This window comes from Erythrolamprus reginae, chromosome 2, assembly GCF_031021105.1.
Source record: "Erythrolamprus reginae isolate rEryReg1 chromosome 2, rEryReg1.hap1, whole genome shotgun sequence".
Taxonomy (NCBI): domain Eukaryota; kingdom Metazoa; phylum Chordata; class Lepidosauria; order Squamata; family Dipsadidae; genus Erythrolamprus; species Erythrolamprus reginae.
This window is the reverse complement of record NC_091951.1, coordinates 166,801,990-166,903,798: the sequence shown is the minus strand read 5'-3', so window position 1 is coordinate 166,903,798 and position 101,809 is coordinate 166,801,990. Positions and strand designations below refer to the sequence as shown.

Sequence of the window (101,809 nt, the reverse complement as noted above, 5' to 3'; positions counted from 1 at the left end):
ATACCAATCTAGAAGCCTAAGTGGGAGAATATGTAATACTCCTCTCTTAGGATATATTCCATTTAATTAAGAAATAAAATTTAGGTATAAAAGAATACATCATAAGAAACAGCTGAATTCACAAAACTGCTTAGGTAACTGTAAAATCATTTTGGATACTTTGTAGTTTGGCATATCTTGGGGAATTCAGCCATTGTTTTAGAATGTTATATGAATCAGGTCATCATATTAATCTATAGTTTAGATCAGTGATGGCAAACCTTTTGGTGCATGCGTAAGTGCCCAAACCCATAATTCAATGCATGGGGAGGGCAAAAACAGTTTCCCCCACTCCCTGGAGGTCCTCTGGAGGTCCTCTGGAGGCTGGAAATGGCCTGCTTCCCAACTTCTAGTGGGCCCAGTAGGTTTCTATTTCGCCCTCACCAGGGTCCAAAGGTTTCCCTGGAAGCCAATAATGCCCTCCTAGAGCCTCCGTGTGAGTTGAAAATCAGCTGGCTGGCACACACATGCATGTTGGAGCCAGTGAGGGCTACCAAAATTTTTACAACAACACTGTGGGTGTGGCTTATGCACTTTCAACATCTTTCAGTGCAAATTGGGTGCTCTGGGATGGAGTTCCATTTTCGCTAACCCACTGCGTTCCAGGCAATAGCCCACCCCTGGATGGAGCTGAGTGAGGGCAATGGCCTGCATGCCAGCAGATATGGCTCTACGTGCCACTTGTGGCACCCATGCCATACGTTCGTCATCCTTGGTCTAGATTATTTATTTGGACATAACATTTATGTGGACATAATAGTATTTAAAGAGATTACAGTGGTACCCCTACTTAATTCGTTCCATGACCAGGTTCTTAAGTAGAAAAGTTTGTAAGAAGCAATTTTTCCTGTAGGAATCAATGTAAAAGCAAATAATGTATGCGATTGGGGAAACCACAGGGAGGGTAGAGGCCCTGTTTCCTCCCAGGAGATTCCTAGAGAGGCCCCACGGAGGCTTCTACCTGCCTTTTCCGGTTACAGTTTTGGAGGCTCGGGTTTGTAAGTGAAAAATGGTTCTTGAGAAGAGGTAAAAAAATATTGAACATCTGGTTCTTATCTAGAAAAGTTCGTAAGTAGAAGCGTTTGTAGGTAGAGGTACCACTGTACTCCATGCATAATGTATCAATGGACCATTTGGACTTTTAAAGAAAAAAATGTTACTTTGCAATAGGCTATCTGAAAGTGCAGAGACAGTGAAAGGGAGGGATTCCGACCAGTGCGCCCTGGTGCAGTAGTCTGGTAGTGGCCCACCGATTGTGCAATTTGCACACGACAGCTCCAATCTTTGCCAGTCCATGCGCAGCACCATTTTTTTACTACTTTTTTGGGGGGTTAGTTCTGCATATGAGCAGAGCAAAACTGCAAGAAGGGACACTTGTGCATGTAAGATTTTCAATGATTTCTTTGCTTCTACACATGTGCGCCAGTGTGCAGGTAGGAAACCACCCCTGGAGGGAATCTGTCATTCCTCCCCCCCTCCTTAATAGCCTCTGTAAGCATTTGCTGTCAAGACGAACCAGGTTTCAAACTCCTGTTCAGGAGTTCTATTCCTACATTTGTATCTTAAAAATCTATTTCCTATTTTACATGGAGTTTAATCTTTAGGAACTGGTTTCAAGAAAGAAGTCTTTCTCTGTGTAAAATTGGATAGACAAATAATTATCGTACTTTGCAGAGTTTCAGATGCTATCCTAAGTAGTCAATAAAACCTGAAGTGCACAATTTATATACCTTTTTTTCTTCGTATCAATGTTCATATAAATGTTTGAAACACCTGACTGCTACTTGAAAACATCCTGAAGCAGCTATACTGCAGTATCAGAAAACTAAGCTTAGAATCCTGGAAGTTGAAACCCAAGATATTTTGGAGGGGTTTCGTGCGACCATTGATGATTTATGTGAGAATTCAAATTAAAGGATAGAATGAGCCAGTATTTGTAGTTATTAATCTAAGTTTCTAATCAAGCTTGCATGAACACAACCAGAATGTATACAGTAAGGACAGCAACTCTGTATGAAAATAAAAAAAACTAACATGGTGTCTAAATTGAACAAGGCCGTTTATGGGCTGAAGCATTCTTGAATCTGCAAAGATCTACGTAGCCTTTAGTTCAGCATTCAGTACTATCATACTGGACATTCTTCTAACTAAACCAAATCAGTTAGTGATACCTGAACATACTTGTAAGCACTGTTCCCTCTAATTTTTTGGGGGGTGGGCGGAAAAGTATAGTGTCTGAGCGGCAGTCCCTTTGGGACTGGGCGGGACAGAAATAATAAATAAACAAACAAATAAACAAACAAACAAATAAACAAACAAATAAATAAACAAATAAACAAACAAACAAACAAAAAACCCACCCTATTTTGCCTCAGAGAATTTCAAAATAAAATACTACTGTGTGTCTATAACAGTGAGCTCATAATAGGGCAACTCTATCAATATCAAAATGCCGCTTAAATAGTTGAGCTAGTTTCAAATTAGATTTTGATTTTCTTTCTCTCTTCCTTACTTCCATTCTTTTTCTTTCTCTTTTCCTTCCTCTCTTTTTTCTATTTGTTTCTCTCTCTTCCTCTCTTCCTCTCTCTCTCCTTCCCTCTCACTCTTTCCCTCTCGGCTTCTGGGCAGGTTTGGAAAACTCTGAGTTGATGATGATTTTTAAGTGAGCGATTGCTCACTGCTCAGCTCAAACAATCCATCTCTTAAACCACTGAAGTTTGTAGATGACACAACAGTGATTGGTTTCATTCGAGACAATGATGCATTTGCATCAGGGGTGGGTTCTGACTCCTCTCTCTGCCGGTTTGCTTTCTGACATGCTGCACAGGTGCACACACGCATGCACAGTGCTAAAACCCGAGCTTCTGCACATGCGCAGAAGCAAAAAGCAGCTTCTGCACATGCGCAGAAGCAAAAATAAAATGACGGCATCTACAGCGCTGATGAGAGAGCCAGTTCGGGGATGTAGCAGGCCTCAGTCACTGCTGGTTCTAGCGACCCAAGCCACCAATTTACTACTGGTTCTATAGCACTGGTCTGAACTGGGAGGAACCCACCTCTGATCTGTGTACAGATGGGTGGTTGAACAACTAGCCTTGTGGGGCAACTGGAACAACCTGGAACTGAATACTCTGAAGACTGTAGAAATGGCGGTAGACTTCAGGAGAAATTCTCCCATACTTCCACCTCCAACAATTTTAGACAACACAGTATCAACAATAGAGCCCTTCAAATTTCTAGTTTCTACCATATTTCAAGATCTAAAATGGACACCTAACATCAAAAACGTCATCAAAAAAGCACAACAAAGAATGTTCTTTCTGTGTCAATTCAGGAAGTTCAAACTGCCCAAACTGCTGATACAGTTCTACAGAGGAATTATTGAGTCTGTCATCTGTACCTTTGTAACTGTCTGGTTTGGTTCTGCAATCCAACAAGACAGACACAGACTTCAGAGGATAATTAGAATTGCAAAAAAAAAAAAAAAACCCACAAAAAACTAAAACAAAATTACTGCCAACCTGCCTGCCTTTGAGGACCTATATACTGTACTGGATAAGTCAAAAAGAGCACTGTGAAAATATTTACAGACCCCTCACATCCTGGATATAAACTATCTCAACTCCTACCCTCAAAACGATGCTATAGAGCACTGCACACCAGAACAACTAAACACAAGAACATTTTTTTCCGAATGCCATCCGCTAAACAAATAATTCCCTTAACACTGTCACACTATTTACTAAGCCTGCACTACAGTGATGGGTTCTAAATGATTTTGCTACTGGTTTGTGTGCGCATTTATGTGTACGTGCAATGCAACACTTCTGTGGATGCGTATGCAACACTTCTGTGCATGCACAAAAGCTTCTTGGATGGGCAGGTGCCGCATCTTGGGTGGATGGGTGGAGCCTCCTACTACCAGTGCTACCAGTTCGAAGAACTGGCCTAAACTGTGGCAACCCACTGCTGCTGTACTACTATTAATCTTCTCATCGTTCCTATCATCCTACCATCTCCTCCCACTTATGGCTGCAGGACTGTAACTTTGCAGCTTGTATCCTTATGATTTAAATTGACTGTCTCCTAATATTATTTTATTGCTTATTTGTACCTTGTGACTATCATTACGTGTTGTACCTTATGATTCCTAATGTGTCTTTTCTTTTATGTACACTGAGAGCATATGCAACAAGAAAAATTCCTTATGTCCAATCACACCTGGCCAATAAAGAATTCTGTTCTGTTCCGTTCCATTCCAATTCTACATTGCTGCCCTCCACAAGATACAATTAAAAAAAAAATCTGTGTGACAGCCACAAATGCAAATGAAGCTCTTCCTGTTTTTCATACCTTATGCAACTGTTGAACTTTGATTACATTTTCTGGCTAAAATCTTGATTTTTTAAAAAAAATATTTGCAAACACCCATTTGAGGAACTTCTGAGATGTTGGGAGTGGCTGGGCACTAAGTGCCAAGGGAACCAGCAGTTACAATTCAGGCCTTGCCCCTTCTCCACCCCACCCACCACCCAAAGCAACAGGCAGATATTAGGACTTTTGAAAGCAGATTTTACGACGTGGATAGGAGCAACTCAGAAGAAAGCGAATAGCATGAATGAGAAGATATCCCGTTCAGGAATGAATATTTTGATTATGGCCCAAAGGCTGCAGCATTCCCAATTTACCAGGCCACCATTTGATGCCTGCTGTGTGATGTTTTTGCATCTGATTTCTGTATAATGATGTTTGTTCAAACGTTTTGGAATATTACTGAAGAGGGGAGAAATGTACACCTTGCTTCCACAAAGTTAATTAATATGTCATTCCACAAAGTTAATTAATATGTCAAATTCTGGGTATGCATCGTAACGGGGGAAAATTCAAACTGATTCGAGATCAGCCGAGGCTCATAACGAGGCAATAGCTCGACACGCCAACACATCCGATGCACCTCAAAGACATACTCGAGCCATTTTTTTAAAAAAACAAATCAGGCTCTGGAGGTGGGGGAGAACTCATCACGTGACAAATCTGAAGGGGAAATTCCAAACACAGAGACCAGATGATAGGATCACGTGCTAGGCCTATGGGCGGGGCCAGCCATCTTAGAGAAGCCAAGAAGCGGGTACCACGTGAAAGCAGGCCGAGTCTCTGATTGGTCCTTCTTGACGCGAGGCTCTCCGAGCAAGCGTCTCCTGTCATAGGGGGGCAACCGGAGAGGCGGGGTCTGAGCGGAGCGACCCGGGTTCCGCGCAGGCGCAGAGCGGTGCAGGGCCGCTGCGGCCGCTCCCTGGCTGGCAGTGCTCGCTAAGATGGCGGATTTCCTGCCATCGCGGTCCTCGCTGTCAGGCTGCTTCCCCGGCTGCATGCTCAACAGCAGCGAGGCCGAGCAGCAGCGGCGGTCTAAAGCGATTGACAAGTCCCTTTACCGCGAGAAGACCTACGTCAAGCGGCTCGTCAAGATCCTTTTGCTGGGCGCGGGCGAAAGCGGCAAGAGTACCTTCCTCAAACAGATGCGCATCATTCACGGGCAGGACTGGGACCGGTCAGCCCGCGAGGAATTCCGCGCCACCATCTACAGCAACGTCATCAAGGGTACGGTTGCGGGAGACCGGCGAGGGGGGCTGCAAAAGGGAGGGAGGCAGTCGGGCGGGTTGGCTGAGGCGAGTCCCTCGGAGGTTGCAAACTGGCAGCGGGGCGGTTGTTGTTGCGGTCGAGCGACCCCAAAGCCCCGAGAAGACAGGCGGCGTCGAGAGAGAGAAAAGACTGCCGAAGAAAAGCCCGGTTTTGTGTGTGGGGGAAGAAGCCGTTGCAACGCCCGGTGAAGGAAATCTGCGAGGGCATGGCCGCAAAAAAAATAAGAAAGAAAAAGTCACGCCTTACCCCACCCCCCCCGCCTTCCTGAAAGCATGGCTGAGGCGGCCACCTTCCGCCCGACGCACTTTGAGGCTGTGGCGCTTCTGAGGACCCGAGAAAGAGTGGGGGGGGGGAGGTCGGCGGATGCTGGGAGGGGGTGGAAAAATGGCCTGCGTGGAGATGGGCTCTGGGCTAAGGCAGCATACGAGGGCGGGGGTGGGGAGGCGGGCAAAGGCGAGGGCAGGTGCTGCCCCATCCTCGCCTCGGTTTTCGGATCGGAGCGAGGGTTGGGCGAAATCGGCGTCCTGTCTGGCGGATGTGGCCTGGGCGGTGGGGTGTGTGTGTGTAGTGGAGTGGGCGAGGGTTGCCTGTGTTAGAAATGCGGTAGCCGTTCAATCAAAGCCTCGGGGTTTAAAAGTCAGACACGTTCTTTGTGCCCTGCGAGGCGTCGTCCTCCCTCGGTGCCTTAACGGGATGGCGTTTTTGGCGGACGGCCTTGTTTATGTGTCAAGAGTTGCACATAGCTATTGTTTGCTGCAGATTTAAACAACCTCACGCAAAGTTGCACAAAGCTCCTGTTTCCTGCAAATTTAACTTATAAATAAATGTAACTAATACATTTAATAAAGTTGTAGTGGTCACTTGCGTTTGGCAGGGAGGCTGAATGGAGGGATACACCTATGTGGAAGAAATGATGTACAGTGTTCCCTTGATTTTCTCGGGTTCAAACTTCGTGAATAGCCTGCCTGTACCAGTGTTTCCCAACCTTGGCAAGTTGAAGATATTTGGACTTCAACTCCCAGAATTCCCCAGCCAGCAAATGCTGGCTGGGGAATTCTTGGAGTTGAAATCCAAATATCTTCAAGTTGCCATGGTTGGGAAACACTGGCCTATACCATGGTTTTTTTTTAAAAAAAATATTAATTAAAAACACTTCACGGGTTTTTTCCTATACCACGGTTTTCCCCACCCAATAACGTCATACCTCATCGCCAAACTAATACTTTTTGCAAATAAATAACAAAAAAAAATTGTTGTTAATAAATAATTATGTTTATAAATATTAGGATCACTAAGTGTCTTATTCAGTGGTGAGTACCAGTAATAATGGTGAGTAAATGGTTGTTAAGGGAATGGGAAATGGTAATTTAGGGATTTAAAATGTTAAGGGAGGGCTTGTGATACTGTTCATAGCCAAAAATGGTGTATTTACTTCCACATCTCTACTTCGCGGAAATTTGACTTTCGCGGGTGGTCTCGGAACGCATACCCCGCAAAAATCAAGAGAACACTGTACAGTATAGGTTTTTGGAGACATTATTGCTGGAATAGCAAAAACTAGTGTGGGCTGTGCATCATGTGTCTCTGAGAGATACGGGATTGGGTGGCATAGAAGTCAAATAAATAAATACATGGTTGGTGGAATGTTGAAATGACCAGAGTCTAAGGCAGCTTTAATTTGGACAAGGGGGAAAATGTGTTAGGAAGATCAGTTTCCAAAGATATGAAAGAAAATTTAGGGTAGCATAACAGAGGTACAGCTTCATCTATAACCCGGATTTCATTTTAAAACAAATATTGTGCTTTAGTGTGCGTTTTGCTTAGCGTGAAGCGTTGTTGATTGCAAAGGTTTGTTGTGTTTTCAGTTAAATCCAGTTGAATTCCTCTTGCAAGTTATAGTCAGGGAGAGAACGCTTTCTGTTTTTACATGATGCTGTGGAACTGTGAAAAGAGATTTGGGAGGGATAGGTAGGGAAACTACTTTGGGGGGATAAGTAAATGAGAGAATGGTGGGCATGGCACTAGTGGATGCTTTAACTGTAATTATGCAGTATAATTCATAGAAATAAATTTGGAACTTTTCCAATAGTAAACAAATTTGTCTTTTAATGCCATTCAAGAAATATAAACAACTTTGAATATCATCTACCATGTTTTTCCCGAAAATGAGACCCTGTCTTATATTTTTTTGAAACCTAAAATAAGCACTTGACCTTATTGCCACTCCAAAGCCCAATTGTGCTTAATATCAGGGGAGGTTTTATTTTGGGGGAAACAGGGTAATTCGTTGTCTTCCACCACCATGTTTAGAAATCTGGAAATGTATGAAAACATATTCTATTTCAATTTAAGGCTGTAGCTTAAATAGACATTATTTGATACTGAAAACTAATAGACATCATTTTCGTATTTAGTTATTGAGAAATGAAGATAAAAGCAATTTTAAATATATGAATTATATTTTTTAAAATTCTGTGGTTTTAAAATCTCAGCTAGCTTAAATATGGAGTTAGATTTGAAATATGGCTTATATATCAAATGGAATAAAATCATTTTTCAGTCATTGCAGAGGAAATGCAACTAAAGAACTTAGTTTTGTTACATACATAACTGGTGTATTAAGGCCACTGTTACATTTTCTTACAAAAGATTGCTAATAGTACACTATAATACAAAGTATCTGTTATAATTTACACTCATTCCATCACTAAAATATTTTTTCATGTTTGTCAGCAGTATATATTTCTTGGTAAATAATTTTACATGTACTTTTTAAAGCCTCAACTGTTAATTGCTGTTCTAAATTATTGGAAACATTAAAAACAAACCTTTTCAAACTTTCTTCTTTGATGATGGGACAATTTATATATCTTAATAAACACAGTAAAATGTATAAAAAACAGACTACATTTTGCTATAAAAATCAAGACATTTCCTTTAATTTTATTTATTCTTTAGATTTATATCCCACCTTTCCTATTATTGATAAACTATTGATAATACATTCAAACCAAAAATAATTTGTTCTTCGCTGTTGTAATCTTGGGCATGGATCCGTGTCTATCCCGGCTGGTCTCGGCCAGCCGAGGGGTGACATGGAGCTGGGCCCAGGAGATTGTCAATGCCTCCTTGGGGAGGGGGGTCCTTTCCGGCCCTTTATAAGGAGGCACTTGTGCGCCCCCTCCTCAAGAAGCCTTCCCTGGACCCAGCCGTGTTTAATAACAACCGTCCAGTCTCCAACCTTCCCTTTATGGGGAAGGTTGTTGAGAAGATGGTGGCACTCCAACTCTAGTGGTCCTTGGAAGAAGCCGATTATCTAGGTCCTCAGCAGTCTGGATTCAGGCCCGGCTACAGCACGGAAACTGCTTTGGTTGTGTTGATGGATGACCTCTGGCGGGCCCGGGACAGGGGCTTGTCCTCTGTCCTGGTGCTTCTTGACCTCTCAGCGGCTTTTGATACCATCGACCATGGTATACTTCTGCACTGGCTGGAGGGGTTGGGAGTGTGAGGCACTGTTCTTCAGTGGTTCTCCTATCTCTCCGGTGGGTCGCTCGCCACATAAGTTGCAGTCGGTGTTAGTGGGGGTCAGAGGTCGACCTCTAGGTCTCTCCCTTGTGGGGTGCCTCAGGGGTCGGTCCTCTCCCCCCTGCTATTTAAAATCTACATGAAACCGCTGGGTGAGATCATCCAAGGGCATGGGGTGAGGTATCATCAGTACGACGATGATACCCAGCTGTACATCTCCTTCCCATGTCCAGTCAACGAAGCAGTGGAAGTGATGTGCCGGTGTCTGGAGGATGTTGGGGTCTGGATGGGTGTCAACAGACTCAAACTCAACCCTGATAAGACGGAGTGGCTGTGGGTTTTGCCTCCCAAGGACAATTCTATCTGTCCGTCCATCACCCTGGGGGGGGAATTATTGACCCCCTCAGAGAGGGTCCGCAACTTGGGCGTCCTCCTCGATCCACAGCTCACATTATAGAAACATCTTTCAGCTGTGGCGAGGGGGGCATTTACCCAGGTTCGCCTGGTGCACCAATTGCGGCCCTACTTGGACCGGGTGTCACTGCTCACAGTCACTTATGCCCTCATCACCTCGAGGTTCGACTACTGTAACACTCTCTACATGGGGCTACCTTTGAAGAGTGTTTGGAAACTTCAGATCGTGCAGAATGCAGCTGCGAGACCAATCATGGGCTTCCCTAGGTATGCCCATGTTACACCAACACTTCGCAGTCTGCATTGGTTGCCGATCAGTTTCCGATCACAATTCAAAGTGTTGGTTATGACCTATAAAGCCCTTCATGGCACCGGACCAGAATATCTGCGAGACCGCCTTCTGCCACACGAATCCCAGCGCCTGGTTAGGTCCCACAGAGTTGGCCTTCTCCAGGTCCCGTTGACTATACAATGTCAGTTGGCGGGACCCAAGGGAAGAGCCTTCTCTGTGGCGGCCCCGGCCCTCTGGAACCAGCTCCCCCCAGAGATTAGGATTGCCCCCACCCTCCTTACTTTTCATAAACTTCTTAAAACCTACCTCTGCTATCAGGCATGGGGGAACTGAGACATCTCCCCTTGCCTATGTAGTTTTATGTATGGTATGTTTGTGTGTATGCTTTTTAAATAATGGGTTTTTTAGGCTTTTAATGTTAAATTGTTATTTTAGACTTTTAATATTAGATTTGTTATTGTATATTGTTTTATCACTGTTGCGAGCCACCCGAGTCTGCGGAGAGGGGCGGCATACAAATCTAATAAATAATAATAATAGTAATAGTAATAATCTATGCTTTATGACAGTATCATGTGATAGGTATTGATTATATCAGCCTTTGAAATACATTAGTGAACTACATAAAGTGCACTGTGTTTATATATTGATAACGTTAATAAATATTAATTTACATGGATAAAATATATTATCCTAACCCAGGTATCTTTAGGAAAAGATAAGTGCTAATGTTAGACTTTCGTCTAACAAGTCTGTGACAATGGTAAAACAAGAACATTTTTATGCAGTACACCAATATTTCATTCAATCTTGAACCAATTAATACAAATTTTGCTTTTTAAATTTTTATTTTTAAACATTTCTTAGGTGTTTAAATATCAAAAAGGTTGTTTAAAATGTTGCCACATTTATTTGTATTTTAAATTAAATTAAAGGTGTTTAATCATTTTTGTTGCACCTTAGATTCATTTAAACTTTGACATATATGAGAATGATTAATCTATATTTTATCGTTTTCTCCTGTTTGCTGCAGCTGTTTCTCTGCATGTTTATGAGATGTAAAACTGCTGAGTTGAATACAGTAGAACTCCCAGAAGCATGTAATTAATTTTTGCTACTATAAATGTCTGGAATTACATATATGAAAATAAATATGAGCAATACTAAACTTTTTAAGGGAAAATTAAAATTTGTAAAAATATGGTTCAAAATTTGTTTGAATCAGAATGCTAAGTGTATAGATTTCAACTCAGCTATCACTTATAATTTAAATAAAGTGTTCATAATCATACTTTGAAAAACTTTTAATATTTTAAAAAGTTTTAGAAGTATTTATTATACGTACAAAGGCTAATGGATTTGGAATTAATTGTTACCTATTTGTAGTCTGCATATATGTTTTTCCATTTGATAGTTGCTTACATTTTGGGTGAGAGAATGAAGCTGTTTATATACATGGGTCATGTTTTGTGTTTTGAGAGTAACCAGTTATTAAGATTAATATAAATGCATTTGGAAACTAACACATAGTTTCAATTTTGTTGAAGGTGTTAGAGTCCTTGTGGATGCTCGTGAGAAACTTCATATTCCATGGGGAAATCCTGCTAATCAAACCAATGGTGACAAGATGATGGCCTTTGATACCCGTTCAGAAGTGGTGCAAGGGATGGTGCAAACCTATACTTTCTTACAGTACCTTCCAACAGTAAGAGCTTTGTGGACAGACAGTGGTATCCAGCATGCTTATGACAGACGCAGAGAATTTCAGTTGGTAAGAGACATAACTCTTCATGTTTTTGTAATTACTGTGATAGTACAATTTAAAATATTTTATAAATGAAATGGAAGTGTTTTGGGTGAACTTTCTGTTACATGAACTTTAATACTGTAGATAATGATGGACATAAGGATAAGAATAAGAACAGTAAAGTTAGTTTCCATAAAACCAAAATGCAGAACTATAACAGGGTTTACTATAGCCAATATTCAGCAAGCATATTTTTGTTCACACAGTGAAACTTCCTATTTCCTTTCCATTCAGTTTTTGGTGCTTTCTGAGCTGGACTGCTTTTTTCTTTTCTCTTTTCTTTTCTTTTCTTATAGACATTTCATAACCTAGCTAGGTAACATTATCAATGCAAAGGAGACTTGACTTTTCTGACTGTTTACCCTGCCAATCTTGGTCGGTATGGTTACCTTCTTGATGATTCCTTTATTAGGAAATTGTTTCTTCCCTAGCTGTTCATCTGGTGCTGTTTCTTGATTTAGTGGGCGTTGACTGATGGGGGGATGGGTACTAGGCTGTCTGTTTCCTTCCTAGGTTTTTGATCATATCTTTGAAATGGTATGGTAACAGTTTCGCAATTCACTTAGCTCCAGTTTCAAATGGCAAACTGTTAACATTTTAAATTAATCCAATCGTATAAGGATAGTGAATTTCTGGAAACTTAGTACTTAGAGAAATGAGTAACCAATGGACACATTGGTATTATGTATGCCCTTCTCCGTCATACGTAACATTGATGTTATCTAGCTGGGTAAAGTAACTTCTGCAAGAAAATAAACTAAGCTTGCAGACTACCAAGAACTAAAAACTTAAGCCCAGTAGCTATACATATTCTGTCTTTGGGCCACATAACGGCTTTTTAATTCCCCTTTAATTGTCCAACCTTCAGCTTCTCATATGCCGCCTCTGGAAAAGTAATAAAAGTAAGTTCACACCTGTTCTAATAATTCCTCTCCCTCATATGTGTAGCATTGAGTATAAAATAGCCTGGTTCTGAATGGGCATGAATTTAGTATCTTTATTGTCAGAACCATAGCAAATTCTCAGGATAAATATTACCTAATCATTTAAAATTACATGTGTAGTATATCTTTCATTAAAATAGATGTATAAATAGTATTAACAAGCAGAGTTATTCTGGAGATGGGTGGAAATATTTTTCCTAGTAAGACAAGATAGAATGGTTGGAGCATTACGTAATTTGTTTCCAAATTATGAATAATGTTAACAGGTGTTGCTGTAATATAAAGCAAGAGCATGTACCTGGCTGTTTGCAATGTAGATGCTTGGTTGTAGTGCATTATACATGAAGATCACTGTAATGGCATAGAGCAGTGATGGCAAATCTTTTTTCCCTTGGGTGCCGAAAGCATGTGCACACACACTGTCATGCCTGCGCGAGTGCCCACATCTATAATTCAATCCCTGGGGAGGGCGAAAATTTCCTCCCCTGCCCCTCTGGAGACCAGAAACAGCCCATTTCCTAACTTCTGGTGGGCCCGTTTTTCACCTTCTCCAGAGGCTTCTCTGGGGCCTGGGGAGGGCAAAAATGCTCTCCCCCATCCCCTCAGAGGCCTTCCGGAAGCCGGAAATGCCCTCCCAGAGCCTCCATGTGAGCTGAAAATCAGTTGGCCAGTGTGCACATGGGTGCTGGAGCTGAGCTAAGGCAACAACAGCTCATGTGCTGGCAGATATGGCTCTGTGTGCATCTGTGGCACCCATGCCATAGGTTCGCCATCACTGGCATATTCTTTATAATGTTCTATAGTTCGGAGATTTATTGTGCCAAAGCATGTCCGTTATAATGAAAACTTGTGGTCTATATTGAATACATTGTTATAAATCAGATCGGTACTAGAGAGCAGGGAGCAAGTTGAACATTTGTTTCCATATCTTTAAAGACTACACTCCATATCCTTAAAGGCTATATCCAATATTTATTGAATGTACTTTCATTGTGCAATAGACATTCCTGGTTCTCCCCTGCCCCGGTATAAAATCAACTTTAGTGGATGTCCTTGATATTACAGTGATTCCTCGCCACTTCGCAGTTCACCGTTTGCAGCTTCGGTGCATTGCGGGGTTTTGGGCAGCACACTCTTGATATCTCCCCCCCCCCGATCCTAAAGCAGCCTCTTCCGCTAAGGGGGAAATTAAAAGGCCCCAACCACAATGGGGCAGGGCAGGAGGCCATCACCCGGCGTGCCCTTGGGGAGCTGTGCCTCCTTGCCTCGCCTCGCCTCCCCGCAGCAGAGGCCACCTTCTCCCCCAGCCCAGTGCCTGGCCGGCCCTCCCTGAGCGCACGCGGAGCGACATATCTGAATGAGACACCAGGATGTGACACACACCCCACTGACGCTGCTTGCCCCTCCACCGCCCGCCCCTAGCCCAGCCAAACAGGGAGCGCAAGAAGAGCCAAGCCCGCTATCAGCAGCAGAAAAGTATCGTGCTAGCCTGAATTTGATCTGGATACTGACCTATACAAGAACATTGTTTTACAAAAGGATTTCCAACAAATCAAAGAGCTGAAGTGGTAGAAGTGCATAGGTCAAAGGATAATTTCACTCAGCTTACCTTTGCCTTTTTTCTGGGATATTTCCTATATCCTACCTTATTTACTAACCTGATGTGAGTTCAGTGGATAATTTCTTGCAGTTGCTGGTTTTCTGTGTAATTGTTTTAAATTAAAATATTTTTTTCAAATCACAGAGTTGGCATGCACAGGTGATGATGTCCCTGTAAATATATTGTTACTATAGATGCCATATTCTTTATCACATCACAATACAACAATCCCTCGTTTTTCGCGGGGGCTGCGTTCCAAGACCATCATGAAAAACTAATTTCCGTGAAGTAGAGGAAATATTTTTTTTAATGTATTTAACGAGTACAGTATTAGGACTTTTAAAACCCACCCTTTGCATTAAACAGTCATTCTATAATGTTTCTCAGCTGGAACTATATGTGATATCATACCAGTTTCTTTAATAGAGTACATTAGTACTGTAGAAGAATTTTATTAATTTTTAATGGATTTAAAATTTTCAATGGATTTAATAGATTTAAGCCCCCTTTGAAAACCCATGAAGTAGCGAATCCGCAAAAGATGAACCGCGAAGTAGCGAGGGATTACTGTATTTGAAAACTGGTACTATACACATTTCTCCCCCTGCTAACACAGTTGTCCTGCTTGCATCTTTGAAAAATGTTTGCAGTTGAAAAAACTCCACACTGCCATTGGTTATGTTATAGGAGAGCAGAATTGATTGAAACAGAATATATGAAAATGATTTTCTACTTGCGCAGAGTATTATTGGATCCAAACCAATACAAACAGTATGCAAAATAAATCAACAGTTATACACCTTTAATGTATAAATGTGAAAACAGAAAATTAAAAATTTCATGACTTTATATGCCTCTTCTGGGATAACTTGGGGAGAAGGAAGCATCTATATTTTTTTGTTCTTTTAACCAATTTTATACTGGATTTGGAGTATGGTGAGAAAAATTAACGCCATTTAATTTTTAAAGTCATTTCAGTTGTTGCTTGAATACTGGAAAGCAGTTTTCTCCAACCTTGGTACCTGCAGATTTATGATTTACAAATCCCAAAATTCCTCAGGTGGTTTGATCTGATATTTTAGGGAGCTAAATCCAATGTTAATTAGGAAAGGTTGGTCTACAGTTTCATGGTTCATGAACGCTTTAACTGCAAAATCTCCTCTCTCCATTTAAATAAGAACTTAATGCTTCAGAACTCTTGCTGTGACTTGATTAAAGTATTTAGACAATTACCGTAAGTGTTTTTTATTAGGACAACCTGGTGTACCCAAATATGGGACAAAGTATACTACTTCCGCTTTCACCCTTTCAGCCCCAATCCAAGAGCCTTTGCAGGGAGGCTTTCACAACAAACTATTTTTGTACTGAATTCATATTTACTGACCAAGAAATAAAGGGAGACTACTATAGATTTATTTTAAGCTATTTAGCTCTCGTCCGCTAGCCATAGTCTTCTGGGATTCAAACCCGAGCTACTTACATATTAGGTAGATTAACCTAACCTGTAAGCACACACTCTCCTCGCTTTGTTGTCTACACCAGGGAAGAGATTTTTTTTTTTTTATCAGGCCACCTGGTCTACCCAAATATGGGACAAAGCATACTGCTTCTCCTTTCGCTTTTTCCACCCAAATCCAGGAGCCTTCGCAGGGAGGCTCAGCAACAGGGATAGTTTTGGTGCTATCCCTTGCTAATGCAATCTTAAGAATTGTTTGAAAGCCAAATTTCTTAAGTGAAAATATTTAAAAAGTGACTGCCAAAACAATGGAATTGTTCATCCCAATCTAAATTATTTGAGGCAAATTTAATGTTTTTATTATGAAATAATATCAATGTACATAATTGCAAATAACATTGGGAATATTTTTTATTAACTATCTAATTAGTTGCTGACCTTTGATTTGTTACTTACTCATTTTTTCATAAAGCACTTCTTACAAGTAATAAAACTGCATGCAGTTTCCATATCCCATAAAACCAAAACCATAAACCTCACTACAAAATAGGCTCAGTTTTAGAACATGTAACCTTTTAATCGAAAGGAAAAAGTTTACAAGTACAATATGAAATGCATATTACATATTCTGTAATAGCAGATAAATATTAATGCATTTAATATTGTTATTGCATCTGGGTTTCAGTTGTTACAATAATTGGAAATGAAAGGACAATAAATGGCTGAAAAAAAGAAGCAGTGGGAAGAAATCTTAAAATACCCTGTATGTATATCATAATACTTTTCAAAGCAATACTTACGTAGATTGCTGTGACTTTCCACAATTTCAAGATAATGTTTACCTTTTAGATTACTTTTTACAATGGTACATTCAAGCCTATTTGACTGTTTTTCAGTATGGGCATTTTCACAGGAGATTCCTATACAGTGAACCCTCGAGTTTCGCGTCCTCAAGGATCGCGAAAGGGCTATTTCGCTAGTTTTCAACCCGGAAGTAAACTCCATCATCTGCGCATGCGTGCCCTTCCACGCATGCGTAGATGGTGGAGTTTCCCCGCCGGGCAGAGGCTTCCCTGGGTCTTCCCCCTCTTGCCCCGTAAGACCCCAGCGGCGGTGGGCTGGAGCGCGAGCTTGGGGCAGCCTAGCTCCGCTTCCCAGCTGGGAAGCGGAGCCGGCAACGCGCGCGCGCTTGGGGAAACCCCAGATCCGCTCCCCAGCTGGGGAGCAGCCCCAGCAACGCGCGCGCGCTTGGGGCAGCCTAGCTTCGCTTCCCAGCTGGGAAGCGGAGCCGGCAACGCGCGCGCGCTTGGGGAAACCCCAGATCCGCTCCCCAGCTGGGGAGCAGCCCCAGCAACGCGCGCGCGCTTGGGGAAACCCCAGATCCGCTCCCCAGCTGGGGAGCAGCCCCAGCAACGCGCGCGAGCTTGGGGCAGCCTAGCTTCGCTTCCCAGCTGGGAAGCGGAGCCGGCAACGCGCGCGCGCTTGGGGAAACCCCAGATCCGCTCCCCAGCTGGGAAGCGGCCCCAGCAACTCGCGCGCGCTTGGGGAAACCCCAGATCCGCTCCCCAGCTGGGGAGCAGCCCCAGCAACGCGCGCGCGCTTGGGGAAACCCCAGATCCGCTCCCCAGCTGGGGAGCAGCCCCAGCAACGCGCGCGAGCTTGGGGCAGCCTAGCTTCGCTTCCCAGCTGGGAAGCGGAGCCGGCAACGCGCGCGCGCTTGGGGAAACCCCAGATCCGCTCCCCAGCTGGGAAGCGGCCCCAGCAACTCGCGCGCGCTTGGGGAAACCCCAGATCCGCTCCCCAGCTGGGGAGCGGCCCCAGCAACGCGCTGCGGCGGTGGAAGTAAAAACACCATCTGCACATGCGCAGATGGTGTTTTTACTTCCGCACCGCTACTTCGCGAAAAATCGATCATCGCTTGGGGTCCTGGAACGGAACCCTCGCGATGATCGAGGGTTCACTGTATATGGGTTTAGACTAGAGAGTTGCTTTCTACATTTCAGCTTGGATACTGTTTGGTCTGAAGGCAAAGATACTAGCTACTCATAGTGTATTTTGAATACAGCTTTTCTCAGCATATTAGAGGAAGCAGAGGAAAGAGATTCATCTTTGCACATCCTTCACCGCCTCTTCCTGCATAGAAATTTAGTACTCTGAGCACAGAAAAGCACATGTGACTTTCAGCCACGTTTGGAAGTATGAATTGCTTCTTTGCACTAACTTCTTGCATCATAGTCTTTCCCTTCCCTTTTACTTCCTGTCTCTGACAAACATCAGTAATAAGAACTGAATGACACAGTAACAGAAAGTGTTGTTATTCTACATATTCAGTTGTTCGTATTTTAGAAGGTGAAATACTTAAATTGCCTTTAACCTGCGGCAAACAACTGGATTAAAAAAAAGCAACTACTTAAAATGTACCTGCTGATCAGTTATATTTTAAGCAGTTGCCTTTTTTTAATCCAGTTGTTTTAGTATGTATGTACAGTGGTCCCTCGATCATCGCGAGGGTTCCGTTCCAGGACCCCAAGCGATGATCGATTTTTCGCGAAGTAGCGGTGCGGAAGTAAAAACACCATCTGCGCATGCGCAGATGGTGTTTTTACTTCCACCGCCGCCCGCCCTTCGCCCGCCCACCCCGTTGCTCGCGCCTGGGGTTTCCCCGCGCGCGTGCCGCCCGCCCGCCCACGCTGTTGCTGGGGCCGCTTCCCAGCTGGGAAGCGGAGCTGGGATGTCCCCAAGCGCGCGCGCGTTGCTGGGGCCGCTTCCCAGTTGGGAAGCGGAGCTGGGGTGTCCCCGCGCGTGCCGCCCGCCCGCCCACGCCGTTGCTCGCGCCGCCGCTGGGGTCTTACCGGGGCAAGAGGGGGAAGACCCAGGGAAGCCGCCCAGCAGCTTATCTGCCCGGCGGGAAACTCCACCATCTACGCATGCGTGGCCATAGAAAAAAGGCACGCATGCGCAGATGGTGGAGTTTACTTCCGGGTTGAAAACTCGCGATATAGCCCTTTCGCGATGCTCGAGGACGCGAAACTCGAGGGATCACTGTATACACACAAACAGACATGCATATACATAAACATACAATAAATAAATTAGGTTTGTACGTGGTAGTAATTACAAATGATTTTGAATAGTGTATACATGTACATTCTTTTCAGTAAGAAAAGTTAAAACAATATATATTCATATAGATGCTTTTAGCATGGACATATCTGAAATAAGAGCTTTAAAAATATACAGTAAGGTAAAGGTTTCCTTGCATATGTGTGCTAGTCATTTGGTGCTCAACTCCATTTCAATGCCGAAGAGCCAGTGCTGTCCGAAGATGTCTTCATGGTCGTGTGATCAGCATGACTCAATGCCGAAGGCGCACATAGCGCTTTTACTTTTCCACCAAAGTGGTCCCTATTTTTCTACTAGTATTTTTACGTGCTTTCAAACTGCTAGGTTGCAGAAGCTGAGACAAGTAATGGGAGCTCACCCTATTAGTGGCGCTAGGGTTTCTAACCGCTGAACTGCCAACCTTCTAATCAACAAGCTCATCATCTTAGCCACTGAGCCACCATGCCCTTTATCTATACAGTATTCGATACTATATTACTACTAGTGTAAATGTGGTAATGTAGATCAAATTTTAAGCTACTTCAGTTCACTTTTTAATCCAGTCATCTTCCTTCCTGCCCAATAATTGCGTTCCTTAAATTGTACTGGGCTCACCAAACACAAAGACAATATTTGTCAGTTTTATATTTCCTTGTCACTTATCAACTGTGGTTTGTGAAAATCAGAATAAGAGGATCCCTCATCTCAGTGGCACAGTAGGGATGTTCCATGAGGAGAGGGAAGTTCTTGATAGGAAGAGAGAATCTCTAGATCCTAAGATAATTTATGCCTTAGTTAATTACCATTTGGATCACTATAACATGCTGTGGATCAGGGGTCCCCAACCTCCGAGCTGTGTCCCACTACCAGGCTGTGGCTGATTTGGACCTGGACCATGCAAATCTACAAGGGTCCAATCATACAAGCCACTTCCTCTCCACCCCTCCACCCGTCCGGGCCATTAAGCCATAAAGATTAGGGAACACTTCTCTAGATAGAGCTATGTTGAAGAACATGTAGAAGTTGCGGGTGGCCCAGAATGTAGTGGCATGAACAATTTGGGATGTTTCTTGTTACATTCATGTACACTTCTATTCCATAAGCTGCATTGCCTCCCAGTAGACGTCTTGTGCAGGTGTCACCTATAAAGTTGTACTTGGCATGGACCAAGCTATTTGCAGGGGATACCATGTTTCTCCCACTGCCTTCCCACCAGATACAGTAGACTGGAGGCTGGAAATGGCCTGTTTCCCAACTTCTGGTGGGCCCTGTAGGCTTGTGTTTCACCCTCCCCAGGCTCCAAAGGCTTCCCTGAAGCCAGTGGAGGGTAAAAACGTCCTCCATCCCCCCAGAGGCTCTCTGAAAGCCAAAAACACCCTCCCAGAGCCTCTGTGTGAGCCAAAAATCAGCTGAATGGCACACATGTGTGCGTAGGAGCTGAGCTAGGGCAGCGGCTCGCATGTCAGGACATATGGCTCCGCGTGCCTCCTGTGGCACCTGTGCCATAGGTTCGCTATCACTAATATAGGACATGGGAAAAAGAAGAAAAAGATGCAACAGGACTATATCAGAATAATTTCAAAGGTTGACAATTTTTGGCTGAGATAATCTTTTCCCAGCCTTTTAGATGATACTAGTTTGAAACAGCTTGTCACCAGATTTGCCACTGGACTAAACCACATTGATTCTTATCTTCACAAATTAGCTAAGAACAATCATTTCAATTCTAGTTCAAATTTTTCTTTCTTTCTTTCTTTTTTTTGCAAATGCTCAGTTTCTTTTCAGAATGTCACGCAAACACAGGAAATGTTAAAAGAGGAAATATACAACGTAAGCAAAAATAGCATGACCATTTGCTAATTATTTAGTTGCATTCCTACTGAAGTAGAATAATATACCGTATTTTTCGGAGTATAAGACTCAGCACAGTACAGTGGAACCTCAACATACGAGCAGCTCTACTTGCGAGCAACTCGAGATAAGAGCTTGGGAGGGAGCGTCATTTCCGTTCGCCTCCCGAGCTCACATCCGGGATACGAGCCACGCCTCCCTGACTCTTTCGGCGAAGGAAGGAAGGCAAGGAAGCGCCCGGCTCCTCTCTGCTCCTAGTATCCCACTTGGTAAGCATTCGCTTGGCTTCTGCTTGGGGGTGGGGAGGGCCGTCCCCGCTTTAGGAGCAGCAAAGAAGCCACGCGCCGGTTTTGAAAGATCGGAGCCAGCATGGAAAGCTTCCCCAGGCTGGCTCCGATCTTTTAGAACACATGCGCGGCTTTTCCGCTGACTCCTAAAGCGGGGAAGTTCGCCAGGAGTCAGCAAAGAAGCCGCGCGTGTGTTTTAAAACATCGGAGCCGGCATGGGGAGGCTTTCAATCAGCCCCCGAGTCCGGGTTGGGGGCTCGGGGGCTGATTGAAAGCCTCCCCATGCCGGCTCCGATGTTTTAAAACACACGCGCGGCTTCTTTGCTGACTCCTGGCGAACTTCCCCGCTTCAGCCGACGTCTTTTCCCCTCAGCCCTCGGGCTTGCACGCATTAATCGCTTTTACATTGTTTCCTATGGGAAACAATGTTTCGGCATACGAGCTTTTCGACGTGCGAGCCTCCTTCCGGAACCAATTAATTTCGTACGTCGGGGTTCCACTGTATAAGATGCACCTTAGTTTGGGGGGAGGAAAGCAAGCGGGGGAATTCTGCCTTGGTCCTTAGCCTGGTCAGCTTCAGCACATTAGTTCGCTGGTTGTGAATACATGCTTCAACTTTTCAGTGTTTAACTTTAATTTTATATACCTTGTACTGTATATGCTGATATTGTACTGTACATTGCTGATGTATGCTGATATCGCATTGTACTGTACATTGTACAAAGTCCCTTTCTGAAGGAAATGGGCAGCCTAGAATACAATACAATACAGATATTTTCCTAATGTTCTGCTATAGTTATTTCTAACTTCCTCTAACAATTATCTTCATATATTTTTAAAAAAATCTTACCACTCCATTCTGAAGGTCAAGGGTACTTCTTCCCTAGTCCAAAGGTAATAAGATGCAGAGGGGAAAAAACCATCCAAAATACATTTTCCCATAGTGTTGGTTTAATGAAGTACAGTAGCTTTTCTGTAATGGGTTACTGATGTGAGTTGAATGTTCTGCTCTTACAAGATCTTACTTTATTTAGACATGCATTTACAAAGACAAAAAGACAAAACTATAATGAATTAATATAAAATAGTATAGCTCGTTAAAATATAGTATGCAATAAAATGACAGACAGAACCGAAAGCCTCTACATTTTACCCATTAAAACCAATTCATTCTAACCCCAAAGCCTGGGTAAAGAGATAGGACATACCTAACACCTAAAAGTGTGCAGGTTTGGAGTTTACTTTAAGCCTGGGGTAGAATTATTCCAAAGGGCAGAGATCCTTTGCAGCAACTTACATTTTTTTCGGCTTTTTTCCATAGGCAATACTCATTGTCTGTTGCAATCTTCTCCATTCTGGCTTTGTATGCATTTCTTCTTAAGGCTTGGTCTTCTCCAGCCAAAAGGTCCCCTGGTCTTCAACTTTCTTGGTCTGAGCCATTGCCAGGTCTTAATGTCTAGTTTCCCCACTTTTTTCTTTTTTTAAATGTGCTGGACATGTAATGATTTGTCTTTTTTTGCTTTAATTTTGTTTTTCATTTGTCTTTCTTGTAAGCCAGTTTGGTCTCTCCAGTAGTCAGTAAGCCTTCCTTGTATACTAAATTCACTGCATCTTTTTCATTGTCCTTCAGATATTCTTTCCAAAACCCTTTGTTCTTCTTCAACCATGTGATGTACTTGCAAAATTCTAAGCCTACTTATTTGCCTTTTGTAGGCATAGTCTATCAATGTCATTGCGAGGATGAAGGGCATGATTCATTGGGGGGGGGGGGAGGAATTTTTTTAAAAAATTCTCCATACAAACTTTTTCAATACATTTGGAAATATTTTCACATTATAATAAAATAGTATCTAATTAGTACTTATTTATTAATTAATCTCTCCCCCAAAAATATTAGTTCCAAATTAATTACTTCCGGTAATCCAACCCCCCAAACTTTGACCTCTAATTTTGTCATCTAGATATCTAATTTTCTTCTCCCCCCCCCAACCTTGACCTCTGATTTTGTCATCTAGGTATCTAATTTTCTTCTAATTGGATTCTAGCTTAATTTCCTTTAAAACCTTTTAAAATTAATATCTTTCTCCTTTAATACTTCAAATACGCCATAGTGCCTACTCCTACATTTTATGTATTTTCTCAAAACCCTTACAAGAAAGAAAACTTTATCCACTACAAACAGTAGCAAAGAAAGGAAATTATAATTCAAAAAAGAAAGAGGAAGAAAAAAGAAAAGAAAAAGAGAAAAAAGAATGAACAAAATAAACAAAAAGAAAAACCAAACTCTATTATTATAGGAATATGAAAACAATATAAAAATTAACCAAACCATTATTTTAAATCTTCGATAAATAATCATCTTTTATTATAATCATATTTCATTCCAAATCATAATCAATTAATATTCAAATGTTTATCAATTAATTGTCATTATCACAATAATTTCAGTAATCCAATGATTAAATATTTCTATCTATTTCTGTATAATTCTATACTTCAATAAAATTTAATGACTTGAAATACATCTTAAAAATATCATCTAATAAATCTAGCTACATCATTTCATAGTTGATGATGATGATGGTGATAATAATAATAATAATAATAATAATAATAATAATAATAATAATAGAATGCATTGTGATATTAAATAAATATTAACTCCTTTATCACTGTATCAAAGAACCAGCATTTGGATAACTGAACTAAAATATTTGGTTCAACTTTCTTCATTTGCAGTTGCAACGAAAAGCACATTCATTATACAGCTTGTTTGCAAAATAACATACTTGCTGAATATGAATTAGTTTGCGTAACAGTGAGCATCTGTAGTTTACTCAAATTTCTCAACTGGAAAAGTGGTGGTGGGGAATTGGGACCTGTAACTGAACTTGGCTCTGGATAGCACTGATGAATTCAACAAAAGAACAGATGCCCCATGATTATTCAGAAACATTGGCAAAAGACCAGCCAAGAGAATTTAGTAAAGGCCTATTTTAATGTTCCAAAGATACAAGGAAGACTGCTTTACAGACTTAAATGTACTAAAATCCAAACAAGTTTCAGAACTAGAATTAGATAGAGAACATAATGCTGATTGGCTTACACAACACAGAAATACAAATAGCAGTTTATTTGTGCATGTTTTATTCAACAATTTGATCAGAACAAGAGATACTGTACTAAGAAAAAAGACAAAATTAGCTGATCAAATCTAAATAATGTGTTGGGCACACATGTGAATTTTAGTTACATATGATAAACAGAACATATAAAAACTGTATGATAAAATGAATGTAAATTTTAAAGAAATAGTTACAATATGACAATGGGAAGAATTATGGATCAAATCTAAAAAATGTACATCAAGTTATAATTTAAAAAGAAAATTGATACAAAATGTTCTACAAATCCTACACAATTTTATTAATATTATCTAAGCTTGATACAGTAATAAGGGTTGGAAATGCCATGAAAAACAGCAATACCCCAAAGTATTCAAAAGGTGTCATGTAGTACAATGCAGAAAAAAATAAAGCACTTAGAATCAGGCTTGTAATTCTAAGGTTGGAATGACTCTGACAGATCCCAGGAACATCATCAGAGCTCTCTGTCCACAAGAGCAAAGTGATAAGAACAGTTAAGAGTCTATGCAGAACCCTTGAACACCTCCAGTAGAACCACCCAGATTTAGGGAGACACAGACAGTTTGAGATTTTTTTAAACTGTATACAGTGGTCCCTCGAGTTTCGCGATCTCGATCTTCGCGAAACGCTATATCGCGAGTTTTCAACCCGGAAGTAAACTCCACCATCTGTGCATGCGTGCCCTTCCACGCATGCGTAGATGGTGGAGTTTCCCCGCCGGGCAGAGGCTTCCCTGGGTCTTCCCCCTCTTGCCCCGGTAAGGCGCGAGCAATGGCGTGGGCGGGTGGGCGGCACACGCGCGGGGAAACCCCAGGGCCGCTTCTCAGCTGAGAAGCGGCCCCAGCAACAGCGCGGGGGGCGGGCGGCACGCGCGCGCGGGGGGAAACCCCAGGGCTGCTTCTCAGCTGAGAAGCGGCCCCAGCAACAGCGTGGGGGGGCGGGCGGCACGCGCGCGCGCGGGGAAACCCCAGGGCTGCTTCTCAGCTGAGAAGCGGCCCCAGCAACAGCGTGGGGGGGCGGGCGGCACGCGCGCGCGCGGGGAAACCCCAGGGCTGCTTCTCAGCTGAGAAGCGGCCCCAGCAACAGCGTGGGGGGGCGGGCGGCACGCGCGCGCGCGGGGAAACCCCAGGGCTGCTTCTCAGCTGAGAAGCGGCCCCAGCAACAGCGTGGGGGGGCGGGCGGCACGCGCGCGCGCGGGGAAACCCCAGGGCTGCTTCTCAGCTGAAAAGCGGCCCCAGCAACAGCGTGGGGGGGCGGGCGGCGCGCGCGCGCGCGGGGAAACCCCAGGGCTGCTTCTCAGCTGAGAAGCGGCCCCAGCAACAGCGTGGGGGGGCGGGCGGCGCGCGCGGGCGCGGGGAAACCCCAGGGCTGCTTCTCAGCTGAGAAGCGGCCCCAGCAACAGCGTGGGGGGGCGGGCGGCACGCGCGCGCGCGGGGAAACCCCAGGGCTGCTTCTCAGCTGAGAAGCGGCCCCAGCAACAGCGCGGGGGGTGGGCGGCACGTGCGCGCGGGGGGGAAACCCCAGGGCCGCTTCTCAGCTGAGAAGCGGCCCCAGCAACAGCGCGGGGGGTGGGCGGCACGCGCGCGTGGGGGGGAAACCCCAGGGCCGCTTCTCAGCTGAGAAGCGGCCCCAGCAACAGCGCGGGGGGTGGGCGGCACGCGCGCGGGGGGGGAAAACCCCAGGGCAGCTTCTCAGCTGAGAAGCGGCCCCAGCAACAGCGCGGGGGGTGGGCGGCACGCGCGCGGGGGGGGGGAACCCCAGGGCAGCTTCTCAGCTGAGAAGCGGCCCCAGCAACAGCGCGGGGGGTGGGCGGCACGCGCGCGCGCGGGGGGGAAACCCCAGGGCCGCTTCTCAGCTGAGAAGCGGCCCCAGCAACAGCGCGGGGGGTGGGCGGCACGCGCGCGCGGGGGGGAAACCCCAGGGCCGCTTCTCAGCTGAGAAGCGGCCCCAGCAACAGCGCGGGGGGTGGGCGGCACGCGCGCGCGGGGGGGAAACCCCAGGGCCGCTTCTCAGCTGAGAAGCGGCCCCAGCAACAGCGCGGGGGGTGGGCGGCACGCGCGCGCGGGGGGGAAACCCCAGGGCCGCTTCTCAGCTGAGAAGCGGCCCCAGCAACAGCGCGGGGGGTGGGCGGCACGCGCGCGGGGGGGGGGGAACCCCAGGGCAGCTTCTCAGCTGAGAAGCGGCCCCAGCAACAGCGCGGGGGGTGGGCGGCACGCGCGCGCGGGGGGGAAACCCCAGGGCCGCTTCTCAGCTGAGAAGCGGCCCCAGCAACAGCGCGGGGGGTGGGCGGCACGCGCGCGCGGGGGGGAAACCCCAGGGCCGCTTCTCAGCTGAGAAGCGGCCCCAGCAACAGCGCGGGGGGTGGGCGGCACGCGCGCGCGGGGGGAAACCCCAGGGCCGCTTCTCAGCTGAGAAGCGGCCCCAGCAACAGCGCGGGGGGTGGGCGGCACGCGCGCGCGGGGGGGGAAACCCCAGGGCCGCTTCTCAGCTGAGAAGCGGCCCCAGCAACAGCGCGGGGGGGGGGGCGGGCGGCACGCGCGCGGACAAGCAGCAGCAGCGAGGCGGCGGGGAAACCCAATCTTCGGCTCCTCGCTGCTGCGGTGGAAATAAAAAAACCATCTGCGCATGCGCAGATGGTGTTTTTACTTCCGCACCGCTACTTCGCGACAAATCGATCATCGCGAGGGGTCCTGGAACGGAACCCTCGCGATGATCGAGGGACCACTGTATCTTCCAAGTCCCCAATCAAATATTCAGGGAATTGTATCTTTTCCCATAGTAGGTGGAGCTATCATTCCATGATGGGTTGACTTTGTCAATCAGTGAGGGAATGAGTCTGTTTTAAAGTCAATTCTGCTTCTGTCTCCGTGGCCCACTTTTGACTCAGTCCTTGCACCTGGCAGGACGTGTGTTCAGTGTCATGCACGATAGCTCCATTTACTATCAATTGACAGGATCAGAATTTCACTTTACATTGTGACAGTGATCTAAATTGCCTTCAACTTGTTTTCATCCTCCTCCAATACCATCTTCATATCTAGGCTCCCGAGGTAGAAGCACCAAAGCACAAGAGCCTTGGCCCAGCCCCTGCCTGAGACCACCGGCCGTTCATTTTAAATTTAAATTCTAATTCACATCCTCTCCAGTTCCTACTTTAGGTCCTGGTACTTATCCAGCTTTTCATATTCCTTTCCGATGTTGCTTTACTTGGCACCACTATATATCATCATTGCTGTCTTTTGGTCCTTGTCTCCTGCCATGAAAACTGTTGGTTGGCCAGTATCTATCTGCCTGTATGATGCTGGAAGTCACACAGGATCCTAGCCTTGTTATTCTCCATTATTTTTCCAACTTCTGGTGGGCCCTGTAGGCTTGTGTTTCAAAGGCTTCCCTGGAGCTGAAGCAGGGTAAAAACACCCTCATCTTTGTATTGGCCAGTCTGGATTGGAGACTACTGCTTGCAGCTGGTTCACTGATGCTACTAGGCAGTTTCTTTAGCCAGCAGGTGTACAACTCTTCATGATCTTTACCCATTGTTAGATGTTTAGTACTGTAATGGTGACTGGCTCCTGTTCTGGAAGATTGCTGTTGCCTTTTCTCATATCCTGTAGCCACTTTGCATTGGTGTTATGTCTTTTCTTTATTTCTTCTGTTTTTTCCACTACTGCCAGTTTTTCATGTTGATGGCTGCACACAACAATGTGTTGCACTACAATTGGGAGCATACCTTGGGTGTTTTTTTTGAGAACAGGGCACTTATCTTCATGACTTCTTCTAGTACAGTGGTACCTCTACTTAAGAACTTTTCTAGAGAAGAACCGGGTGTTCAAGATTTTTTTGCCTCTACTTAGGAACCCGAGCCCAGAAACATTTTCCAGGAAATTTGAGAGCGGCACGAAAGTCCAGCCAGTTTCCTGCCATTTCCCTTTAATCCTAGCCATCTGGGTTGCCAGAGGAGCCTTTTGGTGGCGCTTAAGGAGGCTTTGGCAATCCAGAGCGAACGAAGCATTTTCCTTTCTCTGGGCTCTTGGACAGGGAATAAACCTCTGTCAGTGCCCAGAGAGAAGAAACGCTCCCTTCGCCCTGGGCAGCCGAGAAGTCACCATAGCAAAGGAAATGCGCCGGCTATAATACGAGCGAGCAAGCGAGAGGAGAGGATAGCCCTTCAGCATGGGAAGGAAGAGGAAGCAGCTAGCAGCAGCAGCAGCCAGTGTATGGGAGGCAGTGTATGCGGGACAGCCTCTCGCCGGGTGTATTGGAGGTGCATGCTCTTCCTCGCCACCTCTTTTTTTTTTTTTAAGCCTTAAAAGTTTTGGATTTTTTTGATTCGCCTCACTGTCTTCCTTCGGCAGAGACTCTCCTCCTCCTCCTCTTCTTCCTCCTCCTCCTCCCACCCAAATTCCAAGCTTTTCTTTCTTTCCTAATGGGTTTGCACGCATTATTTGCTTTTACATTGATTCCTATGGGAAAAATTGCTTCTACTTAATAACCTGGTCACGGAACGAATTAAGTTCTTAAGTAGAGATCCCACTGTATATCTCTTTTACTTGGTAGCCAGTAAGATCAGCCTTTATTTAGCAGTTTCAGGGGCTTCAGAGGGAGTCAGGCCATTGTATTTTTTTTTTAAGTAGCTATGTGGAGGGTACATGATGTATGCATTGGAACCATTCTTTTTAAATTTATTTTCTGTGTATGTTCTCTCTCTGTGTAAACTAGAAACTTCAGCAAATTTAAATAGGAAAGGTTCCCATACATACAATATATCATGCAGCATGGCAAATATAATTATTTACAGTTCGGTTAAGGGGACTTAATGTCTACAATATTGTAAATTAGCAGACATATAAAATGGGGGAAATTAGAAACTCAATGGTTCTTTTTCTTTTTAAATTACTTTTTGGTTTTCTTGTGAAGTTTTTTTAATTAACCTGTTAGCTATAGGTAGAGATAAAGATGCACATACACCACTGCAGGTATTCCTCAAGTTACTATCACAATTGAGCTCAAAATTTATGTTCTAAGTGAAACATGTGTTAAGCGAGTGTTCCCCATTTTATGACTGAATCATTACAGTTGTTAAGTTAGTAACCTGGTTGTTCAGTGAATCTGGCTTCCCCATTGATTTTGCTTGTCAGAAAGTTGATCACAAGACCCTGGGACTCTGCAACCGTCATAAATATGAGTCATTGCCAAGCTTCTAAATTTTGACCACCTGACTATGGGGAAGGGATGCTGCAATGGTCATAAGTGTGAAAAACAGTCATAAGTAACTTTTCAATGTTGAATGATCACTAAATGAATTGTTGTAAGTCGAGGACTATCTGAAATTATTTTTTGGGGGTATTTCTGTTCAGTTTAACTCATCTTGTCATTATCATATTAAACTCCAGCACTAAGTACTCAAGTGAAGACCAAAACCTTCATTGCTCAGAGTCGCTTTGTAAGGGAGACAGGATGGCACAATAAACATGATGCAATCTGCAGCAGCTTCTTTTATCTAATAGTATGTCCAATTTCAGATTTTTTAAAAAATCAAATAATTTAAGATAGTAATTCAGACATCCTAAATTGTAATTACAGATAGTTCTTCAGTTATTGAAATTTCCATTGCAAATCAATGCAGTTGTAGAATGCAAGGCTAGTAGATTACATTAGCTAGCAATGGAAGTTCTAGTTGCCATAATAACTACAGGACTGGACAGGTATTTAAGCAAGAATCTTAGGTGACCATGACAGGAAGAGGTGGTAGTCCCAGGCGGGTAAGAGTTATGGATAGGTAGGCAATGCTGTGGGTGAGCTCTACTCAAGACAGGTGGGCAGGTGCTATGAGCAGGTGGGGCAGGGCAGGTATTATGTAAGTAAGATTTACAGATGCCTAATACATAGCACCCTGGTTACAAGTTTTGCTTTCTGACAGATGTGTATTCTGTGATTGACCAAGACCTCTTAATAGACATTTTATTAAGGAGCCATGGTGGCAGTGGTTAGAATGCAATATTGAAGGCTAATTCTGCTAACTGCCAGCGACTGGCTCAAGGTTCACTCAGCCTTCCATCTTTCAGAGGTCAGTAAAATGAGGACTTAGATAGTTGGGGCCAATATGCTGACTCTGTAAACTGCTTAGAGAAGGCTGTAAAGCACTATGAAGTAGTATATAAGTCTAAGTGCTATTGTTATTACTATCACTATGGCTAAAGTGCTGTAACATATTGAAAATCAAAATATACTAATGACCGAAAAGTTACATATATTCCTGTTGTAAAATATATTTTTCCTTTGTTTTTCTTCTTTCATTTAATTGTATCTGATTCTCAGAGACTGCCTGAACAAGTCTCTGTAGCTTTCTTGGCAAGGTTTTTCAGACGTTGGCTAGAACTCATGGTCACCCAAATGTTAATAATGATTGTTGGAATGCTGTGGCTGTTGTGCAAGGACCAGTTGTAAATCCCTTTGTCAGTGGTATTGTAACTTTGAATAGTCATTAAATAGTTGTAAGTCAAAGACTACCTGTCAAGAGATAGAGGACCTGAAATAACTTTCCTCCTGCATCTTCCAGACTGCATTAAAGTACTGTATTTTTCAGAGTGTAAGATGCATCTTAGTTTTGGGGGAGAACAAGGAAAAAAATTCTGCCTCTGCCTCCTAGCAATTTGCCTCCCAGCAAACAGCAGATGATGACCTACAAGGTCCATTCCAACTCAAATAAATAAATAAATATACACTGTTTGCTGTGTATTTCTGTGCGTGTGTGCCTGACCCATAGAAATAGCAAAGAATTGGAGAAATGTACATTATGGCAGTATATTAATGCCGGAAAGGTTTCTTAAATGTCACACTAACTCCTCCCAAATAGATCTACTCCAAACATGGCTAAGTCAAACTCAGCTGCTTTATTTTAATACTAAAACAGGACACTTGCATTTCAGACTATACTTATACTGTTAAAATTGGTGTGGATTTCTGGAAGTATAATTATTCTCTGCTATTTAAAAGAAGATATAATAGCACTGGGCCTCTTCAAACATTTATTTTAAAAAGCTTCTTCATTTTGTTGTCTAGAACAATAATAAAGCAGTCTAAAAAATTAGTCTAATAATTTGAACATTCTACAGACATTTAGTTATTGATTTACTTCCTTGCATCCAGTTCAGCAGAAAATAAAAAAAATTAATTGTCCAGCCATTAATTAATTGCCTTCTTACGCTTTTAGTTTATCACATGGCCAGCCAAATCAGCTAAGAGTTGGGAAAGTGACAACGAATTGCTTGGCTTTACAGGCTGTTCTGTTTGCTGCAAGGTGAATTGCTGGGAGGCAGAGGCCAAAGGGTAGGGGTGGCTGGGTGGAGCTACGTTTGGTGTATAAGATACACCCAAGTTTTCACCCTCTTGGGGGATAAAAGGTTGCGTCCTATACTCTGAAAAATACAGTATCTATTTGGATGATTGGAAACTATCAATATTGGCTTTTCCGTGTAAATGTAAGATTAGAATTGTGAAGGGTCAACAGCATGATTGCATTTATAGTTTTCTTGGCAAATTGCCACTTATATGAATGTTATTTCTGCTGCATACATATTTCATGCAGAGAAAGTATACCCTTTCCAAAAGTTTATAGGAAAATATCTTTTGAATCTTTTGAACTATAGAATGTTCTAAATTGGATGCTTGATGGTTTTAAAAATCTTGTGTCCGATTGCATTGATGACAGGTCCAGGCAACCAACCTATTGTAGGCTTTCCTGTTGTAACAGATTAAAACAAGTACTCTTCCAATAGTGGGCTGTATGTCACTACTCATAGTATCAGGTTTTTCCCTAAATCCCAGCTATTGCATCAAATACAGAATTGTTTGTTCCTATGACTCTTAACTGCTGAATTAAAAACTTGTCCTCATTTTAATTAAAATCTGATAATTTATATTTAACTCAAGATTACTGATCCATTTTAATAAACTGAAAGTAAATATATGCATTCTTTGAGAACTTGAGTTGTCGTGGTCATGCCTTTTCAGTTTCTTATCTTCCAGTACAATAATGTACTGCTTCTGTGGATGCTTAAGATTTTTTGGGTAACTTTGCGCTGAGCTTTTTCATGAAGGCATAACTTATAAATATTCTTTTAGCTTCTTAAAGAGCTATAAATAAACTTGTTGCATAAAGTTTTGTGGCACAATTTGTTTAATCGGATGTATGGAGCATAGTTTTGTGAGAAAGAAAGCATCTGAAGGGAGGGAGAAAAGAGAAAGCATTGAAATAGTAGAAGGAAAAGTGAAAAGCCAAATTGTTTTAGAAATGATGAAACAGCAAATTAGATGCAAAAGATACTTTTGTATTGAATACCTGGTTAACATAAGCACTGTAATGATATTTAATTAGTGATAAATTGTGTTAAACCATCTTATATATTCCTTGTTGTTGGTTTCACCGTGTCTCTCGTTTATTTTTTCAAGGATGGGCATCTTGAGGTCAGACACAAAGTCCTGGGAAGTTGAAGTGTTCCTCTCTGGTCAGTTCCCAAGCCCTTCCCTTCCTCATCTCTCACCCCCTCCCCCATTCACCTACTCCAAAGCAAATGCGGGATATACCAATGTTAAATGAAAAGCAGTGCCTTCAACCCCCCCATCTAATGGTTTCAGTAATGAATTTAAGTTTGTGGGACTCCTTTATCAGTCAAAAATGGAATCACTCTGACAAGTTTCCAAACAATAGCAATACCATCTTCGTACTCAGCAACATCCTACTAACTCTAGTGAAAATAACAGATCTTAAGAATATCTCAGGGCTGCTACTGCATCATTACTGCTCTCTGTGCAAGTTTTGTGCAAGGCATTATATTTCACTCAGCCCTTACATAATATGTCTCAGAAAGTATACCTTATATATCCAACAATGTTGGCTGTGATGCATAAAAACTGGTGATAAGTAATTTTAATTTAACAAAATAGTTGTTATTGTGTTTATTGCAAAAAAAAATTCTAAGTTTTTATTGCAGGTTCATTTGGCACTGGTAATAGTAGAAAACAGTATATAATAAAAGTAATATATTATAATATAATATATAATAGTACCTGTATTCATTAAGTTGATTCTTAAGTATATGAACTGAAAGAGTTAATAGAACTTCTTTATATGGAGCTCAAGTTCTTCCAAACATTGTGAGTTCTGCTTCTGGGCTAATGGTAATGAATCATGTACTAGAGTGTATCAATAAAAAGACCAATGACAAAAAAAACACATTGGTAAGTCTTGAGACTTTAGTGGTTTGCAGGATTACAAATAAAACTTTAAAAGAAACAGGGGAAACAATTCAAAACCCAACCCATTATGAATTGAGCATGCAGACACAGAAACAGGAGTGGTTGGACTGTGACTGGCAAGCAGCAAGAGTATTAATTTCAGCAGTGATTTAAAATTCATGGTACACATCTACCCAATTCTGTTGATGGCCATTTCCAGATTAGAATAGAATAGAATAGAATTTTATTGACCAAGTGTGATTGGACACACAAGGAATTTGTCTTGGTGCATATGCTCTCAACGTACATAACATAAAATATACATTTGTCAATAATCATGTGGTACAACACTTAATGATTGTCATAGGGGTCAAATAAGCAATGAAGAAGCAATATTAATAAAAATCTTAGGATATACGCAACAAGTTATAGTCATACAGTCAACATGGGAGGAAATGGGTGATAGGAATGATGAGAAAAACTAGTAGAATAGAAGTGCAGATTTAGTAGAAAGTCTGACAGTGTTGAGGGAATTATTTGTTTAGTAGAGTAATGGCGTTCGGGGAAAAACTGTTCTTGTGTCTAGTTGTCTTGGTGCGCAGTGCTCTGCAGCGACGTTTTGAGGGTAGGAGTTGAAACAATTTGTGTCCAGGATGTGAGGGGTCAGTAAATATTTTACCCGCCCTCTTTTTGACTCGTGCAGTATACAGGTCCTCAATGGAAGGCAGATTGGCAGCAATTGAAGAGCATATAGCAGTATATGATAATTTGCAAAATGTAAACTGTTCATCAAACATTTGTAAGCCAGGCCCCTTTTAGAGGGCATCACTTTTAGTTTAGTGTGGTTGAGGCTTCACTGTTCTAACAGCCATTTGTTAACTATTTAAGTCATGGTTCCCTCACTTCACCTGCTTTGTAAGCAAAGGATCAGTCACCTCAGTGTGAAGCACTGTTTTATCTCGTTTATGTCTGAATCCACCAAGACTCTGTATTCTCTACCTTGCTGAATGACTGTTCAAAACTCATTTAAAATACTACACATTACTTCTAATGTATTTTACCCACCTTGACTTTTGCCCACTGATTGCTGCTTTACCCACTACTGTGGCAATTGGTTTTAATTAATTAATAAATAATTGATTCAATAATTTCAATAAGCAGTTCTTTTGTCATGTCTCTACTGGCCCTTGAAGGGGGCAGATAATACTACTGGTAGTCTTCAACTTGCAGTAATTTGTTTAGTAACCATTCACTGAAAGCAATGACTTCTGACAGGTTTTCACACTAATACTGTTGCAGCATCCATCATGAGAATTGACAACTGGTTCATATTTATGACAATTGCAGTGTCCTGTGGTCAAGTGATAATTTTTTGCAATCCTCTGACAAGCAGTCAGTGGCTAAGCCAGTTTCATTTATAACAGCCATTATTGACTTAACATTTATAGTGATTCACTTAACTGCAGCAAGAAAGGGCATAAATGTGGCAAAACTCACTTAACACCTGTTATGCATAGGAACAGAAATGTTGGGCTTAATTTTAGTCACAAATTGAGCATTATCTGTATATGAATCTTACATGTTTGGCTCAAAAAGATCTCATGTAGAATTATCCTGAAGCTGTCATTAGGGTCTTCCTCAATGGTGGGTGTGGTTTCTGGTGCAAGTTATAAATCACATGAAGGCAATTATCTTCCTTGTGTTCGTTCTTTGGTTCAGACTGGTTCCAGGAAACAATGAACCCAACAAACTGGTTAATGTGCCTTTTTTCTGAGCCAGCCATCATCTCTACCACCAGTGCATATTATTATTCTATAGAGAATTGGTTGTGTGGGGGAAGAAGGACCTTTTATAAGACAAATTTACCAGTGTGTGTTTCCAAAACTGTGATATGTATCTGATGTCCCAATCACTCTGTACTAGTGATGGTGAACCATTTTTTGCTCAGGTGCCAAAAGGATGTGCGCATGTGTGATAGTACATTTGCCCACACCCATAATGCAATGGTCTCCCCCTATGCATGTGTGTACAACCCTGCCATGATGTCTCCCTGCGCATGTGTGCAGGCCTCACTAAAGTCTACAGCCTTCCAGTAGGCCTGTTGGGCCATTTTTCATCCTCCCCAGGCTTCAAGGAAGCTTCCTGAAGTCTGGGAAAGGCAAAAAATGGCTCAACGGGCCACCAGAAGTTTGGGAATAAATGTCCAGTAGACTGATAGGGTCCGTTTTTCACCATCCGCAGGCTCTGGAGGCTTGTTATGAAGCCTGGGGAGGGCAAAAATGGCCTCTTCCTGCCCTCCGGAAGGCTGAAAATCAGCTGGCCAATGGGCACATGCACACGAGCTGATATAGGGCAACACCTCACATGCCCTCAAATATGGCTCCACATGCCATCTGTGGCATATTGCCAAAGGTTTGCCATCTCATTTAATATCCACAATCCATTCTCTAAATATGAAGAGGGGAGGGGGAGAGATATGCTGCGAATACCACTGTTTTTGCTGCCCATTTAAATAGTTATCTGATACAACTATGCCAGTGTTGCTTTCATTCCAGCACAAAATTTGGTTGTGGGTGAATTGATTGAAAAGCATTTTATTTGCAAACAGTTGCTGAACAAAGTTTATGAATATTTCTCAACTGTAAGCATGTAATTTTTGCTATTTTCTCACTTCCTACTCCATTCAATGTTTCCATTCAATGATAAGAGAAAAGTTGTGATTGATTCTTTCTTGATTAATATACATCTATGTGGAAGATTGCAGGGTGGGGATGCGCACAGAGTAAATAGGATAATAGGATGAGAGAATCTTTGAAAGAATAAAAAACTTGTTTAGATTTGAAATGGGAATTTTGAATTTGAAACGGTATTTTGGATGATGATGATGATAATTGCAAGAGCAATCATGGACTTCCCTAAATATGCCCATGTTACACCAACACTCCGCAGTCTGTATTGGTTGCCGATAAGTTTCCGGTCACAATTCAAAGTGTTGGTTATGACCTATAAAGCCCTTCATGGCACCGGACCAGATTATCTCCAGGACCGCCTTCTGCCGCACGAATCTTAGCGACCAGTTAGGTCCCACAGAGTGGGCCTTCTCCGGGTCCCGTCAACTAAACAATGTAGTTTGGCGGGACCCAGGGGAAGAGCCTTCTCTGTGGCGGCCCCAGGCCTCTGGAACCAACTCCCCCCAGAGATTAGAATAGCCCCCACCCTGCTTGCCTTTCGTAAGCTCCTTAAAACCCACCTCTGTCGTCAGGCATGGGGGAACTGAGATATTCTTTCCCCCTAGGCTTCTACAATTTATGTATGGTATGCTTGTATGTATGATTGGTTCTTAAATAAGGGTTTTTAGCTGTTTTAGTATTGGATTGTCACATGTTGTTTTTACCACTGTTGTTAGCCGCCCCGAGTCTATGGAGAGGGGCGGCATACAAATCAAATCAAATAAATAATTAATTAAAAAAAATAGGGGCAGCATACATAGAATTACTCCATCCAGTATTTCCGCATTTAAAACTTTATAAGATAGATTCGGTCAAAGATACTGATTGGCCCAGTTAACCAAGCTGCTATGTTTGAGAAGGGTTTAAATTTGTCTGTCTCCCATCTTGCTAATACAGTGAACCCTCGAGTTTCGCGTCCTCGAGCATCGCGAAAGGGCTATATCGCTAGTTTTCAACCCGGAAGTAAACTCCACCATCTGCGCATGCGTGCCCTTCCACGCATGCGTAGATGGTGGAGTTTCCCCGCCGGGCAGAGGCTTCCCTGGGTCTTCCCCCTCTTGCCCCGGTAAGACCCCAGCGGCGGCGTGGGCTGGCGGGCGGCACGCGCGCGGAAACCCCAGCTCCACTTCCCAGCTGGGAAGCGGAGCCGGCAACAGCGTGGGCGGGCGGGCGGCGCGCGCGAGCTTGGGGACACCCCAACTCCGCTTCCCAGCTGGGAAGCGGAGCTAGGTTGTCCCCACGCGCGCGCGCGTTGCTGGGGAAAGCGCGCGCGCTTGGGGACACCCTAGCTCTGCTTCCCAGCTGGGAAGCGGAGCTAGGGTGTCCCCACCGCGCGCACGTTGCTGGGGAAAGCGCGCGCGCTTGGGGACACCCCACCTCTGCTTCCCAGCTGGGAAGCGGAGCTAGGGTGTCCCCACGCGCGCGCGCGTTGCTGGGGAAAGCACGCGCGCTTGGGGACACCCCACCTCCGCTTCCCAGCTGGGAAGCGGAGCTAGGGTGTCCCCAAGCGCGCGCGCACCCCAGGCGCGAGCAACGGGGTGGGCGGGCGAAGGGCGGGCGGCAGTGGAAGTAAAAACACCATCTGCGCACGCGCAGATGGTGTTTTTACTTCCGCACCGCTACTTCGCGAAAAATCGATCATCGCTTGGGAACGGAACCCTCGCGATGATCGAGGGACCACTGTATATGAAATTGCCCTTCCATGTATTAAGATAGGATTTTTAATTTTAATTGTATACAAATTATCTTATATAAAGTCACCAAGCATCGGACCCGTTAAAATGACAACATGTACCTTATCAGGTTTCTACCTATGCTATCCATTAAAATGTATAAGCATTTTTAGATCTATGCTAATATTAAACATGGAGATAATCCCCTCATCATTTCATCACTCCATAGCAGATCTAAAAGTGACCTTTGTAGAAAAGTGGGACATACCAATCAAGTGACAAATTGTTAAAATCAATATATTAAAAAGTTTCAGGCAATCTTAGAAAGTTTCAAAAACAGTTTTTTAAAAAAATTATGTAGTTTATTAATTTATAAGATACTTGTAATCTGTCTCACAGGTAACTTGTATCTGCATAACCAACTTGTCTCTTCCTTTCTCCCACCCACCTCACTCAATTTACATCTTACACCAATCTAACCACTCTACATCTCATCAAATAAGTTATTACTTTCAATAATCTTCATTAGTGAGAGGAGATACTACTAGATTCCTGGTTTTGGCAGTCATAGACCAACAGCAGCATTTATGTTAAAATATCATATGCTAAGAGCATAATATGGAAAAAGAGATCTCACTAGATGGTGCACAATGACCTGTACAATGGAAGCAATTCTGTTGTTTTCTGGAAGTCAAAGGTACCATACTAACCTCTTACAAAGGCTAAATTAGATTTTAAACATAAATGTTGCAGAGTGAATGAGTAGAAGGAACCATTTTGTAATTTGTTCAGAAAGCAAAATGTTTTGGGGAACCTCTGCGAGCAGTTATGTAGAAATCTTCCCCCTCCCCCCATTAAGTAATTTTCCTTATTTACCTTTCTTTGAACAGGATTTATAAACTGGTGGTAATTTATATATTCTGGTCCAGTACACATTATCCACAGCCCAATTATTAAGGATAAATGCTTGTAAAAAATAATTCAAAATAAATATACTTAGTTGCATTATTCATCAACTCAATGGCTGTAGTGTGTCAAACACTGAAATTATCAGTATATGTTACAGATGAGTATTTAACTTGGAACTTTCATGCACAAAACCTTACTTTATATTAAATTGTTCCTTAAAAGTCTATTTCAGAGCATAATTAATAATTGTATTTATCCTTCACTTTAGGGAGAATCTATAAAATATTTTCTGGACAATTTGGATAAACTTGGAGATCCAGTAAGTTTCATTTCTAAATTTGGTATTTGTATTACTATGAAATGCTAGAAAATTTTTTGTACTTTTAGCTTCAGATAATATCAATAATAATATGTAGCATCATTTCCAAATTATAATTACATTTATTTAATATTTGATTTTAAAATAAATGTTGTAGACCCTATGATGTCCTAAGATCCAATGTCAAACATTGATATTGTGTATTGATATTGTCTTTTTGCTGATTGTTCCAAAGCCACTTGAACTATAATTCTTGACTCACATCTCACAATTTAGTGGAAATCCATTCATGTATTTCCTAGGAGTTACTAATTTAGGAATTTAAAAAGACTATTGACTTAATGGATTTGTTTTAGGTAGTATGCAGTTAGATATAATGCCTGCCCATTTTGGATACATTACACATGCTCTTAAGAAATTTACTATATTTTTCACATATTTTTCACACTATAAGACACGCCTGACCATAAGATGCACCTAGATTTAGAGGAAAACAAGAAAAAAACATATAAGGGGGAGCCAAAGAGGACCACAGATAGGTGTCCTCTCATTTGCCAGCTCTGCCTATTGACTCCTGCAGTGTGAAAAAGAGATAGAAAAGGTGGGCAACGACAAAGACAGAAGAGATGGGGTTCAGCACTGCAGCCTGCCTGGTATTCATCAAAGAACCCACATTGACACACAGACATTTCCATCCACTTTCAGGAGAGGGTGGTGGTGTCTTACGGAAAAATACAGTATACCTTTACCAATTATCAGTGGCAGAAAAGTCTAAAGAATGTGTTATGTAGTATGTAAAAATGTCATTTGTTTATGTATACAGTGGTCCCCCGTGTTTCGCGATCTCAATCATTGCAAAACGCTATATTGCGATTTTTCAACCCGGAAGTAAAAACACCCATCTGTGCATGCGTGCCCTTTTTTCTATGGCCACGCATGCGTAGATGGCGCCGGGCAGATCAGCTGCTGGGCGGCTTCCCTGGGTCTTCCCCCTCTTGCTGGCGGGAGGGCGAGAAGCCCCCCCCAGCACCCGCTCGCCCGCCGCTCGCCCACCCTTCGCCCGGCCACCTGCCGTTCGCTCGCTGCTCGCCCGGCCACCCGGGTTCGGGGGGGTGCTGGCAAGCCCCCCATGCCGGCGGCGACGTTTTAAAACAGCCGCGCGGCTTCCCAACTGAGTCCCGAAGCCAAACGCGGAAGTTCGCCTTTGACGTTTGGCTTCAGGACTCAGTTGGGAAGCCGCGCGGCTGTTTTAAAACGTCGCCTCCAGCATGGGGGCTTGCCAGCACCCCACGGATCCCCAACCCGGGTTTGGGGGGCTGCTAGGAAGCCCCCCATGCCGGCGGCGACGTTTTAAAACAGCCGCGCGGCTTCCCAACTGAGTCCCGAAGCCAAACGTCAAAGGCAAACTTCCGCGTTTGGCTTCAGGACTCAGTTGGGAAGCCGCGCGGCTGTTTTAAAACGTCGCCGCCGGCATGGGGGGCTTGCCAGCACCCCCCGGACCCCCAACCCGGGTTTGGGGGGCTGCTAGGAAGCCCCCCATGCCGGCGGCGACATTTTAAAACAGCCGCGCGGCTTCCCAACTGAGTCCCGAAGCCAAACGTCAAAGGCGAACTTCCGCGTTTGGCTTCGGGACTGCCGCGCGGCTTCCCAACTGAGTCCCGAAGCCAAACGTCAAAGGCGAACTTCCGGAAGTTCGCTTCAGGACTCAGCTGGGAAGCGGCGCGAGTGAACGGCGTGGGCGGGCGAAGGGCGGGCGTGCGGGCAGGCAGGCGGCAGACAAGCGGCGGGCGCGGCAGCAGCGAGGAGTTTGCGTGGGCGGCGGGGAAACCCCAATCTTCGGCTCCTCGCTGCTGCGGCGGAAGTAAAAACACCATCTGTGTTTTTACTTCCGCACCGCTACTTCGCGAAAAACCGATCATCGCGAGGGGTCCTGGAACGGAACCCTCGCGATAATCGGGGGACCACTGTACAATGCTTTTTTCACTCAAATACCCTTATTAAAGTATTATGTTAAAATGACACGGTTGAAATAGTTTACCGTATTTTTCAGAGTATTAGACACACATTTTCCCACCCAAAAGAGGGTAGAAATGTCGGTGTGTCTTATACACCTAATGCTGCCATTTTGGGCCTCTGAACCCCAGGCCCATGTTCCAGTTTTGCAAAAAACGGACCTGTTTTTCCCAAATAATGGGATATGTGAAAGATTTGGGAGACCTGCAGAATGCTCCTTGGGGCTGGAGGGACCAAAACACTCATTTTTGTAGGGGGAAGGGCTGGGGTTTTTTTTTGGCAAAAATTGTGTTTTTGTCTTTCCTCAGCCCCCAGGAGCACTCTGCAGGCCTTGCAAACCCTCTGTGCATCCCATTTTTGTAAAAAACAGGGCAGTCTTTGCCTGCCCCCAGGAGTACTCTGCAGGCTTCCCAAATAATGTGTGCTCCATTTTTCACAAAAACAGGTGAAAAACAGAAGCTTTGGGAGGCCTGCAGAATGTTCCTGGGGGCTGGGGAAAGGCAAAAATGCCCCCATTTTTGCAAAAATCAAACAAACAGGGCACAGAGAGTTTGTGAGGTTTGCAGAGTGCTCCTGGGGACGAGGGAGAACAAAAACTGGTTTTTTTCTTAGTTACCTCTTTGAAATCTTGGTGTGTCTTATACACCCCTACATTTTATAATCCGGAAAATACAGTACTCATACATTTGTCAAGAAACAATAGAAATGTTTTGCTTTCATGGACATTACGTAATCTTACACATTGCTTTACATTCTTTTGTTACTTGGTACCAACTTGCCTCAATAAAGCAGGAATCTAAAATAAGGAATTTAACTATTAGTTTGCTAAAAGCTTATTCTTACCACTATTTTAACTTTTGATATTGCATTTGATACATTCTGTGGATGCTTAAAATATAGTAAGTTTTTTTTCTTTTCAAATGGAAGATCATTTATTTTATTTTTCAGTAGTTGCATTAACAACTCAGATTATTTCCCCCCAGGATTATCTTCCCTCCCAGCAAGATATTCTGCTAGCACGAAGACCTACAAAAGGAATACACGAGTACGATTTTGAAATTAAGAATGTTCCCTTCAAGATGGTTGATGTAGGTGGCCAGAGGTCAGAAAGAAAACGTTGGTTTGAGTGCTTTGATAGTGTCACTTCAATACTATTCTTGGTTTCATCGAGTGAGTTCGATCAGGTACTTATGGAAGACCGACTAACAAATCGCCTCACAGAATCTTTGAACATTTTTGAAACTATAGTCAACAATCGGGTTTTCAGCAATGTGTCCATCATTCTCTTTCTAAACAAGACAGACTTGCTTGAGGAAAAAGTGCAAAAAGTGAGCATCAAAGACTATTTCCCAGAGTTTGAAGGGAACCCTCACAACTTAACAGATGTCCAAAAATTCCTGGTGGATTGTTTTCGCACCAAACGCCGGGACCAGCAACAGAAGCCCTTATACCATCATTTCACCACTGCTATTAATACAGAAAATATTCGTCTGGTATTCCGTGATGTCAAAGATACCATCCTTCATGACAACCTCAAGCAGCTCATGCTACAGTGATGTTGAAAAGACTGGTTTCTGTTAATAGTTTACAGCAGGAGTTTAAAAAGTAAACCTGGTCTTGTAAGATCTCATGATGTGTGGGTAAAAGCTGCTGCTGTTCTTATTGCTAATTTCTCTTAAAATCAAAATATCTTCCTGTTCAATATCTTGAATCAGTTTTAACTTTTAATAGACTTTTTAAAAAAGCTAACACCAGGTTTCAAATTATTCTGTCTTTTTCAACTATAAAGCCTAAACTATTAACTTGTAGATATGTGCTTGAAAGAAATTATTTGGAAACATGCAAACCTCTTTCAACTGGTTGGATTTTAAGAGCACTATTGAAGAGTTTTCCTGACTCCATCACCAATTATTGTATATGGTAAATGGTTTTGCTTTGTCAAATAATTAACCTATATTTCAAGTTTACAAATGCACTTCAGCTTCTATGCCAGTAGAAAGTGCTTTTAGATGGTACCAGAAAAGAAAAATGCCATTGAGTATTTCAATCAAAATGAATCATACATAGAAATTCTTGGTCTGGTTTGTTTTTTGCTAGATCATATAGTTTCACAAAACCCCATGATTTTATAATTTTTGGGCCTCAGTTAACTTAAACCAAAAGCTGCTTCCTGCAGCTTTGAGAGTCCTTCTCAGTTGCCATGAATAAGCCATTGTTGGAGAACACTCCTTTTTTCATTTACTAAGATATTGTGAATTGGATAATGGTGGATTAGTAATTCAGTTTATAGATGTCAAATGTAGCTTATTAAAGAAAGCTAACACACTGAGGTATATACAGCTGTAGTTGACAGTATTGGCAATTGTATTGCTTAAAAAACCACTAAAATTGAATTAAAGTGTAAAGCAGCTGAATGGTATTACACCTTAAAAGGGTAAAAATAAAAAAATTCCACCTTCTGGTTCAGTTACATATGTTGAAGACTGAATTTTGCCATGAAATACTCTGTAAAAATAATAGCTTTGTTGATGCTTTGGTATTGGTCAAAAGCCACTGCATCTGTAATTCTGAATATCTTTTGAACATTTTATTCTAGATTTTACCATAGGAGCTTTAAAGAGGATATTTACAAAAGGGATTGACACTTGGGTTCTAATGTTTAATGCAATAAAATATATTTGCTTTGCTTAAGAACAAAAACAATTAGCAAATTTCCCTTCTTTGTTTCATTTGTTACATAGGCCAAATTTAGTCATTGTTCTAAAAGGAACCCAACTATTCTGTCATTTTTATAAAAGGAAAAATCCATATTTTTACATTTTTGAAAAATACGTTTTTGCCATTTGTTAGACTAGGATAATTAAGCTTTGTGCCAATTGAATGCTTTAACAGTAATTGACCTAGTCCAGTACCAGTAAATGGTTAACTGATGCAGTATCTTATAATCTAAAGTGCCTCTTGGTTTTTTTAAAAAACTAATAGTGGCCTTACAGTGAATACCGGTTTAGCTGGTTGAAGGAAAAGAGCTTCTAAATCATAACAGACAACTGAGTGCAAATGATTGATCATTGAATTTCTGCTAGAGAACCAAGCCAACATAATCAGAACCTTCAGGATTCTAGGGTGAAACAAAATGAGGGAATGCCATTTTTTCTATACTGGTATTTTAGAATACTAGCACTGTTAAAAAGAGGGAAGTAGATGCTTTTTTGCAAGACCTTAATTTTTTTTAAAAAATATTTCTATCTAGCAGTTAAATCCATCAGAAGTTGAAATAAAACTATACATACAAAAATGAAATATTAATTTTACAATTCTGCTGACAGAGTATTATTTAGAGCAGGACCGTCAGACCGATGCCTAAGGGCCGGATGCATCATACACAGGCCACAGCCATCAAGGCTAATAGCAATGTGACACAGCAAGTTTGACACCCATGGTTTAGACTATCCATTTTCCTTTGTACTTCAGAAAAATTACTTTTAGAGGACAGTTAGGAAATTTGATGTTTCATTCTAGAAATAATAAAATTAAAGCAATTCTGGAACACATTAACGTAAGTGATCATTATAAATCTCAATATATTTCATGCTTACTTATATTTTAAGTAGCTGTAAGGGACCACAATTTTAATCATGAGAGGTGATGGTTTTCCCCTTCCACATATCTGCTTCTCTCCCCATCAGTCATATACTGTATACAGAATTTGAGAGTAGCAGAATTGGTAGGAAAAGTAATCCAGAGATAGAGTTAAGTATTTCTTTTCCCAGGCATTTCCCCCCTCAATTTATTGTGGACTTTTTTTCTAAATAATTATTAGAAGGATAAACTGTTGTGCCAATTTTGGATAACTGAAATGCTGTACCAAACCTTTGGTGAGAAATATTGATTCATGGTTGCAATGGTTAAATCGCCAGCTTGCAAACCTGAGGATCCTCCAGTTCAGGGGTGTCAAACTCCAGGCCCAGATTCAGTCCGTGTGGTACTTAGATCTGGCCTGAGGCCACCCAGGAAATAGCAAAGTACCAGTCTGCGGTGCTTCTGCCAGAGAAAACTTGCTCCCGAGCTGTTTTCAACTCCCTCCTGCAACTCTTTGCCAGTGAAAACAGAACTCGGGGAATCTGTTTTCACTGGAGGATTGCAGGAGCTTGTTCTCACTGGTTAGTGTTTGTTAGCGTTTGAGCTACCACAGGTACCCGACAGGAGTGACGTCAAGCTTCCCCCCCCCATCCCACCCAAGGTCAAAAACAACCCTGATGTGGCCCTCAATAAAACTGAGTTTGACACCCCTGCTCTAGTTCATTGTTGTTGTTTTTTAATTTCCTCGTCCTATTACTATGGACTCTAAACATTGTCGAGTATGAACTTTAATATCCCCTTTGGGTATCTGGTATTTTTAAATATAATTTTTAATGTATTCTATCATCTAAAATAAAACAGGAGTTTAAAAATTCTTGTTAACAAGTGGCTTAGTTTTCTCAAGTACAATTCTTTGTTGCCAGAGGCCTTCATAGAAACATTTTTTTACAAACGTTTTTAAAAATTATATTTATTTGGTTTGATAGTTTTTCAATTTATGAGGACTTTTTAAAAAGTATCTAAATTACTTTTGACTTCAAAACAATTTAACTTTTTGTATTTGTTTTTTTATAAAATTCAGTATTTTAAAATCTGAAGCAGAGGAATTTAAGTTCTTGCATCCTTCCTTAAACTCTAACCAAGTCATTTTTAAAATAAACATAATATTTAGCCTTGTGCCTTATTTTGCAGAAACTCAATATAGAAAACCATTTTTCAACGCTTAAGAAATCCTCTATTTTCTCACTGTGAAGTAGGTGAAAATACAGGATAGAATGGAGTTTGCCTCATTCCCATTTTCCTGTACTGATAATGCCAAAGAGTAGTTCTAGTATATAACTTACTGACAAAACAAAGACATTGGAAGGATCATCCTGATGTTCTGTGACCACAGTCTGGCAGATGCTTTTCACTTAAGTTAAATTTGACTCTGTTTTGAACAAAACTGGACGTTCATTGTATTTCTACAAATGTTGAACTGTAACTGCAGTTATCCTTCCTAACTGGTTATGTCAGCTTGCATTGCTAAAAACTTATTCAACATTAGACAACCACATATTGCCTGGCCCTATTTTAAAGGATAGATTTAAAATGAAATAACAAATTTCTTCTTAAACTGTTGGTTAAGTTTTGTGTGTATTGTGGTCATCTATTCAAAAAGCAAGTAAGAACTTCTGATCAATGGTACAACTTTAGTCTTATTTTAAAATCAGGTTAAAATATACAGCACTGCAATAGTGTCCTTATTTTATACTTGAAAGCAGATGATTGCCAATTATTTAAAACTGCTTTCACTTTCTTCAACAGCAGCAACAACAGGTTATGTATTATAAAGTTATTTGTAATGACCCCACAGAATCTTTAATGAAATCATGATTTGTATTACTTTTGTATAAATGAGGGATATGTTTTACTATACTTTTGAAATATGTGTATCTTCTGTAACTTTTTAGGGAAGAGAATCTACTATTTTGTAAATTCGCCCCACCCTTTTTGTCCATAGTTGGCAATAAATTATTTCTAAATAAAGTCTTCAAATGTATCATTTAAAATGGTTTGATTACTAAAACATGAAACCTTCATTTAGTTGTACATTGCTCTTTGTACATAATTTGCAAGTGTTCCAAGCCATTAATACTGCCTTGTGTAAATTACTGACAGTAAATAAACAATATACATCCTCATGGAGCCTGTATTTTTGTACTTTAGAAGTATTTTTAATTAGTTTTCAGTGCAATCATTTTGACTACCTAGATTTAAGTAAACTAATTAAGCTATCTACTAAAATTGATTTTAGTTTTGTTGTATGCTTTAATGCTTTTGCAAAGATTAAGGAATCAATTCTGCATAATTCAGATATAAAACACTGTGTCGAGGTACAGAAATGTTAACTGCAGGGTGGATTTTATTTAAATCAAGTCTATTTAAATCATGAAAGGCTTTAAGGCTAGTGAAATCACTTGATTTAAATCAATTTGATTTCAATCATAATTTTAAAAGAGCAACTGTCATGTCTGTCCTGCAGCGGCTCCTCCTTTGAACCCACTGTTGACTCACCGACGGTCCCATTCACTTTAATGGGATGGCTGGTATGCGGCAGTGACACAACAAAATGAGGGGTGGGGCAGGCAGCAGGTGACTGGATGCCCGCTGCCATGATGGATCTGAAATGACAGGTGCTCTTTAATATTATATTTGCTGCTTAGGTTTCACTTTCATTTTTATTGCTTGCCCTTCTATATCCGCATCCCTCCTGCCGCCTCTCCTCACCTTATACTGTTTGCATGGGAAGCAACAAAAAATCTGCCACGATTGCTGGAGGTGGTGGCCTGAGTGGCACTGGTGAAGCAGCTTGTGGGTTTTCTGGTACCACTCCCCTTGCCTCAGGCCGAGATTTAGGGGCCCCCTGCACCCCTAAAATAATGACCCCCTGATAATAAGGCCAAGGCCATATTTCAGGGATCAAAAGAAAATAAGACCCTGTCTTATTTACAGGGAAATCCAGTATTTATATGAAATGTTAACTTCTCTCACTTAACCAAGGTAGACAAAAATCAATTTTTTTAAAAAAATTAAATCAGTTTTTTTTTATTTAAAGGAGACTCTTAATTTAAATTGGATTATTTTGATTTTTTTATCACATTTATTTTAATAAAATGCTTTTGGAGTACAAATCTATCTAAAGAAAGTTCTATTTAAGATACAGTAATAATTCAATTTATTCAACATGAAATGGCAATTATGTAGCATGAAGCTATATATTCTGCAATATTTACATTTTGGTACTCATTCAATGAATCAAAGCTCTGCAACCTGAGATAACGTGCACTCCATTGATGCTTTCACACAATTTCATAGTAACCATGAAATAAATCATAAAATTAAGTTTAGGAATATTCCTTTATCTCATTGTTTTGTAAATCTATATAGTCTACAAACTCTATGATCGTTTGAAGGGAGAGACTAATGCCGGAGCTCCGAGCTCTACCGTACAAATCCCAGCGGCCGATAAGGTCCCACAGAGTTGGCCTTCTCCGGGTCCCGTCGACCAATGTCGTTTGGCAGGCCCCAGGGGAAGAGCCTTCTCTGTGGCGGCCCCGGCCCTCTGGAACCAACTCTCCCCGGAGATTAGAACGGCCCCCACCCTCCTTGTCTTTCGCAAGTTACTCAAGACCCACCTGTATCGCCAGGCATGGGGGAACTAAGACATCTCCCCCAGGCTTTTTATATTTCATGTTTGGTATGTGCTGTATGGTTTTTAATTGTTGGGGTTTTTATATATTTTTTATTATTATATTTGTCCCATTGTTACACTGTTTCTTATTACTGTTGTGAGCCGCCCCGAGTCTTCGGAGAGGGACGGCATACAAATTTAATACATTATTATTATTAGTGCTGTTTATCTGCATGCACCCCATTTTCACATAGGGTGGAGCTTCAGGAGTGCAAAAGTAGCTGTATCACCATTTCCACCCTCTTTGGGGGGGGGAGTGCATCTTATTCTCCAAATTATACAGTATGTTGTACAGGTAGTCCTCAACTTACAACCGTTCATTAAGTGACCATTCAAAGTTACTGCAGCACTGAAAAAAGTGACATGACTTTTTCATACTTTTTCATACAGCATTCCCATCCTCATGTGATCAAAGTTCAGATACTTGGAAAATGATTCATATTTATGACAGTCACTGTGTGCCCAGGGTTATGTGATCCCTTTTCGCAACCTTCTGATAAGCAAAGTCAATAAGGGAGCCAGATTCACTTAACAAACCTGTTGCTAATTTAACTACTGCAGTTTTTCACTTACAACTACGGCAAGAAAATTCACTTAACAAACTCACTTTTTAAATTCAATTAACAAACACTTAGCAACAGAAATCTTGGTCTCAATCGTAGTCAGAAGTCAAGGACTACTTATATATCAGTTGTTTTAGTAGCTCCAAGAATGGAAGTTTTGTCTTTTTTCCTTATGTATCACATTTGTAATAGTAATTTGGCAAACTCAATTTATAATATCGTTGTTTTAATTTGAATATAAAATCTTTTGCTTTCCTTTTCTGGGTGTATATAACAAGAAACATTTTTTTTAATGAAGAGTCTTGTTTAACATTCTAAAAATATGGAATACATTGCTTGCAATATTGCAAGCTGATATTTGATATTTTTTCTGCTGTTAGAAATCATATGCACTTACCTGTTATACTGTATATCTGTCAATCCTTGGTGGCTTACATCAGTTTCCCAACCTTGGCAACTGGAAGATATTTGGACTTCCACTCCCAGAATTCCCCAGCCAGCGTTCGCTGGCTGGGGAATTCTGGGAATTGAAGTCCAAATATCTTCCAGTTGCCAAGGTTGGGAAACACTGGCTTACATAGTATATAATAGAGCAAAACATTTAAAACACCCATGGTACTGTATATGAAAATACTTATAAAGACAATCAACAATCATGAAACTCTCAAATAAGAAATATTAACAGCAGGTAAAAATACAATTTTTAAAAAAACATACATTCACAATTTTAATTATGAAGTATAAATATAAATAAAATATGCAATTATAAAGTTATAAGATTATTTATTCCATTTGTATAACTACAGTTATATTCTGAAGAACAACATTGCTAATACATTCTGTTACAAACTTTTAGATGGCTTTGTCTGACTATAAACAAACATGGAGTACATCTTTTATGATTTTATAATATTCTGACAGATGATTGGTGTAAAGGCCTGGCAAGATCAATATTATAATGCAACAACATACAAAAACAGAATTGCTGAATGCTGTAACAATTTCAAAGGACTTCGTTCCATACTTATGTGGCCGCTTCTAATTAGCATATATTAATGCATTCATTTATTTCCAAAAGCTAATGTTTTAATGAATATGAATGAAGTCATGTAAAATTCCAAATATTCGAGTATTTATCCATATCTTTGTACTATACACAAACTAAACTGGGGCAGTTACCATATTCCCAGATTTGTATGCCACCCCGAGTCTTCGGAGAAGGGCGGCATACAAATCTAATAAATAAATAAATAAATAAATATTTAAATTATATGTCATTGGTTTCAATTGTAGTGGGAGGAGCCCTCATTATATTCTGTTTGTATCAATCATGTCAAAACCTTAGCTGCCCAATGTATTATGCTATTGTCAGCTGTATTGGTCAGGAACATCCAACAGCAAGGATCATTTGGACAATATTGGAAAAATGAAGAAACACCCCCAAGATGAACAGATAATTAAGACTCTGCAGAAATAGAAAGGCTTATACTACAAATTAAACAGAAAGAAGACACAGAATATTATCAAATGTGGAATTTATTCTACCAATGGGTGGGGCGGGAGGAAGGAAGAGTAAAAATGGCATTTATATTGTTAAGAAAATTGTATACCCAGAAAATACGTTATTAAGCACTAAGCAATGGAATAGAAAATTGATACAATTGATTAAAAAAACCAACCCTTGGCTGCCCAATGTAATATACAGTATTATACTATTGTCAGCTGTACTGGTCAGCTCTGTTCAGGAACATCCATTCTTCACTAAGTACAGATAGTCCTCCCACTCACAACCATACGGGTGCATTTTTCACCAGTGTGAAAAATGATTTTACTATATCACATTTTTCAACTGTTGTAACAAGTCACTAAACAAATGGTTGTAAGTAGAGGACTACCTGTATGTGCGCTAAATAATACTAATCCAATGCTTGGGTTGACTTACAGAACCAAAACCAGTGACTTAGTTCACACAACAGACTGAGTCACAAAGTAGCCAGCCACAGTTAAGCTCAGCATACTGTGTAGAAGCTCACCATTGTTTACTATTGTGTGCAATCTGACCAAAGTAATTTTGGCAGCAAAAGCCCAGGTCCTTCTAGAATTCACTGCTTAAGCAGCGCAACATTTCAGAAGTTGCTCTTCGGCATCGAGGGAGAAACATCCCTGCCCAGGTGTGCATCCAGGAGCACTTGTGTGCATTGTTTTTTATTTATTTATTTGAGTTGGAAGGGACATTGTAGGTCATATAGTCCAACACCCCTACACCATTTTGGACAAATGGCAGTCCAGTCTCTCTCTGAAAGTCTCAAGTGTTGGAGCTCTCACAACCTCCACAGGCAAGATGTTCCACTGGTTGATTGCTCTCACCGTCAGAAAGTTCCTCCTTATTTCCAGGTTGAATCTCTCCTTGGTCAGTTTCCATCCGTTATTCCTTGTCTGAGGCATTTGGTGCTTCGGAGAACATCCTCACCCCCACCTCTTTGTGGCATCCCCTCAAGTACTGGAACATTGTTATCATGTCATCCCTGACCCTTCTCTTCACCAGACTGGCCAAACTCAGTTCCTGCAGCTGCTCTTCGTATGTTATAGTCTCCAATCCCCTTATAATCCTGGTTGTTCTCTTCTGCATTTTCTCTAGAGTTTCAATGTCTTATATATAAATATATAGTATGGTGACCAAAACTGGATGCAGTACTCTGGATGCAGTCTAAGTAAGGCTTTATAGAGTGGTATTAGTACCTCCCTAGTCCTAGATAGTATCCCTTTGTTAAGTATCCTTCCCTGAATTTGTTAAAGACTTCCCTGAATCGCAACTACCTAGGGGTGTTTGTTGGCATCAAAGTTTTTCATCTACAGAGTGGTCTATGGAGATTCACAATCCTCCAGGTCACTTTTTGAGAAAGTACCTTTGGGATCTCTGAAGTTGGCTCCCACAAACCTTTGGTGGAATGTAGCTACCTAATGATGCTTGGGGGTGGGTGGGTGAGAGGGTAGGTGAGCATAATTTCTTTCTTCATTCCTTCAGAGATGCTGGCTGCATTTCCACAGCATTAATTGCAGCTTGATTTCATTTGATTTCATATTATTTTTTTGGATTCAGGGAAGTTTTTGGTTTTAATAATAATAATAAAATAATAACAACAGCAGAGTTGGAAGGGACCTTGGAGATCTTCTAGTCCAACCTCCTGCTTGGGCAGGAGACCCTACACTACTTCAGACAGATGGTTATCCAACATCTTTTTAAAAACTTCCAGTGTTGGAGCATTTGTTCTGAAGGAAAGCTGTTCCATTGATCAATTGTTCTGTCAGGAAATTTCTACTTAGTTCTGAGTTGCTTCTTTCCTTGTTTATTTTCCACCCATTGCTTCTACCCTCAGGTGCTTTGGAGAATAGTCCGACTCCTTCTTCGTTGTGGCAACCCCTGAGACATTGGAACACTGCTATCATATCTCCCCTGGTCCTTCTTTTCATTAAACTAGCCATACCCAGTTCCTGCAACCGTTCTTCATATGTTTTAGCCTCCAGTCTCCTAATCCTCTTTGCTGCTCTTCTCTGCACTCTTTCTAGAGTCTCAACATCCCCTTTTTATACATCGTGGTGACCAAACCCACTTTAAACCCACTGGGCACACCCAGCTTCCAGGATTAGTTGATGGCTCCGCGTCGTGAAAATGTACAAAACTGGGTTAACTTACTAAACCTTTGGCGAGCAGGGCACATGCCCAAAGAGCACGGCGTCACACACACTGCTGCGAACCACAAATATCTCGGCGGGCGGGCGCCTTTCGGCACGTGGTCTGACGACGTGGAAATACGAAGTTTCCGAGAGAAACTCGAGAAGGCGCGCGCCCTCGCGCTCTGCCTTTCCAGCCCTGCCTCTTTCAGCCCCGCCCTCCGCTCTTGAGGCGCCAAACAACCTGCTTCCGCTGACAGGGAGGAGGAGATGGGCGGGACCGGTAGCCTAGCAACGGAGTCATGGAAGCGGTAGGCCGGCCGTACGGCCGATGCGTGCCCTGCGTGCGTAGGGCGATTATCAGCGGTGGCAGCAACAACAACGGCGGCCCCGTGCAGTGAGTGGTGCGCGTGCAGTTTGGGCGCCGTCAACAGGGGGCGGGGGGGGGAGCGTCTGCTTCCTGGAAAATGGAGACCAGTCAGCTGCAGCTGGCGGGGGATGGTCTGATTTGGGCACCATCTAACTAGAACAATAACTATAATACTGGGATAACGTTAGCTTTATTATTACCTTGAATGTGCACTTTTTATTTCAGAATAAACTTGGCTCTCTCCCCTTCTTCGGGGATGTGAGCTTAAACTGAAGATCAAATTATTCCCTTCTCAGTATGTTATGTTGCTTCTATATTAAATCACTGAAGAAATTGACCAATACATGTATGTAACATGGGGATTTAAGGCAGGCGTGAGTAAATGGGGACAGTGGAATACTTGCCTGTTTTAAGTGGCAGCTACCCTGGTAAACATGAATGATTTCAGGATAATAGTAGTAGTAATAATAATAATAACTACAAGAAGAAAAATAACAAGAAAAACAGCCTATATCATGATCTTAAAATCGAACTGCAATGACTGCCATAAACCAATACAGGTGGTCCCAGTGGTAATCAGCACTCTTGGTGCTGGGCCAAAAGTCTCAGCCAGTATTTGAAAACAATAAACATTGACAAAATCACAATTGGTCAATTGCAAAAGGCCGCCATAGTTGGATCTGTGCACATCATACAAAAATACATCATGCAGTTCTAGAGGCTTGGGAAGTGTTTGACTTATGATATTGTGATACAAAATCCAGCATATAAATCTCATTTGCTGTGTATTACTTTTTTGTAAAGATGATGATGATGATAATAATAATAATCCGGATCAGACCTAGTTACCCTTCCTGTCATGAGAAATCTTAGCCTGCTGCAGGACTATAGACCAGATTGAGAAACTGAGGAACAACCACCAAATCCTTCCATATGACATTGGCAAAAAAATTTCTCGGTGTTGCCGGAATAATTGCCTGGATGTATCCAGGTGTTCACCTGAAATCAAACTCAAAGTAATGGGGCTGTCATTTGCTGAACTCATTGGCAATGCCCTGTCATCCATAAACTGCACATGATGATTGGGAAAGTGCCTTGGAAGCACCATATTGTATCAGGAAAAAGTGCAGATGGAACAGACTTTTGGAAGAAAATGGGGGCTAATATTAAAGTGCATCGTCAAGTTCCCCCTCTTAAAGAATGAGTTGCTTATCATGCAGGGTGTCCAGCAAACCTGGAAAACAGGGAAATCGGAATTATCAGGGAAATTGGCGCAGTTTGGGAAATATCAGGGAATTATCAGGGAATTCGTGGAAAAAAACGGAATAAATCAAGGGGGAAAACCCAAGCTGTATTAAACCAAATTGGTAGTCAAGCAAAAATGAGCATACCTGTGGCAACAACTTGCTTCCTCAGCTTCCAATATTTCTCCATGGCTTAGCCGTTTGATATGTCATCATCTATAACTGCTCCTTAATTAGATCACAAATTACAAGGAAATGCTTTCCCCTGGACACCCTGAGGTACTGAGAGGATATCATATACTAGTCTAATTCAGAAGAGTATGCTATATTCGCCTAATTCAGAGGGATATGCTAAAGCGAGTTTTAATAAATGACTGACTACTTTGCTTTCTGAACTCCAAAATACAAGTTCAGTAAAGTTTTTGACTCCTGGATTATCCAGTTAAATTTTCCCAGAATCCAGTGAAATTTCAGAAAATGAATGTAAAAACCCACTATTACAAATTTGCAAACATAAGAATGTACAAACATAAGACCTGCTCCCAATAAATTATAATATCCATATGGTTGTGTATGAAAAACAGCTATTTAAAGATTGTAATTCTGCCTGCCATCCAGTATATATGGATTGCAAAAATATATTTTGTAGAATTATTGACAAAGGAAGTTACTAAAAAAATTGTTACTCATTCAAAACTTAAAGCATTTTTGGAAATACATTGTGGAAGAATACATTCCGAAACAGGTTCTGAAAATTTAGCTGAAGAACAGGTTTTCCTTAAATTATGCTTTCTTAGTTAAATTAGAAGGATCTAATTTGCTTCCCTATTCTCTATGCACAGAATATGAGATTAGATTTATGCATAAGAAAAGCAATCTCATGAATCACAGATAATATTTGAAATCAAGAGCTCTTTCAAAATCATGGGCTTTTGAAATATGGTTTGGAATATGGTATATCTATTTGTTATTTTTAGAAAGAAAAACTTAAATTGGAGATTATCGAGTGTTGGACAAATAAACAATTATTTTAGCTTTCTCAGCCTGTTGAAAGTTATTTATGGGTGCCACTGATGTGCTGTGAAAAGTGGAAACATGTTATTTTCAAGACTAAGAAATTAATGTATGAGATGAAACAAAGGAAAGGAAGGATAACTTTCTAGTTTTAGAAGCCTTCAGTCTCTCTCTTTTTGAGGATCTCATCAATTCCATCTAATGTGCATGCTACACATACATCATAGTGGACTTGCACCAGGGAAATCTAGGTTGAAACTATTATTATCAATGGAAACTCATTAGATTACTAGGTCATCCCCCCCCCCCTTAGCCCAGCACGGTAACTTACCAAGTTGGTCTGGGGAAAAGTAGGAAGACGGAGTTTGACATATGCCATCTTGAATTCTTGTATGAAACATGGGACAAAATCTAATAACTAAATGTTGTACTTTCAGATGTGGGTTGAGCAAAATTTATTTATTTATTTAATTGGATTTGTAAAAGATGGCAGAACGCAATCTTTAAAGAGAATAAGAGTGTCTAAATAAGTCACTTCACAATGTAATCACATCATTTTAAAATGAAAAATACATGATCTGTCCACTAACAATAGAAAATGGAAAACTGCTCCAATAATCCTTTCTACAGTTTAATGTTTGCAGATGTTCCAGATGAGCATAATTGAGAGGAAAATGTTAGATGCCCTGAATTATGGACTCAATTAAATAATACAATAAATTATATATACCATAGAGATTAAAGTTGTTATGAATTATGCCTTGTATGAGATTCATCTGGATATTAGTCGACAATAAACCTCCAACCAACATTGTGTGTACTGGATTTTTTAAAAAAGTTGTGATCCGTGAACTAATTCAGGAACTAGACTGAGGACAGCTTGCAGCAAATCTTTCCCATGGTGATCATGTCGGAAAGCAGAAGTTGATTATGAAATAAATAGTTGGTACAGAAATAGGAAGAGAATGGAGAAGTTGATTGTTGCATGGGTAGGACATGATCCTTGCTGAATAAGCACTAAGCTATGTTGCATGTCTTGTTACTTATTTGCTTGCAATAAGAACCAGAGGAATTTGCAAGACTAAACTGATGGCAAAGAGGAACTGTAATAATGTGCATGTAAGAGCCAGATTTCATAACCAGTGTTCATCTTTGTTTTTTGTTATTAGATGAAGGTAATTAGGCATTCTGAGGAGGCATTGAAAACAGCTCTTCTCTCCAAGGATAGACAGCTTTTGAAGCTTTATGAGAAGCTTGATCCTAAGGAGAAGCATTTGCTGAATGAAGCATTTCAACCAGACAGTGCCCTTTTTAAACCTATAACTCTGGAATCTGAATCAGATTGGATCTCCTCACATCCAGAACCCACCCAGGATTTTTCACAGTTTTATCATGACCCTTGCAGAAATATGCCAACCCCACAGAAGAGACAGATTTACATCCAGCCTATTGGTAATATTAAAGAATCAGCTATGAAAATGTTAATTGAGCCATTAAATAGCCATTAATTAAAAAGGCAGCTTTCAAGCTTTCCACTTGCATAATTGTCATCCCAACCTGGTTATTATTGGGCTAGTTTTTCAGGATAATTTCCTCTGAACTGATAGAATGAGGGAAAGAATCCTACATATTTCTACAATTCCAGAATGTGGGCAACAAGAGATAGCATTGAACGAATTTTTATCTTCTACTTGAGAAGGTTGCTAAGGCAGTCTGACTCTTCATATCACAACATGTAAAAGATCAGATTTATACTGTATCTAATGAACATTAAGAAAGCAAAAATAAAACAAACAGCCCAATTCAGTGCATGCTTGAATTCAGAAGAACCTACAGTATTTTGAGTAATAAAGTACTGTATATACCCAAGTGGGCATGTAATTAAAGCCTAGGTCCTTCATTTCCCTAGATTCTGATATCTGCTCTTTATATTGCATTGCTATTTTTGTTCACTAAATGTTATTTGGCTTTTTCTCCTGTCTTTTAAAATAAGCTAATTGTTCCTACTCAGAATTGTATAGTAAGAAAAAGTAAAGTTAATATTTTACCATTATATTGTATGATTTTGTCTATAAATAGTGGAAGGAAAAGAAATGCTATAAACTAATGTTTTCTGGACCTAGGTTCTTTTGGAGATGCCAAAGTGAGCACGGATATCTACATGAAATGGCTAAGAGATTACTGTGAAGCATTTTATTATGGCCTGACTGTAAGAATCCTACACCCAACGACAGTTTCACACACAGGTTGTGCCTTTCGAATTAATGAATTCACGCACAATCTGCAGATCCACGCAGGTACGAGGAATAGACAAAAGTGCTAGATTAATTCATTCTTGTGATTTTGATCAATTTTGTCAACTGGATTGTAAATTTCAGGTGTATTCAGGTGCTCGGAGTCACCTTATTGGTGATTTGGGCAGCATATGAACTTAATACGTTAATATAAATACATACATTTGTAATATTATTTTGAGCAAGTAAAAAAGATTGACATTTTTGAGTAACTTATTGTAATCAAAAGTCACAAAAGATGATACTGGATGAAGGATGAACTTAACCTGGTTATCATAGGTTACAGTTGCTATTAAGACCTACCTTCTGTGTCGGTATTGTGCTCTTATTTGCTTTGTATTGATATGCTGAGTTACAGCCTTTTCTATGATGATGTTTATTAAGCTGACCTGGAAATCAGTATATTTCTTTTTCTGTGAGTAGAAATACCTATTGCTCCTGGCCAAAAGCAGAGATCTTTCATTTCATCTCTTGCCTAATTCTTTTAATTTAAGGATACTAAAAGTTGAAACCAAAATCTGATGAATACAAAATGTGTATTGTTGAAAGGCTGTATGATTCTTCTTTTTGCTGATGCTCTTTGTATATACAGTGTTTCCTCGATTTCCGCGGGGGATGCGTTCTGAGACCGCCCGCGAAAGTCGAATTTCTGCGAAGTAGAGATGCGGAAGTAAATACACTATTTTTGGCTATGAGCAGTGTCACAAGCCATCCCTTAACACTTTAAACCCCTAAATTACAACTTCCTATTTCCCTAGCAACCATTTAGATTATTACTCACCATGTTTATTTATTAAAGTTTATTTATTTATTTTATTATTAAAGGTGGATGAAAGTTTGGCGATGACATATGATGTCATCGGGCAGGAAAAACCATGGTATAGGAGGGGGAAACCGCAAAGTATTTTTTAATTAATATTTTTGAAAAACCGTGGTATAGACTTTTTGCGAAGTTTGAACCCGCGAAAATCGAGGGGACACTGTACATGGTAAATAAATACTCCTTTATAAAACAAAATTGGAGCATGCTCAGATTTGTTTTAACTGCAAATTTCACATTCATTTTATAGGAAATAAATTAAAAATTATTAGATTTAAATTCATAGTCCTTATCCCACTACCCCTTGCTTATATGATATGTAACTTGAAGAAGTCATCTTAATATCTGTCTTATTTCAGGATTACTGTTATGGCTGCAGTTCTTGATTATGCCAATTAATGCCTTCTGTGGAAAGACACTGATACCTGTTTTTCATACAGGGTATCTCTTGAGTTACCTAAAGAAAAAAAAGCCAAAGGATGCTTTTTGCATTGTGGGAATAACCATGATAGATCTTTACCCCAAGGACTCTTGGAATTTTGTCTTTGGACAAGCCTCCTTAACAGAAGGTATGTGGTGGGCTTCCTTTAAGTTCTCAGGATGACTTATAATATGATGTGGCCCAATCATCTTTTCATTGCTGTTGTTATTAGTTGCAAAGTTGTGTCTGATGCATCGTGACCCTCCCTGTTCTCTACCATCCCACGGAGCCCATTTAAGCTCATGCCATTGCTTCAGTGACTCCATCCAGCCACCTCATTTTCTGTGGTCGTGCTCTTCTTCTTTTGCCCTCAATCTTTCCCAGCATTAGGCTCTTCTCCAGTGAATCCTTCCTTTTCATTAGGTAGCCAAAGTATTTGAGTTTCATCTTCAGGATCTGGCCTTCTAAACAGTAGTCAGAGTTGATCTTCTCTAGGACTGACTGGTTTGATTGCCTTGTAGTCCAAGGGACTCGCAGGAGTTTTCTCCAGAACTACACCATTTCAGACAAAGGCCTCAGATCTTTGGTGCACACCCTTTTTAATGGTCCAACTTTCACAGCCATACATTGCAACTGGGAAAACCATAGCCTTGATGATAACCACAGCCATTTTGCTTTTTGCAATTTGATTACTAAATACTATCTGGGTCCTGGTTCTCAGTAATTTGCAGCAAGGAATATATAAAGGCTATCAGAATAATATATAAAGTCTGTGGTGGAGAGGAAGATGTTATTGTTTTCAAATTGTTGGTCACGAGTTATGTTGTACTGTCATTGAACAATAGAGGGCAGTGGTAGTACATTAGAAGCCTTTTTATAATAAAGCTTAGGAGCTTTTAATTTGCCATTGTGGAGTAAAACATTTTTATTGATGGCCATACTTTGAGATTTGTATGTTTGCAAATAAAATATTTTGGAAAGAAACACGAAACCATTGGATAGTCAATATACTTTCTCAAACCATCGTTTTCCTGACAAATTTCTTCTCTGAAATGGTTATTTGCACAAACGGGAGTTGTGGTAAAGTTACCTTGTAATAATCTATTATCGATAGAGAATATTTGTAACTCGGGGTTTAAATGAGGTTGGTTGTTTAACAGAATAACAGAGTTGGAAGGGTCTTTGGAGGTCTTCTAGTCCAACCCGTTGCTCAAGCAGGAAAGCTCTACATTATTTCAGAGAAATGGTTGTCCAGTCTTTTCTTGGTGTTCACTGTGCACTGATTATGTTAGCTAGTTTGGGGTAACAACCAACCTCAGGCAGCACCAAGGGCTTCCCATATCTCAGTCCTTTTTTCTATTTGTGTAGAAGAGGCGATTGACTGACTATATGAGATGTCATTAAGATGCTTTCAATCTTGGGCTACATTTCTCCTCTTCCATTTCTCCTGATATGCCTTTCCAAAAGGGTGGTGCTAAGCCCCAGTGCAGAAGTGTTTGGAGGACTTTTCTGCCCTTTCTAAACTCAGTTGCTGAGCGGACTGTTTTGCAGCTGAACTGGTCCAGGTGGGGTGAAAGAGAAAACACCTTTACTCAGGGGGAAATTCAAATTTTTTCCCTACCAGTTCGTTGGGTGTGACAGGGGAAGGCTATACTGCATATTACATGAGTCAAAAAGAGGGCCGTGAAAATATTTACTAAGCCCTCGCACCCTGGACATAAATTGTTTCAACTCTTACCCTCAAAACGACGCTATAGAGGACTGCACACCAAAACAACTAGACACAAGAACAGTTTTTCCCCAATGCCATCACTCTGCTAAACAAATAATTCCCTCACCACTGTCAAACTCACTAAGTAAGGCTGCATTACTATTTCTATTAGTCTTCTCATTGTTCCTATCACCCATCTCCTTCCACCTATGACTGCATGACTGTAACTTGTTGCTTTTATCCTTATGATTTATATTAATATTGATTGTTTCTTGATTGCTTATTTGTACCCTATGACAATCACTGTGTTGTATGATTCTCATGATTCTTGACAAATGTATTTTTTCTTTTATGTACACTGAGAGCATATACACCAAAGACAAATTCCTTGTGTGTCCACTCACACTTGGCCAATAAAGAATTCTATTCTGTTCCATTCCATTTTATTCTATTCTATTCTATATTGCAAAATCTCCATTTCCAGCCTACTCTGGGGCCAACCAGAGGTGGAATTTGCAGTTTCTCCAAACTACTCAAAATTTGCGCTATTGGTTCTCCAGAACCTGTCAGAACCCCTGCCTTTGCTTCAAGACACAAAGAGACTGTTGCTCTGAAACAAAGATTTTAACCCCCCCTTACATATTTGATCTTTTTCCAAGCCAAGGAGAACACTTAGTTTTGGCATCAACTCTCTTTGTCAGAACTTACTTTGAAGTGGATTGCAAGGCACTTTAAAGTGGCCTACAAGGTTTCTATATTAGAAATATTATTTTAAACACATATAGTATGCATATGTATGTATGTATGGTTAATGCAGCAGTTCCCCATTGGTACAACTTTAATTTGAATTTCCCTTTATTTTGGTAAGGGGTGGGGATCTTTAGCTTTGCCAGATATGACAGTGACTTCTACAGTGCAAACTACAAAGGCAGGTTGAAAACAGTGAAAAAGCTTCCTGCAGCTGACTATTCTGTGTTTGATGGTTACTATACACCTGAGATCACAAGTCAATTGCTTCTGAGATCCTGCAAAGTAAGTGTTTCGAATTACTAGAGTTATATTGAGTTATATTTATATTATTTTGAAACCAAATTACTGTATTAGATTCCACAAGATGTTAAATACATGGTGAGGAAAGAGCAGCTCATTAGGTTGGCAGCACAAACCCTGTCAACCATATTTTAACCTAACTGGTTGTGAGGCTTCAGTATGTGTGTTAATATGTCGCACAAAGCCAAAAATAATTCCTACCTAAACATATGATTTCCTTTGATAATTATTTTGTTATTATTAATCTAGACCAAAATATTAATATTAAATTAATTAATGTGATCATTTGGATTAAGATTAAAATCATGCAGAAATGTGAGGACAGGGAGATCATTGGCTTGTGGATTTTAGAGAAAACTTTTAGAAGTTAAAACTTGAGATCTGTTTCGGGTCAGTATTTTTATTGTGCTTTTCATGTTAGATTAATGTAAGTACAATTATACTGAATTAAATATTTTTGCTAGAAGATTAAAATGGATTAGTTAATATTTATATTTCCTGAAATGTTGAAAGTTAAATTAAAAGGGCTAAATTCTTTTTACTTAATTTGTTTGTTAAATTTATAATTTGCCTTTTCTCTAGGTGTCCAGATAGCAAAGTATGAAATTGGGGTGAGAGTGCCTATCCCAAAGTCATGCAGCACATTTTAATGGTTGAAATTGGCCTTGTTTCTGGCTGTCTTCAATTGTAATCCAACACCAGTCTATTATACTGGCGAATTCTTTTCTCACAAATCTCTTGTGATCCAAACGTCCTGGATTGCAACTACAATTATTCAAATCCACGATCAGTAGACTTTTATTAGTCAAACATAATGAGAAGGCTGGTTTAAGTAGAACTCTTCCCTTTTATATTCTATGGCAGAGCAAGAATTCAGTCATTTTCCCAAATATAAAATGATTTTGCCATCTAAAGTATTCCACATCCTGCAATGAAAGTTTATACTCTTATTTGAAAACTAGCTAACTGTGTTATAGGGACTATTAAGCTCTTATTCAGCACAACTGTTGTGGTTTTAAGTGGTCTTATGTGATTTGGCTATATCTGTGTTTCAGACTTTGACTCACGAGATTGGACATATCTTTGGGCTCCACCACTGTCAGTGGTTACAATGTGTTATGCAGGGATCTAATCATCTGGAGGAATCAGATAGACGTCCATTAGATCTTTGTCCTATTTGCTTGCGCAAGCTGCAGTCTGTTCTTGGGTTCAGCATTCTGGAAAGATACAAGGTATGTCACTTCAGGATGGAGCCTTGTATCCTTTAACAGGGTGAGAACTGCTTTTAAGGATGCTCTTTCCAGCTCTGGCAGAAAATGAGAAATCCAGATTAGGCAGAAGGGATTTCATTCCATTGCTTTACTGGATAGTAGTGTCCATTCTGTGCTGTTGATAGTAATTATGAGGTTCAAGGCTCAGTTAGGGACTCAAGTAAAAAGCTGAGTTTAGCAGAATAACAGGAAAGTCTACTGGGTAGCATGGACTTATAAAAAGGCCAAGAGTTTTTGAAAAATTAATCCACAGATCCGCCACACCCCACCACTTGTATGTCCAGGATTAGTTTACCACGTATGGCTCGTTTCATTGTTTTTTTTAATGACATTAAGGAAATGAAATGTGTCTCTGAAGAAAATTGATCAGCAATACAATGAGTGAAACAGTAGTAATCAGTGTCGAAATTAGACTTGACACTAAATAGCTACCCTGCATTTTCTGTTTTCTTACTGTGCATGCCCATTTTGAATAAAGTTTCTAATTCTTTTAGGCGCTGCAAAGGTGGATAGAGGATAAAGCTAATGGAACAGAAGAAGGGCACAGCAGTGAGGCTAGAGGAGGATTGCCAAAGCCGGTAGAATCATTTGCAGAAAGTTATGAGTTGCTTATGAAATGCTTAGACGTTCTCCAGAAATAGGTTTGCCATGCAGGTTCAAAGGGAATGCTCTTATTATAATATAATCACTGCTATTGTATGGTGATGAATTAAATATATTTAAATTAAAAGCTAAGAAAACCCCCGTACAGTAAATATTTAAGCTCTTTATTCTGCATGTTTTCTTTTGTCTCTATTAAGTTACTCTTTTCCCCGGAATGTCTAACACAGTCTAATAACACATTATTTATTTCTTATATTGAAAGAGCTAAGCTGTGCTGCAATCCATGGAACTGCTGTCAGTCATCTCAATTAGTTGTTTTGCTCACAATATTGACTGATAAATCAAGCCCTGTTTCTGTCTGTAAAATACCTCCTTACATGATTTTGGAACAAACATTACCAACATTAGGAGCATTTTCTCCCCCTGTTCAGCAAATGGTCATGTTTGCATTCTACAATGAATGACAAATCCTGCTTATTTGCATGGAGCAAGAAGTGGAATGGAAACCAATGTGTTGTGCATATCCATAAACCCTTCATGCACATTGGAATTTAAAATTGGCACAGAAGAGCTTGTGGGGCATGAAATTGATCAGAGCCTCCAACCCTTGTGGCTCCTGAAGTCAGTTAATTTCTATACTGTCAGTTAACAGTATAGACTAGTGATGGTGAACCTTTTTGGGCTCGGGTGCCAAAAGGATGTGCATGCGTGTGATAGCGCATATGCATGTGTTCACACCCATAATGCAATGTGCTTTGCACGCACACAACCTTCCCCTGCTGCGTCCCCTCCCTACCCCACACATGCACCCAGACCTCACTGAAGCCCCCTCACTTCCAGTAGGCCCGTTGGGCTGTTTTTTGCTCTCCCCAGGGTTCAGGAAAGCCCCTGCAGCCTGGGGACGGTGAAAAATGCCCCCTAGACCAATTGGAAGTTTAGAAACAAAAGGAAGTGGAGCTGCCCTACTACTTACCATCACATAGTTGCAACCAGGCCTCGCACACCTCTGCCCATTTCTTCTGCAGCCGGGAAGACATTCCTGAAGGCTTATATATCCAATAACAGAGTTCCAGATTGATCTGGAGCTTTGTTATCAGGTACAGAAGCCTTCAGGAAAACCTTCCCCACTGCAGAAGCAATGGGCCGAGATGTGGGAGGCCTGGCTGCAACTGTTCAAAGCCGAAGAAGTTCCTGAAGACCTCTGACAATGAAAAGGAAGCTGAGGGTGAGCACAAAAGTGAACTTCTGGTTGGCCCGTTACCCTGTATTTGAGCTGGCCAGCGTGCACGTGTGCACAAGAGCTCACATAGGAAAACAACTCGTGTGCCATAGGTTCGCCATCACTGGTATAGACCCTGTCCATTTCATCAAGGGTAACAGATCAAATTCATCGGGTGACGGGTCAAATTCAGCCCAGATATCCGGACAAAACTGCTCCAGTCATATCCATAGCACCAGTATAGCTGAAATCTGACTACAAGCAGAGTGTAAATAAAATATCCACAGTACCTTTAAAATTACACTTAAAAATTCTGACATTAAATAACAAAAACAAAAAAAACAAAACAAAAATCATCTCTGCAGAGGCTCTCTGCATAAGCTCAGTTTTTAACATGTTCCTAACAGCTAAAGAAACTATATATTTTACAGTTCTTAAATAAAAATGCTACTCGTTCTTCGGAATTGAAAAAGGAATAATTTGGAGAACTGATGGTCCTGTGGATGACATTGAGCAATGACCTGAGAAAGTACAAAAGGGAAAGAGGAGAACTACACAAGCACAAGGACATGTTTTAATGTTAGGTGTTGATTAATTTGATTAAAGTGTGCATCCCTCTTTATAACGTCTGAAACATTTTAAATGGGAAATCTGTTAAAATTTAGGAGTAAAAAATCTAATTTCCATGGTTGGATTACTATTATCTGGCGCAATAGTGCTTTCATTTTAACTCTAAATCCAATTAGCATATTTCCTTGCCTAATTAATGCTTAAGCATATTTTTTGTCCTCTTCCTAGCTAGGTAGAATGGATTTCCCACTGTGTATAATTTTCAAGGTTAATTTTAGTTGAACGGGCACTGTCTTCTTCCAGGATGCTTTCTGAGTTCCCAGAAAGGAATACAGTATTTGACACAATAACACCTTTAATTTTGAAAAAAATACAACAAATTTTTGCAGGAATATTAACTTCTTATGAGAATTCCACCTGACAGACAAAATATGACAAAAGGCATATTGATACGTTACCCAGATTATGAGTATATTAATATTGAGTGAATTGTGTATATAGGAGTCTTATTTTAGAAAAAAAAATCAAATAAAGATCTTCCAATTTGCTTGAAATTATGTCTTTTTTGTTGATTTTTTTTGGTTAATGTTCAGACACAAAACGAAATGAGAAACATTCATCTTTCTTCTGTTTCATTTTCATTTTGTTGGAGTCACACTTGCATTGTGTTTTGCATTATATTTTATATAGTTTATTTGTTTTTTAATTAATCTGAGGTAAAGGTAGCCATCAGCATCTATGAAAATATATTTTATAAAGTACCAATATATCAAACCACTACCCTAATTAACCTGGGACTGAGGCAAAGATATTGTTTAATATTTTCATAGATGCTGATAGGGCAATTGCATCTTATCAAGCATTCATGTTTCTCTCAGCCAAGAAAATCTGGATTTTTCAACATGGAACATTTTAAAAGGCTTTTGCCACTGTTCCTCATCTCTACCTCCGCAGCTTTGTGGAGGGAGATGATTTGCTGTGAACCACGGAAAATTATTTCAATGGGATCAATGTCTCCTTTGGAATGTAAGATTTCTGCAGCATCTTGAATGGCCAAACTCAGAATAAAATTGGAATAGAGAAAAAGATACTCAATGGGTCACCTATCTGACACAAGGAAGGCTTTTGGCTTTACAGTAATGACTTAAGCGTGTCACACTTCTCCCTGGTTAGGCAGCTTAAGCCGCTTGATAAAAAAGGAACTTTGTTCTCCCTCATAACTGAGCCATGGCAGGGAAGATTTGAGGGCAAAATGGAAATAAACTTGGTCCGGGTTGAAGAATTGACACTATAGCTGAGGCAGACACTTGGAAGAACACTCTAGAACAGGGATCTCCAACCTTGACCACTTGGAAAACTTGTGGAGAGCTGAGGAATTCTGGGAGTTGAAGTCCACAAGTCTTCAGGTGGCCAAGGTTGGAGATCCGTGCTTCAGAATTCGAGACAAAAAGCGTTCCTGTGGCAACGCCTATCACCAACTCGCCCTCTCACCCCAAAGTGGGGGGACCACTTAGCGATCGCCTCAAAAGTCCTTTCGGGGTTTGCGCGGGGAGGGGACGGGATTACCAAGCGGCCACTCTCACGGCTCCTTCGGGCGGCATCGGCTGGGCGCCTCCCGATTGGTTCAGGCCCGAGCAAAAGGGAGGCGCAACGCCTGCTTTACCCCTAGCGAGGAAACCGGGGAACCTGGCGGCGAGCAGCTGTGGGGTGCGTGAGCGGCGCGGACGTGTGAGTGCACAAACCACCTTTTGCCGTTACTCGTTATATATATACAGTACTCGTAACTTTGGGCTCTTGACTTAACTGAGGTGATTGATTGGGAGGGTTGGGCGAGGAAATCCATTGAAAGGAGGGAGAGCAAACCCCCCAAGCTGGGGAAACTGAGACCCTTCGGCCGGAGCTGCAGAAATCTTGCAACCCGGCCTTTAATTTCGGGTGGGGAGGCGGGCAGGGAGAGTCGGAAAACTAGCAATCTTGTGTACGTTGTCCCACTCCAGACAACGAGGCTGCAAGAGTTTCAGTTATTTGCTTGGGAGGATACGGTGCAGTTTTGCATGGGTCCTTCTAGCTATCATAGTGAGCCCGGGTCCGTGTAGGATAAGCGCAGCGGGAAGGCAGCTATTTGGGGGGGCATCCGTGCTGGAGGTGGGAAGCGGCGGTGGCCTGGCCTGAGGTGGCGCTTCCGGCGAGGGACGGTGGAATTTTCCACGCTGCGCTCCTTGTGGAGGCTGGCAGAGGAGGCCTCGCTCGGTGAGCCTCCGCCCCGCTCCGCTTCGCAGCCTTGCCCCGCGCCCAGAGCTTTTGTTGTGGGGGACGTGGGGCTGAGCGACTCTGCTGGTCTTGCAGCCGCTGCTGCCGTCTGACTCTTTCCCGGACTTCGGCGCGTTTCAAAATGGTCACCCGGCTCCAAATGGAATAGGATAGCATAGGGTAGCATAGGCATAGGCATAAGAATAGGATAGCATACAATGGGATAAAGACAGAAGGGAAGGGAATGGGAATGGGATAGAATAGGGATAGGCATAGGCATAAGAATGGAATACAGCACAATACAATACAACACAAAAGAATAGAATAGGATGTGATAGAATAGGATAGGGATAGGGATAGGGATAGGGACAAGAATAGAACAGGGATAGTCATAGGCAATAGAATAGAATTCTTTACTGGCCAAGTGTGATTGGACACACAAGGAATTTATCTTTGGTCCACATGCTCCCAGTGTACATAAAAGAAAAGATACATTATTTATTTGTTTGTTTGTTTGTTTGTTTGTTTGTTTGTATGCCGCCCCTCTCCGAAAACTCGGGGCGGCTAACAACAATAAAGAAAACAATGTAACAAATCTAATATTAAAAAATAATCTAAAAAAACCCAATTTAAGAGACCAATCATACAAACAAGCATACCATGTATAAATTCTATAAGCCTAGGGGGAAGGGAAAAAATTTCAATTCCCCCATGCCTGACGACAGAGGTGGGTTTTAAGGAGCTTGCGAAAGGCAAGGAGAGTGGGGGCAACTCTGATATCTGGAGGGAGCTGGTTCCAGAGGGTCGGGGCCGCCACAGAGAAGGCTCTTCTCCCGGGTCCCGCCAAATGCATTGTTTAGTCGATGGGACCCGGAGAAGGCCAACTCTGTGGAACCTAACCGGTTGCTGGGATTCGGGCGGCAGAAGGAGGTCCCGGAAATATTCTGGTCCAATGCCATGAAGGGCTTTATAGGTCATAACCAACACTTTGAATTGTGACCGGAAATTGATCAGCAACCAATGCAGACTGCGGAGTGTTGGTGTAACATGGGCTTGCCTTGGGAAGCCCATGATTGCTCTTGCAGCTGCATTCTGACTTGCACCCTATGTGCAGTTCACAGCTGTTCTCTCCCAGCCCGACCTCTGTGGATTTTCTTCCATATAGCATCTTGAGACTCTCTACTTAAGGTTGCTGTGATATGATTGCAATTTAGCTGCTCTGTCCCAAACTCTGGAGAGAGGTTTGTGCTGGTTTATGCAGCCAGCTGTAAAATCTTTGAAAATGGTTTAAGGTGATCCACTGTACAGTTTTAACTGATCAACTCCCGTTTATTAGCGTATCTTATCTCCTGAAGCTTATAGCACCTCCATCAAAGGCAGCATGTTTTTGTATTGTATTTTCCTTTGATATGCATCAGAACTACCATTGTTCCCCCATTCTGACAAATACCTTTCAACTTGGAAATGGAAGTGCTGCTTGGTCTTTGCATACATAACACCTGCATTGAGCTTTAAAAAGCAGCACAAAGATTTTCTGGAAGGTGACCCATTTAAATGTTTTCCTTCCTCCTAAACGGGTCTCATTATATCTCTCCATGCTAGCGGCTTCTGTATGTATCCAAGTGAGAAGTTTTGTTCTTTAGGAAAGTTTCTAAATCATGGAATTACGCTTTTGGAAAAGATCACATCTAGGGCAACACTGCAGTGTGCAGGAAAACCAATTAAATCCTCCTTGTTAAATCCTTCCAGTTTATAGTCTCTGTGGGTATTGCTTACAGTCTAAAATGTTTTTGTTAAATAGTATGACTCTTAATACAATCTGGAATGCTCTGGAGTGAATTGAGAGCCAGTTCTGCTGAATGACCCGAGAACAAGGCTTTCTGAGCATTTTCTGATCCTAATGATTATCTATATGTGTGGCCTCTTCTTTCTGAACAAGCAATGTGTGTTCTTGCAGTCACAACTGGTTGATTTAAATCAGAGATCTTCAAACTTGGCAACTTTAAGACTTGTGGACTTCAACTCTTCAACAGCTGGAGAATTCTGAGAGTTCAAGTCCACAAGTCTTAAAGTTGCCAAGTTTGAAGATTGATACAGAAATTTTTTCTAGGTATTTTACACGAATCAGACCCCAGAGAGCGCTAGACATCCTTTTTAAAGTGAGAAACTAACCAGCAATGTTTCTACCCTGTTTTCCCTATCTCAAGGCCTCAATATAGCTAAGAGCAATTCCCATTGGCTTTCATTTAGCATATCGTTATGGATGTGAGTTATAAACCTAACCATCTGAAGGATACCAGGTTGGAGAAATCTGGCTGCACACATTTTAGCTTAGTTTATTGTGGGAACTCAGCCATTCAATGTATTGTGAGTACATACACAAAATTTGGTAAATTTTGGTTTATTATCTGGAAAGTATAATGGCCATCCTTCATCCCATGAGTATTTTGTAATTGTAATGGAGGGTTATGGTTAGTATGTGTTTGTTCTTTATAAGCACTTGCAAAAACTGCATTTGGTGTAGTGCACACAGAATATTTTTCTTGCCAGACATATTCTTTTTAGAAAGATTTGCACTGAAGTGGAATGATTGTGGAGAAAGGTCCAGGATCATCGCACAGACTGATCCATTTTCATAAGAAAAAAAAAGTCTCAAATATAGTCTTGAAAGTTTTGCAGGACCTTTATTTGTATGAAGTGACAGAAGAAGCCTAAGCAAAGCTAAAGAGCAAGTAGGTGGAAACAGGCAAGCAAGGTGCCCTGAAGGGACAATCATCTTAAAGAAAGAATGACACATTCAACCCAGGCAGCGAACAGGGAAGTTGGAAACACCAAAGCTCTGGAAAATTTCATGAAACAAATGGTGAAGGACTGAAGATGTGACTGGGAATTGAAAGCATATTCTAGAACAGTGATGGTCAGCCTATGACTTGGATGCCAGAGGTGACATATCAACAACTTTCACTCAAAAGCATATTCTATTCTCAAGTGAGATTTTTGGAGGCTGGAAGACTGCTCGAGAGTGGGGGGTGTCTTGGACAGGTTGCAGAGGGCTGACAGCACAAAGAGAAAACTGCATGGTCAATTTTTTTGAGTGGCAGAAATGCTGCTAGTGCTGACACTGAGGCCTAGGCCTCTACTTCAAGCCCAGCATCAGCCTGCCACTGAGTGTTGCTGTTTAGAGCAGGAGTCTCCAATCTTGGCAATCTTGAAGCCTGGAGGACTTCAACTCCCAGAATTCCTCAGCCAGCTTTGCTTTGCTGGCTGGGGAATTCTGGGAGTTGAAGTCCACCAGGCTTAAAATTGTCAAGGTTTAGAGTAACAAAGTTTGGGGAAAGATAATTCTTTGTAGTTCAGGATGTGTGTGTGTGTGTGTGTGTGTAAAAGAGAGAAAGAGGTGGGGGAGAGGAGAGGGAGATACTCACTGTGATTATTTTTCCAGATTTTCAGACATGCCAAGCCCCAAGTTTGCCATTGCTATCCTAGAAGCCATGAGGCAAATGTGGAAGCCCCATGGATAGATCCTAAGAGTTGGCCAGCCGTTCCCTTAATTAGATTGGGTCTCACGATGAGGCGTTTCTAAAATTTATGTGTATCTTTCCACATTAGGATGAGCACTGTGTGGTTTTATGAGCCCTGTTGCTAGCATAAGTACAGTATGCCACATAAAAATGTTTTACTGCTCGGTTCCTATGTCTTCACCTCACCTTTTCTTCAGTTTATGACAGAGTGTAAAATAATCCTGAGCTGGGCGAAGTTGATATTTCTCTTTTGACGTCAATCCAGGTGAAGCTTCAGATATATAAAACCTGTTAGGCTTTGCCTGCCAACTCAAAGAATGAATGATAGTACTAACAAAAAGACAAGTGATGAAGTTTAGAACTAAAAGAAAGTTTAAACCAATTTTTTTTGTTTTCATTAAAAAAAGTTTATTGCAAAACTCATTATTTGGTAGCACTTCCAGAATCCACTAATTTACAGTACAGAATAAATCAGCATCCTGCTTCAACCATGTTTAATCCTGATTTTGAGTATCTTGTTCAGATGCATGCATTCTATTTGTACATAATATAGTATGTACATAGTAACTTCAGATGCAGTTGTTTACATACACTGTATTTAGTACTGGAAATATTTGTAACATTACAGTAGAACTTTGTTAACTTGCAGAGACTACTAATTTTTCTGACTACATGTCAAGTACACAATATGCTTTTTCTCATATACGTTGCCCTTGTGTAGTGATTGAAACTGGTTGTTGTGAAATAACTAAGCAACACAGTGATCCAGTGACTGAAAGACACAGTGGTGCTTTCTCATTCAGATGAAGTTTTCTTATACAGGGTCTGTATCTGATCTCACATACACCCCCAAAACACACATACGTTTCCATGCCCTCTGCCCCCTAACCTCCCAATAAAAGTGTTAAGTGCACATTCATAAGTTCAGCTTTGTAACCCTCCTGGTACTTGAGGTTGCAGGAAACTGACCAGATCTTAATCAGCTTCACACTTAAGGTTTTTGTTAGGGTAAATGTTTGCATTGGTTGGAAAATGACATTTTAATTACTGTTTTATTTTCAAGCAGTCACTGTTGCTACAGAAGGACTGTCTGTATTATTGCAGTTTTATATTAAAATTCAAACTACAATAATTTGGATAGGTTAGACCAGAAATAAGTAAGAAATCAGCATTTGCCAAGTGACTGTGACCTTTTATTCCAAACATTTTATTAAATTGCTATGCCTACCTTGCATTTTCTGCTTTATTAGGAATATAACAAGTATATGATATGCTTGCTAGACATATCCGTAATTTCATTGGCACATGCTTCGTATTTTATTCCTTTATTTGCCACCCAAAAAATGCAGAAAATCTAGTTATTCCCTTCTCTCAGTGTTCTCTGCAGTTTATCAAGGCTCTACTGTACATGATAAAGTGCTGAAAGTAAACAACCAATCCCAAATTGCAACACGGTCTTCAGAATTTTCCAGCAGGGAGACAAGATGGATTGCTTAAGATACAGGGACACCATGTTCCTGTGCCTAGGCCCCTGGGCCCTCTTGATTACAAAAGTAAAGGATTTTACTAGAACATAGTGAAAGTAAACCGCTCTTAAGATCATGTTTTTGCTGTTTTATAAGAATATTTTGTATATAATTCATTGAAAATTTGCCAGCATTCATATATAAGTCCTTAAGTACATTATGATGGTATAGATTAGGCTGCATTTGTTTTTTTGGTAGGGGACTCTGGAAAACCCTATCAGGAATCACAATGACCTTAATTTGTATAGTCTTAGCAGGATAATTGACATACAGTGCCAATGGATTATCAAGAAACATTTGAATCTGTACTTGTGTGTATTCAGAACAAAAACGTCTTATTTTCTCATTTTCCCCTGAGTTGTCTTGTGAGAAAGAGACTTATAAAAGTGGGGTAAACAAGCTCATGTCACCTTTGATGTGGCTATTTATTAAAAGTCAGTGAACAATAGTCATCATGTTGCTGCCACTTCTTAGAATTCCCTTTCTTTATACAAAACGTAACTGAAAATGGGAGATGCACAAATTGCATTTTAAAAATATTAACTTTGTTGCATTTTTCTGTCTGCAGTGACTGTTACATTGATCCATGCATTATGTAGCTGCAATGAATGGAGCATTTAAAAAACAACAGGGTTACCAGATATAGCTGTAAAAAATCTGCATGACCACTAGATGACAGCCAATAGTTTGGTTTAAGTGTCTCTCTGCTGCCCTCCTATGGTCACTTGGATTTTTAAAACACAGGTCAGATAACCCTCATAGCTCTCCAAGGCTTGGTTTATGAAGATGGCCCCTTTAAGATCCCAAATATGGCTACATTGAGACACATTGCCTAGTGGGAATTGCAAGAAAGTAGATGACAGAGGCATTAAGTTACATAGTTTCACCTTTCAATGCTCTCTACTGTAAGGACAACTGTTGTCATACAAATGGAATGACAAAATGTACAGCCTTCATATGAAGGCACTGATGGAACAATCAGAACATATATTTAATTCATATGAATTATCTGCACATGAATGAGTGTGGAAGTTAACAAAGGTAAGAACAGGTCCCAAAAATATAGCACAAACATTTTCCAGCTTGTCCACAGAGTACTAAAGCTTACAGATATAGACCTAACTGAAAGGCGATTCATAGTATAACCAAAGACCGGAATGTTTTCAGAATAAAAATGTTTTTCTCCTGATTCATCAGATTTTAACTTGACTTACAACAGTTCATTTAGTGACAATTTAAAGTTACAACATAATTGAAAAAAGTGAGTTATAACTTAGGACTGTTGCAGCATCCCCATAGTCACATGTTCAAAATTCAGACAATTGGCAACTGCCTCAATATTTATGAGGATTGCAGTGTCCCAGAGGCACATGATCACTTTTTGCAAACTTCTGATAAGCAAAGTCAATGGGGAAGCCAGATTAACTTAATAAACATATTATTCACCTAACAATTGCAGTAATTCCCTGAACAACTGTGGCAAGAAAAGTTGTAAATGGAGGCAAAGTTCACCTAACAAATGTCTCGCCTAGCAACAGAAACTTTGGGCTCACAATTGTGATCCTAACTCAAGGACTATCTATAATGAAACAATCTTAATACAATTCCATACACGCTTGAGATGTTTTACAGGATTTAAACCACAGCCTCCATTACATCAGAGCAGACTCTCAAAGTCTTATTAACTAAGCCTAAAGTCCGGTTGTTTCAATCTTTTAATTCCAATACACCACACAGTATCTTTGTTTCATTTCTTTAAAAGGCACCTGTTGCAAGACTTCTGAAATCATAAAAATAAGAAGGTGTACTATTGCCTATGCCTAAAATTCTACACACTAGAAATGCATCAAGACTTAGAAAGAGTTTAGAGCAAATGGTCTGTTTTAAATAACAGTTAATCACAAAATAAAAATAAATAATATTTTTTACAAATTAAAACTGCTAGAATCAGTTATTTGCCTGAATATCAAAAGGCAAGTACCACTAAGTCATTAAAAGTACAATCCTATTCATGCACAATCAGAACTAGTCTTTCTATGCCTGCTATGATTTTGAATAGATCTACTCGAAAAGCAAGTTCACCAAGGCTGCAAATTTATGCACATTCAGTAGTGAAGAAAACAGTACTACATATTTCTTAAAAGAAAACAGTACTACATTTAAATCATCATACTTAGGATTATGCAGTAAATTTTTTATCTGCATTTTAAGGTAACACTGTTGTGAAAAAGCTATAGTAACTGGCCGTAAAATAGAACTGGTAACCTCAAAGTTTTGTTGCAGTTTTTTTAAAAAAAAGCACATAAAAGCTATTTGTTAATTCACTAGTGAGGAGTGACAAAAGTTAACTTCTTCCCATAAGTTTCTGGATTCCAATTCAAGTCACAGGATGAGGAGAATTGGCTACCTGTTCCAAATATAAATTTAATAACTGTTCTCCAAAATTAAAACACAGCTATGCTTATCTGATGAAAAGAAACAGTTCAAGACTGTTTCATCAGATTAGTTATTTTGTGGCACTATTTGTGTTTTTAAGAGAAGAACCATTTCTGGTATGAGATCCTCCTAGACAACAAAAAACATGGCTTTTAGTTAGATGAGCTATATCTGATTTTTTCTTTCATCTAATGTCTTGCTTCTTCACTGTGATTTAGAGTTGAGATATTACGTGTTGCCTTCTTCCCGTTAATAAGAACATTTGAATCACAGCTTCATGCTCGGTAGGAGTGTGTGCATGGAATTAATCAATGGAACTTCACATGCCAGGTGTTTTCAAATATTAGATAATATTAACTAGTTTTTATGATTGCTAACATGTTCACCTTTGTTATGTTGCATTCCCTTTAATGTGTTGGCTTTGAAAGGTGGACTTGAGCTGATTTGTTTTTCCCCAATCTCTAAATAATATATATTAAAATTCAAGCTATGCTAGCAGAGCCATTTTCAGAATCCTCTGTTTTCCCAAAATCAGTTTCTATAAAATCGTCCTGAGGCTCTGAGAAATTCTCTTGTATTGATTGTTTCTTTCTTTGACATGCTAAATTCTTGCAAGGCCTCACCAATGAAAGGAATATAGCAGCCAGCAGCATTCCACCGGCACAGGAATAGAATGCAGAACTGTATTGTTTTGTGGTATCCACTAGTATACCTGTAAAGCAGGAAGAAGAGAGCATGTTATGAAAAACTTTATACATGTCAGTTGGCACAATCTTTTGAAACATTTTCTTCAGATTCCCCCCCCCCCCGATTATGACTTACGGAACACCAAATCTAATTTTCCAAGTGTAAGAAGAATCAGAGGGGCACAGTAAATTACTTAAACAATTACCAGTATTACATTATTTTAAAAAGAAGGTTCATGGCATCGGACCAGAATATCTCCGCCTTCTGCCGCACAAATCCCAGCGACCGGTTAGGTCCCACAGAGTTGGCCTTCTCCGGGTCCCGTCGACTAAACAATGTCGTTTGGCGGGACCCAGGAGAAGAGCCTTCTCTGTGGCAGCCCCTACCCTCTGGAACCAGCTGCCCCCGGAGATTAGAACTGCCCCCACCCTTTCGTAAAGTTCTTAAGACCCATCTCTGCTGTCAGGCATGGGGGAACTGAGACATCTCCCCCGGGCCTATACAGTTTATACATGGTATGTTTGTGTGTATGTTTGCTTTTCATAATATGGTTTTTAGTGTTTTTTAAATTATTACATTTGTTCTTATATTGTCTTTGTTATTGTTGTGAGCCACCCCGAGTCTACGGAGAGGGGCGGCATACAAATCTAATAAATAATAATAATAATAATAATAATAATAATAATAATAATAAATGACTTCACCAAACTTGGGTTCCCATGATGCATGCTTGGGGTTTGGGCCCATCCTAAATAGCTCAAAATTGTAAACAATTCTAGAAAGAAATTGAAGGTGTTCCTTGAAGTGCAGCCATTCAACTCACCACTACAATTATTTCTAAACAGTCTTAAAGATAAAATGATGACAGTCGTTTGTCTTGGGCATAAAAGTCAAATGATCAGTTGTTCTTTAATTAGTGTTTCACTCAGGTTGAGTCCGCTTCCATCTTATTTAATTTTTACACCCTTTAAGCTGTGACTGGGCATCTAGTAGTTGGTCTCCCAGATTGTTATGAACTGTACCTTCCACCACCCCTTAGTAGCTCTAGAAGGCTACAGGTGTCCTCTTTCTCGCTTACCTTCCACATGAAAATAGTGAAGGACTGGCCAGCAATGCCTCTGCCAAAGAAAATTGAACCAGGGAAGGCCGCATGCGGCCCTCCCAGGCTCCCTTTCAACTAGCGGAAGGCTGCAGGAGGATTGCCCCCAAATCCCGCCTGGGCCACCACTGGTGCCCCTGACACAAGTGATGTCGAGCTGCCCCCCCCCCCCCCCCGATCAAACAACCCTGATGCAGCCTTCAATGAAATCGAGTTTGACATCCCTGATCTAGGAATATTTCAACTTCCTTCTGCTTCCCTATATACCCTAGATCAGGGGTAGGCAAAGTTGGCTCTTCTATGACATGTGGACTTCAACTCCCAGAATTCTTCAGCTAGCATGATTGGATGATGAATTCTGGGAATTGAAGTCCACAAGTCATAGAAGAGCCAACCTTGCCTACCCCTGCCCTAGATGAACTGAATTGAATGTTCCCTGCTCACACAAGGGCAACTTTTCCATTTTTTACTTGTTCTTCAACTGTGGTTTAGTATATATTACCACCACAGTAGAAAGCTGCCTTATACCAAGTCAGGTAGCAAGTCCACACAAGGTGGAATCTTGTCAGTACTGGCTAGCAGTATCTCTTCATATTTTCAGGGAGGGCTTCTTTTTTCCCAGCCCTACCTGATCATGACACATTGAACCTTGGGAAACGTATGCAATTGTTATGAAGCCCTAGCACGAGTAGTAAGTAGAGAGAGAAGTGAGAAGATCTCTGAAATGCTACTTAATGTTACCTGCAAGGGGTGGTCCAGCCAACCCTGCTAAGCTTTGAATAAATACGTAGACCCCTGCGGCCGATGCCATCCTCTCAATGCCGATGACATCGTCTTCAGCCAGCATTGGAATGTGTGTGCCCGCTACTGTCCCAAGCATGAATCCGAAGAAAATGCTACACGTCATTAGTTCCCAAAAATTGTAGGCGAGGGGGAAGGCAAAAAGGGCAATGTCCAGCAGAATGACACAGATGAGCTCGATGTAAATTTTTCTGATGGGCTTTTTGTTGAGCACCCAACCCGCGCCAATTCTACCAAAGACCTCGGCGATTGCCATGGCTGAGAGGATGTAAGCAGAGCGGTCCTTGTTGATGCCAAGGCTCATGCTGAGAGGAATGATGTAGAGCGAAGGAGCAAAGAATCCCAAAGTAGCAAATAGCCCAAAAAATGCGTAACAAATAAAGCCGCGGTCTTTCAACACAGAGAAGTCTAGGAGCTTGGGTTTGGGTTCCTTGGTAGGAGTGCCACTACTGGCTACGAACATCTCTGTGCTTTCCTTTGGTTCTTCACTTTTAAGTTCTAAGTTGGCAACTCTAGGTGTGTTGTGAGGTGAGGTAGTTATTTCTACTCCGGAGTCAATGGAGTCTATTGAAGTGCGTGTCTGTTCATTTTCAAGCATGTACTTTGTCTCTCTCTGCTGTTCCACTGGTGATGCTTTCACTACTTCTTGTGCTATGATTGTGAGGGGCCTCAGCAGCAATCCACACGCAGTGATTCCAAGCTGCAGTAGACCAACAAACAAGAGGCTGGTTCTCCAACCAAAGTATTCCTTTGAAGCAGTGATAGCTATAGCATGGGAAAAAGTAAAATATACATATGAACTTTGAAAAACACCCCTGTTTGTAACAGCAAGTTTAAATTTTGCCCTAGTTTGCACTCATGTAGCTTAGGGACAGGCATAGAATTCTTGGCTAAGTCTCTTTTTTTGGGGGGGTGGGGGGGGTGGTAGACATCTTAAGCATGAGAAATGGAAAAGCAAACTAGAAAACATATTTTTATATTAAGTGTTTTTTGTCCAGGTAAGCTTTGGTGCTGCTGAACTTTATAGCACATATTTATTTATTTATTTATTTATTTGATTTGTATGCCGCCCCTCTCCGCAGACTCGGAGAGGCTAACAACAGTAACAAAACAGTATAATCCAATACTAAAAACAGTTAAAACCCATTATATAAAAACCAATCATACATACAGACATACCATGCATAAAATTTTAAAGGCCTAGGGGGAAAGTGTATATCAATTCCCCCATGCCTGGCGGCAGAGGTGGATTTTAAACAGCTTACGAAAGGCAAAGAGGGTGGGGGCAATTTTAATCTCTGGGGGGAGTTGGTTCCAGAGGGCCGGGGCCACCACAGAGAAGGCTCTTCCCCTGGGTCTCGCCAAACGACATTGTTTGGTTGACGGGACCTGGAAAAGACCCACTCTGTGGGACCTAACTGGTCGCTGGGATTTGTGCAGCAGAAGGCGGCCCCTGAGGTAATCTGGTCCGGTGCCATGAAGGGCTTTATAGGTCATAACCAACACTTTGAATTGTGACCGAAAACTGATCGGCAACCAATGCAGACTGCGGAGTGTTGGTGTGACATGGGCATATTTGGGAAAGCCCATGATTGCTCTCGCAGCTGCATTCTGCACGATCTGAAGTTTCTGAACACTTTTCAAAGGTAGCCCCATGTAGAGAGCGTTACAGTAGTCGAGCCTCGAGGTGATGAGGGCATGAGTGACTGTGAGCAGTGACTCCCGGTCCAAATAGGGCCGCAACTGGTGCACCAGGCGAACGCCCCCCTCGCCACAGTTGAAAGGTGTTTCTCTAATGTGAGCTGTGGATCGAGGAGGACGCCCAAGTTGCGAACCCTCTCTAAGGGGGTCAATGATTCTCCCCCCAGGGTAATGGACGGACAGATGGAATTGTCCTTGGGAGGCAGAACCCACAGCCACTCCGTCTTAACAGGGTTGAGTTTGAATTTGTTGACACCCATCCAGGCCCCAACAGAATATTAGACAGAAATGCACACACAAACACACATTCATATACATACATATCTCTAATACAGTTCTTACTTTTCCAAATCTACACTCTGTGAAACTAAAAACAGCATCTTCCTCCATCATGATGGAATTAGTTATATGCAAGAGATATGGGAGCTAGAACAGAAGTGGGAGACACTAAATATGGGCAAAATGAAGGTTCCTGCGTGGAGGAAGTTTGAAAGCACATTTCATTTTAGCACGTATAGTAGGCCTGAGGAACTCTAGGAGCCTACTAGAATTGCATCAAGCCATTTGGACATGCCAAGACCCCAGGGTTTGGATTTCAGATACAGTGGGTTAATCTTCCAGATTAAACATATAGACAACCTTTCTACTATTAATACTGCAGTTGGAATTGCAACTCAGCTTTATTTTTAGCTTGGAAACTTTGCACAGGTTGTGTGTCATTTTACTCCGCTTATTGAAAAAAATAGTAGCAAAGTGAGAACATGCTCTGTAGCAGCAGGAGCTCATGTCTTGAATAACAAAGGAGTCAAATCATCCCCAATTACAAATTTAGACGCACTCCCCCTTTTATATTTCCAATGCAATGATCTGGATATCCCTTCTGTCATCTTGCCCTTGATTTTTCTAAATCTCCCTCCCCCACTTCTTACTTAGCAGGTGGTGTGATTTTTCTTAAGACTGGAAAGAAGTTCTAATTACTTGGAATATAATGAATGGATTGATTTCTGACTCTTAATGGAAACCGCATGCGTTCCAAGAACTTGCTATGCTTTTCTAGAAAATATCTTTGAAGTTGAGAATACGATTAAATTGATTTCCTGTCTCTTTGCAGGATCTCCAGTAAGAGTGTACAACACTCTTCCCCCTCCCTAATTCTCCCCCATAACAATCCTATGATGTATGTTGGGCTGAAAATAATAATAATTTAATTTATTAGATTTGTATGCTGCCCCTCTCCGAGGAAAATGAGTGGCCCCACCAAGTAGGCTTCTACTGCTGACAGTAGCTTAACCTTTGCATCTATAATACTTGCGCTAATTACGTAGCTGTTTGTTTTGTTTTTAGTGCTTTTAGATCAGTCCTGATTGCTGGACAACTCCATACAATTTTCTTGGCAACATTTTCAGAAGTTGTTTGCCAATGACTTCTTCCTAGGGCTGAGAGAAACTGACTGGCCTCAAATCATCTATCTGGCTTCATACTTAAGGCCCAGCAAGAACCTCTGGTTTCCTAGGTTCTGGTCTAATGCTTTTACCCACTAATTCTTAATGGCCCCCAATTATCTGTTTACTTCTTTACAACATACAGCCTTTGGAGCATGATTTAATGGATTAAGCACAGTTCTGCCCAAATCCATGGCTTTTATTATGTCTGGCAGGATTGTATAATCTTTAAGAATGCAGCTAGACAATGTTGCATACAATGATTAAGATGGAAATCCTTTGTCCCTTATTGATCCTCTTTTCTGCTCTATTATGAAGTAACCCAAAGAGGAACATTAATTCGAAGTTTATTTATTTATTAAATTTGTATGCTGCCCCTCTCCGTAGACTCGGGGCGGCTCACAGCAGTGATAGAAACAATGTACAATACAAATCTAATAATACAAAATTAAAAACCCATAATTTAAAAAACATGCACACAACACACCATACATAAATTATATAGGCCTGGGGAAGATATTTCAATTCCCCCATGCCTGACGGCAGAGGTGGGTTTTGAGAAGTTTACGAAAGGCAAGGAGGTTGGGGGCAATTCTGATCTCTGGGGGGAGTTGGTTCCAGAGGGCCGGGGCTGCCACAGAGAAGGCTCTTCCCCCTGGGTCCTGCCAAATGACATTGTATATTCTCTACAACAGGGATCCTCAACCCCTGGCCATGGACCGGTACTGATCTATGGTTCATTGGGAATCGGGCTGTGCAGTGATCGCGCCAGTCGCTGGCACTCACGGTGCACTCTGAGATTTGCTGTGCACACGTAGCAGCTGAATCTCATGCAAGTGTGCACATCCTCACGCATGCGCGGAAGCAAAAAAGCAGTGATTTTCACCCAAATCTTGCTCGTGTGAGCATGCTCACACGAGAGATTTAGGTGATTTTCCTCTATTTCAAAAACAGAGAGAATCACCGGTATCTCTCCAGTTGCACACGTACATGGTTCCGGAACTACCGGAGCTGTGCACCTGGGTGCACTGGCTGCTGCCCATTACTGGGGCTGTGCAAGCAGCAGGTGAACAGGCTAAATTTAATCTGCACATGCGTAAGATCCAGGATGCACACATGAAACCATCCCCTCGCCGGTCTGTTGAGAGGTAGGTTTTTTTCCCCTGAAACCAGTCCTTGGAGCCAGGAAGATTGGGGACCTCTGCTCTACAATCAATGTATTTGTAAACTGAAAATAAAAGTTTAACATGGCCCCAAGGAAGCTGGGTTTGAGCAGGACTATGTTTTGATATGTCCATACCAAAAAAGGGTGAAGAAGCATACAATATTAAGATGCTCGTTTACCTGGTGCAAAAGAAAAAACAGCAAAGCACTCTCCTGTAGAAGCCACGGCAGTGACCAATGAGCGTTTTTTATCGAAGTACTGAGAGAGGATGGTAACAGTCGGAAGAAAGGCAAAACAATATCCTAAACCTGTGAATAAATGCCAAATGTTAAAATATAGCTGTTATGCTCCTGCGGGATCAGAAATATTTACTTCCCCCAGCTGTATTTTTTAACGAATCATTCACTCAGGACATACTCTTTGCTACCAATAATTTCTCTTGAAATAGCAATAGAACTTAGATTTATATACCCCTTTACAGCCTTCTCCAAGAGGTTTACAGAGAGTCAGCCTATTGCCCCCAACAATCTGGCTCCTCATTTTACCAACCTTGGAAGGATGGAAGGCTGAATCAACCTTGAGCCTGGTGAGATTTGAACTGCCAAATTACAGGCAGGCAGGAGAAGTAGCCTGCAGTACTGCACTCTCACCAGTGCACCACCATGGCTCATTCTGACATGTTTTGCTAATTCTTGTTAACAGGTGTAGTTTTTCAAATTAGAATGTGCTGTGATACATTTCCCATAATAAGCTCTCAAAATGCGCCCTTTTTCTGTCAGAGGGGAAAGAGGCTGGACACCCAGATCTGCCAGTGATGGTGTTAACAACCAGGGTCACTCAGCGGAACTGGGAACGATGCAGATTTTTCTCTTTCTGAGATACCTTGGCCTCTTCATACAAGAGCTACTTCTACTCCTGAATGTAAACATTTCTGGTAGAATTATTTCTTAAGAAAAGAAACTCACCCGAAACTATGCCAATTGAGATGTACATTTCAACCAGTGTACGTGCAAAGGAAGCGGCAACCATTCCACTACAGACTAATAGCCCCCCAATCATCACCACCACACGATGACCAAAACGATTAGCTGCAATTGTAGAAAGAGGAGCTGCAAAAAGAAAGATGTAATTGTTTACATCTCTTTTCAGACCGGCATACTAACCCTCTGGAACCAACTCCCCCCAGAGATTAGAATAGCCCCCACCCTGCTTGCCTTTCGTAAGCTCCTTAAAACCCACCTCTGCCGTCAGGCATGGGGGAACTGAGATATTCTTTCCCCCTAGGCTTCTACAATTTATGCATGGTATGTTTGTATGTATGATTGAACAAGGGTTTTTAGCTGTTTTTAGTATTGGATTGTCACATGCTGTTTTTACCACTGTTGTTAGCCGCCCCGAGTTCACGGAGACGGGCGGCATACAAATCCAATAAATGAATGAATGAATGAATGAATGAATACTGCAACCCAACCTATGTGCTTTGGTTAGCAAGGTCCTTCAAATCTCTCCTCTCCTTATTAACACCTCGTATCCAACAGCTAGGAACGTGGCAACATATAAGTCACTGGTTCAGTGATTCAAACTTACCAGGCACCAGTATAATTTACTCCTGATTATTTTAATTTTACTCTATTAGAGCAGCCCAAAGTGGTACATCGTACACTAATGTATGGTAGTAAAGAGTAACGGCACCCAGCTAAAAACTGGGAGATTGGAAATTTTGGTCCTGTTTTAGGCACAAAGCCAATTGGTGATCTTGGACCAATCACTTTCTCTCAGCCCTAGGAAGGAGGCAATGGGAAACCACTTCTGATAAACCTTGCCAAGAATACTGCAGAGACAAATCCAGACAGTTGCCAGTGACACCGGTATAAATCACCCCCTTCCCTACAGTATGTATATTTTGTTAATATATTGGCAAGTTAGCAAGCGTTCCAAGTATAAGGCCCCAAAATGTAATTGAGTCACCAGAATGCCAAAGTTATTATGTCCCAGTAATTCTACTTTCATTATGTCCCTTCACAGGTTTCAACAGAGAAACCCTATTTCCCAGATCCTATCAGGTGACATGGTTTGATTAATAGGTAACAAAAATATGCTAACTCTGCAGAATCAAACAGGATGGGCATATCCTATGAGAGGATGGCCCCCTCAAATATATCTGTAAACTTGAATTAAGCCATTGTCTAGAACAGTTATAAACATAATTATAATTTATATAATTATAAATCAATGTATACAGAATGCAATTCTTAATTGGTCTAAAACTGTAATTTCTTTCAAAATCATCTTGTTGAAAGACAAGCTGGTTTGACTGAGAAATCTCACTTAGGATAAATATATGTAGTCCTTACTGACTGCAACTAGTATTGGCAAATCTGTCACTGACACGGTTGTTAACCCAAAACATCATAACCACACCAGATTTACAGCATTAAGTGAATCACTATGGGCTCTTAAGCGTAAAGTGACCACGATTTACTGCTGGCTTCCCCATTGTCTTTGCTTGGTGGAAGCCATCTGTGAAGATTGCAAGTAGTGATCACAGGATGTTCTGACGCTTATAATAAATGCATGCTGGTTGCTACATGCCCAAATCGTGATCACTTTGCTGCAGGGCATGGTGCAATGGCTGCAAGTTCAAGGACTGACTGTAATTATCACTGTTGTTCAGGTTTAGGGTTTGTCTGAATGCTTGCTAAACAAGTGGTCATTAAATGACCACCAATAGTATAACCAAGCCTTATGCTGGGTAGGTCCCCTTTCAGTCCATTGGAAGCACAGGTCTTAAGTCATAGGTACCCATATATAAGACAAGGATTGCAAGACTTCATATAACTATCATCTAAGTATACACTTACCTGTAAACGTAAGTACAAATACACATATTGAGATTATCCACGATATCCTGCTGTTGCTTTCATTAAAACATTCCATTAAGTCAGTAAAGAAGACCCCAAAGGACTTGATAATGCCATACGTCAAGGCCTCCACAAAGAAGAAAGCGAACGCCACAACCCATCCCCATCCTCCATCAGGCACTTTAGTATAAACGTTTGGGGTGATGCATGACATTCTGGGTGCCTTGACAGTCATTTTGATCTGGAAAAGAAAAGATGGTAAGATTGGGGTATCCTCTAAAAACACAAGGCACATAATGTTCACTTGCTAAAACATAAGGAATTAAGTGTGAAATAAATATTAAACAATGTAGTTTCCCCTAGACCAAGGGTAGCCAAAGTTGGCTTATGGACTTCAACTCCCAGAATTCCTGAGCTAGCATGAATAGCTCAGGAATTCTGGGAGTTGAAGTCCACAAGTCATAGAAGAGCCAACTTTGCGTACCCCTGCCCTAGACCAGGGGTGTCAAACTCAAGGTCTGGTTGACAAACCTAGCCCATGGGTTGCTTAGCAGGGTCGCCCAGGAAATAGTAAAGGACTGGCCCACGGTGCTTCTGTAAGCAAAAACAGGTGCCCCCAACATGAGTCATGAGCTGGCCACGCTCATTCCAGGCCAAACACAACCCTGATGCAGCCCTCACTGAAATCGAATTTGACACCCCTGAGAATTAAAATAAATTTGTCTATCAATTCTCCATCTCACTACCACAAATCATGCTGCAATTTTATAGGGCTAGTTGAATTTCTAAAGCTCAAAATATAATTTCATTATAACAACAAGCTGATGCTATTCAATTAAGGATCAAATAAAAATGTAGTAGAGGGCAGTTCTGGGGCTAACAAAGAATCTATGATGATCCCAAAGCTGTAGTGAGAGTGGGGAGAATCCTGTATTTGCCATCTGCTCGTGAGGCTGGTTTCTATTTAAATCCAAGCCTATCCTACTGTTAAGAGATGTCTTTATAGTTGAAAATACTGAACCATCCCATATGATGATTTAAAATGTTGCTGGTTCTGCTTTTTCGAGTCAGATTTGACTCTTAGTGATTGCCTGGGCGAGTCCCTGCAGTTTTCTTGGCAAGGTTTCTAAATTGCTGGTTCTTCCTCAGACTGAGATAAACTCACCCACAAAAACACAACTGCTTTTGTGCTTAAGGCAGAACAAGAATTTCATGGGCTTCCAGTTTTTGCTCAGGATCTTAACCACTCTAACCAAACTGGCCCTTTTTAAGCACTAGAACAGCCTATATCAGTGACGGCAAACCTATGGCCAACGGTGGCACGTGAAGCTATATCTACTGGCTCGCAAGCTGTTGCCCTAGATTAGCTCCAATGTGCACATGTGTGCTGGTCCACTGATTTTCGGCTCGCACAGATGCTCTGGGAGGGTGTTTTTGGCTTCCAGAGAGCCTCCAGGGAGATGGGGGAGGGAGTTACTACCCTTTCCCGGCTCCAGGGAAGACTTTGGAGCCTGGGGAAGGCAAAACACGAGCCCACTGGGCCCACCAGAAGTTGGGAAACATGCCTCCAGAGGACCTCCAGGGGCGGGGGAAGCTGTTTTCGCCCTCCCAAGGCATTGAATTAAGGGTGTGGGCACTCGGACATGCGCAATAGCGCATGCCCATGCTTTTTCAGCACCTGAGGAAAAAAAGGTTCACCATCAATGGCCTATGCAGATAATTTTTGAGTTACGACTGTAATTTAGGTCCACAATTAGGGTTATAAAACAAGTCTTATGTCTGGATCTTACATTATTTATGGCAGTCATTGAGCAAATGTGGCAATCATTGAGGAGAACCCATTGTTTACTATGGGGTGGTTTTTGTTGGAAATTGGAAGTAAACTTTGGTTTCTGGGCAAAAACCAAGTCACGTGATTGTGGAGCAGAAAACCACTGCAAAAGGGGGCCAGCTGCTCAAAATGCAGTCACATGACCTGTGGAAATTGGGGTGGATGTTGGAACTGGATTCTAAGTAAAAAAAAGTGGAGGGGATCCGTCAGAACTTTGATCATAAATCAAGGTTTACCTGTACACAGTACAGATGACTGTTGGATGCTCTGTATAGGACTACCTATACCATACACACACACACACACACACATGTCACGTTTTGGCTGAATTTGAAAATTAAGGGAGACTATGATAGATCTATTTCAGCCTTATTTTGGCCTCATCAGCTAGCCATACCCTCATTGAACTTGAACCTCACTTGAACCTGCAACCTTTGCCTTGTAAGGCAGAGAATTAACCTCTAGGCTACAATATCCAATCCCTTCAGCTCTGTACCAGGGAAGGGTTACATATTTTGAGAATCTCTGATCTATACACAGGCAGTAATTGTTGATTCTTAAGGTGCTTGATAACTCAATAAAAGCTCCTTATAAAAGACACTCTCTAAAACAGATTCAAGCATGCTTGAAAAAGTATCTTTGTGCTGATACTTTGTATAGATTAATGCCATACCACATAACCTTTGAGTGGTTCTTAGAAATATGAGTATGGCCAGAGCATTTTCCACATGAGTAAACTTTGGAAATAATATACTCAAGTCTTCTGAGTGTATAGAAGAGTTTTCTGTTTCAAGTTGAAGACTACAATTCCCCTTTTCTGCTCTGCTGACACCTCAACCTTGGTAGATTGGAACAGTACTAAGACCAAAGAGTCCCCATGCAATAATAGACATTTTAAACCCAAGAAAATCCAGGAACGTATGGGAGTTTTAATTTAGTGGGGCTGGGCAACAGAACATTGGGGAAAGTGGTATTAGAAGATATTGGTGCTCTAAAAATTAAGTATAACAGCAGTGCTTTCTGAAACAATTGAATTGCTCTAATTCAGTATCTCAATATGATGAATCTGTATATTTAAAGTATATTTTTTCAATGGAGTGCAGAGCAACTTTCCAGAGAAAAGGGGTAACAAAGCTTTGCTAAACTTCATGACAAAAGTAATAACGTCACTGACTTAAAATTCTTGGGACCATCCATCTTTTATTCCAGCATTCTTGAAGTGCAAGGATTTGCAAAAAACTCTGGGAAAGTATCTTATCCTGGTAAAATTGCCAATCATTCTTTACCTGCCAGTTCTACGGGAACATTTATGCCTACAAAGTTCTGCTTTAGTCCCAATTAAGAGTTTTGGGTTTGACTAAATCTAAACAGGCAAATCTGTATCCTTGATACACAAGATTTTTCTATACATACTATTATGTCTTAGTACCAGTATATACTCTATTGTACAATTCATAAGGAACAAATTCCCTAACAAATTATATAGTGAAATATAATTGCTTAAGTGTGCCAAACTGCATGTGTGATACATTTAGGAGAAAGTTAGCAAAACAATTAAAATAATTTAACATATGTAATAAATACATTACATATATTTTATACAAATGTTTTCAGGAAAACATTTCTTTATCAGGAGTTATTACGTCAATAAATTTACCTCTGTATTTATTTTAATTCCTGAAATATAGGATTCAGTGTTAGAGGATTTGGTTTGCAAAAGGCATTTTTTTTAAAAAAAAAACCCTTTGTTTTTAAACATTCATCAAATTACGGTACTTATGCTTTAGTCTAAAGGCACAGTATACTATGCCATTTTAAAGCTAATAAGTCATATGGGATTTTTAACATGTTAATTGAAATAGATAAAAATTATACAGAAAGCAGAAGGGGCAATCAGTAATTATTTTTAGTCAGCCTGCAATGCGCAGGTGCTTATGAAACCATAAGACTGGACAGTTTGTGCCTGATGACTTCCGATTTAGAAGAAGCATTTACTATTTCAAGAACCTGTAAAATCAGAGCAAAGTAACTTTTGCTACTGTAAACACTTAATGCAGACCAGGCAGGACTATTGTATTAATAGTCCTAGGTAGTTTGCATTACAAGTTACATGTATGTGCTGATATGTTAAGGGGTGTAACAAATCCTACAGCAAAATCAAATGTTAAAAAAGAATTTCATTTTTTCCCAAATGTGGGGCAGAAAGAAAAGAGTTAGGGCTTTCTGTAATCTTGAGTCATAATACAGTGTAATCCATATATAGCACTGCGTGAGATCTTGATCAAATCCTGTCTAAAGTCCGACATAGGACTGGGTCCAATATCTGTTTCATTTGCTTCTGGAGAATGTGTATTGTTAAGTCCTGGCTATACTATTTCTGGTTAAAACACAGTACTTCTTGTAAGCCTTCCCGGCAGCTGCTCATAAAAAGCGCAGCTTAAAAAAAGATGCGGGCTTTGTTTTAGCGGAGATGCGGCGCCTGCAGAATTCAATAGCGCTGAACATAATTTTTAGCGGCCACGTTGCGCCATGCGGTTATCCTAAATCCGGTTTAAACGCATTGAGAGTGCAAACCTGCGCTGTTCTTTCGCCTTGCATAAATAACGCTATGGTTTTTCTTTTAAAAACGGGGGACGGGGGAGAGAGAGAGACCTTTTATAAGCAAGGTTTTTCTTTCCTTTTTTCCCCCTTTTAAATGTTTTTTCCCGAATGGAAGAGTAACCCCTCCGTTGCCCGCTCCCAGTCCACGCGATGTATTGCAGAGCGTGGGAAGTGGATCACTCGTACGAAGGCCCAGACCTGTATCTTCCATCTCTTGCGCAACCTTTCAAGGCACAGTTACACTTTTATTTTTCCATTCGGATCTTCTGCTCTCTTGTTCTTTCGGAAGGCGGGTGCGCTTCCGATTAGAACAATAAGTAACAGCATTATTATTATTATTATTTTTTAAAAAGGGAACAGCAAGACAACCAAACTTGTGCCCAGAAGAAAAGTCACTTACCAGGTCAGTAGAAGATGTCGCTGCTGCAACTTGGGGAGAGAAATGGTGTGGAAGAAAAAAAAGGATTCCCCCCAAGCTGCAGAGAAGAGCACCTTTGGCCTATGACCTGGTCAGCAACATGCTGAGGCGGCGGCTGGAACACCCGACCCTTCGCCCTCAATGGCGCGAACCAAAGACCCCGCTCCGGAAGGCGCGGGAAGGGGGCTGCAGCCGCTTCAGATTTATACTCCTTGACCCCCTTTGGAAAAGGTGGAGCCTGCCCTGCGCCTAAAATAGACCCCCACTTCCACCCCTTCGTCGGGAAAGGAGCGGCCGGGAGTCTGGCTCGTTATCCGATGCTAGGCTCCCGTTGTTGGTGCCAAGGCTGCCCCATAGCTAGCCGGCGCCTCCTTCGTTCCCGAGTTTTTTTTCCCGGGGGATTTCTGCCCTCGGCTCGCCTCTCAGCAATCTCTCTCGTCTTCCCAACGCTCTCTCTCTCTCTCTCTCCCCCTCGCTCCTTTTTAAGCAAATACCGCCGTCTCTTCTGGTTCACACCACATCAGCTCCGCTTTTTATATATATTTATATATACCGGCTGAAGCCGGTCTCTACCGGCGGATCTGGAGCGCGCCGTAACTCAGCAGCGCCATGTGCGCGGTTTTTTTGCAATTGCAATTGCAGCAGCTTGAAGAGCCGGCGGGCGGGCGGGCCGACCGGCTTCCGCGCGCTCTGGAGGGAAAGCGCGCGCCGGGCGGCCGCAGGAAGCCGCGACCTGAACGAGTAGCGTGGGAGAGAGAGAAGGGAGGAGGCAAACCCAAGGGGGAAGGGTGCAGTGAGGGTGAGGTTCAGCGGATGAGTTTTATTTGCAGAGCGGACGGTCTCTGCCACGTTTGCTTCCCTTCGTGACACCTTCCCCCTCCCCCCTTTCCTCATGAACGCCATAAAACTGATGTAATTCGGCTAAGCCGCAGCTCAGGCGCGTGGTTATTAAAAGAGACTTTATCTGTTCCCGACCACTCCCTGTTAAAGTTCCTCTTTTAAGAAGCAGCGACGAGGCAGAGCTGGAGAAACAATCCCCCCCCCTTGCTAGTCATGTATATTCTAAAACAGGCACTGTGAACTCCCCCCCCCCCCCGTCTCATTTCAGAGGCTGAGCATGTTCGTGCAAAAGGAAGCTTGGGAGTCTCTAGCTCCTTCCCGAAGAGCCCATCTAGGTTGGAGGAAGCCCCAGCGTGAGTGACTCCTCGCTTCCCAAGACCAAGCGTCTTTCCGTCCTTTTAAGCAGCCCCCCGCAAGTTCGACCCACTCTTTCTCCACATTTCTCTGTACTGTTAACGGTACAATTTCCCGCTTTCCCATCCCCCACCCACTTGTATGGTTTCCGCTCCGATGTCTTCATCACTATTTGGGCGGGGGAGGGTACGTCTGTGGCGAGTGGGTGACAGCAACGAGGGGATTTTAAACACGGGCGACAGCCGAGAAGCCCCTCGCTTGAGTCTACCTCAGCCCCCCACCCCCCCAATCTCATTCGCAGGAAGGTCAGTTAAGGTAAACTGCCACAGGGAGCGCCGAGCTTCGTCTTGCCAAAGGCACCCCCTCAACTTCTTCCTCCTCAGGCCCCTCCGCCACCATCGGCATCTTTTCAATCCAAGGATAAATGACAGGATTAGCTAAATATCCCCACCCCCGAAGCCGTTCAAAAGAGAGGAGGCGAGGAATTAATCATTTGAGTCCCAAGCTTTGCTGCTTGAGGCAAACGTGACCCAGACCGGAAAATTGAAAAAGCAACGGAGCCGGCTGGTGCTGAGACACCCAAAGTCCTGGTGCCATTTGGCACCCAAGTATTTCTTTATAGATTTCTAGTGTGACTACTACATTTCCAGGGCAAAAAAAGCCTCGAGTGAAAGAGTCGCTCGCTCGCGCGGGCGGGCGGGCGGGCGACATACAAAACTAGCAAAAGAAAAAAAAACCCGCGGCAAATTGCCACACTGCGATCACGCTGACCGGCTGGAGAATTTAATGCAGCCCCACGTCTTTCCTTGGGACGTTCCTCTATAGAGTTGGCGTTTGCTCCCCCACAGCTTTTTGAAAGAAGCGTCACCTTAATTGCCGGGGCTGATTCCTAAGAGAGGGGGACTTTGGTAGCGCCCCCTAGAGGTCGGTCCGCTTTGGCATAAGTGGTTCCCCGGGCGCGAGCCTCAAGCGCGCGCGCTCTTCCCTTCGCGGCGGCGCGAGGTTCTTTTCCCAGGTTCAAGCTAGTGCTGCTGCCGCCTCTACCGCTACAGCCAATCCGGGCAGAACAGGTTTCTGCCAGTTTGGGTGTGTGTTTGTGTGTCTGGTTGCTGTTGTATGCATTCACTAGACTAGAGACTCCCATCTTCCGGAATCCGAGCTGTCCTTTGCAACGGATGATACTGATGACTCAATAAGACTGACGGTTGCTTGCCAGCAAGCCTTTGGAGGAATCGAAGTAGAAGCCTCCCTCCCCTCTCCGCGTTGGCAGTCTTTAGCCTAAGCTTGGGTGTCTTCTGTTTGTCCCTTTAGTCTGGAAGAGGAGAATATTTTTGTTTTTTCTTCACCACGTTGTCAGGTCTCTTAAACGGCTCCGGAAGATTTTTGCTGAGTTATACAGTTTCACTGATGGCTGCTGTGAGTTTCTATACTGACCCACGTGTGTGAAGTTCTTGCATACAATCTAAAATCCACTTGAATGGTAAATTTTAAAGGATACTGTAAAGCTAGTGGACTTTGAGGAAATACATTTGTTTGTTTGTTGGATTTATAGGCCGCCCCTCTCGGAGGACTCAGGGCGGCTCACAACATATAAAAGAACAATGCAACACAAATACAAATACAATTAATATGAACCCACTAATCTAAACTAAAAACCACATTATGTATTAAAAATCAGTCATACCCACTCAATAATTGGCTATCATCTAGAGCAGAGGTCCCCAACCTTTTTTGCACTAGGGACCGGCTTTAAGCTAGACCAGTTTTCCATGGCCCGGTGGGGGGGGGAGCTAGCTGTCAGCGGCGCCGTAAAAGGGGCGATCAAGAGAGGAATGGGTGAATGAATGGACGGAGGGTGGGAAGGAAGGAAGGAAAGAGGGAAGGGACAGGAACAAGAAGGGTGCAAAGGAAGCAAGGAAAGGTGTGAAAGGAGAGAGGAAGGAGTGAAAGAAGGGAATGAGGGAGGAAAGAAGGGAGGAAGGAAAAGGAAAGCAAGAAATGGAGGGAGGAAAGGAAGGAAGGAAAGAAAGAAAGAAGGGGGGAAGGGACAGGAACAGAGGAAGGAAGCAAGGAAACTTATGAAAGGGGAGAGTAAGGGAAGAAGGTAGGAAGGAGAAAGAAAAGAAGAAATAGAGGAAGGGAAGGTAAAAGAGAGAAAGAAAAAGAGCAAGAAAGAAAGCAAGAAAGAGAAAGAAAGAAAGGCAACTTCAAAGAAAGGCTCACTGAGCATCTCTCACTCTCTCTCTCTTTCTATCCCTCTTTCTTTCTTTCTCTTCCTTTCTCTCTCTCCTCTTCCTTTATCTCCTCTCTCTCTCCCTCTCTCTTTCTCTCCCCCCTCTCTCCCCTTTCCCTCTCTCTTTCTCTCTCTCCCTCTCTTGCTATCTCTCCCCCCTTTCCCTCTCTCTTTCTCTCTCCCTCTCTTGCTATCTCTCCCCCCTCTCCCTCTCTCTTTCTCCCTCTCCCTCTCTTTCTCTCTCTCTCCCCCTCTTTCTCTCTCTTCTCACTTTCTCTTGTTTTCTTTCTGTCTCTTTTGCTTTCTCTCTCTCTCACTCTTGTTTTCTTTCTCACGCTCTTTCTCTCTCTTGTTCTCTCTCTTGCTATCTCTTTCTCCCCCCCTTTCTCTCACTCTCTCTTTCTCACTTTCTCTCTATCTTGCTGTCTGTTGCTCTCACTCACTCTCGTTCTCCGTTCTTCTCAGCGGTGACGCGCGCAAGCCCTGCCCGCCTCACCTTTGCGAGAGCACTTTCGCCCCGGGCTCTCAGCAAGGGGGTTTGCAGGAGAGGTGGAGCCGGCGAAGGTGATATTCAATGTCGGGGGCGCACAGGCGGTTGCACGCGCTCCCTATCTCCCTGCTAGCCCACTCGGAATATTCAAAATAAGAAAAGCCTTCGCCGGCAAAGGTTTTTCTTATTTTGAATACTCCGAGTGGGCTAGCAGGGAGATAGGGAGCGCGTGCAACCGCCCGTGCGCCACCGACATTGAAGACCTCCGCTGAGAAAAGCCTTTGCCGGCATTTCCTCTCGGCGTCAAGGAGGCGCAGCGGCGGGCGGAGAGAGGGAAGGGGGGGCAGCGGCGTCCCTCCTGGCCTTGGCGGGCCGCCCGACCCTCCCCACCTCCTGCAAACGCGGCGGGCGGCGGGGGGAGAGCGAGGAGCCGGTTCCGGCGGGCGCGGGGCTTGGCTGGCTGGCGGGGGGAGCGCCACTGGTGGTGCGGAAAGGCCGAGGGGGCCCTGGCGCCGCGGACCGGCTGAAAACCCCCAATGGCCTGGTGCCGGTCCGCGGACCGGCGGTTGGGGACCTCTGATCTAGAGTGTTAGCTATTGCTGCCAGTTTGGTGTCATTGCAAATTTGATGAGCTCCCCATCTATCCTCTCCTCCAAGTCATTGATGAAAATGTTGAAGAGTACTGGGCTTAAAACAGAGCCTTGGGGTACTCCACTGAATACATCCCTTCATGTAGATGCAGATCCATTGAATGTAGTTGGTTAGCCAGTTTTGAATCCATCTGGTGGTGGTGCTGTCCATCACAAATTTTTCTACTTTATTTAGTAGTAGGTTATTATGATCTACTTTGTCAAATGCCTTACTGAAGTCCAAGTAAACCACATCGACAGCATTCCTTTGGTCCACTAATTTTATCACTTTGTCAAAGAATGCAATAAGATTAGTCTGGCATTATCTGTTTTTGACAAACTCCTATTGGTGTTTGGTTATTACTTGTTTGCTTCTAAGTGTTCATTGGTTGATTGATTATCTTTTCCAAAATCTTCCCTGGTATTGAGGTCAGGGTGATAGGTCTGTAGTTTCCTGGATCTGTTTTTTCCCCTTTTTTGAGATGGGAACTACATCAGCTATACCTTGCACTGATATCTTGTGTTGCTTGACAACCTAGGGTCTGAACTGGGTTTAACTGGGCCTTATGGCCATCCCCTCCATGCCAGACTATTCAAAATAGTCTGAAATTTTGAGTTCTTTGCTGACTGGGGTGCTGACACTGGGCAGCAATGTCAGCTAAGGTAACAAGGTCAGAGTCCAAGCAGTCAATGAGTAGTATCAGGACACCCGGAGTGGGGTTGTCCACAAGTTCAGAAAGTGGGCAGTGGCTGAGGGCATCAGCATGCCCCATGGATTTTCCCGGCCACTGGATTAGCTTCTAGGAGTATGCAGAAAATTATCCATTTGATGAGCCAGGGTGAGAGGGATCCTGGTGTGGGACTGTCTCCAGCAATAAGAATGCGGAGAAGCAAAAAAATTGCCGAAATCTCTCACGTGGGTGTGTCCCCTCGCAAGATTTTCCTTCATTTGCATGCACAGAAGCAAAAACACACATGCGCACACACAAGATTACCAAAGCTGCGTGCACAGTGCAGTGATCGCTACCCGCTACTGCTCTTAATTCTCTAAATCTGTCTTCACAACACTCCTTTGAAATTGAGATAATATTAATTCTTTCCTAAAAAAGCTAAATTAGAATTTGAAGCTTTGTCTCTCCAATCTGCATTCTAATTGCTGTATGTGAATAACATAGATCAGGGGTCCCCAACCACCGGGCCGCGGACCAGTACTGGGCTGCGGGGCATGTTGCACCGGTCCGCGGAGTCAGCAGCTGCCGGCCCTCATGCCGCCACCCCCTCCCTCCAGCGCTTCGCCTCCCACCGGGCAAGAGGCCTCGGGAGGCAGGTTCTGCCGGCCACAGGACGATGGATGGGACAGAGGGGCGGGAAGGACCAAGAGGCTCAAGCCTCTTTTGGCTTCTGCCGCGCGGCGCTTTTGCGTTTTTGGCTGGGGGGAGGCAGGAGGGCCAGCCTGACCCCCTCTCTCCAGCGCTTAGCTCCCGCTGGGCAAGAGGGCTTGGGAGGCAGGTTCTGCCAGCCACAGGACGATGGTGGGAAAGAGGGGCGGGGAGGACCAGCACCCCCATGCTTAATCCCACCCCCAACCACGCCCCTTTCCGCCCCCACTGGGCCATAGAAAAATTGTCTTGCTGAAACTGGTCCCTGGTGGAAAAAACATTGGGGACCACTGACATAGATAATATTTTTTAATATGCAGCTGCAGGAAAGCAGTTGCCTATCCAGAATACCCAAGGATCGGGGCATGAATAGAATTTGATTTAAGTTTTCCAGCCCTTGACTCTCATGGTTACATCAACAAATTTGAAAGGCTGATTGTGCATGTTTGTTCAGTTTCTGGAAAAGAACACCTTTTGGCCAGATAAGCTGTTTGTACTTGCAACAAAAATCCATGACGCTATAAATGCATGACACACTTCTTTGTTTCTGCATGTACTTATTTTCTTTAAAAAAATTTTTTTTACAAATTTTGATTAAACAGTAAAAACTAATAAAAAACTACACTTAGAGAATAAGAAGAGAATCAAAAGGAAAAAAGTGCAGGGAAGGAAAGAAGGAAGGAAGGAAAGAAGGAAGATAAAGAAGATAAATATATAAAGAAGTGACTTCAAACCTTCATCACAACAAGCATAAACAAATTTAGTAATTCTAAACCCCTGTAAGGTTGCAAATATATATCTTGTTTCCGGCCCTCCCCTTCTCTATAAGCAAACCATAAAACATCAACTTTTCAGTCCTGGTGTCATCAGAAAATCTCTAAAGAACTTTCCAAACAAAGTCTTACATTAAGTTTGATCAACTAAACCAACTTTATATTACTGCCTTTTACTTCTAGCAGTCTTAATTTTAAATTCAGCCAAATATTGCTGTAAGATTTAATTTCTCTTAAATTCTTCCTTATCCCATTGTACATATTTCTTGAATGCTTTAACGAGCCTCTTTCCTAAATCTAATAAGAAAATGTTTTCCAGGTCATTCTCTTGGCTTATCACTTGTATTTACTTTTTACTTTTTAAAACTTCAGATGGTTATTTTGTATATATAACATTGCCTATCATTTGTAAGTTCATTTTCAATACTCTGTCTTGTCAGATAACACTTTTTGGACATAATCCATCCTTGGAAGCAGTTATCATTACTGACTGTTGACCATGACTCCATCCTGGTAATAAGCTTGTATTCTTTTTTCTTAGAATATTTAATTTTCTTTAGTGTGCAGTTTCTAAAATCATAAACCCCTCTTTCTTATAACTTAAAATAACTAGGATAGCCAAAATAAGTGTTTCTCGTGAAAATGTATTTATTTTCAATTATTTACAAAGTCTCTATGTTCCGAACAGGTTTTATTCTTTGACGCATGTGCAATGACATTGTTTAAAGTTAACTTTCCAGTTTGGCATTTAAAAAAATCAATCTCAGCTCATCTTGCTATGCAAACACTAATGTGTCCCTGCATATCATTGCTAGCATTCACCAAAGCAGTTCAGACTTTTGGTTTCCAGAGTTCTGAATGTTAGCAATTATTGGTGTGGTCAGTACTTGAACGTTGACTTTTTTGTCCTCATTCCATTCATCTCAAATTAATAAAGTGAAGTCATACCTCATATAGTTAACTCAGTTGGTAGAGTATGGAAACTTGACCCTTTGCCATGCTGATCACAAGCTTGCAAGATAAAGAAAACTTATTTGCTAAGCTGATCTGACTGAAGAAAGAAAACTGAAGAAAAACCCTAGTCAAACCTTAGTTTCAAATAAAAAAAGCCTACTTCAGTGGTCAAGAAAATCAAATTGTAAGGATTGTAAGAATACAAATTACACTAATAACATGCACAATTGGAATCTGTTGTCATTACTGTTTGAACGCTTCATTATTTGAACTTTTTTTTAAAAAAAAAGTTAAAGTCATTCAGAAATAATAAGCTTGGGAGAAGAAAGCAAAGGGATAGCATTGGAAAGTACCCTGTAATATATAGAATGAATCTGGGATATAAGAGGAATCAGTGGAAATGGGTAATAGGAAGAAGCTGTTTGTCTTTAGGAGGGTATCCTGTATTTTTGCTAGTTATCAGACAAATCATGTTAAGTAAAAAGTAAAGGTGGTGAGAAATGAGTTTCCAGATGTTCTTAAAGGAAAAGCAGAGAAGATGAAAACAACATCTTGCTCTTGAGCACAGTCATTAAAGGAAAGCCCTGCCTTGCAGTTTGGTGTCCCTTTTTTATTTCTGCCTCTGTTGTCAAGGTTATACTGTATATGCAAAAATTAAAAAGTCTGCTAAGGATATTGTTGTACGGTAAATTACTGTACCCTGAAGCAGAATCATTTTACCCTGAGACCAAATTACAGTTTGGAGTTTTTGTGGCGCCTAGGCTCAGAAATCTACCTCCCCTTCCCTTGTGTTTCATTTAGGAAATACAGTAATTCCTCATTTTTCGCGGGGGATGCGTTCCAAGACCACCCGTGAAAAAAGAATTTCTGTGAAGTAGAGGAAATATTTTTTTTTTACATATTTAATAAATATTTGGACTTTTAAAACCCACCCTTTGTATTAAACAGTCATTCTATAATGTTTCAGCTGGAACTACATGTGATATCCTACCAGTTTCTTTAACAGGGTACAGTAGTACTGTAGAAGAATTTTATGAATTTTTAATGGATTTAAAATTTTCAATGGATTTAATGGATTTAAGCCCCCTTTGAAAACCTGTGAAATAGCAAATCCGCAAAAGATGAACCGCGAAGTAGCAAGGGATTACTACTGTACTTGGTTTACAGGTACATTTCATTTTGTGTGTAGTAATTAAAAATATTGAGATTTACCAATTACATCAGTAGAGATCTAAAGAGTCTTCGGAGAAGGGCGGCATACAAATCTAATAAATTATTATTATTATTATTATTATTATTATTATTATTATTATTATTATTAAAACTCTTTACTACCGGTTCGCGTGCACGCTCATACGCAGAAGCATCTCAGGCATCCTACCTCCCATGCTACTGGTTCTAAGAACTGCCCCGAACTGGGAGCAACCCACCATTGAAATACATATATTTAACAATCTGTCTGGACAGTGGAATTATTGGATATTTAGCATGGAGAAGATCCAGAATCTTTTCTAGAAAGCATGAAATTTAATTTCTTCTCAGTTCTGAACAGCCTATATGACCAATGCCATTATTTAGGTTTAATAATCATTTTGTAATTAATGACATTTATGGCAGAATGTTTGGTTTCAGAATAATAATTTTCAATACTCACTTTGAATTAATTCAGACAGAAAACTAACATTAGTTATGTACCGCTATGGAGTTGTTTGACACATGTTCATGTTTCCTCAATAATGTGAGGCCTTTTCACATATACATGAATTCTAACACTGCCAGTGTATCTACTTATGTTTTTATGAGCTGTCAAAAGAACTAAATTCCTGTTGTACACTCTAAGGCAGTGTTCCCCAACCTTTTTTGATCTGCGGCACATTATTCACATTTACAAAATCCTGGGGAACATTGAGCGGGAGGAGGGGGGGGGCTAAAAAAAGTTTGGACCAAAACAAATGTCTCTCTTCCTCCCTTTCACTCTATTTCTCTCTCCCATCCTCTTTCTCTCTCTTCCTTCCTTCCTCTCTTTTTTGCTCTTTCTCCCTCCTTCCCTCCCTCTATGTCTTTCTCCCTCCTTCCCCTTCTCTTCCCCCTCTCTTGCTTTCTTTCTTTCTCTCTTTCTCTCTCTCTCTCTTTCTCTCTCTCTCTCTTTCTGTCTCTCTTGCTATCTCTCTCATTCTCTCTCTCTCTCTCTCTCTTGCTATCTCTCTCTCTCTCTCTCTCTCTTGCTATCTCTCTCTCTCTTTCTGTCTCTCTTGCTATCTCTCTCATTCTCTCTCTCTATTTCTCTTTTTATCTCTCTCTTTCTCTCTCATACACCACGCCGGCAACAGCAGCATCAGGCAGTAGCCGGGGTAGCAGCAGAGCAGTCGACTGTGAGAGGGAGCCCTGATGGTGGCGGCTGAACATGTTGCTGGATGACGTACATGCTGGCACTGCTCTGGGCGTGGGGCTGGCACCTCCGTCCCGGCCCAGCCAGCGGGCTAGTGCCAGTCCCGCAGCGACAGCAACATGTCCAGCCACCACCGTTGGTGCCTCCACCCTGGAGCTCCTGCTCACAGCTGCTGTCCCCTGGCTACTGCCCAGTGCCGCTGCTGCTTGCGCTCTTCCGCTGGGCCCCAAAGCACACCTGCCATGAAGAAGGAAGGCACGAAAAAGGAGGTGCGAAAAATGAAGCTCAGCTTCCAGTCTCTGAAGCTGAGCTTCATGGCACACCTGACCATGTCTCACAGCACACTAGTGTGCCACGGCACAATGGTTGAAAAACAATGCTCTAAGGAAATGTGGTCATTCCAGATAGTAAGGTTCATTAGTTCATTAATGCTAATGTTTTATCAATTAAGTATAATGATTGATTGATTGATTGATTGATTGGATTTATATGCCACCCCTCTCCAAAGATTCGGGGTGGCTAATATTACAAGAAAAGAGGATATACTGTAAATCAAAGGAGAATTAACAGAATTTGTAGCTAGTCCTTGGTGCCCTCTAAGCTTGGTGGTTTTCTTACAAATGTTTAATTGCCAAACTAGGTTACATGATGATATTATCTAGTTTAGTAATTAAACATCTGCAAGAAACCCACCAAGCTCAGAAAGCACCAAGGACCCCACAGTTCAACCTTGGACTACAAAATACTCTCTTCTATCAGTACTTGTATCTTGAACTAACCATCGATCGCTATCCTAGGATTCACTTTTAAAATAAAAAGTAAAAATAATATAAACTTACCGTATTGACACTGTGGAGGTCTCCTATAGGTGTCTCCATATCTTAAAGGCCTCTTGGCTATCTAGGACAGACTGGGAACCATATCAATGTCTGGTTTCCACTCGTCAATTTCAAGATAAATGACAACATGGAACAAAGGAGATCCACGCTAAAAATATTTAAAGATCAGAAATGTTATAAGATTTTAAATCCCTCCAACAAAGAAATAACTTTAAATAAGTTGTTCATTTTGGGGGTAAGAATAAAGTTTCTGCTTGCCCCTCCCACCATTAGCTAATTACTAACTTTGGTCAAGCTATGGTTTACAGTTTCTGCTTACTGTATCTTTTGGAGTATAAGACGCACCTTAGTTTTGGGGGAGGAAAATAGGGGAGAAAATCTACTTACCAGGTATTCATCTGGCTAGTGTCCTTAGTCTAGTCAGCTTCAGCACATTATTTTATCTCCTGGTTAGGGCTGGGGCAAAAAATCTTTGGAGGGAGTAGCAGTGAACACCAGCCTGCAAAGTCTTAGGGCTAGAAAAAAACTTATTCGGAGTAGCAATGAAAAAATCCTGCAAGCCAGGAAGATTGTTAGCACCTCCTTAGGCTGAAAAAAAAAGCTTCAAAAAAGCTAAATTTGGAGTATAAGATGCACCCAAATTTTCAGCCTCTTTTAGGGGGGGAAAGTGTGCCTTATGCTCCAAAAAATATGGTAGTAACATTTCTCTAATCACTGAGACCCCAAGTAGTTGCTTAGATTTCTAAAATCCAGGTAGGCAGGCTATGACTCAAATTTTGCAAACAATGCCTTAAGCTTTCACAAAAGGCGCATAGAGACTGTTGGGCTGTTTGCTTCCCAAAGTGATAACCCTTGATTTGGGAAGATTTTCTCCAACTGGCAGCTTCTAGATACCTCTGTTGTGTTGCACTTGCACCTTCTGACATGCCAATTTAGAATTCGGAGGATTAAAAATTCAAGGAACAGGAAGGTGCCAGGTGGGAGAAGGGTGTTATCCAGCCCCTGCCCACTCGGGTCACAGATGCATGTTGATTCAGGCAGAAAACTACCACCCTGGCAATCAAAGGCATTGTTCACCCTTCTCTCCTGAAAAGATTATTTTCTGCTAAAAAAGAAAAAAGTAGCCTACTAGGATGTTTGACTCTGCCTTTCCCCCCTCTCTATCTTTTCTATCACAACAGACAATAGGGCCTATTCAAGTCTGGCTGATCTTTAAAAGTACTATTCTATTCTGTTCATTGATTTACTTAACAGTGGCAAGGAAGTTAAGATAGAGCAAAATTCATTTAACAGATGTCTCCCTTAGCAATAGGAATTCTGGGTTCACTTGTGGTCGTAAGTCAAAGATAACTTACAGAGTGATACCTGCAAACCAGTGCACCTCCTGAAGCATCTGAGACCCCCCAAGGAGCACTGGCTTCCTCTCAGTTTTCCAGCTTTCACCATTCTTCTGTAACCTGGCACATACTAGATATG

The 101,809-nt window shown here is 41.7% G+C and overlaps 4 protein-coding genes across 17 annotated transcripts in view; 3 read left to right on the top strand and 1 right to left on the bottom strand.

Annotated features, from left to right (window-relative positions):
- The first annotated feature begins 5,269 nt into the window (after positions 1-5,269).
- On the top strand, positions 5,270-46,742 carry GNA13 (G protein subunit alpha 13). 2 transcript variants are annotated; one of them, XM_070740326.1, is made up of 5 exons: positions 5,303-5,637; positions 10,944-11,010; positions 11,458-11,681; positions 38,917-38,967; positions 41,964-46,742. In XM_070740326.1, the coding sequence occupies exons 2-5, from the start codon at positions 10,956-10,958 to the stop codon at positions 42,534-42,536; spliced, it is 903 nt and encodes a 300-aa protein (XP_070596427.1). In that variant the 5' UTR covers positions 5,303-5,637; positions 10,944-10,955; the 3' UTR covers positions 42,537-46,742. The 2 variants fall into 2 exon arrangements, with proteins under 2 accessions (XP_070596426.1, XP_070596427.1); XM_070740325.1 differs by lacking the exon at positions 10,944-11,010 and having other exon boundaries at positions 5,270-5,637.
- A 6,048-nt stretch (positions 46,743-52,790) lies between these two features.
- Positions 52,791-63,477, top strand: AMZ2 (archaelysin family metallopeptidase 2). Of its 3 annotated transcripts, none has more exons than XM_070740320.1 (7): positions 52,791-52,924; positions 56,325-56,607; positions 57,279-57,452; positions 58,629-58,838; positions 61,270-61,433; positions 62,507-62,683; positions 63,217-63,477. In XM_070740320.1, exons 2-7 carry the CDS (start codon positions 56,325-56,327, stop codon positions 63,361-63,363), a joined length of 1,155 nt encoding a protein of 384 aa, XP_070596421.1. In that variant the 5' UTR covers positions 52,791-52,924; the 3' UTR covers positions 63,364-63,477. The 3 variants fall into 3 exon arrangements, with proteins under 3 accessions (XP_070596421.1, XP_070596423.1, XP_070596422.1); XM_070740322.1 differs by having other exon boundaries at positions 52,824-52,924; positions 58,710-58,838; XM_070740321.1 differs by having other exon boundaries at positions 52,824-52,931.
- A 3,077-nt stretch (positions 63,478-66,554) lies between these two features.
- Positions 66,555-101,809, top strand: part of ARSG (arylsulfatase G) — a 129,289-nt gene continuing 94,034 nt past the window's right edge. For 4 of the 7 annotated variants that reach the window (XM_070740286.1, XM_070740288.1, XM_070740287.1 and 1 more), the window contains exon 1: positions 66,555-66,842. The gene's annotated coding sequence lies outside the window, so the exon portion shown is untranslated. Of the gene's footprint in view, positions 66,843-90,590; positions 90,647-92,046; positions 92,064-96,628; positions 96,665-101,809 lie in introns of those variants that run through there. The other 3 variants (XM_070740283.1, XM_070740284.1, XM_070740282.1) reach the window with 3 other exon arrangements.
- Positions 71,268-100,845, bottom strand: SLC16A6 (solute carrier family 16 member 6). Of its 5 annotated transcripts, XM_070740289.1 has the most exons (7): positions 100,721-100,844; positions 100,334-100,481; positions 84,604-84,844; positions 82,708-82,851; positions 81,922-82,050; positions 77,375-78,199; positions 71,268-75,559 (listed from the first exon to the last, which is right to left on the bottom strand). In XM_070740289.1, the coding sequence occupies exons 2-7, from the start codon at positions 100,370-100,372 to the stop codon at positions 75,330-75,332; spliced, it is 1,608 nt and encodes a 535-aa protein (XP_070596390.1). In that variant the 5' UTR covers positions 100,373-100,481; positions 100,721-100,844; the 3' UTR covers positions 71,268-75,329. The 5 variants fall into 5 exon arrangements, with proteins under 5 accessions (XP_070596390.1, XP_070596393.1, XP_070596392.1 ...); XM_070740292.1 differs by lacking the exon at positions 100,334-100,481 and having other exon boundaries at positions 100,721-100,845; XM_070740291.1 differs by lacking the exons at positions 100,334-100,481; positions 100,721-100,844 and adding an exon at positions 97,100-97,201.

Coding starts and splice junctions, on each gene's coding strand:
- GNA13 (XM_070740325.1), top strand. CDS start 5,355: ATGGCGGATTTCCTGCCATCGCGGTCCTCGCTGTCAGGCTGCTTCCCC. Junction 5,638..11,457: donor CTACAGCAACGTCATCAAGG/GTACGGTTGCGG, acceptor ATTTTGTTGAAG/GTGTTAGAGTCCTTGTGGAT. Junction 11,682..38,916: donor GACGCAGAGAATTTCAGTTG/GTAAGAGACATA, acceptor CCTTCACTTTAG/GGAGAATCTATAAAATATTT.
- AMZ2 (XM_070740320.1), top strand. CDS start 56,325: ATGAAGGTAATTAGGCATTCTGAGGAGGCATTGAAAACAGCTCTTCTC. Junction 61,434..62,506: donor TGCTTCTGAGATCCTGCAAA/GTAAGTGTTTCG, acceptor TCTGTGTTTCAG/ACTTTGACTCACGAGATTGG. Junction 62,684..63,216: donor GCATTCTGGAAAGATACAAG/GTATGTCACTTC, acceptor TAATTCTTTTAG/GCGCTGCAAAGGTGGATAGA.
- SLC16A6 (XM_070740289.1), bottom strand. CDS start 100,372: ATGGAGACACCTATAGGAGACCTCCACAGTGTCAATACG. Junction 82,852..84,603: donor ATTTGTACTTACGTTTACAG/GTAAGTGTATAC, acceptor TTCTTTTTGCAG/CTCCTCTTTCTACAATTGCA. Junction 82,051..82,707: donor CTCAATTGGCATAGTTTCGG/GTGAGTTTCTTT, acceptor ATTTATTCACAG/GTTTAGGATATTGTTTTGCC.